Source organism: Plectropomus leopardus, chromosome 10 (genome assembly GCF_008729295.1).
Source record: "Plectropomus leopardus isolate mb chromosome 10, YSFRI_Pleo_2.0, whole genome shotgun sequence".
Taxonomy (NCBI): domain Eukaryota; kingdom Metazoa; phylum Chordata; class Actinopteri; order Perciformes; family Serranidae; genus Plectropomus; species Plectropomus leopardus.
In genome coordinates, this window is record NC_056472.1 from 8,678,435 (window position 1) to 8,822,613 (window position 144,179).

The 144,179-nt window shown below is 38.0% G+C and overlaps 4 protein-coding genes and 1 long non-coding RNA gene across 7 annotated transcripts in view; 3 read left to right on the top strand and 2 right to left on the bottom strand.

Moving 5' to 3' along the window:
• Positions 1 to 2,211: 2,211 nt before the first annotated feature.
• On the bottom strand, positions 2,212 to 90,921 carry pth2ra (parathyroid hormone 2 receptor a). The gene is given in 16 exon segments (XM_042494693.1): positions 2,212 to 2,598; positions 5,539 to 5,580; positions 12,136 to 12,274; positions 18,887 to 18,981; positions 27,192 to 27,258; positions 33,443 to 33,503; positions 37,338 to 37,491; positions 44,301 to 44,484; positions 50,644 to 50,741; positions 55,037 to 55,158; positions 57,140 to 57,250; positions 59,384 to 59,489; positions 68,448 to 68,549; positions 68,739 to 68,893; positions 88,800 to 88,904; positions 90,840 to 90,921. Coding segments are annotated over 16 exon segments (2,010 nt in total).
• A 1,348-nt stretch (positions 90,922 to 92,269) lies between these two features.
• On the bottom strand, positions 92,270 to 112,797 carry mrasa (muscle RAS oncogene homolog a). Of its 2 annotated transcripts, none has more exons than XM_042494238.1 (6): positions 112,675 to 112,797; positions 101,232 to 101,475; positions 99,920 to 100,073; positions 98,122 to 98,221; positions 95,858 to 95,937; positions 92,270 to 93,462 (listed from the first exon to the last, which is right to left on the bottom strand). In XM_042494238.1, the coding sequence occupies exons 2-6, from the start codon at positions 101,422 to 101,424 to the stop codon at positions 93,363 to 93,365; spliced, it is 627 nt and encodes a 208-aa protein (XP_042350172.1). In that variant the 5' UTR covers positions 101,425 to 101,475; positions 112,675 to 112,797; the 3' UTR covers positions 92,270 to 93,362. The 2 variants fall into 2 exon arrangements, with proteins under 2 accessions (XP_042350172.1, XP_042350169.1); XM_042494235.1 differs by having other exon boundaries at positions 101,232 to 101,479.
• Positions 112,798 to 126,481: 13,684 nt separating this feature from the next.
• LOC121949077 lies at positions 126,482 to 128,799 on the top strand. Of its 2 annotated transcripts, none has more exons than XR_006106212.1 (4): positions 126,482 to 126,509; positions 126,626 to 126,687; positions 126,846 to 127,015; positions 128,571 to 128,799. It is a non-coding gene; the product is annotated as an uncharacterized LOC121949077 (long non-coding RNA). The 2 variants fall into 2 exon arrangements; XR_006106213.1 differs by having other exon boundaries at positions 126,484 to 126,509; positions 126,797 to 127,015.
• A 2,574-nt stretch (positions 128,800 to 131,373) lies between these two features.
• Positions 131,374 to 135,244, top strand: tmem177 (transmembrane protein 177). Its single transcript, XM_042494927.1, has 3 exons — positions 131,374 to 131,435; positions 132,819 to 133,076; positions 134,158 to 135,244. Exons 2-3 carry the CDS (start codon positions 132,876 to 132,878, stop codon positions 134,887 to 134,889), a joined length of 933 nt encoding a protein of 310 aa, XP_042350861.1. The 5' UTR covers positions 131,374 to 131,435; positions 132,819 to 132,875; the 3' UTR covers positions 134,890 to 135,244.
• Positions 135,245 to 140,381: 5,137 nt separating this feature from the next.
• The window catches only part of ptpn4a (protein tyrosine phosphatase non-receptor type 4a), an 88,862-nt gene continuing 85,064 nt past the window's right edge, over positions 140,382 to 144,179 (top strand). Inside the window, exon 1 of the mRNA XM_042494228.1 lies at positions 140,382 to 140,880. The gene's annotated coding sequence lies outside the window, so the exon portion shown is untranslated. The remainder of the gene's footprint in view (positions 140,881 to 144,179) is intronic.

Consider the following 144,179-nt stretch of genomic DNA (forward strand, 5'->3'; position numbering starts at 1 on the left):
AGATTTTTATATTACTGTCAGAAACTGTAAAGCGAGCTCTATGGCCTGCGCAACTATATCAGTCTTGATGCTGGACTGAACTGTTACATCAGTGACCCACCTCTCAGTCGGTCCTGGTGTCTGGTCAAAATATGGAGTTTGTGAACCAATGAATTCCCCACCATTGTAAAAACCCTCAAAAAGAAAGGACTCAACACAACATTTCATCTTGCATCAATATCAAAAGATGACTTCAGAGGATAAAGAAGGTGCTGGATCCCAGCACTCCAGGGGCCTTGTAAACAAAATATGGTTTGATGTTCAGCTGCATTCCAGGTACAATCAGCTGCTCTGACCCCCATCATTCACCATCAAAGAGACAAATGTCCTGATTTATGCAACATAGGCTATCAATGACTTTACGAAGAATCACAATGAGACACAGAAGAAAAATAAAGGGAGCACAAGGATGTTTTATGAGTTAACAAGCCAATTAAGCCTTGTCGGTCTTCCACTACCAAGAGAAAGTTGAATTCAAAAGTGAACAGTTGTATTTCTCTGTTTAATAAAGAAAACATGTGCAAGAATATTACTTTTATTTGTTGAGGGGGTTTAAGCACCGCACACTTGAACCGTCATATACTGTATACTTTGGCGAAATTTCAGGAGGGTATGAAGGTGTGAAATATAACATACCACACAAGCCTATCACACAGTACAATCCATCAGCTGACAGTATCAAAGAGCACCTGAACAGGTAGTTGTTAAAAACATTAAACATTTATCAGCAGTTAACAGAAGGAGGGAAATATGAAGCAAGAGGGGAAAGAAGGGGGAGAAAGAAACAAACAAACATCACAGAGAAAAAACAGCCAAATGCATTTAACACATAGACAAGACTGAAAGGAATCATTTCAAGCAGATTTTTTGAAATGTTTCTGCAGCAGCAGAAGAGGCATGTGTACAATTAAGATCCTTACACTGCATCTATTGCACTGACAAACATGCATGCACAAAGACACTTAACTTTTAAGCAGCCACCAAAAGTAGCACTAGTCAGCATGAGTTGATTCTCAAAAGTACTATTTGAATTTTAATACTTCACTCTCCATGTGCCATAAAAACCATATGTGTTACTGAGTGTTACAATGTTTGTGGCCTTGCTTACAAGCAGGACTGTAAACACAGCAAGTGCATCCACAGATGTCGGCAGTTCAAGGTCATAAAAATCACACAAAAAAAAATCTGCATACATTCCATTTAATTCCACTACCAAGTTTCTCTTTGCTGACTGTACAAGCATGTCACCGTGGACAATAAGGACTCATCAGGAGCCGTCCTCCTCTTGCATGACAGATACTGTCATCAGCTGGAATTGTAACTCAGCCCAACAGGGGGTAAATAAATGCCTGCAATTTACATTGTGTATGAAGCTTGGAATATGTGAAGGAAATTACAGTAATCTACTGAACTGCTCAGATTTTATGTACAATTGTTGGCAAGAACAAAGGTTCATCATGTCTTCCAGGAGATGAGTTTTCTTCTACAGCCATCATACTGATGAAACCACCAACCAACAAAAACATTAAGCTTGTTTTGAAGCCACCCGTGTCCCCCAGTTTATACTTACCGTGTGCTATTTACCAACCATGTCCTATCACTTTCCTCAGCTGTCGTGCTCACCACTACAGCTGGAAATATGCATATAACTCTCACAAAGTCAGACCCACAGTCCATGCAACAGTATTTTTTCCATTCTTAAGAAGAGAGCACTAAGCCCTCCCTGAGAGGTTCTGAAGGTGATTGTCTTAGAAAGTCGGCACAGCAGCCGAGCTAAAAGCTCATTCCAACTACCAATACTGAAACACCATTTTAGAGGTGTTTTCTTTGTTGATAGACCTTTCGGCACCACACACTCCTACATATCCATATGCAAATGATCTCCAAGAGGAATTCACAACATCTAACATCAAGGCTGAAAATTTTCAAATGGTGGGTGAAATGTGCAGCTGTGGATTTGCTTTTAATACCAGCAGGTCAGGTTCACAAGTTTCAATTAATGTGTGTTTTTTTCACCCTGTATTTTACGTTCTTCTTTGTAAGAGGGTTTCAAGAAATTTTCCCGTTCTTGTATATTCAAATATTTTGTTTTCCCTCCTTAATGTGGTGGCAGAGCTCCACCTACAAACATTTTTAACAGCGTCTGTTGCAGATTTTAACATTAGACTACTGCTACAGTGTCTCCTCCTCCTCCTCTGCTGTTCCACTGGTACTAACAACAGGTAGATTTTCCTTCAGCGCAATATCATCCACTCGCTTGGGGTCGCTGTCCTCAGGTTCTTCAGGTATGGATGGGTCCGAGTTACTAATCACATATCCAGGGAGAGTTGCATGCATGCTAATCACGGGAGGACCTGTGCTCCGATAAACACGGCTTGAAACAAGCGTGGTGGAGCGGGTGGAGGGGCCGCCTCCTGCAAGGTGGGACTGGCTGCTGGTGCTGTTGTTGTTGATGCCGACAACCACTGAGCCGTATCTGTAGCGGCCGCAGACCACTGGGCCCTCCCACTCAAAGGCCAGGTTCCAGCGCGTCCACGTTTTCTTTATCTCCGTCTGGACCTGTGGGGATGGGAGGAAAAAATAATTGAAGAATTTTATTGGAACATGTCAGAATGCATAAGAGGAGTTTTTTTTAATTTAATGAATGAAAAAATTAGAATGTCTTTTTCATCTTACTGGAGATTAGACCAGAAGTTATTTTCTTCTGCTTCTTTCATTTCATATGGCAGCTGGTACACCAGAAGAACTTTTCTCAGGGGACAAGAAACTTTCTATGGATTTTTTTTTTCATCTTCATCTCTTTTTTTCCACCATCAAAAGTTTTTTTTCAACATCTTTTTTTTCTACTATTAAATTTTTTTCACAATCTAATTTTTTTTCTCTCAGTTTTTTTTCTACCCTGTGCACATTTAGGGGCTTCATTGTTATTCTTATTCAACAGAGGGAAATTCAATTTGAATTTTATTTTTTATTTTTTGAACATAGAGATTACAGTGTTAGTGAACCAACACATTGCCTGTAGATCGAAACAGAAGAAACTGAAATAAAGAGAAACTTCACTGATATTAAATCAGCTGTGTGAAGCCATGTCATCACAGTATGAATGGCGTTTGGCTTTCCTCTGTGTCACCGCCAGTGCCTGGTCCTCCAGAAACAAAGTGTGACAAGTGTCAGCAACCTTAGGCATTTGTGCCACCATTGCATGCTGTAGTTTAACAAATTGCACACTAGCAAGAAGTATGTATGCGTGAAGTACAGGGTTTCCAAAACATTCATTTATTTGTGGCAACTCCTCTTCGTCAGACATTTTTCAACACACATGACACAAATGCCACTACAGTGACAGCTTGTGTCTATTTTTTGTCTCTTACCACTACATTGGCTTAGATGGATGGTGCACATTGACAGTTTTGTTCTTCAGTACTGATTTTGAGGGACATACCCTGTAGCCTGCAATTCAATAGGTGTTGTCATCGTGCAGTCTGCATAAATCAAACTTGATGTCATAACCAAGTTTATTAGATCCATGTGGCAAAGTGTAGATCACTCTAAACTTATGAGATTGCTTAAAACTCACAGCCCGTAGGAGACTTTGAAGTTTACTTTCACTTGCCTCTCTGCAGTAGCTGCTCCTCTCATTCTAAGATCTGATCTGATCAGCTCTGATCAGATCGACTAATCACTTCTTCAAAACCAAACTCCGCAAATTGCTGCTGAGGAAAAAGCCTCATAAAGAGTTCTGTCAGTGCTGTGTTCACGAAAAAACGTTAGAATTTAGAGAGGACGGAGAATGATACCAAGGGACAAACACACATGCACACAAGCAGAAATGTTGCAACTAGCATTGCACTTGATGAGCGGATGTGAATGACGTATCATGTTTGCCAGCCATCGCAAGATATCCGCCTATAAGGGACAGGATCTGTCTAAAACCAATGCCTCAAACAACGAACTGTGATGACATAGTCAAAGGTTTCATGGAGCATTTTGACAAGAGAGTGGTTGATATTATATTGATATGACACACTGATGAACAAGAACATTTAAATACAGCATTTCGTATCAAAAAGGTTGCCGACACCTGTTTAAAAGTACTCACTGGCATCATATTTTCAACCACCACTTAATGTAATGGCAGGTAGCAAACACTCAGCTTCTCTGTGCTTGTTTGCTGGACACAGCTGTCTACTGTTTTCTCTTAGCAGAGTGATATAGTGGTAAGGTTCAGCTATAGTCTCTGATGTGTGGGCCGAATGACTAAAGCAATGCATTATGAGCAGCTTAATGCTGTGCAGAACTTTCGAGTATGGTGCTAATTCGACATGTTGGCTGAGACCCTTTCACATTGCATGAGTCATCTGGTCCAGTGTTAATAATAAAAAAAGGCTTTATGGAGCTCAGATTCAACAGAAAATATAAATCAACTCCTTCATTTTGAGTTGTTTGAGTCGCAGAAGTTCCGAAAGGTTCTGGAGGGTGAAGAAGTGCTCCACAGGATAAAATGTGGATCACAAAGGCAAAAAAGGAAAGGTTTTAAGAAAGAGCAGTGGGAGTTTGGCGAAGATAAAACTGTCAGAAATGGCTTATCTGATTGCCCCTTGAGAGTGCTGAGCACAAACTGTATGAGATAGTAGAGGGAGACAGAGAGAATCACTGATATCATTACACGTTTTTTATCACATTTCATTTGAGAAGGCAAGAAACAGATGAAGTGGGGAAAAAGGATGAGTAGTTGATGTCACTTTTCATCACGTTCTCATCCCAAGTCGTCACAGTGGACTTCCACAGCTAAATATTACCTTTTAGGTATCCTTCTGCATCTTTTCTTTACGCTCCAGGATGCTGCTACTGTGATGTCAATTAATACACATGGTGGGATGACGGTGAATGCGGTTATGTTTGAGCAACAACAGCACATTGCAGTCCACGCCAGGAGGTCAAGAAATGCACGTTTGCACAGCTTAGGTGACACAGTCCTGAATGGTTAGGGGAAGGAGGCACATGAGTAGGTGTACAAAAAAGGTCACATTCAAACGGGAAGAAAACATTGGACTCCTGAATCCAGTTCTGGTTTGTTTGACCCATCTACTTGTTTGATCCATCCACCAACCCCCCTCCCCTCCAGCCTGTTAACCTGATGCTGTCCTGCTGCATTTAATGCTGTTCCATCCAGCTATGCTCACACCTGATACCACCCATACAGCATTTCATGCACACACAAAAGGTGTCACACTCTCATGCCAAAAGCACTGACAAAGCGGTGCTATTTTACAAGTTCTGAATTAGAATGGCCGGCACTTTTTTACTTGCTCAGCCGGACCTTCAGTTACGCTAGCCACGGGAGTAAATACACCTGTTTTGTGGCTGCGATTCTTTCGAAACCTAACACATATTTTAAGCACTTTGTTTGCTTTTTTAAAATTGCTTTAGTTTTGCAATGTTTTGCAGTGCTTCCTTTGTCTGCTCAGTGGCATTGAAATAAAAAAATTATCCACTTACTTCTCCATTGCAGTAGCAGTAGATGATGGACACAAAGAAACCCTGAAAGGAGAAGATTGACATGCAAGTTGTGAGATCAGATCTCAGTAGGAGCAAGTAAGAACAATCATGTGACTATATAACAATAACTGATTAAATTTCATTCTTATCCAAATCTAATACCAACACCATCTATTGTGAAAAAAGATGATAAGGGTGTTCTGGTCAACAATTATCTATTTGCCTCAAGTAGTGCTTATCTTGTGAAGAAAAAATATCTCAGGTTGTTTCTCTTGTGACCTGTCACCTTGTGTTCCTGCCTCCTACTATAATAAAGAGTAAAAGGAGAGACACAGTGTCTGTGTGAAAATTAAGGGTTATGGGAAGGTTGTGTGCCCATGTCAGTGTGTTTCTGCACATGTGGGTGAGTAAGAATCTTGCTGCACGTATATGCTGGTGAGAAACATCCAGGCAGTGACTTTCTGAGAATTATAAATCAACACAGTGTACACTGGTTAGTCTTAATAAGAATCGTGCTATTCTAACATCATTGAAGACCCCAACAGGGGGTTCTATGGGGAGTGACTCACTTTTTGTTATCAGGTGTTTGCTTTTCTCAACTACTCTCTGTTTTTGATCAGAGAACTTCTATGGAGACGATACACCGTCTTCTCTAGTTGCATTGATTTAAACTAGCAGAAAGTTTCACACCTGCTCATTGCAAGTAGTTGCAACTTGTCTTGTCATGTTTGGGCTGAGCTGGGCTTTAAAGGTTCAGTGTGTAAGATTAGGGGAATTAAGTGGCATCTAGCGGTGAGGATTGCAGAATGCAACCAGCTAAAACTTCCCCCAACTAGAATTCCTATAAAGTTCATTGTTCAGGAGGTCTGCAGCGTAACACAGCTGCACTTACGCGTAGGAATACAGCACTTAAAGGTTGAGAAAATGTAGTCAAAGGAATGGGCTGTCTGACAGCAAGGTGAAGTGTTGAAAATGTTCTAAATTTAGCCTCCACTTAGACTAATATTGATTTTTTTACATGGGCCCTTTTTCAAGTGGCTTAAATATGTTTACAGCTAACCTAAATCCACATTAATGCGCTGCTGAGGTTTTTGTTTGCTCGTCCCGGATGTCCCAATCAAGTTTTTGCCCTTGATCCTTATCTGAGTCATTTCATACTGAGTATCTGCCGGTACCAAGTCCTGATCCCATACTCGTATTTGCCTGTCTGCACAATGCACACTTTAAGTAATTTAACATTATTAAAATAAATCCAGTGTATATGCTTGATAGCTTAAAAGCTCTGCAGTGCAATACAGAAAAATGTCTGTATTCAAACAGTTCCTAAGGGTTTTTTAAAATGATTTTATTTTTATTCTAGTTTTGCAAAATCACAAATTAAATGGAGTAAAACTATTTTTATATGGCTCTTATCACAATTCCTCTTTGTGCAGCATTTGTTTTTTCAACAAAATAACAAAGTAAACAAAGCAAAATGTGTCCTGAGAAACTGCTCTTGTTGCCACGGGGAATGACTGTCGGGGGTTCCAGCTCTGTTTCTTACTTTTCCCATTTTTGCTGTTTTTGTTTTTTGCCAAAAACTCTGTGATCTCTCTGAACACGGATCACCTCTCACCTCAGTCATCTTATCCATCATTCTCCTGCACATTTCACTATTGTAATAAAAAACTGTCTTTTTCTAACATCCATTTCGTCTGTCTGCTTTTCAGTGCTCAGTCCTTCAGCAACATTAACATTCCCAGTCACAATGAATTTACGACACCTGTGTGATGGCAGATATAAACAAAGGGTGGGTGGGGTATGTGCTAAAAATAACTGATCCAAATCATTCAAAAAATGCATTGATCATGCCAGTTAGCAAGCCTTCTGATCCGATCAGGACCTCCCTACAGACTATATATAAGGATTAGAACTCTGATTCTCTACATAAGCCCAAATGGCTGGGCTGTAATTTATCACTGTTCCTCCAATCTGTGATGAAAATGTCAACAAGTCAGGTCAAAGTGCAAAAGTCTGGGTAGGCACATGGGTCAACTAAACTCTGGGAGAGATTTGCAGTGGTGGGAGCTAATCAATGAAGCAGACAGACTGAACAGGCGGAAAAAGACAGGAAAATTGTCAAGACTGTTTGGCACCTGCTTTTTAGATCCGTAAACACCTCGGACATGAGGGACTTGAAATGCACGGCCACAGCCATCGGGATGGAGTTTTATGGCAGCTTACAATGGAACAGACGACAAGCGCATGTGTGATTTGCCCAGGGGACCTGAGTGGCTTCAGCAAAGAGATAACTGGATGTACAGCACTATTCAAAGTGAGGTATTAGGAATTTTGGCACATGCTGTCCGGTGAGAAATTGTGCCTGAGGTGAGGGAGCACGATCTTTGGACTGACAGCTGATGAAACCACAGACATACAAACATATGAGCGACTGTAGCTCTTGCAGAAGCAAGTGCATATACAAAGTCACTTTCTGAGAAAACACGTTCTTACCCGACCGCACAGATATGTTTTAGATGAAGTAGTTTGGTGAAACTTTCTTAGTATTTCATTTTTAGATTTTATGTAGTGAATAGGCTTGAGCGGTATCTATTATTACGTTTTACCAGGGTACTTAGAAATCCCAAAGGTATGTTTTTCAATACCGTGATAAACTCAGGCACTCCTCTTTCTATTGAACTCGTATGTAGTGCACAGCACGTACTGCCAGAGTTCAGTCTCTGGTCTCTGGAACAGGCAGCTGAGCTGAAAGACACCAAGACTCCTAGTTCTGGAGGATTAAGTTGCAGGACAGTCGGCAGCCAGCAGGCAGAGACTGTGGGGAATAACAGCATGTTTTTAACATCTAACTTGGTGAAATAAGGATTTATTTCAGGCAAACCAGGGTTGGTGATTGCTGGAACAGTAGATTTAATAATTATATTGCTCGTAAGAGTAACCAAGTTTTATGAGTTAACGAGGCAATTGAGCCTCATCAGTCTTTCATTACTGAGAGAAAGTTGAATTCTAAAGATGTATTGTTGTATTTCTCTGTTTAATAAGGACAATAGGTGTGGGAATATTACTACTAGCACACATGCTGGGGGGGCTGACTGTGCCTCACATTCATTACATTATATACTGTAAACCGTAACACTGTGGTTAATGTGAGGTTAGGTTTAGCAATGTTAGAAATGTTTGGAAACATCTTCAACAATCCTGTGTGGCATGGAGCAAATATGCAGACATCACCTTTTTTCCCCAGGTTCCCCAAGTTTAGGCACAAAAACTACTTTATGATGGTTAAGACATCCTATTTTAGCTCAAAATACTTAGTTTGGTCGTTGCAAACACAGCTGTAAATGTCCCAAATGTTCTTTTTTTATTTTGTATTTTTTTTAACCCTCTGTCTGCTGCTCGACAGCCATCCCACCAAAGTGTCATGCTATCCATCATCCCCTCCTCCTCCTGTTGACAAACTCAGCTTATATACATGTAACCTGAACTGTGTCATACATATGAAATGTGCACTTATCAGTGGTTTGCAGAATGCACAGTGCCAACCTTATATTTTGGGGACTGCGCTTTTCTTTTGTAAATATTGTATGTACAAGAAGGGAACACTGATCTAACATAAATCAGAAAGTATAAAAGTGTCAGTGTGAGCACCATTGTGCACATATGTGAGCAGGTCTCTTCATTATAATCTTTTCATGAAAGCAATGTGATGTGGTTCTCATCTCTAGGTGCTTTGCATGAGTTAGATGAAAGACATCAGATAAATACAGCTGACAGCAGAGATGAGCTGTTTCTTTTTTTTTAATTCCTTGGAGTCGTTTGGCTGTGATGGTGTGAAAAGGAGAATGTAAAGCGATACAGTGACTTTTAACAACAAACCTCAGTCTTACTTGTGCTGTTTTTGCCATAATTTCAATACTTATAAAATATGTTGTAGTGCTCTGGTTCCATCAATAATGAGGTTCTCTATCCTTTAGTCACATAGACCTCAATACATGCAATTCATTCCTACATTTAATCTGTTGTTATCACACAGGTGCAAGGCAGTTGTCATTCGGCAGATCCATCATTTTTCCAATTCATTTTTTTGCGGAAGTCATGTGGCTTCAAACAAGTGTGGTCATGCTGAGGTGGATGCAGCTGAGCGTTTTTCTGGCACGTCACATTTGTTTGGTCACACAGACAGTCATTTTTTCTCCAAAATCACAAAACGCTTTGTATTTATTAAGTTTCCCTCTTTCTCTTTGAGAAAACTTATTTAAACTGTGGCACATTCAAAACACATTAATTATTGTTATTTAAGTTCCACTCCGTGTGGGTTATTAATACCTGCACCTGTCAGGTTTCAGGAAGGATTAAGTGTGCTCCATCTGCAGCTTCTAATTTAAGAAATTTGATTAATTATAATTATTTATGCATGGGTCATACGTTTTAAGTACATGTATTAATAAGATCTTCCCACCGGTATTTAAGGACACAGGTACCTGATCTTGATTGTGATTTACAGTCATCCCATTTAGTCTATAAAAAGATTTTCTTTTCAAAGTGGACATGGTGGATATGAGTCATTCTACCTGTTTGTAAGGACACTACTCTGTGCTCTTTAGTACTCATCACATTTTTGGCTATTATCCATGAATAATGACAATAGCTATATTAATGGCTCTTTTGGTTGATTTGTTTCAAGCTCTCCTTGTGTGACTACTACCACTACTCCTACCTTATGTGACTCCTTCTAATTTTTTTTGTTCAGACTTTAAAGACTGATCATGACTGGATAATTGGGCCATGGTAAATTACATATTATCTTAAAACTTATGGATGAATGAACAGTGTGCAGTTGGCAAGGCAAGGCAAGGCAGCTCTATTTGTATAGCACATTTCATACACAGGGCAATTCAAAGTGGTTTAGAGTATAAAAACATATAAAAACATAATAAAAGATACAGATTTACAATAAAAGAGAAAGAGATAAGATAAATAAGTTTAAAACAATTACTAAATTACTAGGTGCAAAGATAAAAAGATAACTTAAAATTAAGAATTTTTTCAGTTACTAAGAATTTGAAAAAGGACCTGATTGAAAAAGGTACTGATCAAAGTTAGAATTACCATCCTGCAGTTTACATCCATATCTGCCCAGACTTATGTACTGTGAAGACACTGAAGGAATTTAATTTTAAAAAAGGCATTAGGTGTATTTTTGGCAAAATGAAAGTTGTCTGCTTATATTGAATAATCTCCCATGAGAAATGTGCTGTGCTTTCTTGGAAACTATCCTTACAAAGGAGCATAGAGGACTGATAGAGAGCATCACCACAAAGTGCAACAACAGTCACCTGAAACTCAGTATCAGCAAAACTTATGGGCTCGTAGTTGCCATACAGAGAGAGGATGGAGAGAGGACTGACCATTATTTCACTGTTTGTCCTATTAGATATTTGAGTGTAATTCTTCATATTTTGCATATTATTGCTTGAGTTATGGCAAAAAAACATGTTTTGTGAGGTCACAGTGGCCTTGACCTTTGACCTACAGCCACCAAATGCTAATCAGTTCATTCTTGCAAGTGGACATTTGGGCCGAATTCTAAGAAATTCACTTTGATTGTTCTTGAGATATCGCATTTACAAGAATGAGACAGACAACCTAAAAGACAATGCCTATGGCCACATCTTTTGCTAGAGCAGAGTCATAAAAATAATAATAAAAAAGGCTTAGAGAAGTGTGAGCCAGCTGCAGTATATACAGTATGTAATCTGCGGACTTGGTGCTGTAGGATCAGTTCCACTATGGTTGACATTTATTGCTTTTGCTACTTGGGGGTTATAATACATTTTCAATGCTATTATAACACTTTGTGCAGTAAGATGGCAATGTTTTCTCCCTAATGAATTTTACATGAAATGAGTAATCATGTAACGAGCATGTGTGAGTATTTTTGCATAATATGATGTACTCCATCCATTTTAATTTCCCCATAGAACCAGTCTTTTCCTCATTCATTGATTACATTGAAGCTATTTAAGATCTAACTCAGAATGTATTCATTACAAACGCTCAAAATATTACGGGAGGAAAAATTTACCCAGCATTGTAAAAAAAATGTCATAGGACAGGGTCAAAAATAAAGCCTAATTAGGTATGAACTGTAATCCAGTTGATAAATGGGAAAGGTCATGCCAACACGTGATTTGAAATTGCTCACTTAAACTAAGGCAGAGCTGAATTATGACGCAGAATCAAACTCATTATCAAGCTGCTTCAGAGAATAATGAAGTGCAGGCTTGACTCTGACACTGACAGTCACACAGCCTGAAATGAAATTGCTGACGGTTATAATGAGCCAGCCCACAGGGGTGGCACACAGAGCAGCCTGTGATGCAAAGACTCTTAATTTGTTGTTTAGTTTAAGTTTGAGTTAAGCTGCCAGCTTTGAGATGTATGTCAGTAAAAAGACAGAAAATCAATGTAGAGCTGGATACAACTTTTTTTGCAACTGTGCTGTACAAGGGCAAATATTGAGTTAAGTTTCCAGGCAGATTTTTACATAACGATTCAGAGGCTGCAGTGCAACGATAATTGGATAGAACTGAGTACCTGAAAGGAGTTGAAGAACAGCTCACAGTACATGCGGACCTCCCAGCTCGGCCCCTCAAACGTAAGAGGCATCCCAACAAAGATGATGTAATGGATGCCAAACACCAGCACTAACACCAGGGTGGACTTTGCCAGTTTCCTATGGAGACACAAACACATACGTAAATGTGTGTACAGTGCAGAGCGCAGCTGTTTTGGATTTTTCTGGTCAATACCAAGATTGTAGTAACCACTGAATAATGGTCAGCCATTTCTTTTTATACATTAACCCTTTGAAACCTGTTTTGTTGCGTTGCATTCCGATGTCTTTCACATGCATTTAAACCTCTGAAACCTGAGCAAACAGATGTGATTTCTTTTGAAAATAACAACTTGAAGAACTCAACAAATAGTAAGAAATTAGGAAAAGACAATGACCCTAAGATTTGCTTTAAAAACAGGTATAAAGAGAGAGAAAGAGAGAAAGAGAAAGAAAGAAAATTATTAGATAATTAAAAAAGGGAAGAAAATTTATATTTTTATTTTTTATTTTTATTGTGAATTGATTTATCTACATTAGTTTTTGGTTTTATTGTTTGTTTGTTTTATTGTTATTTTTTTTCATTAAATTATTTTGTCTTTTTTTTGCAAAATTTCAGATTTTCTTGTAACTTAGAACTTCTCATGTTTTTGACGTCAATCTGCTCTGATTTCAAAGGGTTAAACATTTAACATACACATTCAAAAGCTGAGACAATGATAAAGTATATGAGAGATTTATTATTCATATAATTAACCTCTCAATACAATAATTAATCTAATATTAATTTTAAGGGAATATACTATCTTGCAGTTGTATGCCTTCATCAACCGCTCAGATTGCATATCCATGTCTGTCCAGACTTATATACTGTGAAGACCCTGGGGAATTTAATAAAAAAAGGTATTACCTGTATTTTTTTACAAAAAGGAAGTTATCACTGTAGTGGATGAATGGACAACTCATGATAAGAAGATATTCGAATGCCTACCCAAAACTGAAACTTCTTTTGGAGATTCCTTTGATGAACCTCATGGTCAGCTAATGGACCTAACTGCCTTGTTAAATTTAGGACTCTTGTAAGCAGAACTATAGTTTGAGTTAACTTATGACTCATTTAGGGCAGGGAGCTGTCAACTGAGCTGCAAAGACTCAGGGAGACATCGGGAGATCCCTACATCATAGAAACCGACAATTTGTGTCTTTGTTACACAACCAACACGTGACATACCAGCACATCTCCAGACTGTAAGAGAGGACCACATAAACCAATTTTCGTTTTCAAAGTAAAATGTACTTTGAAATGTTGTGTGGAGATCTCAAACCTACAGAACTGGAACTTTGCTTACCTGCCGATTTTGAGGCCAAACTCACACACAAAAGCTGTGCCTGTGTGTGTGTGTGTGTGTCTGTGTGTGTGTGTGTGGAGGGGTAGCAGCGTACTACTCACTAAATGGGAAGAATTGACCTTTGGTCATATTAAGTACTTTCGTACTTTGTTATATTTTGATGCTAGTACTTGTATACCTTTACACATATAGGATCTTTAACAACCTTTAATTATACAGTATCAGTGTTTGACACCATTTGACACCAATTCATTCAAGGTGATGGTGAGATATCACATCTGTGAGAATGGGATGGACATATGAACAGACTACTCAAAAACACCCACTAGACTGCAACACTGAACAGTAAGAACTTTATGCAGGTTAATGTTCAGCCTTGGTGATCGGGAAGCTTGCATTATAAATATAGGCTGCAAAGTAACTCTGGGTCTCTATTTCCCAAGGCATATAACAGCTTTCTGGCATGATGCTGACTTGCTGACTCAGAATCTAGTCAGCTCATTTACACATCTTAATGAAAAAGTGACAGATGTTTTCGAATTTGTTCTCTAAAAGAGCTCTTTTCTCCCGGGGGAGCATTGTGTGCTGCTTTGTGCACTTTAATCCACAGTTGTGGTTCAACAATCCAATCACTGCAGACTGTAGTTAATTGTGATCCAACATCTGCTGGATAATAACACACTGCAGGAGGTAACAGGTGTGTCACATGTGCACAGTGATCCTTTCAAGCAGTATCTGCAATAGATGAGCATTACAATCACACAAACTTCGTCTCACCCTCGGAGACTGATTAAAATGCATCTGCACTCTCTCTCAAGTTCAAACGGGTCTCGGTGTCACACAGCCATTAAACAAGCGTGGCTAAACCTCAGGCGGCCCTCTCGAGAAATCAATGCAGGGTGCTTCATTTCCACTTCCTTTTAATTCTTGGTGACCATCTGGATTGTCTCAGGGCATGAGATCAACCTGACAGACATGAAGATTTACAATTGTAAAAGCAGATTGTGTTATTATTTTGCAGTTTGTCTGCAGAAAGAATTGAGATAGCTACATTCCTACAAGGTTCAGGTGAGGAACTCACCTCAATAGCTAGGATTACATACACAGATAATCAATATCTTCCATTTAAATATTCAAAATCAGGCGATTTCATTTTCTAGTTAAGACGTGAGATATGCCAGTATTATTCAGGTTTAAGGAGCATTACTTGGGCATGAATACAGTGCATTCAGAATATGCAGCTCAGTTGGGGTATTAACTTCAATTTGCGACACATGCGCCTGTTTGGCTCTGGGCATTGACATGGATATGTTGTACACAAACATACTTGCAAACAGTTTTGCAAGGCTGGGGTAGAGATGCATGCAGAAAAGCCCTCATTTCTGGAAGAAGAAATGAACAGACAATTTTGTGCATGTAAACATACTCAATGTAATGATCCATCCTGAAAAGAAATGTGCTTAGTCTACTGCATCTATTCAAGCTCTGCTAGGAATGTAAGGAGTCATGTACAGAGTCCAAGAACATTTTAACAACTCATTGCAAGAGGGTGACCATGCTCTTCACATAAGAAATTTTGACAACCATATGTGGATGATAAACTTTAAACCACCTGACAGTAGTGTATATGCGTTCATTCACCACACCCCCTATGAAAAGAATTGCAGCAATTCGCCTCAGCATGAGAGAGAGAACTGATCTGTCTCCAACTCCCTTCAGCAGCACTCTGCTGCATTTCTGAACTGCCACAAGTATTTGGATTTTCGTTTACTATAAGCACCATGTCAGTTGAGTCTGATTTTTTTTTTTTATTATATATTTATATGTAAAAAATAGAAAATAAAAGTAAAAAGTAAAAAATATTCACACTGTAGGATACAAATTTGTGTAATTCCTCTCTTCTCTTTTTTCACTGGGCTGGTAAAAAAAGGGAGGTCAAACAATCATCTCCTCCCCTGTCTACTTCTCTTAGCAGTCAGACTGCTGGAAAAGTGGTAAATAAAGAGGAAAAAACAAAGTCTCAATAATCCACATAAGTGAATTATCCATGCTTAAGTAACCACACTACTACATATATTTTAAAATGAACATTTTTTATGGAATCTTTTAATAGCGTAAGCCATGATAAATTGTCATAAACTTGCTTTTGCTTTTTTAGTAATACCAGATTCCAGCAATTTCTGATTTAGACCCGTTGTTATAGCGTATGGAGCTTTAATTGAATGTTTTTTGAAAACGTTTATGCATTATTCTCTGAATGTCTTTTTTGGGTTTGGTATCAGAGGAGAAAAGTGAGATATGACAGATCCCCCTGACTCTGTTTTGCTTGGACTGCAGATTATTGGTCTGTGAACTGGATTAAATAGTGTTTGGCATCGATTCATGTAGATGTAGATTATGTCTTGTTTTTATTTTTGTCTTGTACTCAGGGGGCTGTGTTTGTGCTTTGTATTTCTTTTTTGCTGTGGGATATCTTTCAACGCACAGTTTTCGGGAGGTTTATGTCTTTTTTTTTTTGTCTGATAATGTTTGTGTTTATGTTTGGATGATATTTCTGTGTTGAGCTGTTGGATGATGGCGGGTTAACAAAAAATCTAAATCAAAATCTCTTTGTTAAGGGAGTTCTGGCCAAGACCGCAGCATGAGAATTTCACATAAAAGAACAAAAAGACCTAAAACACAACAGCAAAAGTTGAAAAAAAAATCACACATGAGCAAAAAGCAACAAACTTACAAAACACTGCCAATTAGCAACATTCAGAAAGCAGACACATGCATTCAGTGTTCAAAAGGTTCTTAACCCTGTTTTTAAAATCTCCCAGGCTGATAATAGAGTCTAGTTTAAAGGGACTCTGCAGCTCACACTGAGATGACAGAGCAAAAACTTTAAAAGCATTTTCACCAAAGAAAGTGTGGGAAGGAATGACATAAGTTGTCCACATGACCGAAGGTTACAGCTACTGTTTTTGGAGTCAGCAGAGAATACAAATGAGTATATGAAGGTATTACTGGAGCAAAACAATTGAGCAGCTGTGATGGAGGAACGTGTAGGGGTAGAAACAGTCGAACATGAGTATCGGTAAATCTGAAGTCACAGAGGAAAAAATGCTTTTGGAGTTGTACTTGTGTTTTTCTCCCCTGTAATAAAAAACAACAGTTACACTTTCTCAGATTCTACATTGCAGCTGCACAGATTATTTTCTGCAAAGCACATTTTTAAATCTCACATGCTCACATTTTCACTACAGTTGCAGCAGTGAATATGGTGCAAAACACAATCACACACTTGTTTCAAAGAATGTGGAGTCATGGTCAGAATTGGCACATCTGCAAATTAGTATTTGAATTCATGCAATAAGAGTTGCACACCTGTACAATATTTTTCTTATGAATACATTTTTTTTTGTATATATTTCAAGCACAAACACAAGTCACTAACTATGACTGCTTGAATCTACTGCTACGAGTCTTGAATGCTGTTTTTTTCACTCACAAATGACAAGTTCTACACACTCTCCCTTTTGCACCAATCTCAGTAAATATGGAGTGATTTGTGTCTGAACTTCCAGGGGGAGGGCAATGCTCAGAGATCACACAACCATTTTGGCCAATCAAATTTGGGGCTGTGCTCAATGTGGGTTGAGTCAAGCAAGCATCGAGAGCTGGCTTGTGATAGCAGGTCCGACTGCTTTGGCTGCTAGCTAGCTCACTGCTAACTCTCAGTTCTAGGGTCTTGGTCTAAGAAACTACATTTCTTTTATGTGTGACTATTTTCTACTGCTATAAATTCCTCTGCCACAGGTGCACAGTCGTTTTGCTGCAATAAAAACTTTATTCACTTCATGTTAAATGGCCTTACAAAAAAAAGAGTACCAGTATTCTATTTTACGGTTGCACAGTGAAGACATTTTCTTGACATTCATTCAGAAAGTTTAATACAAACATTTTATTGAAACAATTTTGTCGACAGCTATTATGCCTCACCCGCATCCTTTTCTTGGGCACCCTGACATCACTGTCATTATTCAATCTATATGCTGCATTTGGCTTACAATCATCTTCCGGCAAAGCTTCCAGTTTACTGCACCCAATTACTATCATCCTTTCTGACAAAGAGTCTGCTCATCTAATCTATACAGAGCATCCTCACTTGCAGCATTCAATGTAATTTGCTTCTCAGAAAATACACTGTAATTAAAATGTTTTTAGAGAGAATAATAGTGATAATTGCATATGTTAGAATGCTAGAACACATTATGTGTGTTTGTGTGTGTGTGTGTGTGTGTGTGTGTGTGTGTATGCATTACTCATGTTGCAGGGACATACTGTACATTTGACTTTTACATTTGCACTATTAACCCAAAACTGAACGTTTCTACAAACCACACATACAATACATTTGCATTTAATAAAGTAATAACAACGGTGCAGTTAACGTGTGGTTGGGTTTTGGCACAAAACCCAATCAGTTATGGTTAGAAAAAACTTACTGACTTGACTTAAAATACACCATTCGGAGATCACAATGCCAACAGCAAAAGCGGGGATGTCTCGGTAAAGTACCATGGCTGTGGGGCTAGCTCACCTAGTAGAGTTTGCTGCATGTCATCCCCTCACTGTCTTCCATATTTATTATCTCACTACAGCTGTCCTTTCAATAAAGGCCAAAACGGCCAAAAAACAATCTTTTTTAAAAAAGTGACAATGGCTTTTCATGGCAACGTCCCCACTAATGGGCTGCTACAAAACATCCCTGTTTGGAGCCTCAAAATACAATGAAAACACACTGACAAAAGACTTGCTCAAACAGAACAGGTTATGTTGTTTGTTGATCTTGTACAGCAGTCTGCAATTTGACATCCACTTGGATGACACGCCATCCACCATCCCTCTCCACCTCAAAGTAACGAAGTAAGCTCATGTATTTTGCCACTTTCAAAATGTTAAACTATTGGACATTATTACATATAATGAAATTTGACAAAGGGAAGAATGCAGAAAGTAAACAAAGTAAATGCACTGTAAATGAAAGCACAAGCTATAACTTTGATCATTGTTTTTGTTTAATCATGGTTTTTTTTTAACAATAACAAAAATAATATATAAAACAGCAGCTGTATCCTCTAACATAGAAACGTACTTACATCCCAACTATACAAAACCTTTGGCTGAATATAGTTCTTGGTCTATGCTGAAGAGCAAAATCTTTTCTTTTCCCTTCTTTTAGTTTGCAAACACAGTGACATCTTGTTTCTGCCACCATAATCACTTAACATTGTGTTAACTGAGCACTTAATTTTGCAGCAAACAATCTACATCAAACTCCAACTTTGGACACAAAGTTGTTCGCTGGTTTTGATGCTGCAGTCAGTTGAGTACTCACCTGTACTGTTTCCTGGTGTCGTATCTCCCTGCATTTGTCTCTCGAATTTTAGTGGCCAACACTCGCACGATGTTCACAAACAAGATGAAGTTGAGCTGAAACAGAAGAGCACAGATGGAAAGGTCTTAACTCATGCATTACATGTAAGCATTCTTCGTCCCTGTTACTATAATGAACATATCCGAAAACTACAGTGACCTTGACCGTTGACCATCCAATCAGTTCATTGTTGAATTCAAGTAGATGTTTGTGACAAATTAAAAGAAATTCCATAACATGTTCTTGAGATGCTGCATTCACAAGAACACGACAGTAAAGGTCACAGTAACCTTGACCCTTGACCACTAAAATTTACTATATGCACCCTTGAGTAAAAATGGATGTTTGCACCAAATTTGGAGGGATTCCCTAGTGGTATTCTTGAGATATTGGGTTCACAAGAATGAGGCTCATGCAAGGTCATGGTGACCTTTGACCACCAACCAAAAACATTATGCCTCTGGCCACGACTATTGCCAGTGCAGAGGCAAAAAAAGAAGCCATTTTTAAAGAATTTTTGGGGGGCTTTTAGCCTTTAACTGACAGGGCAGTTAAAGTGTGAAAGGGGGAGTGAGGGGATGGCATGTAACAAAGCGACAAGGTTGGAATCAGCCCTGTGGCCACTGTGTACAGTCTTTGTACATGGGATGCCCGCTCTACCAGATGAGCTACCAGACACCCCAAGAAACCACTTAAAAATGTTTATGACTGGCTTTTATATCAGGGATTGATTTAGGAACATCTACCTTTGAAGAATGGTTCCAACCATATTCACAGGAGACATATTATTACTACAAATACATCAAATTCTATCAAATAAGACATACTTTTAAAGCTGAAACCTGTAGACTTACACATGCAGTTGACTCATAATTAAGACAGGGTTCCATCTGCTTTGGCACTTCTCAAACATCAACTCGTTGTTAGTATTAAGCTTCACTATCGCACAGTAAAAGTCACTTATTTGGTAACACAAAACCTGTTTGTGCAAACCAATCAAACAATTCTCACTAGAAATATATGGACTGTGTGTGCAATCACAGGTAATTTTAGAGCTTTACTATGCTGCACCATAAAGCTTGTAAACAAAATGGAGACATTAATGAAAAAAAAACTTTATTTCAGCATTAAATTGTAGAATAAATAACTAATGCTGTATATAACATTCTAAGAAACTATTTTATGTACAATTGTCACAATATGTTATTACTAAAAAGGTAAGATTGAAGAAGTACAGATGGCTGCAGATTTTTGTGAACAAAGATACTAACAAGCTTTAAAGGCATATAAATGCCACAAAGTGACCTATCATGTTGTTCTGTGGAGCCAATTTATTTTTCATAACAGCAAAAAAGCTAGACTTTTTTTTTTTTTTTGCCAAGTTGTGGGATTTCTTCTAAGAGACTTTAACCAGACTGAGGCAAAGCCATATGAAAGGTGCAAATTGAGGCTTACATTTTCCATAGCCAGAGGCTTGGTCCCCCAAATCCACATCATCCTTTCAATAGATCTTGGGGGAAATAATAGAAGTCAAGAATGTTAGGTGTTGAAGTCAACAGTTTGATGCCAGGGGCAGGGATAAAATCAAACACCTCAAACAAAGAGAGGCATACTGGATCCATGTTCTTAAAGGCCCCTGGTCTAAATCAGGACTTTGACCTCTCATCATTTTTATATTAATTTTCTTAGTACTAAAATATTGTATTGATTGTTTGTTTGTTCTATTGGTATTATGTGACTGATTATTGTTGACTTACATTTTTAATATTGTTATTTAATGTTGGTTGTATGTATTTGTATCCTGGTATGTTTGTTTCCATGGTTAAAGCATCTCAGCCAGGGAGAGGACCTATCTTAGTGTGTTGGGCCTAAAAGTATGCTGTATACTCCAACCTGTGCAAACCTGTGATGAAAGCAACAGTAATCACTTTGTTTGTTTCACTACTCCCTGAGGAAGGTGTAAGCCAATACACGTTGGTGTATGTTTCTAGCCCATTTAATGCCTTTTATATTCTTCAAATCATCCTGAGTTCCTGGAACTGGATCATTTATTCCTGTTTTTGGCAAAAACTTTTCCTCCATAAGACCACTTGTCTACACCATGTCAAGGTAACCCCATACTTTTTTTAATAAAAGGTTTTACTCTTTTTTTTTGTGAAGCATTGTCTTCAGTGAGCACCGTGGGTTTGAGGGACACCAGTAATGCTTTGCCACTTTCTTCTTTCCTATATTAGAGGAGGCTGAATAAGAATATAGTAACAAATACAGATCCAACATACAAATATAACATGCCAAAACTGACAGTTAACACACTTAAGAGATTTTCTTTTAGAAGAATGTCTGCTAAAATCCAGAGCTCAACTGCAGTTATTTAAATTTGCCCTTGAAATCCTGAGCAAGTTCTTATCATTTCTTCCAAAAACAATGGAAAAAGGCAATGGGCAACTAAACAAGAAATGACCAAAAAAATTGGGAAGACTAAACAAAAAACAGCCAACAAAACAAATGAGAAAATGACCTGGAAATTTGCTTAAAAGTTAGAATAATTCTGTAGCTTAAAAAGGTTTAAATACTTGTGAAAGGCATCTGGAAGCAGCGTAAGAAAAGTGCCGCTCCAGGTTTCAAAGGATTAATTTCCCTCGATTCCCTCTCACCTTCTCATATTCTACATTATTATCATACTAAACAGACAAGGAAAAAAAAACTATAGTAATTATGCTTGACTTATAATTAGTATACATCCTAGTGAGAAAATTCAATTCAATTCAATTTAATTTATAAAGCGCATTATCACAAAACACAGTTTGCTTCAGAGGGCTTTACAGCATATGACATCCCTCTGCCCTAAGACTCTCACATCATCTAAGGAAAAACTCCCCCAAAAAACCTCTGTAACGGGGCAAAATGTGTCTGATCCTGGAAACCTAGAAAATATGGAACTTTGTGTGATGAGAGACAAAAACATTTAGTTTGTGAGCACAAACTTTGCCAGATTATTACTTTTCTAAAAAGATACAAGGACCGTGATGACTATTAATTCCATGCAATCAATTCTTTGTTAATACACCCAAACCGCTGCACCACTTGACACACACAGCTTACGAGATGCCTGTTTCAATATCTCTAAATACGAAACCATGTGACAGGTTATTGGCATGCCATTTACTACAATATTAAACCATTCCAAATTGCTGTTGGATGAGTGCAAGTTTCTTTTTGAGTGGCTGGCAGTAAACCCAACCAGAGATACAAACATCAATCTGTACTACACTTGAAAATTCATGTTTTTCCATAAATCACATAGCAACAATTTACTGTGGGTAAACACACACAGACACACACACACACACACACACACACACACACACACACACACACACACACACACACACACACAGCTACCCTTCAATTTTTCTCCACCTATATTTGCAGGCAGCCAACAGAATAGTAACCAAGACATAACTGTAGGTTATAGGTTAGCAATGCAATTGGAGGCCCTGGATGTCTGTACAAAACTTCTTTGCAGTTGATCTAATATTTGTTAAGATATTACAGTCTGGACCCACAGTGGTGGACAAACATTTCCATCCAAAACCAATTTGTTTGGTCGGTTTAATTCGTGAGTAGTTAAATAAGTTCAGGTATTACAACTTTTCTGGCTATTAGAATACCCATTTCTTACCAAGCACTCTTTTAAAAAAACACATATGAATAACATAATTATTTTCCTGAAGTGGAGAGTTCTCAAAATATTTGACACATTATAAATCATTAGAAGTAATCAGCCACACAAGTGCATGCAGATTGATGAATTAAATCTCCAACATAGCATGCGGTCTTATTCTTTCATGTGGAAGCTTTCTGTATCTTCAGCAGAGTCAGCCAGCAGAGCATTAGTCCTCATTAGCCAGTGAGGTCTCATTAGAATCTGCACAAGTTTTTTCAATCACAGCTTGGACGTAAGTTAACTCAATCAGCAGACAGGCAGAGACGGCTTGAGGCAGAGCATGTCTTTCAACAGTAATTTTCAATAGTTTCCATTAGTTTCTGTTGTCCTCACAGCAAGACACTGCATAAACAAACCTTTTCCTTAATTCGTGCCTTTGTGGAAGGCTACAGTGTGGAAAGAGCCCTCAGCCTGTAGCAAAGTTGTGCAGATGACAAAAGACCAAGAAAGACTGCTGTCAATCCTTTGAACTCTGCCAAAGAAACACTAGGCCGGCACATATTTTGATATTTTTGCTTATTGTGATGTCATTTCTTGGATTATTTTCAAATGTCAAGGTAGAAGGTTAGTCAAGGTAAAAGGTTATGTAAGTCATTAAACCATGATAATTGATTAAAGTATATAAAAACTGTCATAAATTCAAACAAAAAGTTGGATTTGAAAAATAAACACACTAAATACATTGATCTAAAAGACTTCTAAAAGAAGAAACATGATCAAAATATTTCTTGACACTTCATAAGTTAATTGAGCAATGTACATTTTGTTTATGAGCAGAGCATAATGTTGTTGAAGTCATCTGCAGTTGAAATATTTCCCCAGTGCCTACATAGCTTTTTTATGTTTCAGTCTTAATTTTTTTCTTTTTTCTTTTTTCTTTTTGTCTTAACTTTTGTAAGTCAATAAACCAGGATAAATTATAAAAGTATTGACATTATGTCATAAATTAATAAAACAAAACTGACATTCTTATCAACTTTCTATTCTGGTCCTATGGCGCTACCGCATGTTTTTACCGTCTTTTTCACGGCTTGTAGCATAACGTAATGAGGTCATCGCAGGCGGACAATGTGATAGCACAAAGGACAGAAATCTTAGCGCTCTGCTCCAAAAAAATGTTCTATCAATTGTAGTTTTTTTTTTTATTTTGGATCAGTTTTCAAACAGGAACATGAAAACATCAACGCCCCATGGTCACCAGCGGGAGGTCTGTTGACAGATTTCCTGATTGTTTTTAATTATTCCCATTGGCAACAAATACTTAAACTTCCACAGAGTTTATTTGGATTTGAATTATAGCAAGATAAAAAGAGGTGAGAAGAGAAAAAGCATATCTTACATATAAAATATTTTAGTCAGTTACTTGACATCTTTGTACAAGGCACTGAATCTCTACATTTATAGTATCCAGTGTCAAATCCCTAAAGTGTTCATATATGCGTGTTAAATAAAAGGGGGGGAAAAAATTCATCTTAAGTATCATGTCCACCTCAGACTTGGCCTCTTTAATGTTCTGTCCGTCCTGTCCCTGTCTTTGATAATTTATCTCATGTCTGCACTGCTCCTTCATATTTAGAATAACCCAGAGATTATCAAAACTTCCACGTTCAGCCAGCTCTGAGGTTACTTTCTGTCTTGGAGTTAATTGTGCTCAGACTTCTTTTTTGTTTTTAGTTGGCTACACCCTGGTGTGCACCCAATGGGTGTCCATAATTCAGTAATTGGTTCTTGAACACATCCACAGGCAGTATCTATTTTAGCGGTAGTCTCATGGTGGACACTGGACCATAAATCCATTCTCAACCAGTTGCATATGCTGGCTTTTTTTTTTAACCATGACCACAGTATTTTACTATTTACCCTCAACAAGCAAATCACCAAACCAAAAAACCACGATAAATATAAGATACTCGTGAAGAGGAGATTTTGCTCTTTTTTGTGTATGCTTCTCCAGGTGCCACCCTCCCCTCCTCCTCACCATGCAGAGAGTGAGTAAACACACCTGTGCTTGATCTGCTCATCAGGAGCACAGACCATATCAGGACTGAAGAAGCCAAATACCAGTGTGCTTGTTAGCCAGTGTGGCAGCATGTGTGCTGTGTATAGACATGAAGACTGAAGCAAACTATGGTTTTAGACTCATTGATCATTACTCCCGTTTGGAGGGTGGGTGTTAAACTTTTGGTTGAGATGATCTGTGATAAATTCAGTATAGTTTTCTATTCTTTTTTTTTTAAGGAAAGTACTTTTTATTGTTTTATTGTTTGTCCACTCATCCCGAGCCTGATCAAGGACAGTAACAATGAGTAAACATGAACAAATCTCTCCCAAATCCAAAAATTAGACTGCTAAAACTCGTGATGTCATAGGGTATACATTTTTTCTTACTTTTCAGGTAAGAGAATTTAAGAGAAGTCAACTGCAGATGTACCAAACATTCTTAACCATCAACATCTGCTCAATCCCACTTAATCATTAGTCACCTGTTAGCACAGGTAATGTCGCCTTAACACTATATAAGGGCAGGTTTTGTACTGTGTGAAAGACTCGCAGCAAAAAAAGGTTGTAAGAGGAAGAGGAACTTCTGAAGTAGTGGAATTGAAACAGGCCCACAGTCCTATTGAATAAACTTAAAGTAAATGTGATTTCGTGGAAATGTATTGAAGCATTAAAAGTTTATCTGCCAAGAATTTAAAGGAATTTAATGAATTAAAATAATTAGAACAATTAAAAGGAAAAGCAACAAGTCCTCATACATACAGAACATATGAGAAGCTGGAAAAATGACTTACTGGATGATGAAAAAGAGTTGCCTATTTATCTTTAAGTTAATTGACTAATTGTTTTAGCTGCACTTGTATACTTTCATATGTTTTTCAGCAAAAATATTATTTTGTAGTAGTAGTTAGTGGTTATCTAATAATAGCAGTGGAGCAAAAAGTACAATATTTCCCTCTAAGTGTAGTGGAATAGAAGTGGAAAGTGGCATGAGATTAAAATACTCCTGTACAGTAAAAGTTCCTAAGATTTGTACTCCTGTGCAGTACTTGAGTAAATGTACTTAGTTACATTCCAGCTCTGGTCAGCAGAGAGACACACAGTAGCTGAAATTACAGTAATTACGATCAATCGAACAGGTATAGCAGTATTTCATTAGCCTTAAAACGGTCATTATAATTACTTTTAAAAATGTATCTAAATTTGATTAAATGCAGTTCCTGTTTTTTTTTGGTTTTTTTTAATGTTTCTCAAATGTAAAACTTAGTTTTCCTTGTGGTGGGCAATAATTTGTAGCCTGTGAAAACAAGATGTTTTCCTCTTATCACTGTAAAAGTGCTCCCTTGCCTAAGGAAAGAGAAAAAATGAGAAAACATCAGTATGAACCATCTTGTCTCACCTTCAAAAGTTTTTATTTCAAGAGCAGATCAGAAGAGTTTGGAATCTAGTCTCTGTCCTCATCACTCCCTGCAGAAATGTTTACATGAATTATTGGGAGTGATGATTACATATCTTCCCCCTCGCCAGAACCTGCAGGTGGATGCTCGGGTGTCGGTGGGGTTGAAAGAGCAGGCAGCAACATTGATGCAGGGCATCAGGCAGAGAGAGAGAGCTGAGGAAATTTCATAGCTTCAATAGGCTGCCAAATTGGGAGGGTGTATTTTGCAGATAACATATGGAGAGTATGACGCTGGTGTGTGAATCAGTGCAGCTCGAGTGCCTGCGCTAGCTCGCAGGCTTGGCACCATTATCTCCACACTGTTTGCATGACAAAGACCCGGCATGCGGATCATTAAGAATCAAGGACTGAAGATATGCATCTCAGGAAATAATGAGCAAAAGACTTGAAGTTTTAGTTTTGAAGATGTTCGAGCACTCCCCCACAAGGCTTCTGATTGCAAACAATGAGATCAACAGGCAAGAAATCATTTTTGACGAGACACTGAATGGAGAATAACACGACTTGGCTACTTACATTAACTATACAAAACTGAATATAATTATATTAACTCAGAATATTACCATCACAGCAGGCATCTTTAGCACCTGTATTATAACGAGGCTGTCACCACCTGCTGCAATACAAAAGGTGCACTAAGCTGTAACGTCATAGATTGCAAAAATAATTTGTGTTTCTGATGTGATAATGAGTAATAGCAGTAACTTTTTTTCACAATGGTGTGGCAGGTCTTTTACTTTCGGCTCTATGAATCATAATACAAGTTATGCATTTGAGCATATTGTGGTAGGCAAACAAGGCAATGCATGTGATACAGATGGTTGTTTGTTTTCTGACAGTTACTCCCTCTTAATGAAGTATTTAGATATGCAAGGGTCACTTTAAGTGGGAAGGGAAGTTTATATCAAGTCTGATGTTGTCACAAGCTTAGGTAATTTTTAATTGGATTAATAGCCTGTTCCAAAAGAGTTCATTTATACATCAGTTTCAGCAAGAGTTGTTAATTCTTAGCAACTTCTCAAGCTACAATCATACTTTTAGTGAGGGCAAATAAAGTCGGTGATGCACAATCACACTCTTACCCCAATGGCTGTCAGAATGGGAACCTGGTAGATCCACTTAATGTTCCCAGCACTTAACTCCCAGCACCTGTATTGGACATAAATACAGAGAGGAGATGATGACGTCAAAGAAGCATTAAAATCAGAAGCAAAGAAGAAATACTTTGGAAATCACTGTCTGAAACTAAAGTAAAGCAGTGAAAATATTTTCAATACAGCTTACACTTAAGACTGATATCACAGTGAAGATAACCTGTGATTTACTGGATATCAAATGTCAGCATATCATTATTTTATCCTGTTAGGCAGTTGTGTGAAAGAATGTCAGATGAATCCTTGTGTTATGGCCAAAAACCTGTTTTAGAAGGTCACAGTGACCTTGACCTTTGACCACTGAATTCTAAACAGTGTTCAAGTGGATGTTTGCAACAAATTTGGGAACAATCGCTCAGGGCTTTCTTGAGATATTGCATTAACAAGAATGAGACAGATGCAAAGTCACAGTGACCTTGAACCTTACCTCAATGTGTTTTTGAGTATTGCATTCTGACTTATATGTATTTTTTAAGGTGGGAAATTTTTCTCAGGAAGCTAAAATGTGTTTTCTTGCTGACCCTTTCACAGAAGTACATTGCTAAGCTTCCTTGTCCATGATGTACACTGTCTGTGAATGAATGACCCATACAACCTCACTTCAAGAAATCAGAACTTCCCATTTAAGTTCAGTGTTTAAGAGAAAAAGTGAGAGCAAAGATTGCGCTTTGGTAGAAGTTATTCATATTGTCCTGAAACTTTTCGGCTTTCCAGACAAAAAAGTCAGACAGCTGATGACAGAGAAGACATGAGGCACAGCAGAGGAGAGGGTCATGTGGAAAATCACATGCAAACAGTGTGGAAATGAAGGGAACGCAAAGATTGATGACAAGTAAACAGCAGGAGGGGCGTCCTCATCTACATACTGCTTAAGAAGAAAAATGTTAATGCAAAAGGGAAGAGACAGAAATCTAATGAACTGAATGCTTTGCTGCTTAGTATCCATTTCAAAGTTCCTGAAGATGTTTTGCTTTTCCATTTTCCCCTGAGATTTTCAATTTGTGCTTTTACACATTCTGAAATTACCTTTTTTGTTATTAGGATCATTGACCATTTTTCTCTCATGATAGATGTTTTTTCTCCTTTCACTTTCATTTTCTATTCTAACTTGAACCTTTTCCATACAATATCGTATTTCCATTTTTCATTTCAGGTTTCAATTTTGTGACATAGCTTCTTAGAGTTTTCAATGGTTTGATGAGCCTTGTAGTAGAGTAGAATTGTAGACCCTTTATCTTACTTTGTATTTTATCTGTTACATTTCTGTGGCTTAACTCACCTTAGACATGAGATCACATACATTTTATGACATGGCTACAGTAAAACTGGTGGAACTATGTCATACTGGGAAGCGTGTGGAGTTTTTTGATTTTGTTAAACTGAAACTTCAAAGGCCAATGTGCAAACACTGCTTCCCACATTCCAGGAGATTATGCAAACTTGATTATGCAGTTGTATTGCAAACGTTAAGCAGACTTCAAGCCTGCCAGTGTGTTCTTTGCATGTTTTGCAGACACAGTCTAGAGAAACAAATCCCCAGTGTTATGTGAGGGACATGGCATGGAAGTGGAGTTGCAGTTAATTATACTAGAAGCAGAGACTCCCTCAATTGTGATGGAATTATAGCAGAGTTGAAAGAGTGACACTATGTCTTTTTTTAAACTTCTCCAATTCACCTACTGAGATGATAAATGTACTATGTAGATATCAGTTCATTCTTGAGTCCAAGTGGACATTTGTGCCAAATTTGAGTAAACTTCCTAAAGGTGTTCTTGAGATGTTGTGTTCCCAAGAAAGAGACAGATAAGATCACAGTGACCCTGACCTTTGGCCTATGACCACCAAAATCTGATCAGTTCATTCTCAAGTCCAATTGGACATATGTACTAAATTTAAAGAAAATTCCTCAAGATATTCTTGAGATATTGTGTTCACAAGAATACGGGGATGGATGGATGGATGGATGGTTGGATGTACAGATGTACACTCATCCAACCACAGCTATTGCCAGCATGGAGGCATAAAAATGTGTGCGCAATCATTATTGCGCAAAGCTGATTTTAAGTCATAGCATTGCCTGTACAAAAAAATTGCAACTAGAAAATTGAAACTCCCTAACAACGTAATCTAATCCAATTCATCAGCTATAACTATGTCTGCAGCAATTACCAGAGTTAGTCAGACTCCTCTCTGACAGTGTCACACACTGAGCACATGATAATGCATGCAGACTTTCCATTTTTCTGGTCACTGAGTAAAAACTGACCTTTGTTGTTATGCAAAGAGAACTGCAGCACATTATGTCTCCTTTGCATGACTCAACATTTGTTCACAAAAGCAATACCAGGATTCCCCTGAGCCCTAGAGGTGGTTTATTGTGTACACACAAAGCTGCAGACATAAGGGTACGCTTCTGAGTATCAAATAAATAATGTGGCTTAAAAAATGTTAAATACAGGTTGCGATAGAACACAGAGGAGGAGATTTACGATCAATAAAGGCAGCAACAAAACAGAAAAATAAATGTAAAAACAGGATTAAAATATAACATAGAGAAATCCTTCACTTTTTTGTGATATGGTTGTGCTGTGAGAGATTACAACTATTTCATATTGCTTTAACGGTAGACTAGAATTACCACTTAGCAGTTTTATCCCCCCTTGAACCTTTCAAGTTGCAGTTACAGTTTATATCCATGTCTTTGAAAACATAGATGCTTCACACACAGTTTCAAGATTACTGTCACCAGTTCAATATCTAACCAAATGTTTCCCTTTTGTTCCTGAGTTATAACATTGAGTTTTGGCCAGAAACATAATTTTTGCTGAACATTGTGAGGTCACAGTGAAGTTTACTTTTGACCTTTTGGATATAAAATGTAATCACTTCATTGTTTTATCCTGTGAGGCATTTGTTGAAATTGTATAAAAAAAAATATTGAGTCATGGCCAAAGACATGTTTTAAAAGACCACAGTGACCTTGACCTTTGACCTTCGACCACCAAATTCAGTTCATTTTTGAATCCAAGTGGACATTTGCACCAAATTTGTGGAAATTCCCTTAAGGCCTTCTTAAGATATCACAGTCACGATAATAAGCTGGATGCAAGGCAACAGTGACAGTGTCATAATCAATTCATTCTTGAGTCCATGTGGACATCAGTGCCAAATTTAAAAATATTCCTTTATTCTTGAAATGACAACCCGAAAACATAAAGCCTCCTGACATGGCTATCACTGGTGTGGAGACATAAATATGATTTTATAACTGCCTCTCACCCGGACTTTGTAAACAGTCTGGGCAGAGTACAAATAAATTGAATTATTCTCCAGGTATCTTATTCTATACCTGTCAATTACAGTATATTCAGGGTGACCAGTGTGTCACAGTGGAGAAGAAACACTGTGGACAGGTCACAGAGCTGTCACTCACACACACACCCAGACACACACACACAGCCACATAATGGGCAATTTAGAACTTGGGACTTGGTGACACCAACCAAGCCAATAGTGTTGACATACATGGTCAGTGTAGTTTGTAAAGTGTGCTAACTTTCTGCATTTAAGTGTAATGTGGTAGCCTGAACCCAAAAAAAGACTTACCTCCCAACTACCGTTTCCTTCAATTCCTAAAGTTTAGCTTCACCAAAAGGCTCTGAGTATCGTTAGGGATGATCCCCATCTCGCTTTCCTACCTTGACAGTTATGTGGACAACTTAGTTATAAATTTAAGTGTTTCAAAACAAGTATTTTCCCTGAGGGTGTCAAGAGTGATGAATGGTAAACATCTGGCATTATATGTGAAAATCACTGTCACTTACTGTATTCTCTGCATTTATTTATTTATATATGGTATTTTGTGCGTTTTATCTATTTTATGCTGGCTTTCATAAAATGTTGTGTTAAAGTTCTCCTGTCTGCTCTATTTTGTATAATACACTTACCAAAATAAGGTTCCAATACCTTTAATTATGATATAGATGAACTAATCTCAGCTCACGTAAACTCAGAGTGCTAAACCAACCTTAATGTGATTAACACAAACTACTTCCTCTCACTGCAACCGTCAATTAAAAGATCCATCATCAGAGCACAACCAAGCATAAGTCACATGATGGAAACACTATAATTTTCGCCTCACAGACGTATGCTTCCGCGAACCAGTTTGCAGCTACAGTTTACAATGTCCGTGAAAACATGGATGCTACACACACACACCCCAGCACAGAAGATATATGTAATCAACACAGTTGCAAGATTAGTGTCACCAGTTCAATATCTGACCAAATGTCTCCCATTCTGTTCCTGAGTTATGACATTAAGTTATGCCCAGAAAATTGTTCTTGCAGAGCATTATGATGTCACAGTGAAGTTGACCTTTGATCTTTTGGTAATATAATATCATCACTTTATCATTTTATACTTATATTGTGAAACTTTGTCATAACTAGTGTATAAATTCTGGAGGCATGGTCAAAAACATGTTTTGTGAGGTCACAGTGACCATGACCTCGACTTTTGGCCTCCAATCACCACATTTGTTCAGTTCATGCTTGAGTCCATTTGTGCCAAATTTAAGGCGATTCCCCCAAGGCACTCCTTAGATATTGTACTTATAAGAATGGATGTTTGACTCAAATTTGACAAAAGTTCTTCAAGGCATTCTTGAGATATGTTCACGAGAATAAGACAAGAGAGGTCACAGTTACCTTGACTTTTGACTTATGTCCACCAAAATCTAATGATTTCATCGTTAAGTCCAAGAGGTAGTTTGTGCCAAATTTGACGAAATCCCTTCAAAGGTTTTTTTCTTAAGATATCTCGAGATACTGCATTCATAAGAAGGGGAAACATGGACGTACAAATGTATGGACAACCCGAAAACATAAAAATCAAACTACAATATCAACTCCTAGGATTCACATAGATGAAATGCATTGCTGATGGCCAATGACCCTGTCTGGAGGACCTTAACGGTAAGTGAAGGAAAGTGTCTACGGGGATGGCCATTGTTTTTTGTCTCCCAAAACTGAAGATATTTTTTGAACAGTAAGCAATGACGATTACTTAGCCTCTAAACATCTTACGGCATATCATAAAGCACTCTGTCCAAACAAAAAAGTTGTCAAACAAGACATTTCTCTTATTAATTCAGTTGCCCTTCTGCAACATTGTTTCCAGTAGTGTGGTCTTTGTAGAGAGTCAGTAAAATAGGCTTTTTTCAATCCTTGAACAGGAGCAAACAAAATAATGAATGTTATCAGTGGTTACTGAGAGGTAGGTTTGAGAGGTCATGTTTGGCAGGAAATACCATAACATCAGAATTTGCAAAAATAAATTGAAAATCAGCACTCAACTCAGCGGTCAAACTTTCCTGCAAATGGAAAATGCTGAACATTTGCAATACATCAAATGCAGTCTGAATATAACTTTGGACTGACCTGTAAAAATCCTGGACTGCACCTTAATTTTACCAACTGTCTCTGAAATACACATGACCAAAAGTATTTATACATTGTACATACTTTTATGCACATTGGATGTGTTTTTTCATGGTTTGATATGGGCTAATGAGTTTCAGTTGAGGGAAATCGAAATGCCACAGTATATGTCCTTTCCTGTTTCAGCATGACACTAACCCCGTGCTCAAAGCGATGTCCATGAAGGAAGGGTTTGATAAGTTTGGTTTGGAAGAACATGATCACAATTCCAATGGGAACAAACATCTGCAGCCAGGCTCCAAAATCATGTGCAAAGCCTTCCCAAAAGAGGGGAGGCCATTACATCAGTATATTGTAGTCCATGGTTATGCAATGAGAGGTTTAACAATCACATATGGATGTACTGCTTTATTTCCACTTAATTTTGGGGTGTCCACATACTTTTGGCTATAAAGTTGTCACTTTTTAATGAGAATCTCCTCTATCAAAAATGTATTCAGAGATCTTAGGCCAATTAAATCATGCATATTCCATTTCGATTTCACTGATGATTCAAATGTCACCACAATTAAGTGATAATTAAACCATCCCAAAGTTCTCTTTTTGAACCCCATTCCATGTTTATATTCAAGCATATCACTATAACTTGTCAACCTTTTGAAATCTAGGTGCCCTTTCATTGTGGGGGCCTAAAAGGACGCGTGCATTTAGACACAGCATGAATTGCTCTCTCACCTTGCATCTGCTAGCGTTGCCCTGACGATCGCCCACACTCCCACAAAAATAGCTGGAACACCTGAAATTAAAAACACAAACAATTAGTTGTGTTGTCCTAATTACTTTATCATTTACCTGATTCATCGTCATGGTCACATTTCATATTTAATTTCCTTCACATGATAGTAAGGAAGAAGAGGTATGATCTAATGAGACATTCCAAGTTAAAAGCTACACAGTTTTTAGTCACACAACCCATTTCCATGGGCAGCATCCATCACAGAACCAGACTCCTGCGGTGCATTCAGACACCTGTCATAAGTATCTATAACTGTTAACCCTAAGCAAAGTGGTTTGACTTCTTTCAAAAACAAAAAAGGCAATGAGCAATCACAAGAAAAGTCCCATAAGACTACAAAAATTCGTCGATTTAGACAATTATTTTTTAAAGCTAGTGAAAAATGTCCAGAGAAATATATTTATGAATTTCACAATATTATTAATAATTATTAATTTCAGGCAGTTTATCTGGGTTTTTTTTATATCCTTGTTTGTTTGTTTGTTTTATTTACCTTGTTTCCCCTTTTTTGGGGGGGGGGGGGGGGGGGGGCCTTGTTAATTTTCAGGTAATTTTCTTGCACTTTAAATTTCTGGGTCATTTCCTCTTAAGTTGCTCATTGCCCTCTTCCCATGATTTTTAAAGACATAAAGCCATTTTGCCTGGATTTAAAAGGGTGAACTCCCTGAGGGTGTGTATGTAAATCACTGGATTGGTTGGTTGGAAAAAAAAGGAAGTGGGTGGGGGTGGGGGGGGGGGGAGATGGAGGTAAAACTTTTATTTTTCTTTTAAAGCAACAATTAAAGCAACGATTGTTGTTCCTAAGTAAAGGTCGACATTGTTTGATGCTGATAGTAATGGTAAAATATAAAACTTTGACAAAGGAACATGATCCGCTACATATTTTAAATGGTCCCCAATAATTTGTGGCAAGTATATACAAAAACACAAACCAAAGACATTTGCCCTCATGGTGTTTGCACCTGTTGTTTTTGTATCATGAAACACCCCCATCCTATTCACAAGTATTGATGTGCATCAGCCCAAAGAAGCAGCATTTTCATCCCAGCTTCTGTATCTTAACACATTGGTGCATGTCCGGTGTGCTCTTCTGGCATAAAATGACACTGGGCTATATGATATGTGGCAGGTCTAAAACTTCAGAAGCCTTTATAAAGTCAAAAAAACACAATTTCCAACATAAACATCTGATTACACATTAGTTTCTATAAACTGTCACTACTGATCCCACCATCACTTCACTTTTTTCCAACATCAACAAGAGCCATTTAGTCTTTTGTCTTTTTTGATCGATGCTAATCAATAAAACAAATGTTTGGGGAAGTAAAAATTGACTTTGGACAAATGGATTTCTGACCCACCTCACTGACCCCACAAGAGAAAAATAGAACAAATTAACACAGAACTGGGTTTAAAATTGTGTGACAGAGTGAGTGACAGATTTTTATTAGCAGTAACATTAACAATGTGCACAATCAGTTTGCCATTGCTGCAGGAATGACCAGCTCTGTGAATTAACAGGGGGCTCCTGCACTAATCACTGTGCTAATGTAGGTTGTTGAATTGTAAATTTGACATTATCTACTTTTAAGAATTCAGGTCTACTACCAGGGAATGTGATAAATAATGCAGCTGAAATGTGCGACCTCTCTCAGAGGAAGTGTCTCCTCTCTCTTTCATCGCTCGAAGCACCTCATCTAAATATGGCTGTAGCTTCATTACAGTCTAATCCGAAGAACTTTGATCCCTCATCTATCAATTTATGTTAAACCAGATGTACATATTTTAAATGAACGCTGCATCTTATCTGTAGTTTAAACTAAGAAACAGAACAATGAAGAAAAATTAGACAAACGGCGGCTGAGAGGGACTTGTGGGAGTGTGAGAGTAGAACAAAGTGCTGGCATGTAACCATAATCTCACAGCAATCACTGAGCACAGCACTGGAATAGCTCGGGGGTTTGTGTTGATGGAAGCTATACAGAGATAATAAGAGTGTTTTCTTCTATTTTACCAGCTAATCAGAGAACTGGATTTGGCATCCTAGTTATAGCATTGATTTTCTAATCTGTGGGCTTCTGCCATTCATGTTAACATTACCAAACAAATATAATTAGAGGCAAGACGTTTTAAAAGTGAAAATGCAGTTTGCAAAGGAGAGCTATTCAACAGGTGTGTGTCAGAGTGGCTTTTTATATTGTCACAGTCAAATCTATCAGACTTACGGCGTGTACCCACCAAACGCGATGAAAAATGGTCGCGCCTCAAGATTACATACAAAGTCAATGCAAAGACGCGATTTGACGCGTCATTTTGCCGTGCGACGCGATCGACACGATTGCGCGGCGCGTTGGACCCGAAATTCGCGTCGCGTCCAACGCTCGAGTTGAAATAATTGAACTTTTGCGGCGTCGTCGCGTGAAGACGCCGTGATGGTCGTGGTTATCTCAGGCATGGTCAACGAGAGAATGAAATGGCGGAAGAAATGTTGTTGTTTGGGCGGGCTCGACGCGCGACGAAATCACGCCGCGCGTCGAGCCCGCCCAAACAACAACATTTTGGGGTTTTTGTACGAGTTTTGTACGAACGACTTCATTTGAGGCGCAATGAAATAATTTTCATCGCGTTTGGTGGGTACACAGGGTTATTCTCTACAAAATCCCACACCCAGACAGAGCTGATGTCAAGAAACGGGTGGGTGGGTGGCTTAAAACCGTAGTGAAAGATGATGCAGCAAGGTGGTGTGTGTTTTTGTGTGTCAGTGAATAAATTGAATAAATTACCTAGCATCTGATAGAATGAGCTGTGTGTTCCCCTGAAGGTAACTTCAACCCCACTGGTCTTTAGCACACAGTTCACAACAAAATCAAAAATCAGCAGGCAGGTCCCAAAACATTCAGCTGAATAGTTGTTATATTAGACCATACCAAAGCACAACACGGCAGCTCACACTGTTATTTTACAAATGGAGGTTTCCTGATGGAAAAGGACATGTCTCAATAGTTTATTTTTTAGCTAAAAGACATGGCTAAAAATGGCATGCAGTCAGAACCTTTAAACTTTGGAGAGTTAGTATAACAGAGTTAGTATAACAAAAAACAGGCAGGGCTGGAGCAAAACTCTGATGTCAGGGTCCTTTTTTCTCCCCTTTGTGTTAACATGACTTCAAAAAAAAATGGAAAAGTTCTGATAGGGGGACAAAAGCCTTTCATCTACTAGACATTATGTGCAAGAAAAAAACTAGAACTCAAAATAATAGCAGCAGTTTCATGAATATCAAAAATGTACCCCTATATTACAAATCCTTCCATCTTTCATATTTTTATTTTCGAATGGTAATTTTTTTTTTTTTAAGATCTGCCTCTTAAAACTACACATCTGCTTTCAAAACAGCAATGACAGAAGATAGCATTTTTTTCTATTTGAGTTTTGAGTTTCTGAGTTATAAAACTTTGATTCCCCACATAGTTTCACTTCTTCCAAAATGCAAATGTAGCTCTTTGTGGAGAAGATCATTAATCTCTCATATATAAGCACAAATCACCACAGGAGAGTTATGCAGTGCAATAATATGTTAACCCTTAAATGTGGTTTTGTTCAGAAACAATAATGCATTGTATAGAATATATTCATGCATTGTATTCTGTATATTTAATCATATACTCCTGTGGCAATCGTCATTGTATTGCAGGTCTCAGCTCTACTAAAGCTCTCAGCCTTGGCTACATTGTTGCTGAAGTGATTGGAGGATTGTTTAAAATATGCACTTTAGTTGTGCTGCACCATGTCATAGGTGTTATGCATGAAAGGATAAATTGAAACTTTTCTGCTTACCCCATCCGAAGAGGGTGAATCCCCAGAGGTATTTGGAGTCTGATCGAAAGGCCATGAAGATGAGGCTGTGGAGGTAGAGGCCTTCCACCAGGATCCAGTAGTAATTGGTGGCCAGAAAATAGATGAAGAGCAGCACTGTCACCTTGCAGCCAATCTGACAACAAAACAATTAAACTTTCATCACATCCTATTTGTACCTGCTTATTTGTCTGTGTTTTGACACTTAATTCCGTGCACAGTACAAACTACTCTTGCACCGCAGGCGCCCTTAGAGAGCAGAGGAACTGATTACATTTTGTGGCGTCTTGCTGTATTAATTTGCATATCAAAAAAAGTCAACAGCAGTGAAACTAAATAGAAAGTTCATGTCAATAAAAACATCAAATCTGCTTTAACTGACCAATGTTTTTAATCACTAGAATTAAAGATCACGTTTAAGACACAAAATCAGTACATCAGAATAAACATACTGTAAATAAACATACAACCCTTGTGCTTCGACAAAAATTGGTCATGTCTTGTATGTGTGCAGTTGATGGTGTGGTGAGGGGAGCAGAGAAGCACCAGAACCCCCATTACATGACAAGATACATTAAACACTTTCCTCACATTCATCGTAATGCTTTAAGTCTGAACAGCCCTATGGATAAAATCCATAAAAATGAATACATTCATCTGCATTTCCTTTTCCTATATGTCTGTCATCCTTCACCAATTGCCTGAAAAAAGACACATTATTGTGCATGCAATGCATTTATGTGCAAAGCTGTAATGTAGTCATATTTTATATTTAACTAAACTTACATTTCATAATGTATAATGAACAAAGCATGAACAAATGCATTGATTTCTACAAGCACAGAACAAACGCGGTGGGGATGTGGGTATTGTGTATGCACATACTTTTATATGTGTCTATCGTCTTGCCCTGCTGATATCAGTCCATCTAAATTTTTAAAAGAGGTCATACCAGTCTTTGCCCTCACCTTCTCTCGGCTGTCAATCAAGCTGTCTCCTCTAGCTGCATACCTGACAATCTCTAGACAGCCAGTGCCCGCCCTCTCCTGAATCAAAAACTCCCTATATACCCCCATTTAACTAAACAATCTGATCAGGTATTTGTGGGATGAACTGGTTCTCAGGAGGTGCTTCTGATCCATGGTTTGGCCCCCTTGGATCAGACTTGGCTCTGACCTGTTGACATATGGACACTGGACCTTTGGGGATGTCCTGTGGTTTATGATCCTTTGAGCCTGTTTAGACCTGGTGTTAGCATGCGTTTCGGTGATCCGAACACAATTGGACAGCCGAGACACATCGCCATCATACCTGTGCCTATCATGGGTCTTCATCTGAGCACTTGTGATCAAATTTCATTGCTGCCCTATGCACAGTTATTACATCCACACTTTGTTCCACCCACACTCACGGTAGCAGTTGTGTTGGTACAGCTGGAGATCTCACTGTGAGCAGAATTCAACATGCCTCCTTCTGTAGGGCAAAACGATGGATGGTCATGCAAAACTTTGTCCAACTCATCATAAAATGAGTACCCCACAGAACATTAACGCGCTGTCACCAAAATAAACACCAAGTCCTGCACTGATGACTTGGTCCATACTGGAGACACATCAGTATGGCGTTAGCATTTATACTACAAAAGATATGTGGTCAAATGAGTCCAAGAGCACCTTGTCAAGTGGTTCAAGTGATTGGGTCAGAAATGCGTCTTGGTGGCCATTTGCACCTGTATTTAGCGTTGTGCAGTTGAGATCAGATTACCTGAGAGACATGTTGATGTCAGGTCTAAACAGGGTGTCTGAGACCTGTGGGTTATGAGGTGGGGTACCAGCACATCGCACAGACACTCGATCAGATTGGGATCTGGGATTTGCCACAGTTCTCAGGACGTTTCCTGAACAGATTTTATGGGGTGGGAGGCTGCTTCACCCTGCTGTGAAGGGGAGGGACCAACTACTTGGTCTCTAACAGTGTTTGGGTGGGTGAATCATGTCAAGTGGCATGAAAAAGAAATGCCATGACAGTAAAGTTTTTTTTCCAGCAGAACATTCCATTGCATTGCAAAGTATGAGTATCTGTAAATACCTAAATATACCCTTTTATTAGTACTATATCAACTAACTATAAAGAAACCAACAAATAACTATTCATCACTTGTTTTCACTGCCATATTATGAAAGATTCACAAGGATTAAAGTAAAAATGACTGCAAACAAATGCTCCCACTCTAGCAGATTTAAATATTTAATGGGGAATCTGACACAATTTTTTCATGACTCAAATCAACTGAATAAAACGAGCAGTCCTGACTTTTGATTTATCTTTGACCTCAACTAAAAGCAACACTCTGATCCCTACATTTCATAAAAAGATAAGATCAGCTAAAAATAAAAAAGTCAACTGTAATGTGGTATTATTGCAAAAGGTACTTCAATTTACCTGCAAAGAAAGAACAGAAAAACATAACCTTGGTGTCCTTAATGAGTGCTATTCCCTTTCTCAGTCAGACTCATGAATGGAGTTGAGTCACTGATTAAATTGGTTGTTTAATTAAATCAAACAACAGGACATAATTTTTTGTCCTGATAATATATATTTGCAATTTTCAATGAGAAAAGTCCCCATGGAAAATTTGTTGTTGAAGTGTTCTGTCAAAGAGAATCTGTTGCATGTAGAGTTTTAATGATGAAAGACTTTTTGCTACAAAGCAGTCACAGTTTTCATTTCGCTCTCCTTATGTAACCCCGCAAATGCAAGCCCATTAGACACTTCATCACACACCCCAGGCATCGTTATAGCTTCACTGTGTCAGTGCAAGATGGCACGAGCGTGTTGCTTTCATCATTTGAATGAAATTCGAGAAAGCGAGGGATTACTTTGAGGCGTTGTGGCGATAAATTTAGTAACCTTGTCTAACGTGCAACATTTAAGTGGAACTAGTTGTTGATTCTATTTGCACAAAATGTTTCAGAAAGAGAGAAAAATAAAGTTAAGGACATCTGTTTAATTCCAAAGTGCTGAACACAGCATCAGAAATGAGGAGTATGCTTGCAGCAAAAGAAAAAACGAATTAGGTGTTTTTAATCACATGGTTTGGAACCAAAACAAATAATGTCTCCTATTTCTTCATCTTTCACTTCTGTCTTTTCTGACAATTAATTCTCAGTATTCTAAAACTAGACATCTGGTCTGAGTAGGAAATGACATGTGGGTGATACAGACTCAATAGACTGAAGGGCAGACCCCTGGATCAAGCCTTTAGGCTATCTGTTTATCATGCAAACCTTCCACTCAGCCACAGTAAATTGAAGGCGAGAGTCCTGTTTGGGTTTTAATGTTATTGATAATCAGCAAAGAAGTGATTTTCAATTGAGATAGTTTCTAATTAGTTGGACTCTCTTTCTGAAATACTTACATTCCTGCCAACATGCAATTGTATGAACACAATTATTTCGGCTGTATGTGCTGTGTGTTTGGGATTATAATTGCATCAGTGTAGGATGTATAGTATAGTATAGTTGGTGTTTGTGATTACAGTCATCAGTAAAAAAAAAAAAAAAAAAGCAATTCCTCCAAATGTTTACAGCACTTGGGGCACACACAGATAAAATTAAGCCACACTCAAACAAGGCTATCAACAAGAGGAATCAATGAGGAAATACCCGAAAATACCCATAGCCTGATAAGAAAAATGTGAGCTCAACATTCTGTTTCATTCCCTATATCATTCTGGACTCTGTGCCGCCCCAAACATTTTCAGTGGGTGTGAATACCAGCCTAAACTCCTTTACCTATTAAGCTGTTGCTTTTCTTACGTTAGCACTTGTGATACACTGGCGTTGCCAGCATATGTTTTACTATTTCTCATTTAGCAACCAGGCCCCTGAGCTGCCGAATACCAGCTGGCAGCGTTCTTGTTTAATGTCTGAAGCAGTGTGAACACTATCCCCAGATTTGAAGTCTTATTTCTGGTCCTTCATTAGCGCAATAAGTTGTGAAACAGCAATAATGGGATTTGTACCAGGGAACATCTTCTTCGTCACCAACGGAGTCAGTTGATAAATCAAGCTTTTTGCAAATCCAATAGGAAGAACAGTCCAAGAAACTCTGCCAGTGCCTAATCTTGTTTTTGTTTAACTGTTGTCACTACTTCAGCAATAACTTCAGTGATTGCTGTGTTTACTAACGTTCATGCTTGTTTCTTTGAGAACCTTCATTACTTTTTTGCAAGCAGTAGCCAGTATGTTAAATCATCACCTACAAAGCAGTCTCTGATTGGCTGCTTAAGTTGTCAACTACGGTGCGGATCCCTGATTAGCCCAGATTTGATTTTAATATCTAGAAAAAGTTTGAGTGGCAGCAAATCCAGACTGAATTGTGTTTAAAGGTTGCTGAACACTGTGAATGAACTCCTGAGGGAGTAAAGACGACCCTTTCCAAATAAATAAAAATACAGCTGCACCAGCTTCCTGAAGTTGGAACACAGAAAGCAGCCTGAGCCAACCAGTTTTCTCCCTTGGAGTTGTGCGATGTATGGAACATGAGGGACAAGCTGAGATTGAGCAGCATTTCCTGTAGTCGTGATTAACAGTGACTGGGGAACAGCTGCAAAAGCTGCATCTAGAAGGGAGAAATCAGCCCGTATTAGTACCTAAAAAGGGTAAATAACCCCACATAAGAATCTAGAAGGGGTAAATAATCTTGGATTAGCAAATAGAGGGAGGAAATAACACTGCATTACTAAGAGTCTTTAACTCCTTTACTCTAAAAAAAAAAAGAAAAATGGTCTTTTAAGGGGAAAGAAAACCCCAAATTTGTGTTATAAGAACTCCAAGTAAGGACTCAAATAGTTGTATCCGAAAGACTAACCTACCCAAGTCAAGAAGGAGGACATAAAGCATTCGTTGTTTTTCCAAACTCTGAAGAGATTAAATGTCAAATAGCAACGCAGTTGCTTGCTGTTTTGAGAGGTGGAAGAAATGGCCTTGGTGCAAGTGATGGAAATTTGAGTACACAAACAGCAGCAATCCACATTAGGGATTCAAAAGAAGGAGGAGATGCATCCTGGAATGAAGAGGCACTAACTGTATGACATCTCCCCTCAAAAAATGCACCTTCTGCACCCTTTCAACCAGTCTACCCCTAATGAAAGGTAGCCCTGAAAAATTATGCCCTTTTGGCAACTGGGAGATTCATGACCTAGATACAGCAATGAAACATTTCACACCACCTGTATCAGATGGGCTGCTGTTAAATCAAGCAAATAGTCACCTTTCAAATGAGACATTTTACCCCCTGGCTTTGAAAGAAATGGGTGGAGATGGCTTTCAAAATGAATTCCGGCAGCTGGTAAGAAATGAACCTCACCAAAGCATTCCCACTGGGAGCATGAAATACACACTGCCACAAAACCTGGCCCCTTATTATAATCCAGTGAGACATGTAGTTATTTGCCACAGAGATAATGTCCCCTAGGGGATGACAAATACGGCAGCCTTGGAAGATAACTGTCAAACAGGCTTGGAAAATGCCCTTTATTTGTACAAAAGTTGTAACATTGCCAACAGTGTGACAATGACTCTTTTTGGAGTCGACTCTTTTGATACACTTTTGTTGTTACCATTGAAGCATTTATGGCGGCTGCTCATCTATCTAAGATACTAATGGTCCCTTGTGCGAGTTCAAAGGTATGAATGGGGCCTGGATCTGCCTCCTTACTGCCCAAACTCAGCTCACAGACATTGCACCCCCTCCTATAATGCCTCTAATGACCCTTCAGCCTGCACCGATGGTACCTCCTCCAATGATGACGGCAGTACCTTATCAACCTATGCCAGGGGGGTCTTCCCTACCGAGGATGGTAGAAGCTGGGCTACTGCTTCCTTGCGCTGGCCATGCCTTTCCCAACAACATTATCTCCAGCTGCCTCCAGCACCCCTATTCTAGGAAATCATTCCTCCACTTCCCCCAGCACCTTGTGCTTGATCGCAAGCTCAGATGGTCTCTGGACAAAGACGGAGGTCACCAGCTCATGCTTCCGCTGGGGACAGGCAGGAGTAACCAGCTTAAACATTCACAAGGTGCAGGTGGGGGTCACAAGCTCAGGCTTTCATTAGGCAAAGACAGGTGCAGAATGCAAGAGAGCGTGTAAGAAAGCTCCAAAAGGCCATGATATAATCTGCTTTGTGTGCTCCTTACCCAAAGAAAGACTAAACATAAAGGTAATAGGGGACTTTCTTGAGTCTGTGTGATGAGCTTGTTAAAGGGGAAACAATTTAAAGTTCTCACTCACACTGATGATTACATCCATAAAAATTAATGCAACACCCTGTCAGTAACTCCTGATTGTTTGAGTTTCTATGGACAATCTGAAAAAAGTATCACAAGTACATGCAACAGCTTCTGCACTCTAACAGTGTGAACTAACAAACCAAACCAAACAACAAATAGACTGGCAAGATAACACACTGACAATGCAGGTTCTTTCCCCTATTGTGGTATCTCGATGTAATATCTGAACTTTTGACCTGTCACAGTCATCATGCTGAATATTAATGACATGTTGAATATTAATGGTGTTTGTATGCATGTTTTACCATATATGTAGATATGTGTTAAGATACTTTTCTTGAGACTATCTCCATTTCCCTAGTATATAAAGTGAGGAGATTGTGAGGGCGCCTTTTTCTGTTCCTCTTAAGGAGAACTTGTGTGTTTTTCTTTCTTTGATTTTAGTTTAGCTTAGTTTTGAGCTTAAGCCGTAGGAGTTTTCAGATAATATTTTTATATGATTTTATATTCCTTTTTGATTGATTGGGATCATTTTATCATTTTTGTTGAATAAAAAAAGATTCTTTATATAGGTCTAATAGTCAAAGCTATAGTTGTTGCCACCAGCAGTAAGATAAGAAAAAGATTCAAACAAGTAAAACTGATACTTACATACTGAGACTTGTCCACTGGTGCCATGCTGACTGTCTTTAAGTTGTCCAGCAGGGCAGAATCAAAGTCCTGCAATCCAGCACTGGAATGGACGACTTTGTCCTTCACAAAGATGCTGACTGCCCGTAACATGAAGGAGACAAATAGGTGCATGTGGATGTAGTTTCTGGTGCAGTGAAGACGCCTGCCATGAAAGGAAATAGTATTCACTGTTAACACTAGATAATTAACACCACAGTCAGATGCCATCCAAACTGCCAACACGTCTGAGTAGGTGATGTCTTTCCAATGTCAAAGACATTTCCTCAAGGTGTTTATGAGCTCAGGTTTACAAGGATAAGGCAAGGTCACAGTGACTGTGAGCTTTGACCTCTGACGACCAAAATCTAATAATTTTATCACTAAGTCCAAAAGGATGTTTGTGCTAAATTTGAAGAAATTCCCCTATTGTTCTCTTGAGATATTGCAATCACAAAAATGAGAAGGATGCATGAACACAGCAACTTTGAGCTTTGATCACTAAATTCTAATAAGTTTATTATTGAGTCCAAGTGGATGTTTGTGCCAAATTCAAAGAAATTCCCTCAAGGTGCTCTGGAGATATCACATTCACAAGAATGGGAAAGACCAACAGACAATGGATGGATGATCAGATGGACAAATGGAGGGACACCCCCCCCAAAAAAAATGCCTCCAGCCACGGCAATCGCTGGTGCGATGTTTTCATTAAGGAGCAACTGTATAAGTGTAAGTCTTCAGGCTCTGCTGAGTAAAGATTGAAGAAGAAAAAGCTGGGGTGTCTTGATGAGATGAGCATTCCATTTCAGCTGAAGGGGCAGTAGTGGTTGATGATTTAGTATGTCTCCAAATATACAGCCAACCAGTTTTGTAACAAAATGCCTCAGTGTCTTATTTTTGTAAGAAAAGTAAAAACAACATTTAAAGATTCAATCTTAAAGCCTCAAACTCAGTTATTTCTTTGGTTAAGAAATGCAGCCGTGACGGTGGTGATCAAAAAGCTGTCAAGTACTTTGTAGCCCACTTGCAGACATAAAGGTCTGGGAGACACATCACTGGACTCTGGCAGTGACACACTGGTGTCCTTGACGAAGCCAGCACAGACCTCTCCTCTCTCCTCTCTCCTCTCCCTTTCTCTGAGATATGAAATGTGGTTCATTGTTCTCAGTGACTGCAGAAGAATCAGAGATTGTATTGGAGGTTGGCAGTCGCCCTTTAGCTGAGCCCCTGAGGAGCACATATACAATTGATTATTTTCATTTAAATCAGCACAAGCGTTATTGCTGTTGCTGCTTGTAATTACTGTAAAAAGAATCATCAGTGTTTCATCCTCAACTGGTTCTCAAGGATCAGTTAATTATTTTAGAGAGCAGTGTGTGGCAGCTATATTTCTGTCGAAGGCTATAAATGTCTGCCTAAAGCTTTCTAATGTGCATTAAGGGAGATACTTTTTCTTTATACTTTAATTGAAAGCATTGATGCCCTTACCATGGAAATACTTCTTTTGCTGACCTCACTGTGCTGCATCAGATATCCCGGAATAAAAGCATCATTTTAGGTGATGCACATTGTTTACACTGACTATTAAGAGAGGCGACGGTATCACAGCAGAAAAAGCTGAAGGAGGCTGAGGAAGAGCCCAAATCAAATATTTATAAGCTGTTTTATGATGTCAAACACATTGCAGTGCTTTGACCTGTGTTTGTCAAAATGCAACTTGATGGCTCTTTGAAATTTTTGCGGCAACTGTTTGAAAAAATGTGTCCTGTTTGAAGTATTCCTATTTAAACATGGAGCTCTGATCACCTTCGGGGCTTTTAATGTTGTTGACGAACTTTCTTTTCCCATCTCTCCGTATCAGCTCATTAGGAACAGACTGCAAGTGACTCATGAATGTGTCAAGTCTGTAAAAGAAATTTTTGTTTATTTTTGCAAAACATTTTATTTCTTTGTGTTAAAAGCCAACGTGTTGTTTCCATTTTGTGAAATAAAGTTGGACCTTGATCTAATAACGAAAGAGAAATCTGGACCCTATGACTTGACTCATTGGGAACCATTGCTGTTTCGGTTAATATTGAGCCATTTTAAGGTATGTCCTCACCATATATCTTTTCCTAAACCTGACCTCCATAACTTAATGTTATATGTACTCTATGTAACGTTACCCCCTCCATGTAAAAGCACAACAAACTAAAAACTCTTTTTAAAAATAAATGTGATTTTAATTTGTTATTTGATGCTATAAAAAGAGGAGCTTTGACGTCATGATTGACAGCTCTGTTTGCCAATTGGTATGCTCACGATCAATGGTGGCATTTGGACACGTGTATTGGAGGGGGGGACTCCAAAACGCAGACATTTTCCTGCAGTGACTCTGGCTCCAACTGATGTCATCACAAGATGACAGTGGCTGTATGTGGAATATTTTGGCGTCATTTTTGTACAGAAAAGTTGTCCATCTTCGTATAGAGTCTATGGCTCGTAGGATGACGTAGGCATTGTTGTGAGTCTTTTTTTAACTGTAAACAGTCTCATGGCAAATTTAAAAAGTTTATGATCCCCTAAAATGCTAATTTTCAGATTTGTGTGTGTCCCTTTCCTGTTTCTTTCTGTGTGTGCTCTTTCCAATGCCACCCTCCCCTCCGCCTCACCATGCAGAGGGTGACTGAGCACACCTGCGCTCAATCTGCTGATTAGGAGCAGGCAGCATATAAAACTGAGGAAGCAAACAATTGGAGCCTGTGGGTTAGTGTGTTAGATTCAAAAAACTGAAAAAACATGTTGTAGTACACTGGAATCTGTGATTTTTACTCCCATTTTGAAGGAAGAGATTTTGTGTGTTTATTCATTTGGACATTTAGTTGTTGAATTTAGTATCACTTTCTATGCCCTTAAAGAATGTATTTATTTGTAATTGTAATTTATAACACCCACTTTAAGACAAGACAGTGTTGCTTGCCTTTTTCCTCAGTTTCAATTTTTATTGTTACTCCCCTCATTCTCTGAGCATTATCAGGGAATGTAACACTTGTATTTTGGGTTTACATATTTGTGTTCAAATGCTTGAATGTTTAATAACAATTTTTTTAAATTTTCTTAATGTCTGTGTAAATACACCTGTATTCATACCTGTAAAGTTGTGACATCACAACTTCATAAAACCCCCGACAGCTCGTATAGAGGCACAGTTTCTACGGACTTTGTGCATTTCCCCATGAATTCATCATTTTAATCCCTTTAACAGTATTTATTTACTACATATGCCTGCTTCATCATTTAAAACACAGACATGGAAATCTGACTCTTCACATGTGAAACATTTAAATGAGCTCACTGACATGAAATATTTACATTAAAACTGATTTTAAATGCTTAAGCCTTTCACAATATAGGCTGCTTCCAGTCAAATCCTGTTATTCTGAATCCAGCTTCAACCCACAACTCTGAAAATTTGGGTTCTGTTGCTTTTTGTGATCCCTGTGGGCAGATGTCAGCAGTCCCAGAGAACAACTGCTCCTCCCTGCATGTTGCCCTCGCTGAGTCACGTCAATCAGAAATTCATAAATTAGGTTTTGGACTTGACAGAAAGGCAACATGCCAGTGAGGCTGTCATATTCAGCATGGAATCAGAGTTTTGTTACAGCAACAAGAATTAATAACTAAACAAGTTCAGTACATTTGCAAATAATGTAATTTTGGCGCAGGATTTGGATCTATTACTGAGTAATTGATTTGCCATTTATTAATAATTGTGGTTTTGGATTAATCAATCTAATATTTTAATCAAAATTTGTGTATATGTTTTTCATATCTTTTTGGACAGATACAAAAGATACACATCAAAGCATAGCATAATTGAAACCCTATAACCAGCAAAGTATGTCAGTATGGGATATTGGATTTCCAAAGCTCTGTTCAATAACAACACATTTTTGTATCCAGTGGTCTTCATGAGACTTCATGGTGGTTACAATAATAAAAAAGTGAACGTTAGTTTGTGATAGAATGCAAACCCTTACGTATTAATTTCCTGCATTGGCACTGAGAGCTGGAATATGGATGTAATTCCTTGAGATATTGGACTGCATTATTGTTGCTTGGTATTTCAGTGAGCTCTTCAATTCAAGACTTGAAATTCTTGATAAGTGTGCTTTTTACCACCATTTCTGCTTTTTTTTTCAAAAGTAAAGAGATTAATAAAAAAGATTTGAGGAACGCTCATTTACCCTTTGAAACCTGAAAATATTGGCTTGATTTCATTCAAAAACATGGGTAGAGGGCAATGAGCAAGAAGAAATTGCCCAAATTCAGCAAGAAATTAGTAAAAAAACAAAAAAATTTACTTAAAATTATTAATTTAAAAAAAAAAAAAGTAAAAAAGAAAAAAAACAAGGCAACTGTGTTTAAAAAATGTAAAATTCTATAGCATAATTTTAAATATGAAATAATGAGAATTATAAGTATAGTTTTTCCCTAGCTTTTTTCTTTTTTCCTAGACATTTTACCCTGGCTTTTTAAAGATCATTTTCTAAATTTACAAAAAATGTTGCCCTTTCTGGAACATTTCTTACCAAGTTAATCATTGCCTTTTTTCCCATTTTTTTTTAAAGGAATCACACCACTTTGTGGGAGTGTGGACCCAATCTGTGACATACGCCATGTAGCTCCAGTTTCACATGCATCACATGTTTTGGTCCTGTCTATCTTTACAAACCCTCTGGTCTGAGCCTTTTGTCGGAACAGTTAGGAAGCTGATTAATCCACAGGCTGATTTGAAGCGGGGTCACCTTTACAATCACTCTGCCTTGGAAGCAGATCTGATTGCCTTTGCCGCTTTGCTGGCCAGACCCTCAATCCCATGGGAATAGAAATCTTCTGAACCCATTCTCACAACGTTTGGATTGTTCAGGTTCTTGACCACATCAAACTTAAAAGATAAGAAGGTCCAAAACTAAATTCAAAAACTGTAAGTCAAAAAATATACTTTCTTTTTTTATAATCTTACACATGCCCACATATCAGCAAAAAGGCTCAGAATTTAGGTTAAAAATGCTGCTGGAAATGACATAATATATTAGTGCAAAGATGACTATAGGGCAGGCGGGTATGGTGAAAGTCCAACAAACCCAGGACTTTCACACGGGAGTCAGGTGTTCACTTCCTGTCTGAATGTGATTTTTTTCTACATCTAACCATGTGCATACCTCCCCTAATCCTAACCATGTACTGCCTGGTGTTGTTCTACAGGGCTCTGAGAGAGGAACTGAGTGCAATCAAACCTGTTGGCAAATTCCTTTGTGTCAAAATGGTGGTGTTTGTCTCTCTCTGGAAAGCTGTGTTCATTGCTTTGCTGGTGAAAGTGGGCATTATCTCAGAAATGGGTACATGGGGCTGTAAAAGTGTGGAGGCTGTAGCGACTGGCTTACAGGATTTTATCATCTGTGTGGAGATGTTTCTGGCAGCCATTGCCCATTTCATTTCATTTTTGCCAACATGTGCGTTTGTTGATGACCTAGCACTGGTTGCCATGTGCTTTTGTTGACAAAACATAACCACAAGCAGCTTAATCCCACCATGTGCCTGTGTTGACATCATGGTAGCGGCATCCTGGAACATCTTGGGATGACAATGTGTTGTTAAATCACATAAGAACTCCCACCCATAGTTTTATTATCCTATTTGGAACGGTGATGGAGCATAATCTTGTATAATTTTACCACACAATATTTCTATAATGTATGGTTCATAGTGTGACTAAAATGCATTTGATATACTTTTATATAAATACAACAAACATTTTGTCTTTAATTTTTAATCAGTTGCCCAACTGTTCGCTGGTGGTGTTTTTGTTTTTTGGGTGGGGAGTGGGGGTTTGGTTTTTGTCTTTGTATTTGTCCTTGTAATTGTATTTCCTTTGTTTGGAAATGCAATAACAAAAACAACAAAATTACATTTATGCTGACATTTTGAAGTGTCCTCAATTTTGTCATTGTGAACACAATATGAAACACAGGACATGGTTGGAACTGTAGTATGCAATTGTAACTCAGCAGGACAGTGAAGACAACAAAATACAGGCTGAAAACAGAAAAATGGTGTGATTACCACCCCCAGGGGGCTAGAGACTTTCCAATTCCCTTCTGGACAATCTGAAAAGTATAATGGTGTCAGACACTTAACCTTGCTGTTTTATAGTTCCTGCACCCGAGACTTTCTAAGATACATGTTAAAATGGACACAGATACAGCAGAGAATCACCTTCTGCAGTGAATCCACTGATGAATGTGACAGCACATCATTTAAACATAAGAAAATCCTGTCTTACCTGAAGTATCCAATAATGATGATGGCCACGAGCAGAGAGCTGAAGGACACAGCATAGCCAATGGTATACATGACATAGAGCCGCTCAAAGAAGTCTTGCTGTGAAAAGAAAAAAAGAAAGAAAGAAAGAATTGATATTCAGTTCCTTCTTCATAGCGAAAACAGAAGTTTCACACATGACTCACAGCTGCTGGGATAAACAAGATGGATCCAACGGCAACTAGAACACCAGGGGTCTAATTATTTTGTATTTACATTTTGACAGGGGAAAAATGAAGGAATAGCAGGTGCACTGAATATTAAAACTGTATTCTTATCTCATCGAATACAAGCTTTTCAAACTCCAACCTAGTTCAAAAATAGTTAACTAGCTCAAAATGCTGCAAGAAAACTCTAAAAATCAAATAGAAGAGTCAACAAAACACTTGTTTCAGAATTGATTTTAAAATTTTAACGATTACTTTTAAAGCATGTGTGGGCTTACTAAATCCCGTTATGAGCCTGAATGCAGCCTGAGATCCTCTGGCAGAGGTCTTTTTTTTTTTTTTTTTAGAATTGCTGTCTTTAATGTTATTCTTCCGTTTTACCTTTCCTTGTTTTTACTGTTTCAGTAATTCTTCTCAGGGTTTTCAGGGTTACTTGTGATTCCTCCAAAAGCAAAATGAGAGACAGAGCCTTCAGCTATCAGGCTCATCTTTTGTGTAGCCGTCTTCCAATTTTGGTTCGACTGGCAGACACCATCTCCCCCTTTTAAGAATAGACTTAAGACCTTCCTCTTTTTTAATGCTCATAGTTAGGACTGGCTCAGGATTGGCTTGAACCAGCCCCTAGTAAGGCAGATCATGGCTTTGTCTGCCAGGGGACTTTTTATGATACACTGAGCTCCTCTTTCGTTCTTTCTCCATTTGCAAACATCCATGTTTCATGAATGCATTACTAACTTGGCTTTCTCTCGAGGTTGCCACTGGATCATGTGCTAATGCCATGGTTTTGCCTATTGCCTACTACTTCTACTATTATTATTCATACTTCTACTGTTGTCATACATACATGATTATTATTGTCACACACATACACTATCATATATAAATATATATATACAACATATATACACTAGTTTTATTATTCATATTTTTACTATTATTGTTCTAGTTGTTGATGGGCACCCTATGTACATGTGTAGTAATGCCCTATGAGCCAAATTAGGATTCTTGATTTTGGGCTTTTTAAATAAAATAGAATTAATTAATTAAATTGTCACTATTGATGTAGCAATTCTTATTTTATTGTATATCTGATCATTTCTCTTTTTTGTGTGTCTTTGTAACACATTATAACTTGTTTTTTAAAAGAAGAGTGCTATTATTTTTATAAGCATTCTAATCATCATCATCATCATCATCATCATCATCATCATCATCATTATTATTATGAACCCCCCTGCGTTTACAGTAAGGATCAGTAACTTATTTTCAGAGCTCTAACTATGTCAGTCTGAAGTTAATTAAAAGAAACAATGTGGGTTTATTTAAATTTATACAGTCTTTGTATGTATGTATGTAGCAGTCTTAAATTTTTAATCTCCAAATGCTTACAAACTGGAGACAAGATCAGCAGTTTTAACAAAGCACCTGTTTTTCAGAAATCTAAGATATAATCTTCTCAAGCACTGCTGGGGCTCAAAGGACCCTCTGGATTTAGTTGATACCATGAACAAAAGATGGCTCGAGCCCCCTTCCTGGTAATATCTTTTCATTTTCACAGAGCAGATGGCAGATCCTGCAATAGGGTTTCTTACATAAGTGAGTTGTACAAAACAGTGAAGCTCAATCAACTTATGTGACAGCATATATACTTTTTCAAAAGCAGATAAGGGATTCATGAGCTTTTGATTTGCGAGCAAACAAAATACAGCCAACTTGAAGGAAGATTTAAAGTATTTAAAGTCAGTACTGAATATTTTTAAAGTCTTATTCAAATCGAAACATTTAACATTTTCATGTCAATGCACAATGGCTAATATCCCACCAAACACACTCTTTTTTTTATGGAAATGTGGCCTGGAGGTTATGCCCTGACATACTCATTTATGAAGCTGCACAAGCAAAAAATCATCTTCAACAACACAACCCTGAAAAAAAATAAAAATGCCTTGTGTCAACAACTGTCGATTTTGTCAACAGAAGCCTTGTCAGAGGGCTTTTATTTTGAAATAGAAAAAGGAAAGGTTGAGTAAAACAAACAATTATTTTATGTATTTGTATTTCTTCATGTCTGTGACAAATATTCTTTGAAACTGTAGTAAAAGGTGGTGTAGAATTAATATCATTATCAAAAGACTGTTATCACTGCCTGTTGCTGAAGACAGCGTGTGTCAAACAGAAAAAGATTGGCAAGATTTAATTTCTCTAGATGTGCTGCAGCTGAGCAGCAGCCGTAAAAAAAATAACATCAGTTCCTGCCATGCAGCAGTCTTATGATGAATTCAGAAGGTGTATGGATGTGTTTCAGATGAAGATTGTGGGGGGTTATGCCACACACTGATACGTCATATACTGTATAACCTGGCGAATTTCCAGGAAAATATAAAGGCATGAAAAAATACATACTGCCCAAGCCTAATGCTTAGGACTGTAACTTTTTTTGTCACACCATCCTATCATCTTACTGCATATTATTCAATTGGTTCTATGGTTCCACGGTTCTCTCTCTACCTGTAGTTCTTTTATGCTGCAATTGTGTACACGCTCCACCTTCCCATCACTGCCTAGTCTTCGCACATTCATCAGCCCCATCAGCCATCAGTCTCAGAGTCATCAGCCACCAACATCAGTGTCTGGACTCTATGGGGGATTTATCTGCTGCAGCTTAGGTGCTGCATGATGACAAATCTCCCTCAGAAGTCCAAGCACCTTTCTGTCAAATCTTAATTATCACATCATTTGTTGATCTGTACCCCTGCAATCTGTATTAAACAACTCTTTTTATTCACTTGTCTCGCCTGATTGAGGTGTATTTTGTTTCAAGCTGCACGTTGTCTCATGGTGTTTTGTTTTTTAAGTGAAGAAAGTAAAACAATGGCTTGTTATTTGGCTGTTTATCCATGAGTATCAGAGGAGTCACACTGTCTCCTCTCAGATCCAAATTAAAAGATTTCATATCAGCTTGAGGTATCCACCTCAGACATCCCTCCATACTTCTTGGACTCTCAAATGAAGTCTCAACACTTTGTTTTTGTGACTCAAGCTGGACTCAAATTCTTGAGTCTAGCTCTGATAAGCGTTGAATTAAATAGCAATCCCCAGCAGGCGGCTGTGTTCAGGGAAAAAGCATGAGAGTTTTTCACAAAGTCTCAACAACACACAGATCATCATGGCTCCCTGGCCAACAAAGCATTAATGAGTGTTTACTCTTCTTGACAGGCCGACTCTCTACGTGAACACTTATTTTCCACTCCTCAGCCTGTTGGTTAGAGCAGAGTCGACTTCTCAAAAAGAAATACTCTCCAACTATGATTAGTGTTCAGTATCTGAGCACCAGTTAATTTAGTGCATTGGTCAGCTACCTGCTAAGTATCAGATTAGAGGAGAAAGAGCCCAGTGATTCTCAACTGGAGCATGCAAGATACATTTTGGCTACTGGGAGATAATTACACAGGAAGTTCTGTGAGAAAAAGCATAATCCTCCTCCAAACAATTTTGCCAACTTTTCAGACATTTCCACAACATTTCAGAGAACATTTAATTTTCACTGTGCTTTCATTTCACTACATTCACTTTCATAACTTTACACATTAAGATGCTTGTATGAAAACATATGAGTTTATAAAATATGATGTTTCTTCATTTTTTAAATAATTTTGAGTTTGAAGGTGTTTTTTTCTATTTTAAATGGGTGAGTTTTGGCATATTTTTTTTTTCCTTTTTTAAAATAACTTTGAGTTTGGGGATGTTTTTTATTTTCGAAGTTTTTTTTTTTTTAAATAATTTTGATTATTTTGGGTGTGTGTTGTTTTTTTATTTTCCCCTTTGGCCTCAAAACAAATAATAACTCATACAAACAAAATGCACTGCCTGAAAAGGGACAGTCACTCTTCAAATGAACTCCTAACAAGGTATAAATATGCAGCGTGTGATGAGGAGTCAAAAGTTGAAATTGCTGCATATTTAGAGGAAATAAGCAAAAGGAGGTGGGAGCTACGGTTTCAGAGGATGGTAGTTGTTCATTTGGTAGAAAATCATGTGAAAAGATATGAATTAACTTCTGTGACACCAACCAAACTTTGCACAGTGGCCCTACGTGACAGTAAGTAGACACGGATGACTCGCATTGAATTCCAGTTATCATAAATAACCAAATCAGCTGCTGCCTCAATATTTGACATTCATACTTACTCTCCCATCCTCGTCAGTGGGCTGCAGAAAGCGCAGACACTCGGAGTAGTTGGTCCATGTTTTGTTCCAGCGGTCCACATACACCCAGGATCCGTTGACATCACACTTCCTGTATGCATTTCCTTTAAACGCATACTTTTACATTATTTTGGATATTAACAACACAAACAAAAAACAGTTTGGTTGTAATTAAAGCATTTAGGTGGAGCTCATGGAATAGTCAAGTACATTTATAACAGTCTTGATATATTAAATGTATCCTCATATAACGATTCATGTTATGTAACAATTTAGCACCCTGCAAATTGATGTTACATGGGTTATGTTAAGGAAAAGAAATATGGTGATAACCTTAAAATAACTCAAGGATGGCTTAGTTTCAAATGGCTGTCATTCACCAATGCCTCATTCACCAATGTCTTCCTGAGTTTTATCTTGTTTTTAAGAAAATTCCAAGTCTGTTTCATGACGTGTTCTTTAACCCCAGAATAGTTTGCACCTGTGTTCTTAAATGATATATTCCACTGTCCTCACAAATCAACAGAGGGCACAAGACTGCAGTGCCGTGTGCACAAACATATACACAAGAAGCAGAAAACATGAGAGAAATGAGTCTGTGGAGTGGAGCCCCTGACTCTGACTCTGACTCTGATAAAAAAAAAATTAAATATTCAGAAGTGGAGGTATTTCTACAGACAGTAACTGCCAAACAAACTGTCATATTCAGTAGCATAAGGAGTGGATATAAAATAACACAAGAGATACATTGGATGCTAAAAATGTGCGTTAATCAACCACCCAAACTAAATACCACAAACTTCATGCGTCATAGTAATACAGCTCTCAGAGCAGAGCCGAGTGCCACACCCATCCCAACTGCCAGTGATATTTTCTGGTGTGATCAGTCAGCAATTATTACCGTTACCGTTTAGATAACTGATGTGAATTACAGTGTTAGTGCTGTGTATATTTTAAAAGAACAAAAACATTTTTTTAATGATTGAAAGAATTAATAAAATATTGCAAATTCTTAAAAATATTATTGTAACATAAATCCTATAATATTATACAACTGTAGAACTGAAGACAACAACAATCCATTGTTCTGCACAGACATGTCAGCACAAACTGTTAGAGTGCTGCTTCCTCTGTGTGAATTCCATTTTTAGAATAAATTCCAAATGAAAAAACATGGTAAATGTCAAAATCTTGCTAAAAAGAAATTTCATCTTAAGTATGGTTGGTGAACGAGACTCCCAGAGTGAAAAGCCTGATAGAAGATCCTTTGTTTTCTGACCCATCCACCACTTTGACCGGCCTCCTTATGCAGACAACTTCTTTCTTTACTCCCACCAGCACATTGGTCACATGATCACAGCCTTATCAATTACGTGGGTTATATATAAATTGTGGTGCATTGCTTTTTAGCAGGTGTACATGCAAACAGTGCATGGGAACAGCCTGAGGACCTCCTCTACTACAAGGGTAAATCTACACAGGTGTATTTAAATATTTTGGCTAGTTACACCACTTGTCGAGGTTTTGTTGGCATCTACAGACAGTGCTTGATTAATATCTCCCTGATTGCGCTGATAGCTTTGTTGGCATCTGTTCAGTAGGGTACATTTTGACATGCCAGACTAAGACAAAGCAGTAAACACAGGAAATTCAAGATGGCCCAATTCCATTTAGCTGCTTTAGTTTCAGTGTTGCGTATGCTGGATCACTGTCATATTGTCATGACTTACTGGGACACAAAAATAGAATGAAGCCATTGCTAATGTTACGAGAAAAAACTGTGTTTTTTCTATTACAAGGTCTGTTGTGAAAACGCCTATTAGTGCACAAAGTCCAGTGACCAAACATACATCTTATAATAGCTGCATCCATCTTCACCTCAAGCAGAGGTCTCATTAACCAGAATAACTGGTAACAGCCAGGAAAGAGTTTAAGACCTTGAGGGGAAAACTTCTTTCAAATATGTAGTAGAAAGGCAAAAAACAATACTATTTATAGTCTAAATAAATAAATCTAACTTTTTATTCTTAAAGTTTTAAGTGTTGACAATGGTACATCTGCAAAATAATGAGATAAACTGTTAACCTTTGTGATTGAAGTCGTAGATGTAAGACGGACAGGGAACCTTGGTAACCAGCCCAGGGGATCCATGGGGCCAACATATAAGACCATCCCAGTCTGGAGGGCACACTTCATCTACAGCAAGAAAAAGTCAGACAAAGTCAACATACACATTCTGTCATCCAGTCCTTTTTTAACACTTTTTTTTCTTTTGCTGAAGACACATATTGACATTTTTTTGATCTATAGCCTGCTCACGGTGTATAGAGGCAATGAGTATTCACCCCTATATTAAAACACTCATAGTTAAACACCTCTGCATACACTAAATCTTGGTTTAGGCTTATTTTTCCCATGAAGGCACATGTGGTCTTTTGCAAACAAAAGTTATTCACCAAACCAGTTGATGTCAATGGATTTTACTCTGTAGCATGAATACAAAATCAAAAAACACTTGTTCTTGTGGGTAAGAGCCACTCAAGGACATAAAAATGGACACCCCAAAAATAAATGAGCACCTCTTGCTGATTCATCTCCTCCCTTTTTCACAAATGACCATACTTATATATGGAAAACTTTTCAAAAGCAATGCTCTTTCTATTCAGTAAACACACAAAATTCACACTTTACTGCTGAGCATTCTTTCAGTATAATAAATGTGAATCAGTTGGAGCTGCTACATTTGAAAGTATTATTTGGTCAGCATCTGGCTGCCACAGCTACTTTTTCATGCTACATCGTAAAGGTTTAAAATTAAACAGTTAAGTTGAAAACAGTTTCATCATACATGGGACTATATCACACTTTTAGTTGACCATCTCCTCAACTCCTCTCCCCAGGAGTGACTGACCAGTGATAGCTTAGCAGTCTCAACAAGGGAGGGAAAGCCCATCATGCTTTGGATTTAAGCAGTGTGCAAATACTACTAACTCATACAAGAGAACAGCAGGGCAGTGTTTGTAGTGCATTTACCAAAAAGCTGAGCACAGTCTGGGGAAATACGGAAATACTATATTTAAACGTTGGATTTGCTTGGGGCCAAAAATGTTTTTGAATGAATGTTTTAAAAAAGAGCATAATTTTACGGATCTGTTAGCACAACAGAGTTACTGGTTTTCCTGTCTGCTGCGAGGCTTAACAAACATTAACTGCCATCAACATTTATTTGTTTGCCAAGCTGATATGAGTGACAGTTTATGCAACCAATGGAGGAGCAGAACCAAAAAAGAATGCCCAGAACATCTGTCAAACTACCATAATGACCAAACTCACAAAAGAAAGAACTGTGAATCATAAACCAAAAATAAGAAATGCAAACCAAAAAGCAGGCAATTCACACTGAAGCTGTGAGGTTCAAATGAAATGTCTTTGTGTTTGACACTGTAGCTCTTTGTCATATCATGGCATAATGGTAACTTGGGGGTTATAGCTTTTGTTTGTTGATTGGCATTATCCCTTTTTTTCAGTTTTTATAAATTTTATAAAATGAACCCCATATTTGCATCCCTGTGAGATACATAAGTCTGTGAGGTACATAAGTCAGAGAAAAACAAAAATCGAGCACTGAGGTTTCAAATTGGAAAAATAATTAATTAAGTAGGACTCAATATTTTGTGGGGTTACAGACTTAATTAAAAGAAATCCCACAAGCACATCCTGGATGCTATCAGAGGCTAACATTTTCTAAATTTACACTCCAGAAACCCCAGCCAATATGATAATGTGCGTTTGCCAACACATCAGCTGATCCTCATAAAAGCCTTTTCTCTTGTAAAATTAAAATTGCAAACATAGTTTGAGAATATAAAAAAGCAGCAGAGTGTTTTCAATCAGTTCATAGCTAGCGAGCACTAATGAAATCTGACAGTAAATAGTGAGTCCAAGATTATAAATGGGAAGTTTGCCTTAGTGTACTAATGTTTAAAATCCATTTACAATTGTTTGAAAAGAAATTTTTATTGTAAATTCTTTTGTAAATTTGCTACGGAACTGCACAGAGGCCATGCTAGCTTAAGCTTGCAGGCATAGTAGCAATATTAGGCTACATGGGGGCAGTGTTGAGTAAACAGTCAATTGTTTACATAGCCTATATCTTCTGTCCATAAATTTACTGTATATATGTGACGAAACAGACACAACACATAAAAGCTTTTAATTTTACAAAAATTCCCCTGCCATTTTAAAAGTTGAAATTAATGAAGAAACTTCAGATTACTCCAAACATGGACAACTATGAAGCATTTTGTAAAAATGTAACTTTCTGTGCACATATGTTACCCGGGTCAGTGTTGGAGAGGTTCTGGTAGCACTGCAGTTTGATTTCATAAAGGATGTATATCTGCTCCTGTGCAGACAGAGGACCATCATACCCCATCTGTAGAGCACAAAAAAACAAGATCAGATCAGTAACCCTGTGTATCTATATCTGTTTGTGTATCATCAATTGCCTTGGCTTTTCTAAAATGAGCAATTACTCTGAGTAATGGGACAGTAAGTCAGTTATTCCTCCGCACTGGCAACAGCCTAGGCTCGAGGCATTTCGGTCTGGCACATTCTTTTGACTGTAATATTCCACGAACGCTTCGTGGACACTTTTTTTTTTTATTTCACCAATGACTTGGATTTAACGATGAGCTGATTATATTTGCTGGATAAATGACAAAGGCCAAGTGTCACAGTGACCTCGTCAATCTCATTCTTGTGAAAGTGATATCTCAAGAACACCTTGAGGGAATTCTTTCAATTTGGCACAAATGTTGAAACTGGATGAAACCGGTTCAATTTTGGTGGTCAAAGATCAAGGTCACTGTGACCATGAATCCATCTCATTTTCATGAACACAGTATCTTAACTCAGTGCCATTGACTACATCAATTCAATATCGGCATAATATACCTCCCACCCCCACACTCTTGACTGAGTGTCCCGCAGGGTCCGAAGCGTTTACTTTGAATGAGTGTTCAAAGCAGGCCCAATTGCCCGAATACTGCAGGTAGGAATAATGGAATAGGATTCTCTTTTGTGGGTTTTCTCTCTCTGAACTGGGGCCGTGATTTGTTGCATTGTGCTGTACTTTGTGTATTTACACATTAACACACATTTGTAATACAATTTTCAGATGTCTTTTATATCATTGAAGGCAGAATTATAACATTCAAATCACTGTTTTGCTTGACAGACTCCCTTTCACAAAAATGCATTTTTCTCAGCTTTCTAGAAAAAAAGTGGTATTTTGGATGAAACTAGCCTCTATTCAACTTCAGATAAATCAAGAATGGAACAAGGTGCAAACAAACGTTTTTTCCATGACAAAAAGGAGAGTTTCTTCTTTCATTTAAGCTGTTCGGTGTTTTCAGAGTCTTTGTACAAAATATTCTGTGGGTCTTGAAAGATGACTCAAAATGGCCAGAAAAGCTGGCACAAGCCATATAATAGGGCTGGCACTCAGTGAGTTAAGATGGCCTTGAAGGAGTTTCCTTAAATTTGGCACAAACTTCCACTTGGACTCAAGAATGGACTGATTAGAATCTGGTGCTCAAAGCTCAAAGGTCAGGGTCACAGTGACCTCACAAAAGATGTTTTTGGCCATAACTCAAGAATCTTAAGTCTTCTGAGCTGTCAGAAGGGACATGTGTGTGAAGCATCCATGTTTTCGTAAACACTGATGTGAACTGTAACTGCAACTTGACTGGTGCACGAACACATACAACCGCATGGCAGGATATCTTGTCTGGGTTTTTTTTTCAATCACTCTTTCAGTGATTTCGTTTATTCTTTTCTTGTTGTTGCTGTTTCCAGACCTTTTACTCCCTGTTAGTTTCCTATTTTTGCACTAATATTCTGGACACTGTGTTGTACTTTACTCAGACCCATTCTGATGTGTGACTTACCTTATATCAAACACATGAGTCACTCTTGTGGCCACAAATGAAGAGAGTGCATAAGCCACCCTGTAATGTCAGCTCAATTAACAGATGTAATGTAAATAGACATTGCCTCAAAGTTTCATATTTGTCTGCAGAGACAGTAATTATTTCAGACATTGACATTGTACATGCTCTGAAAATCTGAATTAAGACATCATTATGGATTCATGCTCTCTCATGACCTGTCATTCTGTCGAGGAGAATTACATTTTATTTATAGTACCATGTCAAGTTTACTGAACTGTAAAATCAGATTACTGACAGACCGTTAAGCGTAAACAAGTCAGGCATACTGACTGTCCTTTACAGACTATGTCCCAGTATTAAGATGTGTATGCTTAAAATTGGCATTTCATTTGTCACAGTGGAAGATGATGTTTTCTGATGTTACTGCCGTTTCCCTGGAGTGTTTATTATAATAAATGATGTCAATAATGTCTCCCTATTTCGTGGAAACTGGAACTGTTGTAGCAGCAAAGCTTGTGCAAAAACTAGATTTATCCCTGAATATCTTAAAGATATTGAAGATGGTGCTTATATATAGTTACTCCTGGTTAAACACTAAAAAGGTCAACAACCACACATGAGGCACATGCACACCCCGGTCTCTGGAGTCAGAGCTGTGTGCTTTGAACGCCCACCATCCACCCCAAACCTCTCCCTGTAGCTCCTGTGCAGCATGTCATGGCAAATCAACTGGGAAAAGTGTTACTGGTGAACATATTCCAGGCAGAATCTGTACATTTGCTCCAAAACATAAAGGGATACAGAGTCAGGAGTGAAGATTTAATTACTGAGATGAAGGGAAAGCTTTTGTTTCTTTAATTTGGTGTGTAGTCAGATAACAATGGTACTCGGGCGTTTTTTGGAACTCGCATATAGAGTACTCAGGGAATAAAAATAATCCAATGTAAAAATATGAATGTAAATTGCCAAAAAAAAAGGCAAGTGGAATTTGGAATTCATATATTGAATATCAAGAATTCAATGATCCCATTAAAAATACATTTAAAATTGTAAGGGAAAAAAAGCCACATTGGTTCCATCCTTCACCAACCAAAGGTCTCTGAGTGTAGCAAACACTGTCTGAGTGTAGCAAACACTGCCACTCTTACACCCTCCTCCTCACAGACAATGTGTTGACAAGCTAAGGGGATGCAGAGCCGGTGTAGACATTGTTAGAGGCCAAAGAACGATGTCAACTGACAAGGTACAGTTATATTACTGGATTTTGTGCAAACTCTGACTCTGACGCAAGACTCTGCTATTGTACACACATTGTACATCTGATTGTTTGCAAACTGTTTACATGTATAGATTAGGTGTGCATTCAAGTAAACTGTTGATGTCAATAGGCCGTAGCTTAATGGCTACATTGGACAGGGTAATTTATTACATGCTAGTTGATACAGGTTTGGGTCCAAACTTAAAAGGCTTATTTGAAGATTGACAAGGACAGAGACTATTTTTGGTATAAACTGGAATTATTTATTTATTTGCATGCAAGACTGAGACATAACTTGAAGTAATGCCATAAAGCCATACACACTTCTCGCGAGAAAACAAGGTTACATAGTGCTGAAAGCAGGCAACCAGGGCGCTCTGTGGAAATGGGATAGGGACACCATTATCCTTGTTAAAAGTTAGTGTACTATGTGATCAATTTAATGTTACATAGGTTAGATGCAGCACTGTAGGAATGTCTTCGAGCTGCTCTCCACTCAGTTCAACGTCTGCCTAGTTAGCACAAGCTGTCACACCTGACACTGAGCCTTTTAATGGTCCTGCACCAACACCGAAACAGCTCAACTCTGTAAACACGTTAATAACTGCCAGGTGAGATTAGCCAAGTGATGCTAACAGTTGGCGCTGTCAGTGTGTGTTGGTGTGTGTGGGTGGGCAGACTCCAACCACATATTCCCCAGTGCATCATGCTGCTCATAATAAACAAAGAGAGAGAGATAAAGAGCTAGGCAAGGAAGACGTGGAAACAATACTTTAAACACAATATTTTATCCATTTTAAATAGTAAATATACATATACTGTGTGTGTGTATATATATACACACACACACATATATATGCATATATACATAAACATAGTCATGTTTACATGGGGGGGCAGCAGAGAGTACTCTGTAGGTTAAATGAATGCTGACTTCCAAACTCATATTGATGTTGTTGGTTTGCATGACTTAACTGAAGTGCGTATTTAAGGGATTCAGCATGAGCTGAGAGCTTCAATATCAGACAGAACATGCTGTCATTGCAGGACCTGCTTTCACAAACACTGCTTTGTGGAAATGAAATGTGCATGGATCCGATCATGGAAAAAATGTCCCGATGGATCCAGGAAGTGATGCCTCTCTTTATGATTCAGCTATATCCCCTTCATCACAGTGTACCCTTAAACCTTTTTTTACATGACTTTTAAATGAATTTCTTATTAAAATAATATCCTTACTCACTGTGTTTGAGTCAATTTTCCTGTGAAAATTAAATAATCATTAGTGATTCTTTAGCTCTGCTGTTTAACTCTGTAACTTACTTATTGTTAATAAGAGCCCTTCAAATATTTAAAGAAAAAAAAAAGAAGAAGAAGAGCATGGTGTTATTACATTACACTGAGGAGCAGCTGCTGAGTTAAGCATGCGGCACCTGGTAAAATTTGGTATAACGGTCTGATCCAGTGTTTGGCTTAGTATAAAACCAGTTCCAAATTTTCACACCAGCTCAACTCTGCCCACCTCTTCCCAACATCGACATAAATTAGTTGATCTGGCTTTCTAAATAACCCTAAAAGACAATGTTGATGCTGACAAGCTGCCTCAGTTTATCAGAGATAACAAGGGGGCCCACTGACTTAACTGTTCACATAACATCATGTCCTAATTTGATGCGAGTTTCAAACTATCACACCATATTGCATTATATCACACTCTGCATTCGTTTGATAGAACTCAGCTACCACCACACATAGATTCTAATTCTTTGTGAAACACTAATATTATATAGAACGGTGTTGTGTGCAAGACATTTATACATTTCTGTAAAAATGGCAGCCATGTTCACAACTGACTGCATAATGCCCACAGTATGTGTTAATGAGTGAACTCACACATACTTTTCAGGTAGCGTTTGATGTGTTGCTCCATTCTGGAAAATGTTTCCCAAAGATTAGTTAACTTTAAGGATGAATCTTCTGGAAATGCATATGTAAAACCAGGGACAATTATGATTCATGGAGAGTAAGTTAAGAGTCAAACTCTATATGTTCACACTAATTGGCCTTTATTACTATTTAAGACACCCTGAAGACCCCATTTGAAGCATTGAATTCTGCATTAAAATGATATTGTTATGCCATACGCACATTTCTTTTCCCTATTGAGATTTCAAGGATCTGCTCATATGCAGATATTGAGATACCTGTAGGCAAAACCACCGGTATCATTCCACTGAAGTAGCATTGGTGCGCGTTTATGTCTGTACATTCAGATATGAGCCAAGAGTTTGTCAATGTTTAGCGGCAAACTCTTTTTCATCATATCATCAAGAAAACGAAATCAAAGATGCATGTATAGTGTCTGTCAGTCAGAAAGGAGACAGTTCCTATCTGTCCAAATTCAATGGCCAGCCAAAAGCAATGACATTCAGTAGTAGCACTTCTGCTCTAAAGGAATTACTTGAATGCAAAAAGACACACAGGCACAAAGCAGCTGTTGCTACTGTGGTCCAACAATGAACAGCTGTTATAGTTCAGAGGCTGCTGAATCAATTTATTTAAAAAACCCTACAAAACCTTGGCATTTCTGTCTCAGCACAAGGCTTCTGGTGTAGAGAGAAGCTTTCAGCTCTGGTGTGTAATCTAAAGCTACATAATCAGTCACTTCTCTGCCTTGTTTCTCCACACTGCATCTTTTTCATTCCTTGGTAGCCCTGGTGCTGAGGGTGCTGTCCATGGTGCTAATTACGCAGAAAAAACTCCTGCTCTCAGTTCAAAGTGGTGACAAAACAACACCCTTTTTTCATGTTACACTCCCTTCTGAACAACCAACAGCATCTTACACAGGTCAGTGACTAATAACCAAGCAAGTTTGGTGACTAACTTCAGATATTTCCTCAACCATAGCTTATGGTACAGTCTTCAGAGGCCTTCACCTTTTTGCAGCAGCTCGTCACTACCAACATTCAAAATGAATCAAACAGAAATCTAACTACGTAAAAATAAAAAGGAGTTTGAACACGAAGAGGAGCAGTTACGTAAGCGCATGAAATAATTAAGTTTTCATTTCAGTGACACTACAGAATATAGTGTCACCAGTGCAAATCTGAAAAAGGTTAAAAAAAAAAAAAGGCAAAAACATCCACAGGCAACATGTAGTAGGCCGCTTAAACAGCTCTGACACAATAAGCATGTGAAAAAGGCATCGGGGCTGTCAGTGACTATAAGAGTAAGCCTGAGGATGAACAGGTTGTCCCAATGAGCGCACACAATGCAACAACACGTTCTCACTCCAAACTCATCAAATGCAGCAGCTTGGTGGCCCTATGCAGGGTTTCCCACACATTCATTTATTTGTGGCAGCCTGCCATGCTCAAAACATCTTCCACCACATATCGATTTTAAATTTTTGCAGCTGGACCTTTCATTAGGAACGTTGTTGTTATTGAGAGCATCACAATCTCAGCGCACAGAGGCATAGCCAAAGCAGCAGACAGCCAGGCACAATAGAGGTCTCAATCTCAACCCGAGCCCGACAGGTCCCGATGGGTCCCAAGAGGTCCCAAAAAGTTTGAAGTGTTGGGCCAGATTAGGGCCATGAATGCTTACTAATTGATCAGGTTGGGTAGGGCTTGGGCTGTGGGGAAAAAAACATATTTTCTTTAAAACATAAATTAATAAAAAATATTAAAAAGTGAGCACTCTGTGCTTGATTTATTTAGTTAGTGTTTATTTAAAATGTCAATCCAACATATATAATCAACATATATAGATACTATATATTCAATGTATGATTGATATTAAGCGTCTGAGCTGCATTTCAGCTGCAGCACATCTAGAGAAACGGTGGCTCACTGTTTTTTACATGTGATGCTCGCATTTGTTGACTCTGTACCACTTTATACTGTAGTTTAAAGTCTTTCTCTGTCACAGAGATGAGCAAATACAAAGATGTTTGTTTTACCTCAACTTCCTTGCTTCCCTTTCAAAAAAAAGCCCTCTGACTGTGGCTGTGGACAGAATTCCATCAGTTGCTGATACAATGCATTTTATTTTGAAACATTTACAGGACGGGGTATTCAGCTGTGCAGGAGATTGCAGGACTTCATAAATGAGTGCAATATGTTCTTATGAATATGAAAATACAGCACTCATATCAGCAGGCAACGATATGCCTTTAGGCCCAGTTAAGGCTGGTCTATTTTGATGCAGAAAGAATGGACTAGTTATAAATATTTCTGTTAGAGAAAAGGTATACTTTTATTCAAATTGCATCAATTTTACTGTAAGATGTTTTGTTGGACTGCTAGATTTGAGGCTCGTTACTTTAAAAAGGAGTAACTGTTTTGTTACTCCCCCTAAAAGTGATTTGAATTTTACATTGTTTGATTTATTTTGCTGTTGGATTGCTAAATGTAGATTGCACTACATTCCTTTTATTTGAGTGGACCAAGCTCTTGCATTCATTTTATTTTAGAGAGACTTTATATCAGACTGTAAAACACAGATTACCAGTTAGGACTGGACTATTTTTTGTTGGAGAATAATGCCCTGCAGTGTATGACAAGTTTTAAAATGTTATTTTCATTAATTCGTTGTTATATTAATCGAGTAATAAAAAAATAATAGTTAGATCAATAAAAACAATAATCAATAGATTAATTGAAAAAATAATCAATAGATTAATCAATGGAGGGATCGTTGACAGAAATAAGGTTGAGAACTTCACATATAGACACCATCAAATGCTGTGAAGCATGTAATAGGGGCAGAGTGTGCACAACTAGTAGATGACAGTTAGTTACACAACTCCTCAAATCAGGAATTAACAGCTCCTGAAAAGCTTATTATAAGACTGTGTGCAGTGCCGGTGTTGCATTGATTTTGTGGCAAAATAGATCATAGAGAAAAGAGAAAGAGAAATGTTGAGCAGATATCAACAGGTCAGACGGTTACAGAGCTGCAGATAAACTCATCTCAACAGTGTAAAGGCTGGCAGAACATACTGACTGAAGCATAAAATACAGCTCTGTAGCTTTTGTATATGGAGAGTAAATACCTCAGCAACACAAACATTAAGAAAGATACTAATTGGGTGGAGAACACAATTTAATTCATACAAAAATAGGTGCTCTGTATAGCTTGGCTGTTGTGTCTGTATACATGGAGGAAAACTGAGTCCCATTATGTTCACATGCAGCTTTTCTGCTGACAATTCCTCAAGAATTACATTGGGCTTAGGGACTGTACTTTATTTATCAGAGAAGAGGGGTGGCTGGGGTGTGACTTCAGGGTTTTTTTAAATATCATGATCCTCACAGGAAGTGTTTTTTCTTGAGCCTCCATGAGTGACTGGGGGGGAATTCATTACCCTCCCTCCACCATAAATAACCATATTTGACCATTTAAAAAAATGTTTTTCAAACCAAATTGCAGGTTTTGTGGTTCTCAGTATTTTACCCTTTAAAACCTAAAGCAACATCACTTTTCTTGTGCTGCTTTCAGACCCCTTTTACGGATATTTAAACCTTTGGACCCTGAGCCAAAGGGTGTGAATTCTCTCTGAAAAATTGGGGAAAAGGTTATGAGCAACTTCCACCAACTGCAAGAAATTAGTAGATTTAGAAATTTATTTTTTTTTAAATCTAGAGAAAAATGTCTAAGGAAAAAAAGAAGAAAGCGAGGGAAAACTATATCATTAATTATTTTAAATTTCGTGTTTGAAATTATGTTACAAAATTATGAAATTATTACAGTTTTAAGTACTATTTCAAACGTCATTTTATTTGATATTTTTTATTTTGTTTTATTTTTTGTTTTTCCTAATTTTCAGGTGATCTCTTCTTCCACTGCTCATGACCTTCTTACCATGTTTTTGAAAGAAATCAAGTCAATTTACTCAGGTTTCAAAGGATTAAAATAAATAGAAAATATGAGCATTTAGAGTTGAATTTCCCTCCCTTACGCCAAATTGAAAAACATAACTCCACCCCATAGCTCACAAAATTATTTGAAGTCCTCCCCAGTTTTGTACCCCTTCCACCCCCATCGTCCAATAAATAACGAACGTTCCCTAATATGTTTTATCGCGCAATGCTGAAGAGGAGACTGCCGTTAGGCAAACATGATTTCAATAGCAGTAGTGTCGTGTTGCTGTGCAAAAAAGTGGATACATAAATACCTGTGCGTCAACCGAAGTCCAGCGAAAGAAAAAGTTTGAGACTAATATCCACACGAACAAGTTCATAGTTCGTCAGTCTGCATTGATCTCCAGCAGCGCAACAATATATCAACTATACTTTCATGTGAAATCAAGCAGGCTTTACGCGCGAGACAAACATCCACTCTGCTGTCGGCGCATCATTGAGAAAAAGAGCTTCACATGATAAGAAAGTTTCATTCCAAGTTGTGGTCCAAAGCTGAGCTGCCCAGCTCAGTGAGGAGGATGATACAGTAGACCTCATCACATCACGGAGTTCACGATGTTTTCCCACTCGGGTCCTCCTCTCGTACACTCAGGGAGCTTCCCAAAGATGAGCACCGTGGCATCGCAGCTCCCGCGGAGGAAGAGACCCGGGCGCACGCTGGCAACGGAGATATCAGTGTGGGATGTGGCGCGAGTTTGCCCTTGGCGCGAGAAGAGAAAAAGTGAGCCTCGTGTCATAAGTGTCATGATGAAAACCCCTATCTGTCATCAGAGCCCTCAGTGTGCGCACTCTCCAACAAATAGTTGGACGGTGCGTAAATGCCGCCTCTGCCTTGTACTAGTCAGCACCACGTGACTTGTGTTGAAGCTATCCCCCTAGCATTAATTCATGGCACGCGTTACTTGTATAGGGGACGGGGATGGCAGCAGTGTCTTTGACGCACAGAAATCATTTACTGCACAGTGTTTTTTATTACGTTTTTATTCATCTCTCTCCTTTTTAATTAACTGAGCAGCTATACTGGAGAAAAATGTGAATGCAACACTTTTGTTTTTGCTCCCATTTTTCACAGGTTTAACTGTAAGACCTAGGATTTTTTAATGCACTCGTTAGATATATTTATCACACATTTTGGTCTCAGATTTGTTAAACTCTGTGTTAGGGAGCATTTTTTCAAGATAATCCCTCTACCTGAGAGGTGTGGCACATCAAGATTCTGAACCTGTTATTACCTGCTCCCCTTTTTCAAGTCTCTGCTTGAAAATATTTAAATATAGAGTATATCTCAGCAACTGTAAGGCTTATGTGAATAATCAAACTCTTAAAATACACATAACAAATGGGAGATGAGCTTGAGAGCTGCATCAATATAGATGTAACTGGACCTGATTAAATCAAGGAAAAAGAAATAATAAATAGAAGTTTTTGTCCTCGCTTAAAAAACATCACAGTTTTAGAGAGAAAATGCCTTTAAAATAATGAAGCATATGCCCAAAAGCTCTAGGAAACCGTATAACAACATCTGACTGTCACTTGTGCAGATATAGATGCTTATAAAATGAAGCAGGACATAATGGGACAATGCTGAGTAAAGAAATTCTGAGGCAAGATCTTGAAATTGAAATAGCCATTTAAATCCATTTAAACCCAAAGATGACTGGTCTGGCTGGCATTTTATTTATTCATTTTTTATTTAAATATTCATATTTAAACACAAATAAAACATTTGCTAAAGTCATTTAAACAATGTTTTATGTTGGAGTTTGTTACATTCCAAATTCTAAATATTTACAGAAATATTTTAATTTTTTTGCATATGCATATCGATTCCATATATCGGTTATCTGTCCCATTAACTACTAATAATCCGCATCTGTATTGACCCTGAAAAACAAATATCGACCCCTATTTTAAATGCCTTTCCTGCTTCTCTAAAGCCCCCGCTGCCAAGAGCCATAGTTGAAAGCTTAAAACAGCATCATTACTTCACATGTGCGCCTTGGGATGATCACAAAAAAAGGTCACTCTAAAATGAGCAGTTTTCTCAAACAACAAAATGTTTCAGATGTCGCATGTTATTAGGGAGCTTGCCAATGACATGCTGACTGCAGGAATATCTACCAGAGCTGTTGCCTGTGAACTGAATGTTAATTTTGCCAAAATAAGTTGACTCTAGTGTTGTTTCTGTGAATTAGGCAGTACATCCAACCAGTCTCACAACCACAAACGACATGTAGCCATACCAACTCTGGACCTCTACATCCAGCATTTTCACCTACAAGATCATGCAACAGTTGGTTTGCACAACTTAAGAATTTCTGCACGAACCATCAGAATCGGTCTCAGGGATGATCCTGTGTGCTTATTTTCCTCACTAGGGTCTTGACCTGACATCAGTTTGTCATTGTCACCAACTTGTGCTATTGTAAGGTTGGTTGTATGTACTACCAAATTCAGGGAAACAACATTGGAATGAATGAACATCCAGTGCAAGGGCAACAGCTCTAATGGACATTCCTGCATCAGCATGACAAAGGTACACCACCTCAAGACTTATGACATCTGTGGCATTGTGTCGTGTGATCAATCTGCACATTTTAGAGTGGCCTTTTATTGTGACCCTCCCAAGGGCCACCAGTGTAATAATCATGCTGTGAAATAAGGACCTTGGTATGCCACACTGGTCAGGTGGATGGATTATCATAGAAAAGAAAAGGATCTTCAATTTAAACCTGTGGAAAATGAGAGCAAAAACAAATATGGTGCATTTCAGGGAGTTTTCACAACAGAGCTGTTTGGTCCGCTTTAAACGGACCAGAGTTCGTTTCCTCGGATAGTCCGCTTTGCTTGTGCAGGTGTGAAAGCTCATCCAAACTCTGGTGCGGTCCAAACAAGCAAACTGGTCCACCCGAAAACATGGGTCTCGGTTCGCCTGCAAGTGAATGCTGGTGCAGTTCGCTTACAGTGGGAAATGCAAACGGACTATCCAGTGAACCAAAGAGAGGAAGAGAACCAAAGAGAGGAAGTGTCATAGAGCACAGTGCATTTTGGGTAGAAAAAGAATAAATAAAACCAACAGTGCTAATCCAAAAAAGCAGAGGTAAACAAAGAAAAAGTTGGAAAAGCAAGTCCGGCTTGTGTTGAACAAGTCAGCTGATGGGGATGGATTTCCATTTTCAGTCCTGGCCAATCAGTGAGCCAGGTTTTCTTCTTCCTCACGCTTCCGTTCTTCCTGGTCAGTGCTCGTTTCAGGCAATACCGCCCCAGCTGTTGTAACTGCGTGATGTTGTCCAGGCGGTTTGGTCCATTTTCAAAGGTGCAGTGTGAAAGTGAACCAAACCAAAATGAAGGATATTACATTTTTTTGGTGTGAAAGCGCCTCAAGTTTTTGTTCAGTATATCTTGATTCAGTGTTTTTGGAGCCCATGCTGTTGAAGGAGCTGTCCATGGTGCTGACAAGGCAGTTGGTTTGCATTACATTCGAGCTTTAATCAGGTTGTGATTTAAAAAGGCATGAGAGTGGATAGTCCCTCACAAACTCCCATTCGTTATGTGTATTTTTATCAAGAATAATTCTTTGTGGGAAAAAAAAAGTCAAACTCCATGCTGGGAAGCAAGCTGGCAGGACTTACTGTGCTCTGCTTAAATCAGCTTCTCTCTCATCTCAGGCACTCAGAAGTGAAGTAGCACAGCAGCAAAAAGTCATTTCTATTTAAAAGGCCTGTAACTGTTGATAGATCAGATTGAGCATGTATGTCTAATTATTTTTGCCTAAACTCTAGCACAGTGCACATGTGGGCTGAACCTGTCTAATGATTCAGCAATGAGCTAATGCACTGAGCCCATACACCATGGACTCACACTGTGCAGCATCCTGTTAAAGTGCTAACTGTTGATGGAATGCAGCTGTCAAACTGACAATTTTTGGGCCGCCATTTAACTAGCACGTAATGGGTATAATAAAAACACTTTACAACCTTATTTTAGCAGTGTAACAATAGAGAGGAGAAAGGCGGGCAAAAGAGAAAAAAAACATGCCTTTTACGAGTCAAAACCTTTTTGAATTCATTTTTTGTAGGAGTAGAAAGAGATCCAGAGAGTATGCATTCTCTTTCATAAAAAAATAAAAAAAAAAAAAAAAAATGGTTTGAATAGGCTCTTATTATTGTGTGATTTCACACCCAATCATTTATTTTTCCTCTGCTCAATTAGTGGGAAAAGGTCATCCACAGGTACTTTTTAGCATCTTGCAAAGGCCAACTCACAGCGCGGGAGTGGTTTTCAGAGTGGGCTCCATCCATCCACCCTGATGACACGAGAAGTGTTGAGAAACCAGATGTAACCCCCTGTTGAGGAAACTTACAGCCTCTCCAAAGCTCATTGAGCTCAGACTTAACTGTACATCTCCTGCAACTGCTTGCTCTCACCAGAGAATTACGCATATCTCTTGAAGCATGTGCTACATGAAAAATGGCTCTTTGGACATCTAAAGCTGTCAGTGGCATATTGTAATACTGGAGGCATAAAAGATTCAAGCAGTGACCCAGTGTGTGACCCAATTATATAAGATGTAATGTGATTTTTAATGCTGAGTATTTCATCAATCATGTTCAGTGCATGTAAAGCTCACATGGTTGTGTAAACTAATTGTGCAGTAATGTTTGGTCGTACAAAGGGGCTGTGAGCTTTTTTCTTTTATTTCAGTAATAGGTGTCATTTTGCTCCCACACTAATTCTTACTAATGTAACTCCTGTAGAGGCCATCAACAGTGTCTCAGTCTGGTCAACAGGAGTTCAGCAGGAAAAATAAGTAACAGGCAGCCTAGCTCTTCTAACATTATTCAAGGTGGCATGGGCAAATTCACTCCATGTAAGGTTGTCATAAATGTTGAAATTACCCATAGAAACCAAAAAATCTTTTTGAACCAGAGTATAGATATTGTTATATCTGCTGTCAGCATGGTGGTTTATGGGGATTTACTCTGTTTTGGAGCCAGCCTCCAGTGGCCTTTGAGGAACTACAGTTTTTGGCACTTCGGCATTGACTTCATTTTTCAGCCTCAGAGGTTGCCACTTGGTTTCATCGTGTCTTAATCTTGTGATCAAAAATTGTCTAAAGCTAAATGCTGAGATTATTTTTACAACTTCTGATCAACCTATATTTTTGGGAGGTTTAAAAATAACAACTTTGGGTATATCTTACCCATTTCCACTAAGACCCACTAACCCCCAGTTTAATTCTCGTCCGACTCTATCATTTTATTGTTTGAGCAGATACAAACACAGATTAAAAATATCGTGTACTCGCTTATACCTAAAAAAATATATAATATGATATGGGGGTAGGGGGTTGGGTGGCATTAGGGGAAATGTGTTAGATCCAGCTCTGCTAGTATCACCGGTAAGAAAAGCTACTGGTGTGGTGGTATGGATTTTGTGTGCTTTTTCATACTTTTCCTGGATTTTTTGCTGTTTACTGCTGCTTTGTTTCAGTGTGCCTTCAGAGGCTGGATGTGGCTTCCTGGTTCTGGAGCTCAGCATGCACACCTGTTGCTCATTGCATGCTCATCAACTGCAGCTTAAAACCCTGCTCTCCCTCTTCCATGCTGCCAGATTGTTTCTGCTCTTCACAGTGGTACTGTTGGCTCATCTGCAGTGTTTTTGTTTCATGACAATTGGCTGTCATTCTCCATTTTAAGTGCCTCTCTCCTCTGAACTCCAGTGCCTAAGCCACACGCTGCCTAGCTTGTGGTTGTGCCATGAGATACAGCTCCTTCAGAGCCTAAGCCACACTGCTTCCTTGCTTCAGCCTACAAACACCAGAGCCATAAGCCACACTGTTTCCAAGCCACAGGCACACTTCAACTACTTCAACTCCAGCCTCTCACCACCAGTCTCACCTCAGTCTGCTTTTCTGGGCAAGTGTCCTCCATATTCTAGGTGGGCAGGGTGGTTTGTTTGTCATAGTAATAATAATAATAATAATACATTTTATTTATAAAGCACTTTTAGAAGGAACCCAATGATGCTGTACAGATATGTTGTTCATTTCATGCTTTTATATATATATATATATATGAATTGATTTATATATTTAAAAGGAAATGTTAGTCATCTGTATTTTCTTTGTATGCCAACATTTCTGAATTAAAAAAATAAATAAATCTCCATTTAGATCAGATATTGTGTCTTAAAGGAATCACTTAAATTCTATTTTCAGTCATGTCACTGTATTGTTTGTATTTCACCACTTCAGCTCAATTTACATCACAGCAGGGAAAGGCAGTGCCGAGAGACAGCCTCTTTTTAGAAAGCTATATTTAAAAGTGTTTATACAGCATGTGCGTAGTGATGAAATATACTGTAAGTATATGCCTTACTTCAATAAAAAGTGACGTACGACAGACTACTGTAGATGAAAATCAAATGGGTGCATGTACAGTAGAAGTGTGAAAGCTGGCAGTGTTCGTTAAATGGCTTGTGTTTTTTAAATTATAACTGACAAGAAAGGTGTCCCTCACATAGAGAGACTCTTCAGCAGTATGAGTAAAGTATATTTTGCTTCTGACAAATTGATACTCAGCCTGACAGACACCCAGAGAGAGTGGCTGCTGTGCTGCTTCACTTCTGAGTGCCTGAGATGAGAGAGAAGCTGATTGAAGCAGAGCACAGTCAGTCCTGCCAGCTTGCTTCCCAGCATGGAGTTTGTGTTGTGATGATGTAAATTAGCCACTTGTCCACCTGCCAGGTTGGTGAACACCATTTTGTCCTTTCTCATGGTCTTTCCAACTGCCCACTTTATTATTGTTTACACAACACCTGTGATTTTTTTCACTTTTTTTCTACCCTCGTCAACTGGCTTGCTGCAACAAGCCAGTAATCACACACACGTAAGATTCGAGGAAAAATAACATAATAATAATAACTACCAAATTCCAAATGTTTTGACAAAGATTAATTTGAAAAAAATAATGCAAATGCAAAAAAAGTAGCCTAATGTAGGCTTAAACTAGATTTACTGACTAGGGGTTGTATGTCTCTGCACACCAGTCAAGTTGCAGTTACAGTTTAAAACCATGTCTGTGCAAACATGGATGCTTCACACACATCCTCCCCCCTCAGCAGCACAGAGGATCTATATAATCAGCACAGTTTCAAAGTGAACACCCAAGATTAGTGTCATCAATTTAGAGTCTTACCAGATGTCTCCCCCTCTGTTCCTGAGATATGATGCTGAATAATGTCGAGAAGGAACACACTGAAGAACATTATGATGTCACAGGGAAGATGATTTTTGAACTTTTAAATATAAAATGTCTTTTTTTTCTATTATACATTTATGGGAAAAATGTCATAGTAACGTGAATTCTTTAACTGTAGCCAAAAAAATGTAATGCGAGGCCCATGTGACCCCGACCTTTGACCACCAAAATCATTTCAGTTCATTCTTCAGTCTAAGAGCACATTTTTGCCAGATTTTTAAAAAATTCCCTCGAGGTGTTCTTCAGGTATCACATTCACAATAAAGAGACAAACCATCAGTTTATTGTTAAGTTCAAGTGGATATTTGTGCCAGATTTGAAGAAATTCCCTCATGGCATGGCATAGTGTTTTGACAAGGGTTGTATTCAGAAATATTTGTTTTTAGTGCAGGAGCACAATGTGGCTCAAACTGGACCATTCGTAAATTGGGAGTGCAGGTGGATCCATTCCATTCCGTTATCCAGAGCATTCTCTGAGTGGCAGAGTGTACTTCAAGCACTTGATTGGGGTAGACGGAGCAGTAGAGTGTGGAAAAGGAGTGAATGTGTGATTAACTACACTGTTCATCAATTCATGTAAATAAAGAACGCTCCATTTCTTTAAACAACAGTACTCTCATTTTAGTGTCGAGCGTCACATTTACAAATGCATCCTAGAACGAAATGGACAGAAAGACAAGTTGAAAAACACAGTGCCTCCAATTTTGGCAATTGCCAGCTCAAGCTTACAAATTTTAAAAAAATTAAATAAATTGGCAACCCGCTACCGTGACCCAGAAATGTGCATGCACCAATCAGTAACTGCAACAAATTCTTGGTACAGTTTCTTGTTGTTCCAGTGTTCCATTCTTTCTCTGTGAACGTGACAATACATATGACTTATCAAAGTCCAGGGGTTTACATATTGATTTAAATGAATATACATGCACAGTTAATGAAGTTACTTCCCCCAACAAAAGAGGAGGTTAGAGTTAATCATGGCTACATGTGAACAAGCCGTAACCTCTGTGATGGAGTGATGGGTGGATATGACTAACTATGCAGAAATTTGGGCCTTAAAAATGTAAACAGGTGAGTTAAATAAAAATATAACCCCCATACAGTTGTCATCAATGTTGAGATTAGCTCTAGAGATCAAAATTTATTCATTACCAGGCTGAAAACATGTTAATATCTGCTGTAAATTTGGGCATTTGAACATATGAGGATTTACTCTGAGTTGGAGCCAGCCTCAAGTGGCAATTCGATCTGCAGTTCTTGGCACTTCTAGTATGGTTGGCTTCATTTTTAGCTCCGGAGGTCGCACCTTGGGCACAAATGGAACCTGCTCAGTTCATAGCAGAGGCTCTGCTCTTTGGATGCACTGTTATGCAATTTCTTTTTTCGAGCCCTTCGCAATAATTGACTCTGACCTCATACTGATTTTCCCATTACATTGCTAAAGTCACATATGCTGAAGATGATTTTAAAAAAGTTTTTTCATCTGAGCCCTTATGTCCCCACACTCTGTGTAGGAGCCAATATAAAAACTGGCGGCTGAATCGTGAAGTTATTGAGTGACGATGACAAGGGACAAGGACAAATGACAGTGTAAAAACTATTGTAAAACAAGGTTACAAAAAAAGAGAGTAGCAACGAGTTATAACTTATCCATAACTATGTATAGTCATTTGCAAAAAACTATACATATGACCATTTGTTGCCCTTAACCTTGCTGACATTTAATCAATATGACTACAGCTCCTATCTTATTGTAAACCACATGGTTTTAGTTGCCTAAAATGTGACAGAAATTGAAAATTTCCTTTATTTTTGTAGAATATTGTGCAGGGGGTTTGTTTCACGCAGGCAGATAAAGAGAGAATCAAATAGGACTCAACACTTGGACAATGCTGGATATTGGGATGACTGTTACAAAATGTCATCTCATGTTTAGTTAAATTAAAATTCAGCTTTCCTCATTGACTTTCAATTGCATAATCCCAAAATGTTTAGCATGAGTGACGCCATACTGTTATCAGGCCAGACAATAAACCCTAATTTGAAAGGCATAATCACTCTGCACTGAGTAGGATTGTGTCATAAATGCCAATGAGAATATGATAATGTTTTTTTGATGCTGTCGCCTTTTTCAAAAGTAGCATCTCAAACATTTTCAATTTGCAGTCTCAAATCTCACTCTGGAGCCTATAATGATAAATTGAGTTGTTGATTGCACCAACATCGTTAGCACAAATGCATTTTTCATTACGCTGTTTCATGAAAAAAATATTAAAGGAATTCACCTGCCAGTCATCCTCCTTGAGTTGAAACCAATCATTCATAGGATGTGATGGTGTGAAGGCAGGACATCGTTTACTTCTGATTACAAAGGACGAATGATTGTATGCATGAGAAATCAGACGTCTCTGTGAGTTTCCTAGCAGAATGCATTGTATACTGGGGGTGGCCAATAGTCCAATCTTCTATGATATGCAAATCCACAAGAGCAAATACTATTTGCAGTCTCTGTGGATATGGTGTGGTATACATGGTTGTAGTTCATACATACAAACTTCACAGTCAATACTAATGCTTGTTCTCCTGAGGTGTAAAATTTCACTGTAATCTGGTGGAGTGTACTTCATTCAGTTCACATTTGGATGTAAGTAAGGAGTATAATTAGTTACATGATATGCTTGTTTCCATAACCAAACCTTAATTTGAGAAAACAGTGTTATTACAGTTGTGTCAGTTCTCCCATGAATCCACTGTCCCAAAATGCTCCATAATGACTGCTTCTTGTATAAACTCTGAGCAACTACATTTCAATCAGGTAAGAAGTACTCTGAGTTAAAAAAATATTTATTTTTATCTACAGAAGGTTTGAGAAATATAAAGAGTCTTTTGGCAATCACATCCTATTGTAATGTCATATATTTAAGTATCTCATTGCTGCAATTTCTATGGATGAAATGACCCAACAGTAAATAAAGTTTGCTTCACTCCCTCTTAAGTCTGACCTGCAGACAAGAAAAATTGTGTCTCTCCAACATGGGATTCAATGAGAGCACAATAGAGTCGCTCACCACTGAACATTTAACTAAATCCAATAATGCTGTTCAAATTACAGAAATGAAGACAGGCCAGTGCGCCTCATGGTTTCCATGACTACAAAAAGCGTCCAGTCTATGCAAGGGCCCTGCTATGTGATTGTGTTAGACAGCATCAACTCGCGGTGCTTATTTTAACTTGCCAGCTCTCAGCATCAAAATGATCAGCAGAGGCTTTTAATGAACTCTCAAAATGCTCTTTATGCTTTAATGCAAGTACTGAACCTCTAACTATTGCAATGGCCGGGTCTGCATGCTCATCAGCACTGCTAAAGTTTTAAGTTGTACATCATGAACTGAACTGTGAACAGGATGTGTCTGAAATAACTCGAGCGGCTGAACATAAAGTAAAAAGAGCAGATAATGGTGAGACTTGGTGGCACTTAGAAAACAAAAGCGAGTCATCGGGTTTTGAAAGTTAGCAACACATTTCTGAGGTCACACTTCAGTTCAAAGAACACATCTGACATCCTGTTACTGTCAGGTGAACATCCTATTAGAGTTTGTTAAATATTAAATGCCAAAATAATGCAGTATAAAGACTTGTTGCCCTTACTTTCTCCCTTTGTTTCCCTCCTGTTTTCTGTCACACCTGTCCTTTAACAGTCTTGTTGGACCTTCCCTGTTTTCAGAGTCTTCCCTGCACACCTGTTCTGTGTTAGTCTTTGATGAGTTCCTTGTGTATATATACCTGTGCCTTTCCCTTTGTCACTTCATCTGTGTTTATTGCTGTGTCTATGACTTTGTCCATCTCCATGTTTATGGTGTTGTTTCCAGCTCAGTCTCTCATGTTCCATTTTGAATTTCTTCCCCATGTTTAATGAATAAATTATTTCGATTACATACATCTCGAAAAATAAAAGCTAATTTCACACAAATTTCAATATACCATGAAAAAAAGGAGACTTAGAGACTTATTTTTCTCTATCCAGTATTAGCCAAAGGATAACCTAGAATAACAGCATTACCGAAGAAAGAAAATAAAATATTTAATTAAAAAGAAAACATACTTTAAATCAGTGATTCCCAGCTCATGACTCAAGTGTCAACTTTGTGAGGAACACACTTTATTTTGTAGGGAGCATTTCCAGCACAGTGCTTTTATTTTGAAGTGCTGTTTCTGTTAACTCTTGCATGTGTGGAAAAAGCTAACGTCTGCACACTTACTCCATGCCACACAAGTTTATTTAAGACAACGTTTCATTCCTGCTTGGATCTTTGTCCGGTCAAGTGGTGTAACATAACAACAAAACTGCAACATATTTGAAATAAAATTGGATATGTGGTCATTTATCTAATGTGTGGGCCTTGAACATAAAGACTGAGGAGGAATCTGGACCCCATGATTGGAACCACTGCTTAAATTATAATCCTTAAGTATTTTACATTATAATCGTTTTATATTATTATCTGTGATCAAGCTTTTTTAGAACTCAACAGAGCACAATACAATTTCAGCTCAGCAGTGAGTTTATTCCTTAATTTGACTCCTAAAACTGAAACACATCTGTGTTTCAAAAATAAATTATCCTCTTAAATTATAATGTCCTTCTCTTAAAGAATAAGCGTTATAAGTGTCATCCTGCTTTGTTGTCAGTTAAGTTTTGATTCCTCTTTCTTTTGTACTTTTACCTGCCTGTTTTGGAAATTTTACCTTTAAAGCTTGCTTTTTGCTTACATGTCTGCTGCTCTGCATAAGTCCTCATTTGAACTATAATGCAACACCGACTGTTGTTCTACAGTTTACTGGCCCGCTCTGTGTGTCTGCCTGTGTGCTTTCAGATAATGAAACACCTTTTAACTGACAGGTGGAAAAAGTGTATATTCTTTTAATTTATGTTATTAATTTATGTTATCATAAAAGTTTTGCGTACTGTCCCTTTCAACTTATTTAACACATAGACATTATTTTATCTTGTAAATGTGTGGCTGCAACAGGATATTCTCTAATATAGGACTGTTTGAGGAGGGTTTGGTGCTAAGAGGGGGAGGCAGTTCAAATCATTTTTTAAGCACTACTGTTCTGTTTTTTGGGAGATATTTGACTTTAAAAGGTTGTATTCTTTATTAGTTTTAATGAATACCCTCAGAATCACAGAAGCCACAAGTGGTTTTGAAAAGCATGTTTTCTTTAAAAATCTCCAAAATCACACAATTTATCATAGCCACAGACTGTGAAATGTGGTTATTTATTGTGGCAGTAGAGTCTTGTGCTGCTTTCAGAAGCCTTTCTCAAGTATTTCCCGATTTGAGCTCTGGACATATTAGTTGAATTTATTTCAAAAACATGGGGGGAAAAAGCAATGAGCAACTTGATCAGAAATGTTCCACAAATTGCAAGAAATAATTATATTTAAAAATGTATATATTTATGTATTCAAAGGTACGTCAAATGTTTAGGGAAAAAACAAAAAAAGTTAGGAAAAAACTGTAACTATAATTATCATAACTACATATTTAAAATTATTTTACAAAAATTATATTTTTTAAATTATATGTTTTCCAAGTCATTTCCCTGTCCTTTTTCATTTCTTTATTCTGTTTTTGTTTTTATTCATTTTTAGGTAATTTTTTACAAACATGCTCATTTTTGGGGTAATTTCTTCTTTTGTTGCCCCTTTGCCTTCTTCCCATGTTTTTGAAAGAAATCAGGCCAATTTGCAGAGGTGTCAAGGGGCTAAACCACACACACATCTGTGTAAAAACTTCACTAACATGACCACAACTAAATGAGTTTTAAAATGTAGAGTGAGTTTCCTTCTGTGTGACAGCTATTTCAGAATAATACATGAAAGTTACATCAGCAGGACTACATTATTGTGTAGGAGGATAACTGATTATATGGCAGAAAAGCTGATTAGTCAGATAAGGGTCAATTTCAATGTCGTTTTGCGTTTTTAGTGTTTGTTTTTATAGGTCTTCAGCTTTTGGACTCAAATAATCTTGACAGAAACTGCAACTTAATATTCTGCACCAGGCATGTGTGGTCAAACTGATATTACAGACTACATGTACTCTGCTATTAAGAAGAAAAAACTGTGACAGAACTAAGGACATGCCACAGTTGTAAATACAAATTGTAAAATTATTATCTGAATACCAAGTTATCACAACCAGGCTGTCAAAATACTTTTTTAATCCTAAATTAATGTCCCTGTAATCATGATTTTTTTTTTCCAAAAAGACTTTCAATATGAGAAAATTGAGGTTAAGTCACATATCAGACCCAAAGTTAATAAATGAATTTATATTGTAGAAACACAACAAAAATTCAGTGAGAATTTAACTCATCACTTTGCAGGATGTAATGATATAATCTACACACCAGACATGTGAGAGGAGGAGACTATTGAGATACAGACAGGACATTTTCTTTTGTTGTTTATTAAATAGCAATGATGTGTAGATGATGAAGAAACCTCCGCTGACACCGACTTGGTTGCATAAGAATAAGTTTATTACAACAAAGTTCAGCATCCACCAGGCACTATGGTCTGCCTGTGAGAGGATTCAGGACCAATATGAATCTCTCTGTCTTACAGCTCATGCAAGTCTCTTATATAGGTTCAGGCATCAATACATTCTTCAGTAAAACAACTCTTCATCTGCTGTAATCAATCACAAGACCCCATAAATATGTCCTTTGTGGAGGGAGCCTCATTCGATGTTATTTTTAACCTGGCGCCAGTATTCTACACACTTGACTCCCAGGCTTGACCATCCCTAGACCTCTGACCTCAAGGTCTCTTTGTGCCTGACCAAATAAAGTCCATAAGAAATGGACCATAATACACCTCACTTTCAACTTGTCTTTCCATTTTTTGTCGAACTGTAGTATCCTAGAATATTTCCAGAAAGGGGGTACTTTTTTGAGTTTTCTCTTTAATGTAATAAGCAGTTCTCATATAGAGTGCATCTGGTTTTCATCATTATTTTGGATGTCTTCTAACAACACCTGGCACATACAGATGTCTTGGTTTGTTCAGACCTCCTCGTCAGTTCTCAGAAATCAGATAAAAGGCCTAATTTTTTCTCCAGCCAACTGTGAAAAAATTCTTACCTTCTTTATTGAAAAGATTGATCATATTAAGGCAAATGTCACTCCTCCCACTTCTGCAAACTCCCTTGCCTCTCCTTGGTTGTCTTAGATTTTTTTTTGGCCAAGATCACTGAGGGATCTACGATAAACAGTGTGACTTATTGGCCTCTCTTTGAGTTCTGTAGTGTCCTTTCTCACCACTGTTACCCAACCTCCAGCCGGGTCGGTATTACTACTAAACACATCAATACAAAACAAACTAGATATACGGCCACTTGGTTGTATAGCTCCATGCACCAGTCAAGTTGCACTTACAGTTTACGTCTATGTCTGTGAAGACATGGAAGCTTCACACACATCTTTGGCACCGGCAGCCCAGAAGATCGATACAATCAGCACGGTTTCAAAGTGGAACCTACGTTTCTTGAGTTATGGTCACAAACATGTTTTATGAGGTCATTGTGACCTTGACCTTGACTTTTGATCCTCGACCACCAGATTCTAATTCATTCCTTCAGTCCAAGTGGACGTTTGTGCCTAATTTAATTTGAGGAAACTAACTAAGGCCTTCTTGAGATATTGTGTTCAAAAAAATGAGACTGATGCAAGGTCACAGTGACCTTGACCTTTGACCCACAAATTCTAAAATGCTCATTATTGAGTCCAAGTGAATGTTTGTGTCAAATTTGAAAAAAATTCCCTCAAGGTGTCCCTGAGATATCACTTTCACAAGAATGAGACTGACAAGGTTACAGTGACCTTCACCTTTGGCATTTAACTACCAAAATCTGATTGTCCTTTAGTCCAAGTGTACTTTGTACCAAATTTTTTAAAATTCCCTCAAGGTTTTTCTTGAGAAATCACATTCACGAGAATGCGCCGGACAGAAGGACTGACAACCAGAAAACACAATGCCTCTGGCCTCAGCTATCGCCAGCAAGGAGGCATAAAAAACACACACATAGGAGAGCTGAAATATTTTAAATACTAATAAATGAATTGTCAAGGAAAGGGATTACTATGACATGTTGGCAGACAGGTGAGAGAACCGAAATGGCAGTGAGTCAAGTCACAGGCACAACACAAAACAATTGATTGCTGACTGCAGTTAGGACTTGCCTTGAAAACCAGGGCCAATGTAATGAGATGGAGGAGGATCTGTTAGAATACTTGTCTGCTTTATGGGGATCCTTCCTGTTGGATTTTGAAGTTAGATGAACCAGTGAGTCCAGATGAAGGCGACATCTCCATCAGACAAACAGACTCATCCTTGTTCTCTTTGCCAAAGGGGCTTTGGCAGGGATTTTGGTGTGTCCAGGCCAGCTGAGTGCAGAGATTTTGATATCTGTCGAGTATGAAGAGTGAAAACCATGGCATAATTAAACATAAAGATGTTTGCAGATGCATCTCCTGGCTCCAACTGTAAAGGTTTTTTCTCAGAGAAAATCTCTCATAAGTCAAGGCTTTTTGTTCTCACTCTGCTGTAACTCCCAACCCTAACCCTAACCCTGACCAATCAATCTGTGTGTGTGTGTGTGTGTGTGTGTGTGTGTGTGTGTGTGTGTGTGTGATTTTCAATGTGTACGAGCTGCATGTTTAGAAATATAGCTATGCTTTGTTAAGCGCAGATGTTTGATTTCAGATCAGCTCTTCAGTGGCAAATGAACTTCCACCTACATGCCCTCACTTTTCTCTTGTCCCTTTTCTTTTAATAACTGTCACCTCACTGCTGTCCTCTAATCTCAAGAGAAAATGAGATAAAACCACACTTCTTTCAAGGATTTTTTTAAACCCTCATCTATATCCAGCTTGCTCTGTCTCATTACTGATTTCTATGATATGTCCTACCTCCTCCTCTTTATCTCAGTCTGACCTTTATATAAGTCTTTTCCTTTGTCCATCTGCCTACATTGCCGACAGAACCATTGTCTCCTCGTGGCTTTGCTCCACGTTTTCAACTTTCTATCCTTTGATTTATTTGGCCACTCCTCCTTTATTATGATTCACTCTTCTCCCCCCTTTCTTTTCAGAAAATCGCTGCAAGCTGGTAATCATGGTTGTTCACAGTTCACCCCAAATCAAAACCCATACTATTCCTCACACCTGTAGTGCTAATAATCAGTCTAGATTGTTTTGATGTGAGTTGCAGAGTGTTAGAGATATCAGGCGTAGGTGTCTGCCTTTCCTCCAGTATAATAAAACTAAATGGCACTCAGCTTGTGGTGCTCAAAGTGCCAAAAATAGATTTGGAAAAACTCAACAGCAATGTCTCTTTCCAGAAATCATAACCTGTTTACTAAAGATAATCCACAGACCTTGTTGTGAGGAGTTTAATGTAGGAAGTATGTTCTTTTAACTTAACTAAACCTGCAAACCATATTACCATGCAGGAAGAGTGCATCTACAGCTAGCTAGCACAGCTGAGCAAGCTAACGTTACAGCTCAACCAAGAACGTTAGTTTACATCTTGTGCTGTCACAAGCAGGAGCAGTGGTGGATGACGTTATTGAAAGCCATTCTTGAGTAAAAGTATAGATATCATACCAGAAAATGACTTAAAGTCCCGGATTAGAATATTACTAGAATACAAAACTTAGTATCTGAGTAGTATCAGTAAAGTATCTGATATTTACTGTACTTAAGCATCAATGGTAATTTTATGACATTAAATGAACTTAAGTATAGAAAGTAAAAGTAAATGCTGTAAATTAAAAGCAAGCGGTCACAGTTCTGAGGATTATGAAGTTTATTTTTGTTGTAACACCAGGCTGCTTTAAAAATGGAGCTTACATTATTTTAGGTTTAAAAAGGTTTTTTGTTTTTGTTTTTGTTTTTTTTTGTTTACAATTTAAAGGCTTTAGTAAGTAAAATCCAGTTTTTCCCTCCCTCCCATTTCTTCATCTGTCCATCCATCCCTTCCTCCTTTACTTGTTCCCTTCTTCCCTATTTTGTAGTAAGTAACTTAAACACCTAGGGGAATTGTATTGTAGTAAAAGTGAAAGTTGATAGAAATCTAAAAACTCAAGTAAAGTACAGATACTTAAGCATTAAAAAAAATGTTATTACTTGTTACACTGCACCACTGAGAACAAGCCTCTCATCCATGAATAGATGGATGCATACTTCTGCACTGTGATATGGTTTGGGGGTGTAGCTCAGCAAATAGAAAATAGTTTCCATCTACTCATTGAAGAGAGGCTCATGCCTCTCAGCACAAGATGTAAACATTAATGGCATTCTCAGCTGAGCAGCGACGTTCGCTAGCTCAGCGGTACTAGGTGAGCTAGCAGTAGATGCACTCTTCCTTCTGCGCAATGATAGTGATAGATAACAGTTGGCAGGGGTAGTTCAGTAAAAAGAAAATAGTTCCTAAATGAAACTACTTACAGCAAGGACTGTGGATTATATTAAGTAACCAGGTCATGATATCTGGAGAGAGAAATTGCTGTTAAATTTGTTAAAGCTTTGAGCAACACAAACTGAGTGCTATCTAGTTCTATTATATTGGAGAGAAGGTAGCCGTTTCTACGGCTGATATCTCAAACACTCGACTATTCACACCAAAACAATCTAAATTGATAAATGGCGCTACAGATAAGAGGGAAAATATGCATTTTGATTTGGGGGCTAATAGTCCCTTTAAAGTCAAACATTACATCTGCCATTTGTAATTTCACAGTTATTTGTAATAATGCTTGTGAAGCTCTAATTAAATGTGAGGCAGTGGAACAAAGCTGCTTGGGAAAAAATCTACATTTCCATGCTTCAGCAGCTGCAATCATATTTTTCTTATCTTTCACAAATTCAAAAAGCTGGTTCATAAGACAGAAATATTTGACGGCATGCTGTTTTTTATCTGCCACCATACACATGCACATTAAATCAAGTCAGTCCAGGTTCACACAGGTAGAGAATTTTTTGTTTTATTTATTTATTTATTTACTTACTGTATGATCAACTTCAATACAACTTCTCTTTCGCTTACCACAGTTTTTATCAATACATCTTTAATCCTTATAGTCCCACATGCACACACACTTTGGCCTAGAGACTGATGAATCCGCTGCTGAGATGCATCAACTGTATGACCCTAAAAATCTATAGGACTGAGACACAGTTCTGTAGAGATGCTCTTAAAAAGAGAGGCAGACTGGCTGTCGCAATAAATATGCATATAGCTGCACTCAGTCGCGAGGTTCTGCTCTTGAAAATGCTGCAAGAATGAATCCAGGCATCCTGTTTGAGATTGTGAGCATGTAAGAAAACAGTAACCTAAATAAACTGTTGCAGTGTGGTACTGTGGTATTCACAGCACACATTGTAAGCAAGATAATTAAAAACCCTGACCTATGTTGCTACATAATAAGAAGTGAGAACGAAGGTGTTTGCGATGTGGCAGGAGAGACCGGACATAACACGTGTGGTGTGCCATGTGTGCCATAAAAACTCTGACCATATCATTAAAAGCGATTTAAAAGATTGCGAGAGCAGTGATATGATCTCAGGTGACATGGCAGCCAAAACTCACTAGTTTGTGAAAATGTATTCAGTATTCCTCTTATTATTTTTTCTCCTACTGCTTATTTCCATTTAAATGAACTGTTTATATATTATTTCTAAAAAAAAAAAAAAAAAAGCTATTGTAGACGATCCACAGAACAGATTGCATTTTTTTTTGTTTGACATGTAAAAGGCTTGTAATCATTGAAAATGATTTTCAGAAAATTGATTGTATTAATTAGGTTTGGTTCATTGAAGTGATCACTGGCATATCTTCTATATTTCTTAACGTTTCTTCTCTTACAGTGTAAACATTTGTGATAACGGAGAGGAGAAGTCACAGCTAAGTGCTGACTCCCAGTGGTAATATTTAGGAACAGCACTCAGATGGCACAGAAAGGTACAGGTCAAATGTGCTACATTTTTGTCTTCATCCTGATACAGCTTTTGAAAATAAATCTGCAGTTTTTTCTTTTTTAGCAGGCTCTGGTTTCAGTCTGCTAGCCCTTACCTGCCTCAGTGAAACTATTTTCCCAGCATAATTGCTGATGATTTACATGAAGTATTAAAGGTCCCATATTAGGCTTGTTTTCAGGTTTATCTGTCTCTGTCTGCTCTGATTGGACAGCGATTCTTGGTTTTTCACATCTGTGCTCCATTTCCAATCATTGCTGTCTAGAAATTACACTAACAACACTTTCTTTCACAGCTTTAAAGAAGTCCTGATGACTCATTTGACGGCAAAGCTTATGAACACAGACTGCGTGCATTTTTCTGTGGATAGAGCGTTGTGTCATTTCATAGTATTTAAATATGACCTATACGTGCTCTGGGCTCCTACAGCTTAAGGCAGGTTAGATTTAAGACTTTTCAAATGCCACCTGAAATCAAATTTAAGTTCATTTTTACAAAAAACAAAATTTGAAGGAAAAAAATAGCTGACATCAACTATTAAGGGTTGGGATACAATGACAAAATATAACTGTTGTTGGTTAATGCATCAGGATGATTTAACAATGCAGTGTCAAAGAAAAAATCATTAAAAAAATCATGAAATCCTACAACCTATGACTTTTATTAAAAAATTGGTAAATTGGTTTGATTTCTTTCAAAAACACAGGAAAAACAAAATGAGCCATTTGACAAGAAACTGCAAAAAAAAATTCTTAAAAATGGTCAAACGTGACAAGGAAGTGATCTTAAACTTAGCTGGGGCTGGGGTTATTAGATATTATCAAAAAAAATAGCGTGAAAAATGTCTTGAAAGCTATATTTATTATTCTCTTAATAATATATTTAAAATTATGTTACAGAAAAAAATAAACATTTTTTTTGTTTAGCACTTTTTTTTCACTTTTCATTTTAATGTCTATTTTCAGATAATTTTCTTGTAACTTGTGTAATTTTTGGCAGTTTTTTAGGCCGTTTCTTGTTGAGTTGATTGTTATCCTTTTTTGAAAAAAAAAAAAGAAAAAAATCAAGTCAATTTGCTCAGGTTTCAAAGAGTTAAAAAAGGAAATCTGACTTTTTTTTAATAAGGGACCTTATATGATTTCATTCGATAAATAAAATGTACCAGTTGATTCACCACTAAATCCATCTTTTTGAAAACGCTGAGCACCATCTTGCACCACGTCTCGCATCAGGCATCTCTCCTCACCTATTTCACTCTGAAAAGAGCATGAATGTAAATGTCGAGCAGTGATGCAGTACCTGTGAGGTCGGCCTGCCTCACATCCCCCGAGGGGTCGAAATCAATGAGGCAAAATGGAGCTTTCAGCATTCTCACAGTGTGGAAATCAATGGACCTTGACGGCCCTGAAGATTAATGAGGGGAGCTTCTGCTGAACAAGCAAGACGTGTCTCGCAACACGTGTAGCCGTGTTCACCGTGGCTGCTGTACACGGCTCTGATTACGGCCTGTTCAGCAGTGAGTTAGTGTGTGGCTCTGCATTTCAATAATACCCGCTTATCGTCCAACAGAAGAAAAAAAAAGCAGTCGAACGTGGAAAGTCACAATACTTGTATTTCTTTATTGAAATATAATCGACCCCTGAGGCTAGATTAAAAAGGCCACAGTTTGTTTGTGCCTCGTCTAGCTCCTCAGTCTGACACAGCCAGTTAGAACACAACAGACCTGTCCAAAAACACACATTACACAACTGGTGTGACAACTCCAAATGTTTTTTTTTTGTTTTTTTTTTTGTTACCCAACCCTAAAGTTTACACGGCCCCTTACATACTGACAGTTTCAGGACATTACATAACTCAAATCATTTGCATAACTTCAACAATACGTGGTGTCTTTTTTTTTCTTTAAACAAAGGGAGTTACCTCTCCAATTCATGAGACAAAAGTGCTCGGTTTAGCTCACATATAATCCAGGGTCAAATAATGTTTTTTCACTTTCGGCATTTGTATTTGGTCTGCCTGAGACGTGAAGATGGTGCAATAACAGATCAGCAGGTTTCTTTGTACCAGCCGTAATGAATCATTCAAGAGAGGTAATCGTCTAAATTTTAAACTGAACTTTGGACCTCAAACCAAAATGTAAAATAGTCAACTAGCAGACATCTGCAGGGTACATGAGCTCAGTCTGCTCGAAGGAACTGTTTGACATTTTTTCATTTGGAAAACCCTTATTCACTTTCTTGCCAAGAGTTAGAAGAGATACCACTTTTGTATCTTTACACTACATATGACACTAGTCAGCATGTTAGCTTAGCTTACCATAAAGACTTAAACTGACAAAAGAAACACAAATCAGTGCAGCCAAAAGTGCCATAGGCCCATAGCTGTTTCCCACTGTTTCAACATGCCGAGCCGCGCCATGCGAGAGACGGACCATTTCTAGAGTAAGAAGCCGAAAGAGTGCCTGCTCTTCTCCATGTCTGTTAAGTTGAGTTATATACTCAACATTTCCTCATTTCGCTGCTTCACAACAAAAGCTTTTACATGAGAAAATAACAGGGGGATTTTATTGTGAAGAATCTATAGGAAATTAATTTATTAATAATATTAATTAATTCATGTAATTTATTACCGAATAAGCAGACCTTTCTTGGTTTTTTGACTTTGAGGAAGGGGAGTAAAAGCAGCTAGAGAATGCAATTTCTGAAGGGATTAAAGGTGTGAATGCTCAGTGTTGAATAGCTGACGCTACACTGCAATGCTCGCATTAAATGTTGAATGAAACCAATAATGCATTAATGACATGGGATATTTTGAAGCTTGTCGAAAAGCTGACGATACACTGAAATGCTGGCTCAGATGAGTGAGTGATGGAAAAACACTTGCACCAGAAATAACGGGGAATCTTTAGCCGTGAATCAGCCCGCTAAAGACAAGCAGGTAGTCCTGTTGTTACAGACACGCAGATATTTGCTGCACTGAGCTGACGTTACAAATCAAACCAAGTCAAGCCAGTCCATGAGTGTGGAAAAAGGGGTACTAGTCTGTCCAAAGGTAAGAAAAAATCTGGCACGTGAACGCTCATAAAACCACAAATTGTACAGGAAAAACAAACATTCCCCGTGAGCTTTACAGGTGTCGATTGACTGTTTCCAGTCTTTACGCTAAGCTAAGACAAAAAATTGCCGTTTGTAGCTTTATATTTAATGTACCAAATATAACTCTTGGCAAAAATGTCAGTTTTCCAAACTGTCAAACTATCCCTTTAATAAATTTCACATTGAACAGAAAAAACATATCTAAAGTTACAAATTTGACAGCAAACTTTTCTTACATTTTAACTTGTGAGGCCATCCACACGAGCTCCAGTAAAGAAGAGGTCCTTCTGCTTTTTCAGCTCAGGACCAAGCTTGGTTTTCTTCATCTTGGTCCACAACACATTACAAGTCTTTTCATACGTGGGGCTCAAAGGCAAAAGGCCAATGACCCGCTGAGAATCCCAAAGAAAAGAAAAAGAAAAAGAAAAAAGGGGGGAGTTTAGCTTTTTGTCCAGGTCTGGGACACGCTGAGGTAACATAGACAGTAATAAATTATTCAGTTGTTTAAAAAACACTTTGCAAGAATCATATCAATAATTCATATCAATAATACAAAATGGTATCAAACATACATGATGCAACATTTTCATCAAACACATTCAGGTTTTTTTTTCTTGTTTTTTTTCCTCTTTTTCCGCCCCAACAATCCAGAGTCTGTTGCTTCATTGCTCAATGATTGGTACTTCAACGTTTTTTGTCCGTCTCTGGAAACTCTTTGTGAAGTCCCTTTATAACAGTAGATGTAGATTAAAACCGTTTTTCTTCTTTTACTGAGGTTATATTTTCCACTTTCATGCTGAGGTGAATTTGTATGCCATTCGATACGTTTTTTTTTTCTTCATACTCAACCTTCGTAATTCAAAACTTTTCTTTCAACGCCTTTCCGATGATTAAATTCTAATCTATTTAATCTCCGTCGCAATCATCGCCAAGGCAACAGGCACACACAGGCACACAGGGCTGCAACACTAATCTCCTATTTGCTCATTTTTGTTATTCGATTTTACATTCAAATACCTTTTTTGACTGTGCCTTTCATTTCACTTCCAGGTTTGAACAGAAAACAACATGCCAATAGGAAAGTCAGAAACTGTATTAAAAGTGCAAAAATGTATTCCTTCAAGAGACGGTTTTCATCGAGACAAAAAAAAGTTGTCCACCGAAACTTTAGTGCGTTAACAGTACAAGCCATTTCATAGGTTATTAAACTGTACATTCCTATCCACCTCACGACAGACATGAATATACTGAATGTCTTGTTGCTCCGAGTGTGTGGGTTTTCCTACATCTAACCTGTAGCTAGGTTAACATGGCTTTGAGCCCCAGGAGCGTCACACTGCCCCGGTTCAGACAAACTGATGTATTCCCAGGGTATGTATCCCCCCAAACTAAAGGAGTGTTCTCCTTTACTGATTCATTGTCCTGAATTCAGCGGCGCGGTCTGAAAAAAGCCCCTAGATTGAAATAAAGTGACATCACATTATTTTGGTTAGTGGCCAGTGCAAATCAGCTTCTCCAGCCTTGCTTCAAATCTGAAACACGAAGCGCTCATTATCCCTTTATCTATTCTATTTCATTAAGTATTTCTTACTTGTTAAACAGCATTGTATTTCTTTACATTGCCACCTATAATTAGATTTTTTTATATCACAAATATAATTGTAATTTTCAATATTTTTTGATACCAAAACATGGAAATTAACTTGTTTTGACAATCTGTTAAGACTACAAAGACAAAAAAAAAGGGCTATTGTTCATACAGTACTGATGAGGACTGCACTCATCATATTGACAATGACTGCAACCAAACAAACCAAACTTGTTTTAACACTTGATGAAAGTAAAGTGGCTCTGATATACTGTGTCTTTATGATTGGGAAAATAATCCATTTGTAAGTCTGTAAACATGGCCGCTGACACATCAGTGTTGGTAGAACCCTGTTATGTTTACATTAAAGTGTAACCACATACATCTGACCTCTCTTTCACAATCACAATATATAAACACTTATTCAAAGCCGATATGACCCTCGCACTCACCTGTCAACTGATATGACACATTTTCTCAGCATCACGTTTCTCGCTCGCTCCGACACGTCCTTCCGTCCTCTCTGAAACTGACATTTCACGCTCTGCTCGCAGAACTCCGCTCTTCAACACGTAACTCTTCTATTTTCACGACCTAAATGACCGTCATCACTCTCATATTCATCCATCATGCCCTTATGGTGTTCGCTCTACAAAGAGAGAACGCAGATACACATCTAAAGGTCACACGGGTGCTTTCGTTCCAGAAAGTTGTAGGAGTGTGAGGACACAATGACCAGCAGGTTGTTGGGAGTTCCTCCGTGAAAAAAAACAAGGCGCCATTCGGAGCCTCCCTTTTCCTCCCTTTCTCAAAAGTTCCAATATCAAGGTGATTCTAGTTTTCCCCCCTCAAAGTCATCGAGTGCCACGTTTGAAATTCAAAAATTACACTTGATTGAGAAACCATGTGTTAAATAGAGATGGGAGGGATCTATAGACCTTTGAAAGGGACCATAAATTGAGGAGAGAGGGCACAGAACTCGTTCCCATGCGTTGCGAAGGGTGAGGGGACATCGGTCCGACATTTCCTGGATCCATCCAGCCGTTCATCGACCCCCCTCCCCTTCCCTTTTGTGCTCCAGTAGTTAACCACTGCTGGGGAGTTCCCTGACATCCAAAGGTATGTGGGTGTGCGTGTGGGTGTGTGTATGTTATGAATGATTAACAGGACAAGGGGAGGTCACAATATGGTGCAGTGGAACCTGTGGGAACCCGCTGAACGTTCTGCCCTCCATTTCATCTTCTTTTTCTTCTTCTGGTTTCGCTCTGGCACCTGTTGTCTGTGGAGAAAGGAAACCATTGTGAGAAACAGTTTTATAACAGCAGCTTTTGCTGCCATAGTTCATTTTGACTCATCTATCATACATGGCCCTGTCTACGCAGATATTTTTAAAAATGCATATATTTCTCTACGTTTTAATCTCTTCTCCATGAGCAAACTGAGTTTTAGGCCACAAGAAGAGACTTTTAAAAATACCTTGGTGCAAATGTTTCAAAACTTCAGTTCCTGTGTATTCATGTGGACATGTAAAACTCCAGTTTGAGAAATAACGACGTCATCCTCTCAATTCTTTCATGCCCATTGTTGCTTTGTGCAATGAGCATGCGCCACAAATAATAACAGCAGCAGTGTTTGTTTACATTTTGTCATTAGTGCTTGGTCTAATGACTTCTTTACTGTTAAATTAGTGTTGCTGCTCTGCTTCACACATGAACGAAGCTATTTGTTGCACCCAGTGTCATTTGTCCCAGAGAGTAGGATAATTTTGAGTGGTGGATTGATGTTGGAGAGTGGAAGAAAGACTTTTGCATGTCCAGAGCATTACTTGTCTCTTTGAGTGAGCTTGTCTGTCCTAAATATCAAAGAGGAATCATCAGTAATGAGATATCTGGTTGTCATTTTTAAAAGGTAACATTAGCCGGTGCAGTTTTCTTTACTTTACTACCTTTGTTTGCACCGAGAGGAGACTGCAGAAGGCAGCAAACATTAATGCTTGGAGTGTATTGTATTCTAGTGAGCACATAGATATTTTGTAAAACAAGAGTCATGTGGACATTTTTCTAGATCAGAGCTGGAAAATATCAAATTTTTAAAATGTTTGTGCATGTGAAGAAAGGGCCTGAGAGGCATGTGCTCTACTAAGTGGTTATTTTTAAAGTGGGATAGTGAAATAATTTAACATTCTAGGATGTGCTTATTTGTGTTCAAGAAGTCAAGAAGGTTGAAGCGACTCTCGTAATTGTAGAGAGAATGAAACTACAGCTGTTTTCCTTAGACTAAAGACTAACATCTAGTCTGGCCCTGTCCAATACGCAATATAACTAATAGCACCTATTAAGCTAATTAATATGTTTTAGATATAGAATGACTTCAGGTATTGAATGGTTACTTTAAATGCTTTTCAAGATAATATTTAACCAAATGTAAGACTGATTTTGGGCATTTTTTTCTATTTAGTTTTATGTAGGAATATAGTTATTAGAGTAGGTTAGGCTAATCTACATCTCGCCAGAATTTGGACTTTCACACAGAAGAGCTTTACTCATTCTGACAAAAAAAAAGTAAAAAATGAAAAATCAAATTAATTAAAATGTTTGTGGCAATCAAGGCCTTGCAAATTCAAATATAAAACAATTTGATGACTGTTAAGGCCTCGTGTTTAGAACAATTTAATTTATTTAACTTTTTTTTTTGACCTGCAGACACCCCGATGTGATCTGTTTAAGCTGTACAAAAACCAACGTGTATAATTTACGTGTTGTGGCATCACAGGGGTTTCCATGCTGGCTCATTTCTTGGCCAGGCGCAGTGATTTCCTGGAGTCTTGTCATCAAGCCAGGCTAAGAAGCTGCTTGCTTTGCCTTATTTACCGTACAAATGTTAAAGTGTTGATTTCTTTCACCAAACTTTTTAAATATAATTCTCCTTCATTTTTCAATTTAGTAGCATGTGTCATGACTTTGAGATTTCAGACATTTCATGGGTGAGATTTCAAGGTATGCTTAATAATTCCTGCCTGAAATACTGATACATGAGTAAGAAAAACACCACAGCCATCATGTCTTTATCCACCTTCTATGTATGACTGACTTTATACAGTCTGAGCACAAGAGGGCAATGTTGATTCATGAATCAACTTTTTTTCATAATGTACCAAAACAGAGAAGTTGTCTCATGAGTCAGTTACATATCTGACATGTGGACGATGAGAACTCTCCTTAATTTAAAATCAAAATAAAAAGGTGAATACAGCTGTGTTTTGTGGTGTCTACTTGTTGCTTATTGGTCCACGCAGCAAGAGAAAGCCTTAAAACAGGACATGAGCACATTCAAAACGTGGACGCAAACCAAATTCTTCTGAAATTACACGTGTGTCGAGACAGGAAATACCTTTGGGATTTTCTCCACTCTTCCTAAAACCACTTTCCCTGCCCTCACATACCAGCATAACACTGTCTGTGTGCCACTAACCTCGAAAGAAGTGAAATATACACTAGAAAAAAGGTGAGCATGATTTAAGTTTACAACATTTTATTCAAAGACTATTTTAGTTTGTAGACCTCAGAGTCTTACAGGTCAAAGTTTATAGCTGTAACTGCGAGTAAATCTGTCAAATTATGCACAGATGTCTCAGTTGTCATTCAATGAAAAAAAAGACAATCATCTAGAATTACCTTATGACACGAACCAGCTCATGGAAGGCTTTGTCCACATTCATTGGAGGATCCTTGGCACTGGTTTCAATATAAGTTATCTGAAGAAACAAGCAGAAATATAACAAATCTTAGCAAAAGTTGTATTACTAGAAATTTACTGCATAGAGTAAAGCATGTAAATTAGTATGTAGGGTTAGGGTTGGCCCTTAGAATAAACAACCAAATGTTCCGTGGTTAAGAATCAATAACAGTCAAAATGAAGCTGCCAGGTGACTCAGAAGTGCTGTCAAGTGACCCGAAGACAGAATCTGTTATCAATTAAAACCTTGGTTGCCCACCGTCATTAATTCAGTCTCACCAGAGACAAAAACAAGGACAGATGTTCTCTCACACATGCCTACTAGTCGTGCAAACAGTGATGACTCAGCTGTGCCGGATGCTACTTTCAGACAGTGGTTGTTCTTATTCTCCAGGCCGCATTTCATCATTTAAAAAACTACAAAATTAAAACAATGGGCCCTTGAATCCAAAACAGAATTTTTTTTTTAAAAATCACATACCTGGAGTTAAAGGATGCTGTATGTTACTTTTTCTGAACCCTTTTGGCCAAAGTCATTCAACATCATGAAATAACAGTTCTCTCAGATCGGTATAATTGGTGCATTTTGTGTGGAGGTTTTGCAGATTACAGCAAGCACAGCGTTTTGTCTGCTACTGCACGTTTTACTGGTCATGTTTAGTGAGAGTATGTCCACATTAAAGAAGATTAATTTGTTAATGCATCTTTTTCTCTCAGTTTCAGCCTGTTCAGCTTTGCAGTTTTTTCCAAACGGCACTCAGAGTGTGTAAATCCTAAACCGATGTGTGTACAGGAAAGTGTGTATGGGATACATAAATCTTTTGAAAAAATGTTATTCAAGCCCTAGGTTTGGATGGTGTGTGGCAGCAAAGTTACGCTTGCTACTCATACAATGTGGGCACTGGCTGTGAAAATGACGACTGTGTCTGTGTGAAACTAGCAATAACAGTTGTGCTGCCCTTCACCTTCTTTGTGCTGCTGTAAGATGGGGCCTGTAGTGTTTATAAGCTGCAATCAAATGACCATTTCATAGTTGGAAAAATGGAAAAATGTCACAATGTAGAAAAAGAAGACTTGCCCCACTTTTGAGTGATTTTTCTATCATTGTATGTTTGTATACCAGCAATTGTTTTGAGACAATGCTTTGCAGCACTTGGAGTTGTAATGATGTGGCCTGCTGGTAATTGACTTCATGTGTGCTTAATCAAGCTGCTGATGACTGATCAGGTGCACCTGTAAGAGTGACCTATATATAGATGGTGAACCAGCATGCATGCCTCATTCTGCACCACAGAAAGTTCTGCATGGACTGAATTGTTTGCACTTTTTGCACATTTTTTCCCACTGTTTTAACAGCCCTGCAACATGTAAAATAGAGATGGTTGAAATCCAGACTTCAGTCTGAATCTTTGTTTTGTTCTTCTTTTGATACATTGTGCCATGTTTGTGACTTTCGCTTTTCGACAAACATGGAACAGTTTTTAAGGCACAGCTCATCCCATGGCCACTACATAAATCCATGCATAACATTTTAAATCAGAGCCATGGCTGTTTTAAAACACAGTCAGTGATCAAAGAGAGCAGGCGGACACTGACGTGAAGTCTAGCAGGCTGTCATTTGGCAAAGTCACAGCCGTGTGTGTGTGTGTGTGTGTGTGTGTGTAGCCTGCTTGCATTTTTCACATGCTCATTAATGTGATCAAAGAGCAGTTGTCATATCATGACGTGGTCAGCTTGGCTGTCTGTCCCACTGCTTTCCAGATGTTGAGTGAGATGCGCAATTTTGTTATTTGCTAACTCAAAAGAGGGCAAATTAGGAGCCATTTTTTGTGTTGTTTAGATGTTTCACTGTGGTCTCCACAAAACAACATCCAAAGGCTAACCGTTTTCACATGACGACCGTGCTCTAAATGTCTGCATCATCTTTTCATTTGCTATAGGGGTCACAAGAGTCTACTGTTTAGCTATGAAGACCAAATGAATGTTTTGATGTTCATTTTAGTTTAAATTTTACTATTTTGTTTTGATTAGTCATCATACAAGAACACACACATGAGCAATGGTGTTTTCTCTCACTGTTGCTTCAAAAATCCTTTTATCATCTCTGGTGCATACGGGCACACGTAAAAACTCTGCAAGAAACTCACTTTTAGATATTAAATCAGTTCAGTGCAAAAAGCCTTCACTGAGGCTGAATACTTACGTTGTGTTTTGCAGCCATCTCTTGGCCCTGGTCAGAGGTGACCTTTCTCAGATGGACCAAGTCCACTTTATTTGCCACCAACACCATGGGGAAGGCCTCCCTGAGAGGAGAAGGAGACACATACACACACCCACACACACACACACACGCACGCACGCACACACGCACACGATCTCAGCTATCTCTCTTTAAATCATTTCCAAACCACTGTCAGTGGTTTCAAAGAGTGTTTAAAAGTGGCTCATGATCCGAAGACTGTTTTAAACGCTGGATAGGTTTACATTTAGATTAGAAAGATCACATGCTTCACAAATTGTCTGCAAGGTGTCAGATTTCTGCAACACTTTTTTTTCTTCTTGTAGAAAAATGAGCTACACTAGAGCACACCACTAAATATGGACACAGAGCAAGTTGCTCAGTTCCAGCTTCTATTTTTGTTCCTTCTCAAGCTCAGTTTTATTGGCTACTGTCAGTCAGCGTCAGAGAACAGATGCGTCTCTTCTGTAACTACAGACAATCACAACGATACTGATGAGAAATTTGGAAGCGAATCTGATGTGCCTAACTGGTCTGCAGCATGAGGAAAGTGAAGCAGGGACGAGATCCTGACCCTTAACTGCTGTAATTTTGAATGTGACAACACAATTAGCGCCAACTGAACCATGACTGCTGATTCAGCAAAACTGAGTGACCACATTAAAGCGGGCAAAATGTGGCCTCATACGGGGACAAGTATATTGTCAAAATCACGAATAGATTTAATATTTGTGTGTCATGTGCACAGTTAATCAGGCCACATCAGAGGATGATATGATGCAGCTTACTGGGACTTAAAAACACTGTTTTTGGCCAAAATACTTAATTTGCACAGGTCAATCACAAAATTGGAATTCAGCATTATTGGTCAGAAGAAAACACGGTTTGATTATATTACAAATGTCTATTACATCTGACAGTTACTTTCTCTTTTGGTAACTTTGGCTTCTGGGTATTCATACACACACATATCTACAAGTAATGGTTGATTGTATTGGACATTTTTGGATGCATCCTGTTTTGTGTTCACAACCAAATAATCTGATAAAGATAACTGGAAAAAAAAACTTTGGGTTTTATTTAGCTACACATTTAGACAAAGGTCATTCTGAAATTGTCAATAGCAATGTAGTACTTAAACATGGACCTGGTCTGTTTAGTACATAAAGATGTAAAATACCAGACTGTTGCATTTCTCACATATAAAAAAACAAAATAGCTGTGGGTTTATTGTGCATGCCATCCCACGCACAACCTTCTGTAATTTGATTTTCAGCAACAGTGTAAATTGATGGTTTACATTAAATCATAACATCATTTAAAGAGGAACTACGCACATGTTATTCCTTTAGTCTAAGACAGTCAAGAAATACTAGTAAACATTAACAATCCTCTCACAAATCCAACAACTAGAGAGGCTAAAACTCAAATTTGTGATGTCATCAAGTAGAGGAGCTACTCTACAGACAATGAATAAGGAAGCATCCCGGGAATGTTCAGAGTATTTGGGAACGTTTTCTGTTTTAGAGGTGAGAACACCACGACAGAAAAAAAGCTTATTTGGGAATTAAAAAAAAGAAAACAAACATCATTAGTTTAAGATGTACTTCTCTGGTGAAGAGTCAATAAACATGAGTTTTGCATATATGATAGGAATGACTTTATCATTCCCAAAATATAATCTCATATTTCCTTTGTCGTTTTTGTGCATAAAAAAAGGTGTGTCTGCTGTGGACTGCTCAGCTGAGCTTTTGTAACCTACCTGTCTTTGACCCGTAGTATGAGTTGATGGAAACGGTCAACGTGTTCAAAGCTGGCCTTGTCCGTCACAGAGAAGACAATGAGGAAGCCGTCTCCCGTCCTCATGTACTGCTCCCTCATTGCACTGAACTCCTCCTGGCCGGCTGTGTCCAGCACTGAAAAAGATGGAGGGACACAAATGTATGACTTTACACTGATGGGTCTCTCTTTCACCGACTTCTCTATTCAAAACACACCCAGATGATTTCTGATTGCACCACCTCAATTAACTGGGTACTTATCGAGCACGCTAAGACCTTTTGGAAGCTCAGGGTGAACTCCTTCTAACAAAAAGCATTGTTGCGTTCATTTATAAACGGATATAAACTGACCCAGTTTGCTGTAATCATTGCACAACAAGATACAGAAAATAGGAACAGGTCACAATAACAAAATTGCATGTACATTGTTGGAATAAGAGTTTGTTTCCTGCATGACGCGTGATCTCCTAAACCCATGCACTTGTAGATTTTGTTGATCCTGTGACCCAATCACATTTCCTTCACCTTCAGGTCTTGGCTACCCTTACGGAACAATTGTGCAAGAATGATTTTCAGACCTTGCAAAGGTCATTAGTTGTCAGGACTTCAAAGGTTTACACAAAGATGCATTCCCAATTTTGAACATTGATATTGCCATTAAACCCATTGTAACACATTTTAGGAGCAATCGTTGATGGAGCTATGGATAAACGAATCGGTTTACTTGCTCCATATCCATTTTTTTTCCTCCTCTTTATGTGGATGCACGTATTGCCATAATTTATCATTTGTATGTTTGTCTGCCAAACTGTGAAAAAATCTTGTTTTCCCATATTTCCTGAAAAAGTAGCTTTGTGTAATTCACATTTGAATAAACATTTTGTTCAAAAAGAAAGATGCAATGCCATGAACTGTAACCCTTTAGTGTTAAGGAAGTGGTTTTCTAAGTATTATTTCCAGAGCTTTGTATGTTTCCGACATAAATTGAATACCTTATTGAGGGAGGGATAAAATCACGGAATGATGCATAATTTCTTTCACATGCAGCAACCACAGCAGAGACTTTTTTAAATGTCAATAATTCTTTGAGGGAATTGCCAGTCCATAGTTTGCTCAGGAATCAGCTACCCCTGTTATGTAGTTCAAAGCTAAAAAAGAGCAAATCCTCTCTCATTGAACAAACAGAATGAAACCAAAAGAAAATAAAAAAAAGACCAGAGATGAGCATAGAGAGACAGGCCGATTCTCAACTGCTGTCTGGCAAATGTCACGTGCACACACATCTTTACTCACCATCCAGTATTGCCCACTGTCCATCGATCTCTGTGTGCTTGAGATATGAGTCCTCTATCGTAGGATCGTAGTCTGGCACAAAGATCTTCTGGAAGAATTGAATGGTGAGGGCACTCTTCCCAACACCACCATCCCCCACCACCACCAGCTTGTACGTTGGCAGGTTGTCACTTGGCAGGGCGCTGGTCGCCATGGCTACCTCGACAGTGGTGGGAAAGGTGAGAAGTAAGCTGAGGAGACACACCTGGCTGAAACGGACCAGAAGAGAGAGATAGAAGGAAAAAAGGATTGACAATAGAGAGGGGTGGGAGAGAGAACAAGGGGGAGAGGTGTTTAGGGTTTTGGTTGTGTGTTTTTTTTTTGTTGTAGCTGCTTTCTAATCACCATGGAGACCACAGACCACAGGGGGGAGTTGTGGATCAAAGCAGAAAAAATAGTACAAAAATATAGAAACTTGAGCGTTTATGCAAAATGTGCAGAATGAAACCAGAGAACTCTGTAGAGTTTTGTGACACAGAAGGAGCAAAGTGAAGCCCAGTTCTATCGGGGTACCTGACTTTATCATTTAAGTCTTAAGTTTTCTTAAAAGGGCGGGGAAAAAAAACCCTGCATGGTTCTCCACAACTGAATCAGGCTTTCACAATAGGAACGCCTCTCTCTGAAATAACTTGGCCTGGATAAAAATAAAAAATAAAAATGCCTATTTCAGCTTTAAATTACTTGGGGTTTTGTTGTTTTTGTTTTTTATTATTATTATTATTATTATTATTATTATTAGTTGGCATTTTTTCCTTTATTGAATAGGACAGTGTGACAGTGTGAAAGGAGGAGAGAGAGAGGGGACAACATGCAGCAAAGAGCCATGAGCCGGAGTCGAACCCACGGTGCAGCAAGGAAATTGCCTTCATACATGGGATGCTTGCTCTATCCACTGAGCCACCGAGCGCCCATAAATTACTTGTTTAACTTATTTGATCATAAATGTTCGCCTGTTGTCATGGACGCCAGCAAACACAATATCAGAAGTATAAGGACAGTAACCTGTTATGAATAATTTTATCAAAAAAAGAAGAATTAAGCTGTTTTACTTACATCAACAACCTGACTGCTTACAATCTGAGAAATGAGACAGAGTCGATATTTCTGGTCATTTCTGGTAATATTGGGGTTTTTTTTTGTTTAAAGAGGAATCTATCGCATCAGCCTCGAAAGCTAAGCCTTACCCCAGCCACAGTGAGCCGAGCTGTGGACATATGTATTTCTGCTGTGGCCTCAAAGCACTGATCACCACACTGACCTATGATACTGTCATCCTACTTGCACGTGGGTGATGCCAATGGTTTATCACTATTCCTCTGATGTACAGGTGGCAGTAACTCGTCAAGACATGCTGCAATGCATCACAAAAGAAAGACAGGGAAGAAGAGGAGTGCTAAGTTCACATGTGTGTGTGAACCATGCTGGATTTTAAATCAAATGCTTTGTGAGGAAGAAAATAAATTCAACATGTTTGCAAGAGCTCAAAGATATACACAGTGTGTTTTGGTGCGTAACACCGAATGTTAACATAACTTTACAAGAAAACTCCACAGGGCACCTTTAAGAAACTGCTGACGTAAAGCAAACATTTCCTGCTGCCGCTGCTTCATATTAAGAGCTGGAAAACCACAAATGGCTTTTATTGTGAAGCAGCTACAGGAAATGCAGCCACATTTGTCATTAAAATTAGCGCCTTATTGCTAATGTGGAAAGCATTATCTGACATGTTTAGAATATAAGGAAGAGTGATAAACAAAGCAGTAGCGATAATAAAACAGGCAACTTGGTCTACATAAAACCACTGGGTCCGATCAAATCCATTCACAGCGTGGAATCACAACTCTGCAGACAAGCGGGTAAAGCAAGCCTTGGTGAGCCTGGCTTAGCCTTACAGGCTAAACTGGGCTCATGACGTCTACTCTCTGTAGGCCAGTATAACCACAGAAGCAGCAGAGAAATATGGTAGTTTGTAATTATGGCTTTTTTAAAACAAAAATAAACATCCATCTTGCTAGAATATGAGCGGTTTAACAGAATAGTAGAGTATTTCACCACACAAGTACAGTGGAGGCTCAATATAAGAAAATCTATTTAAATGATTCACATGCGTTCTGCTCTTACACCTCAGAGGAACAGCTTGTACACTACTCAACAAACGTGTTTGTTTTTTTTTTTATGACTTCTCTTTGTGAGAGTCTTACATTAGTACAGTAATACTATACGGTCCAATCACTATGGACAATGATATAGGAGCTTTAATATGTGTTTGTGTGTGTGTGTGTGTGTGTGTGTGTGTGTGTGTATGTGCAATCTATTGCTCTTATGGGAAAAAGCTGACAGCATAGCTCACCACAAAGAGGGAGAGCTACAGAAAGAAGGAGACATGGGAGGGAGGCAAGAGAACAGAGTGAAGAGGATGGTGATGAGTTGTAAATAGTAGAGTGAGGGAGAGAAAGCGAGAGTACACGAGGACAAAGTTGATAGAAACGTTATAATTCACTGCTGAGTCTGTACAATAGCTCAATTTTTTTTTTTATTTATTTTCTTAACAAATACTTCTTTTTATACTTCACATTAGCAGTTTTGTTTCCAGAGCTAAAATTCAAATATTTGGCTTGTTTTTTTATCAAGAGAGGGCAAATGATCAGAATCATTAAACACCAAGCAATTTGTGATTTTATCATCATCAAATTGTCAGTCAGATCAAGCTAATTTAAAGGTATAGGAGTTTTTGACCGTGAGTACCACCATTTGGCATAAGAGGACATGTATACACTTGAGCAAGAGCGCAGGCAGCGAAATACACCTTTCTGCTGGAGGTTTCACATCATTCTGCCGATCCACAGTTGGTAACACCAAGAGAAATGTTGCAAAGTAGCAACAAAGCTAAAGAGGAAGAACAAGCAGGCAAACATTGATGTAAACTAGTCATGATATCAAAAGGATTTATTTGTGTTTTTTTTTAAGAAGGAAATGCATACAACATTCTTGTAAGGCCTCAAGGAAGCACAGTGCGTTCTGCTGCTTTAAAAGACAGGCACATTTAAATATCCAAATACAAAGACAATCTATCTAAAAATCTAAATCTAAATCTAAAATCTATTTTTTTGTTGAAAAGAGGGGGTTGTGTTTGCCTTCACTACAAAAAACCCTGCATAAACCGAGTCAAAATCCTGCAACTGCACTCAGGATTCTCTGCCTTTGTTTTGTTGCACTGAGAATGCTTTTGTGCACCCACCATGAAGTTACTCTTACTGTCTTATTCATGCTATGTTAAGTGGGTAGTTTCCTGATATATCACTAGAATCATCAAGGTCATAATTATTATCATATGGTGTTCAGCTAACTGCACTCAAAAACAACCTTTTCAGTCATCACACAGTTAGTATCTACAGAATAGCTGCTTCAGAGACGCATGAAAGCAAACTTTTTGACCCAGCGCTGTACAGCTTTTTCCATTCACATGAAAAAAAGTGCTATTATTTTTCATCTAAAGTAGGTTTTAAAAAATAATGAACACTAAAATAAGAGCGCTGTTGTAAGACACAGAGCATGGTTTTTAATATGAATTAATTAACAGTTAATTCTCGCTTTCACTGGGCCTGGCATTTTGCTGTTCTGTCTGTGCCCAGAGTACGCTCTGCCCTGCGAGAGGTGCAGTGCTCTGAATGAACAAACACATTTTTTACTCCAACAGCTCTGAGAAGGTATGTTCAAGCTCCTCCAAAAATAGAAAATCAATATGTGGCTGCAAATGCTGACATCATGTTGGGCTGTCACAAATAAATAACTGACGGAAACACTGCTTTTGCCTTGGTATGGCCCTTTATTATTTAGCAGACAATGCAAAGGCAGAGTATCTTTACTTTGGAATAAGAGTCAAAAGTAAAGTTTGAGCCCAAGATTTTTATGTAGATAACTAAATTTTAGAAAAAAGAAGAATTTCCAATATGATGCTTACAATTAATTTAGCTAGTCAACAAAACAACTCAGGTCTGCACTCTGAGTTAAGGTCTTTTGACATTGAAGGGCAGTATAAATATATGGTTTGCTTTAAAAAAAAAAAAAAAAAAAAAAAAACATTTTGAGAGTATTAATATCAAGTATCTGGGGTTAAAACATGAGACCGTTTGTATCAAGCCACAATACAAAATACAAAATTTAAAATCAAACACATCTGAAAGGGAAACTAATGTCCTTCATCTTACTCTGAAACCTTGAGATTTGTAGTACTCACAAAGCTGTAGCAACAGCTAAAAGCAGACAAAAAAGTACATTCGGTTACTACTAGCACAACACCACCACCCACAACCCACCCACCCACGCACCCATTCCTCCTTCATCCACCAGGAAACAGCTGTCAGCTGGCTTCAGTCCATCCTTTCCTGCCCAGCACAATGGAGGGAAGGAAGATGTTTCCTTCCTTTCCAAAGCCAGCCAATCTGTCGGTCTGCAGCAGTCAACCAGCCAGGTTGGGCAAAGAATTTCCAAGTCAAATTCCTGATGTTAAAATGTCCCTTCAGTTAGTTAGTTGGCTGGCTGTCATTGCGCCACAAATGCCACTTTCACAAAACACCGCCTTGCACGGATTTGCAGCGCTGTGCAGAAAAACAAAAACACAACAGCTTGAGAAGCACCATGATCGTACCTGCCACCAGCTGTGGTTTTTACACCATGCCCTGTGTGGCCGAACTGGTGCCAAGTCAAGTCACAACCTTGTTTGGCATGTCAGCATTTCCCTCTGTGAGTCTACTTTGTGGAGTGCACAATCCTCTGAAACGTTTGAACCAAATTCCATTGGGAGTGGAAACATGGTAGAGGAAATTTTATTATGAGCTCAACCAAAGTTAGTCATCTGACCAATGTGGCTGGATATATAACTTTGCAAACCCTGATGTTTCAGAGGGCCAAACAAGGCTGCATGAGGACATATTTAAAGCTGTTCACACTAATATCAATGAATCTGAATCATTCCCTCTATGATCAAGTACCTCTATCAAAGTGGCAACTTTAATAAGGAGTAATTGCATGTGTCAATTACTTATCATGTCATTTTCTTATGTAACAGAAGTGTCGTCATTAACATATTTATGTTTATTTATGTCACTCTGCTTCGAGCATAAAGCAGTGCTTTGATTAAGGGCGTGAGTGTGGAAGCACGGAAATTACACTACTTAAAAATGTGTCCCATTTATTTCATTAGTGTACTCATCTGACAAGATGTGAACGAAACAAGAAACACGATTTGTGTATTTGTGTGTACTGAAAAAAAAAACAGAATAAGTAACCCTGTCTCTGAGAATTTACATCTATGCACTACTAATGTGCGACAGCAAATAGAGTTTTAAAAGAAACATATTTGCTGCTGCATAACAGCACTTGGTTATCTTTGTTTAATTGAGAAATAGACTGCAGAGACTACAGTGTGTTAATTAGCATTTAACTGACACCCTGTTTTTTCCTTACCTATATCAAAGTGCTTTCTAAAACTGACCACAGACAAGAGTCAGGTTGTAAACCCTGCGCTCTGGAGTCATTGTCCTGTATTTTATTTTCGTGATCTTGCTGATTGCATTTTGCACCGCAACATAAATTGGAAAACAATTTCACTCATAAACAAATCATGTTGGCTCTAAAGCAACTCAGCTTTTGTCCTAATGTTTTAGCCTTACCATGTAATGCTGGACAGGACCAACTTCAGAGCATAATTTGACATTATCTACATTAGGACATATTGCAAAATCCTATGCTCATTAATCAGCGGAACCTTTATTTTGTTTCTGCAAAAATTATTTGAGATCACACCAATACAGCACAGCAGATATATTAAGTTATTGGATGCCTTGTTGCACACACTGGATGTGCATCAGTGTGACATATTGGCATGATCACAGAGCAAGTAAATCAATATTAAAAACTTTTTTTTGTATTGTTCTTTCGCTTCACTTTCAGCTGTGGCTGAAACGGAAGTTTCTACTCATCTGATCTGATAGCTTAGAGGACCACTGACATATTCTGTTAATCTGAAATGCCACCCCTGTTCAGTCGTTACTCTACAGGTTGGTGGTTTTACATATACAACAACAGATTTGGATTTTACATTTTGTCTTCACCATGACTCAAGAAAGGATCTCTGGGCTCTTGGAGAAGTGGTTAATTTCTGCCTTGGGAAAGGATAAAGAGACTTCCCTCTTCACACGGGAACACAGCAGCAACACATCTCACAGAGCACGAATAAGGAGGAACACAGTGGAGCACGCCCCGGCCTGTACTGTAGCGTTGATATCAACACCCATCGATCATTTAGAGGAGGCGTTCAGACAAAGGTTCACCAGGTTCAAAATGTATGAAAGCTTTAAGCTGCGTTCAAGTGACAAACTATGGTCAAACTCCACCCTTATTTCTTTTTATTTCTTGGCTTGAGAACTGATCTATTATTCTATTTTACCTTGACTTATGAAAACTCCTTTCAGAAAGTGATAGCATTTTATAAATTGTGCCATGTTTGACCAGAATATATATTTTTCCTAAATACTGAAACCCTGACTTTATGGAGGAAATGGGTTTTCTTCCTAAGAGAAGCAGGTTGCTGGTTCTTGTCACCAAGACAGCTGAAATGGAAGCAATGATTTGCTTAAGGACTATCTTTGTCTGTGAGCTGCCTGCAGCGACGACAAAAAGCGGCCCTAATATTTCTTAACCAGTGTCAATATTGGCAATATTATCCAGTTATTAATCTGGTTTAAAAGATGCACGTTAGTATGTAATTACTTATACTGCCACAATTCTTTCATCATGCTTGCCAGCATAACATTATTCATAGAGATCTCTGATACAAAATTGCTGTATTGTTAGCTATTAGCTGAAGTCTGCTGAGGGCCAGATGTATCCCATGATGCACTGAGTTTGTTAACAAATCTGAGGTTGTGTTGCAGTCATTTCTGTCCATCTATTTCAGAAAATGAGGTAAGCAAAGTCAGCTGCCTCCTCATCACTTTTTTCTCCAGCAAAAACAAACATACTAAAATCTTTCAGACCCTGTGCAAAATTTGGCTTAAAGAACAAAGTGCAAATAGCAAACAGAGGGCTGTATAGCTGATCACATGACTGTGGGCCATCACTAATGACTTACTTGCCAAAGTCTCCAGTCTCACAGTATTGTTTGAGAACCCTTTCAGCCATAAATCACATTGATGTCTTTTTTCATAACACTACGCCAATTCAAGAAATTTTCCGTGGATAAGGCTGCCATTCACACACCACCAAAATATCTCACTAATTTACTGTGACTTCATGGGTGCCTGTCCTTCTCTGACCTTCCCATTTATTCATTCTAATAATTTACATTTTTGTCTTGACTATTTGGGATTTTTTCAAACTCGAGACAGGATGTCATGAGTGAACTACTACCAGACAAAAATGACACTGAATGAATAAATAAGTGGCCTGCATGTTACTTTATATTTATCATTCTGTATTGGAGCACACACTGATTATAGTGCAAATATTACATAACCTACCAGTAGTCCATGGTATTAGTCATACACACCAGACACCACTAACAGCAGACAATCATGGCTGGGAAATAAGAAAACTTTAACATCGTCATACAAATTAGAGTGGTAGTGCAAATCTTCACAGCAAAAAAACATCATTATGGTCCCAATACTATGGCCAAGCAATAAGTTAATACTATTGCTCAGGGCTGGTTCAAAAGATATGTTATGGTTATGATATGACACATACCATAGACACATTGTTGGCAATTTTCAGGCAGCTAGGTTGCAAGTCGGTGAAATACAACATTTTAAAGAGGAGATTTTAATAACATTCTTTATATAGTGAACATAGCAGAGAGCCGAGCAGAGTGTAGAGCTGCTGTCTGCAGCACTCTCTCCAGTAATAGAGAAGCTATATGCATTTACACATGAGGAACAGAGTAACTTCATTCATTATTTTCAGAAGCTGAAGTTCTGTTTCCTCTGTCAGGTTTTTAACTACAGTTTTTAGTTTTGCTGCTTAAATGTCCCACAATATTTGCTGCAGTGACATTACTGCTCTTAGTGCATCACTCTCAGCAGAAAAATGCCTGTTTCTCCAGTTTTGCAGAATCTGTGAATTTAAATAGCAGTGCTCCCGGTGCAGGCGCAATTGACTTTTAAAGGGAATAGGAGACACTCTGATTGGTTGATTTCATATCATTCTAAAAACACACCTATGATTAATTAAGGGACTAAATACAGCCCCTTTGCCCCTTGCGCCCAGATTATGCACCGTTGAACTAGCAAAAGCAGAGTTGGACACACCCTAAATGCACTCTGGACCACGCTCTTAAGATCATTAACATACAGCCATTTAAGTTAATGAAATAAGACATTCATGTTCCACTTAAGGTTCAAAAGCAGGTGGTCGGTGTGGCTGGTTGACATATAAAGTGCAAGACTGTTGTTAAGCAAGACAAATGTTAATTAAAAACGTAAAATATAAAATCATGCGGTAGTCAAAACATGTGGATTATGTATTGCAAGATTGCCTATTTTGGTGCAAAACAAATGAAATATGTTGTCTGAACATTTTGCTAATACATTCACTTTTTAATGGCCTGCAAAAATGTCCTTATTACGTTAATGTTAAATGTAATTGGCTAGGTGTTATGTTTGTCTCAAAAGGGCATTTGCTCTTTCAAATTAATTGTATATAAACCTAATTTCTGGGAGAGAGGGCTGAGCTATAATACGTTGTTAATTGCTTAAAGTTATATTGTGCAGGCTTTTCCTTTAAAAAAATATTATCAACAATATCATATCGACTCATACCAAAGTAATCCCTCTCAAACAAAACTCATGACTCACTAGCAGTGTGTGCCGTTGTCTGTGTCTGCATTTTGTATGTGCCATATATTGATCTTTGTACACTGATATTGGAAAATACCATAAAACATCAGAATTATTTTAACCCTTATTTCAGTGAAAGCCTTTAATACAAGCAACAGAAACTCTGGGCTGTAACCTCAATGTCTGAATGAGTGCAAAAGCAAAAGACAATAGGGACGCTTATTTCCCAGTCATATAGTAAATCCCTCACTCGCAAGCATTGATTGCTACACTATGGGCCAATATTTTGCTACACTTATAAATACAAAAGGGGTCTTATTTATGTAAGACACCTTATACCTGCAAGTGACAAGAAGTGTAACGATCCATTGATCTGGATCAATATATTGAATCAATGATCAACAATCCCATTTGATCGATGCAAAGTGAAAACATCGATCCATAACATTATCTTTAGGATACACCTTTATTTTGAAAATCTATGTCAAGAGAAAGATGATGAGGACAACGTCAGCAGTGTAAAAATATTTTCAATTCTGGGCAAAAATACGGGTCAACAGACAGAGCACGTCATATGTAAACAATGTTGTTTTGAGATAAACTCCAACAACTTCTTGCAGCAACACAGCAACATTAACTGCTCTGTTTCATTAATGTTAGACCAAAAAAACTGCATGCAGTCTGAAATCCAACTGTGCTGTTCTGTGCAGTAACTAACGGGGCAGATAGCACTGAACATTACAGTTCGAGTTAACATGAAAACATTTCTTTCATGAGAGGCTTTCTGACAGAAAGCCCTGATGGCTAATTTCTCCCATGTGCTGTTTTATGTGTGATATTAGAGTCTATTTAAAGTAAACTTTACTGCATTTAGTCATTACAATTATTTATCTGTTATTTTTATCTTTTATGGCCAAAAGCAAAACAGAAAGGAGTGGCAGTTTCTTCTGAAACAGACTGTGTTAAATGGGCATATGACATTGTCTCAATCACAGGGCCCTGGATCTAACTGAGTCTAAACCGTATTGGGGCAGACTTTGTGATATCAGCAGATATAGAATTATTTCCCAAAGAATCAATACAATGTCATATCGTGATGATACTGGTGATTTATATCCCTACAACTAACAATGACTGTGGGGCTTGTGATATGGAGAAAATCAAATATCACAATATTTTTGACCAAATACCTCAATGTCAATATTACAACCACACTTTAGGATTGACTATTAGTGCTTTCACAAACTGTAATAAGATTTTGGATGAAATAATCATCAGTAATATGGACATAGTGTAAAAGCCAAGAATAAAACTCCAAGAACAGTATGGTCAATTCTGAAAATTACATTACTTTACTGTAATGCAGCCTTTATGACCAGGAGAAGACAATGATATACAAAATCAAAGACAATGTGTAGTCTGATAGCTTACTATTGACACAATATCGATATATTGCCATTCCCTACTCACAGAAATCATTATTTCATATCAACAACATCAACAATACCAGGCCTCATGCGCATGAAAGAAACCACACACAGACTTGCCTGGGTGGAAAACCCAGCAACTACAAATCATCCAGAATGTAATTTCCCCTGGTCAAAGGTCACAATTATGCTTTAGCAAAATTGGGAAACAGCATGCAAAAGCCAACTAACAATTTCTCTCACACAAGGTATTCATCATCATCATCATCATCATCATCATCATTCTCAGCAACAGAAGCAGCAACAGCGGGGTTTGACATTTCCATGAAGTTATGATGGAAGGATAAAGGGGGCTCTGTCCCCAGACAGCCAAATTATCTGGTGATTTCACTTTGCTATTAATAGTGGTGCGTGTGTGTGTGTGTGTGTGTGTGTGTCTGTTTTCTGCAGACTGAGGTGCTCCTGAATGATCTCATCCTATGATTTGATACATGAAGAATCTCTCTGTTCTCTCTGTCCAGCGGTTAAATCTGCACACCATTTCTGCCTCAGAGCTGGACACCACTGTGTGTTTGTGTGTGTGTGTGTGTGTGTGTGTGTGTGTGTGTGTGTGCTACAGTACAGCTGTTGAAAAAAACACCGTGCTAAAACACTGAACACACAGTACATTTCGTGATCATTTTTGACATATGATAAAGGACAAGCACTGTGTTTTTGTTTCGTCCCCTCGGGAGCATTTTTAACACACACAGGCAAGGCCTGTTTCTGTCTCTGTGTGTGTGTGTGTGTGTGTGTGTGTAAAAGAGAGAGAGAGAGAGCGGCCGTATGGAAAACCGACAGTAGCCGCCCCTGAATAACGGATTTCGGTTGCTTCATCTTTCTCTTGAAGTTTGCAGCAAAAAGGAATTTCCGCAAACTGAACACAGTCGTTCACAGGCTTCATTAACACGAGCTAACTTCCCTGGACTGTTTACGGTGCTGTCATTAGTCGAAATCACCAGGTGACAGTTAGCTAGGCTACAGTAAATCGCTGATACACAACGAGTAGTTGATTTTACATTAACTTAGGTGTTGCCTGCACTGTCCGTAAATACATTCGCCCGCATTCACGACCTCTTCTCAGTCAGCAGGAAAGCTACTTACCGATGTGAGTTTCGCTGTCGTGAACACCAAAAAAACACGTCCTCACACCGACATATTCCTCCTCATCTCTCTCTTTCTCGGCTTCAAACCACCGCCGCCCTTTCGCCACAGACGGGAGTGTGCTCCCCACATCTGCGAAACAATACGTTGAATAGCTAATCTTTGTATTGCAACAGCTGATGCTAAAAATAGACAAGCCCCAAAGGGGTGAGCGCCGTTTTTGCGAAGACATTAAACAGTTAAATGCTGTTTTTCAGTGTAATTCGATGTTTATTACGAAGAGTAATAGGAAAATAACGCGTTCGTTTTCTTTCATGGTGTAGTTTTTGTGTTAAAATGTTGAAATTTCACGAAGTAGTGACAGGGTTCCCCTTTTTGGTGAAATGGACTGTTCCTTTATAGCCTATATCGGACTTCTTTAAAGGGATAGTCCTGTCAAATTAGCTGTACCTAATTTAAGAAGAGTTAAATGAATTAATTAAAGAAATAAGAGTGTTTGGATTTTTATTTAACTGAATCACGACAACTAATCGGTCTAATTGATTGACAAAAACATGTCTAAATAAGTTATAGCCTAATTCAAGTTATGATTTTCCATGCTTTTCAGATGTTTTTGTGTAACATTATGAACAAACGCGATTAAACCTCTTCTTAAATAATTGTGTTCAATTAGTAAGGCTTGTGACACAGAGACCAACAAACCTTTTATTTCTTTTTAATGGCAAACTGGCAAACTCAGCAACAGGTAGAGGTAATAAAACGTGAATAAGTGAGGTTTCAGCTGATCGACTTTTCATTCGCTTCGTTTCATTCGTTTATTGTTCTAGCCAGTGCCGGAACTTGTGTATTTGGGGCCCTATGCAATGTTCCCCTGACCACCCCACCACCCTTCAAAAAAAAAAAAAAGCAAATTTCTATACTTTTTATTGTAGGTTATTTATCACAAATAAGAGATAATGAGAGATCAGCGCAAATTTAAAAAAAAATCACTAACAATCAACAAATGACAAACAATAAAATTAGCAAATGTCATCTTCTTTTCTTTCTTTGATCTTTGGCTCATTGTCCAATTATGTTTAATTGTTTTTGAATGTCAAAAAAAAGTGCAGCGATTTGTTCACACTATGCAGCCATCCCTGTCACCTGTGGGCTTATTATATTAGACTTATTAGGTAAAGTAACCCTAAAGGATGCAGTGAAAAAAAATATGTTGTAAAAGAACAGTAGGTCTTGTTCTCAGCAGACATTTTTGAATATTCATAAAAGCACAGATATTTTATTTTCATATGTGAAGTGTAAGATATTGCATGTTGCTAATGAATGCACTGTGCCCTTAGGTTAAAAATGGAAAAAAAACAAAAACATTACCAAGATGATTCTGATTGTTTTTGTGTTTTAAAAAAAAGCACACACTTAAAGTGTATTTATCAGCCATTTTTTGCTCAAGAAAGAGAGGATATGACACTGCACCTTTGGTTCATTTTAGCTAGAGGTCAGGATAAGGATCTGATCAGTAAAGAAAGAAAAAAAACTCTGTGTGTGTGTGTGTGTGTGTGTGTGTGGGTGTGGGTGTGTGTGTGTGATACACAATGATTGAGTGCCAAGGGCTTGGGGATATAGAGAATAGATTAGAGCAGATGCTGTAAGCTACAATTTAATTTTGGTGAGCAGTAAATCTGCATGTACCAGACTGCATACTAACACAGCAGAAGGAATAAAGAGCCATATCGTTTGTTTAAAAGATTTAAAGCTGATTATGAATCACCTCTGAACAATCACATTCCTTATTTTATAACTAACTCAGTAACAGGTCGATAAATAATTTGAATGCAAATATCAGGGGTCATGCGGTACAACTCTTAGAGGCACAGACTGAGCTGCCTTCTGACTGACTTATTAATTTGTCACACTGGCTAGTAGGCAATTTAGACAAACTGCTTCCCAGAAACCTTGATAATTATGAGGCTGATTTTGAGCATGATGAGCGTATTCTGGATATCACCTCAAAGCCAAAAAGGGCAGGGTGCAAAAGCTAAGGAATGCTGATATCTCGTGAGATATATTTTTACTGATATATTATTTATGTGACATATTGTGGTTAATAAGTGCACACATGCTCAGAGAAACAAAACACACACTCATTTTCCACATTACTGGCAAGATGCATCAGTCCATTACCAGTGTGAGTGCATGTGAGAGAGAGGGAGAGAAAGATGTGAATAATTCAATTGAAATGAGGAAGTGGGAGCTCGCTATGAGATTTACCTCTGTAAATAATCCTGACATGAGGCGTTTTAGAACTCATGTTACAGAAACTAAGTGATAGAAAGTGAAATGGCCTCCGTCTCTTATTCTCTCTCTCTCTGTCTCTCCCCAACATTTCCCAGATAGATTCCAATGTATTAAAAATCAGTTGCAGATACACATGTATCCATACTCTATGATTCTTTCCATAAAGAAGAAAGAAAGAAAGAAAGAAAGAAAGAAAGAGCTGCATATAGTTAAAGGTGCACGACTGATTAGATGGTAGACCAATTGTTTACCATGTTCACCATCTTAAGTGAGCATATTAGCATGCTTACATTTGCTAATTGGCAAGTTGAATGAATGAAGGCTTTATTTCAAAAATGCAAGGACAAAACAAAAAGCAAAAACATACTAAAATAGTCAAAACAATCAAACACATCATTTTCTCAACATGTCTGCAGAAAGTTAAAACATGAGCTAATGATGGCACTAGAAGAAAAGCAAAGAGATCACCAAAGTTTTCACAATTGTCTCTGCGGCGAGCTGTCACTGTCTGAACTGAATTTCATGGCAATGCATCCAACTGATATTGAGACATTTAACTCAGAACCATAAATGCCCATCTACAGGTGATACTAGAGGAAAAGTCAGGGGATCACAAAAACCAGGATACTTTGTCCAGGTGTCATGAATGCCTAAACACTCAAGAGACCATCTTGAAATGGCATCACTCAAGCCACAATACTTAAAAGGTACGTGGGCCAGTGGCATATCAGCTTCCATTGTGATCTCAACTGCCCAAGTAAACATGTTTACAGCCTGGTACAAAAGAAAAATGCTTTGCTTTCCATGGCTAATTTCAACACTTACGACAACTGTACAGTGAATGTTTATATAACTCACCATTTTCATTTTATTTATTCATTCATTCTTAAAGTTACACAATATTAAAGGTGGGCAGCTCTGAGTGACACGCTGCCTTCTGATAACGTTCTTGTCTTTCCCCGCTTCTCAGCGACGCCAGCCTTTACCAAAATATGTCCACTTCAAGATGGTGACAGCAGAAATGCCAAACACTAGGCTTCAGAACTGAAGTCCACGAACAAACAGGTGGCATCAAAGTATTCATCCATTAGTTTGACAGTATATGGGTAGTTCCCATCACAATATGTGTTTCCTCGACCAAATTTTGCCATAACAAACAGACTCAAAGAGTAAAAACTATAACAGCCCTGTTGGTAAACTGTAGAACAGCTAATGTAAAGGGCAGCTAATGATACTTTTAAAACTAAATAGTGGGGACAAGTCATAGAAACAGAATGTTCACCATATATCCACACATCAAGAAGTTTTTTTGTCTATAATTGGAAAATTAATCTTATACATTTAATTCATATGACACTGCATTATCAGACTTTTTTTTCTGAAATTTTATAGTAAATCACAAGTAAACTGTATGTGTACAGTGTGTTTTTAACAATTCAGCAATGATGCATGAATTTCTTCTTCCAGTACATCCATCGGGGAGTCAAAGCTTGCTTTGTTTGACGTAAGGACATATTGATTTAGGCTTTGGAGGACTTATAGGAAGCAATCAAGAGGTGGTGAATTGATTGACCGGGTTACTGATTTATTCATTCACTGAGAGGTCACTCCACTGGATTGGACGACAAGTTGATGGTATCTTAATTTGAGAATTGATTGCTTTGTGTCTCCTGTGTAATCCTCATTTTTCTTCCGACGCTGCTGGCGTTTGGAAGACAGGGTCAGGTAGAGAGTCTTTCTGCAGTCACATGAGGACATAATCATTCCAAAGTTCAAAGTTTTTATTCTCACAGGAATATTTATAGAATTTGCACAAGTGCTGATTTTCTCTTAAAGGACATCAAAAGGCTGCAGTGTTCATCTCGTCTGCGAATCGGCATTCAGTGTCATGGATCATTAAGCACCAGTGACGTCTATGTGTGTGTTTGTGTGTGTGTGTGTGAGAGTATTGATGCAGAGACACACAGTATGTGTGTATATGTAGAAAAACACACAGCAAATCCAAAGCACGTCAATGTCCTGTAAATAGCCTCCTTGACCTCCACGCACAGAACGCTGCCCTCGAAAAAAAACTTGTTCGCCACTTGACTGAACACATGAACACATTTTGGATCCTCCAAAGATCAGACAGAATGCTTGCCTGAAATCAGGTTTGGTTTACTAAATATAATGAAAGGTGCTGGTGGTGCTCAGACTGATAACTCCAACCTGAGTTCAACAGGGTCCCTTCAGCCTGGTTTCAAATGCAAAAGACCAAAGAGCGACACTGCAAGAGGTCACTGATAACAATAAATGAGCACACAATACTTCCTTGTATTTGTACACTTACTTATTCTATTTTATATAGAATAGAATAGAATAGAATAGAATAGAATAGAATAGAATGGGGGATTCTCTCAGTCTCTTTCCCTTCACACACACACATTACACACATTACACAGAGACACACGCTTCCATCGCCTCTCAACTGTTTCCATGGAGACAGTAGTGAGCTGTTTCTTCACTAGAATCAGACCGTCTGACTTGATCACAATACATATGCACACACACATGGGTGCACACACATACACTGCAGAGTGATGATTTTTTTCAGTTTGGCCAGATTATTGTGCCTCTCAGTGACTGTGTGCCCTACATCAGCATCATCACTCTACAGGTGATATGGAAATTAATATAATAATCTATTCCCCTTTTTGTAAGACTTTAGTTTGTATAGTGTCCAGATTAGATTTTTTTAATGTGATGAAAGTATTTTTTTTTTTTTTTTTAAGTACAAGTGAAATGAAGCGTATCATGAGATATACTGTAAGGACAGAAGTAAACTGATCTCAATGAACAGAGAGTGATGAGGGTTTGAGGGAGTAAAATGTGCTCTTTGTTAGAATGGATAACTTAAATAACATAGTGGCCCCTATCCCAGCTGGCCATCAACGTCTTTAGATGTTGATATTTGTTCAAATTTAGGTTGGAAATGTGGGTGTTGGGTAACCAAAGTCCAACAACCTCCAAGTGATATATAATGACATCATTTTGACATAGAATAATGACATTTAGTCATCAGGTATGGAGAACAAACCCAACATTGCCCACACAACATGAAATTCTAACGCTGTTAGACATTTTATAATACCAGATTATCATTCCAATCAAAATTTATCATGTGTCCAACAGAAAAGCTGAACGTCTATCTAACATCATTTTAACATCCAGTGCCAGCCAGGATTGTTTTCCTGTAAATTTTCAGAAAGTCTCATTCCCCTGAGGGAGTGGTAATCCCCTGTTGTCCTCCCTGCAGATATTCTTCCCCTAAAAAGAATGAAAATAGTGGAGGTTTTTTATTTTTAACTTTATTTTTATTTTTTAAACAAAATTAAAGACATTGGTGCAGAAAAATTCACCAGAATGCAGGAAATTAAGTGTTTCATGCTTAAAATCTTCTACTATGTTACTACCTCTCACCTCATTTTGTCATATCCCATAATTATCATAATTAACCATTTTATACTGTTATGTTAATATATTGCACTGATTTTGCATCATTATTCCTAGTAACCTCACCACTGTCATTCTACGTTATATCGTTTCTCACCAAATTTTGCAACATGCCCCTTTTATTTATTTACTTTCTCTATCCATCTGTATTGCTGTTCTTGTGCTGTTGCAACCACCAAATTCTCCACAGTGAAAGAGACAACTGAAGACCTTTTATTGAGAATCTGTTGATAAAAGTGTGTTTAAACACCAAAACACTTTTGGCACAGCTAACAACTTAACTTAACTTATTTAATAAGGATGTGGAGCACATTGACTAAACTGTGCAAAAATACTATTTGGGTCCCATATGGTCTTTGCATAAAAAGTATACCCACTCCAGCCTGCTTTAGTCTTTTGGATTAAATTTGAACCGAAATAAAAAAAAAAACAAGCTCCCAACACAGTAGATCTTTGCACATCGATCTAAAAGGATGTTATGTTGCCCCACCCTGGTAGATTTCCACTATAACACTAGCACCAAATGTATTAAGCTTCAGAATACCAGAGTTCATCCCAGGTCCAATGTCGATGAACACACTCTGAGTACATAACACTTTTATTGTTTCAACAGTCGCAAATTTTGATCTTAAATATTGTAATTAGAGGTCACCACAGAATCATGCAGTCGTCTAAAACACAAAAGTCTTATTCTGTCTTAAGCAACTGCACAACTTTCACTTCCTCCTCCACCACAGCACCGCCATGTGCAGCCAGTGAGTGCATGGAAATCAGCTGTTGTGTACCTGCTTCCAGATTTCATTTGCATCCTGTGCACAAGCACAGAGCTCAGCAGCACCATTAAAATTTAACAACAGCTCAAAGGCATGTAACCACATAAAGCTCCTCAAAGGAAATCAGCCATCATTACAGATCAGCAGCAAATACACACGTTCATCCCTTCCTCTTTTTTTTTAATCTGCATGGGACTGTGTGCATGTTTCACTCAATCAGCTGCATGGTGGTGTGTGCAGGCCCCCAGGAAATTAGCTCAGCTTTGCTTCTTTTTTCCCCCAGTGGCAATTTGCTGTATTGCAGCAAAAAAAAATAAAAAAATGCCTGCAGCCTCCAAAGTCTGTAAAATGGTGACGGGACACCTCACAATGCAAACAACATCAGTTATGACTTTCTTTCTATTTTGAGGTTTTGGTCCATGGAGGTTTTATATTTATAAAACTCATAAACTTTCCTCAAGCCAAGAAATACAATTTCAAATGTCCTACATAAAAAATGGCAATGCAGTATGATTATCAGTAAGGTGTTACACTCATCTAAGCTCAGTCTCTTTGTCAAGGAACAACAGGGGAATACTAATCCCAACTCTCGATCTCCACATAAAAGCACATTTGGACCTGCACGTCTCCCCAAATATTTTCTTTTCTCTCATTTATTTCAAGTGAATCATTTTAGCAAGAGAATGCATTTCCTGTTTAATATTGGCTCTGGCTGGCTCAGGCTGCCCCGCAGGTCAAAGATCACCTTTGTTCAATTGTTCCCTGAAAAAAAAAAGTGGTTGATGCATCTCATAGTTGATCATTAAGAAGCAAATCTTGCAATTTGCCATCCCCATAATAATAAAAATAACTTTACAAAGTGCTTTGACAAACAAGGCAAAACACAAGCAGGACAGATTTCTTGCAGAGGCAATATAACTACAAGACCCAGAGAATATTGCAGAACTAAGGCCAGATAAAATAGACTTAAACAAGAGATCTGGGGCAAAAACATATTAGAAAGAAGAAAAATTATTTAAATTAAATGCGATCAAGATAGAATAAAATAATCAATTAGAAGACAAATTAAAATAGTTGAGTTAAAATAAGCCACATCACATATAAGCAAGTGTGTAAAAATGGGTTTTAAGAAGTAATTTAAACAAAGTCACTGATTTGTAAAATATTATACTAGCAGATTGCATTATAGCTTTCATTATAGTTTATAGGTTATGATTGCTCCGCTAAATATTTTATTATTTTCATTCTTTTCATTGGAATGCGTGACCGCATAGAGAGTAACATCTTTAAGGCAAGTTTCAGACAGACTCCAAATTCACACTGTATGCAAATCCCCAGCAGCACATAAATGCATGAATGAGCAAAGCTTCAAATACATAGTTCTTCTTCCTGTCTTTCTTAAAGTGAAACAAATATTGATTTGAAATGGTTTCCACAATGCCAGTGTAAAGCATTTGCATCTGGAATGGGAACTCGTGGGTGATCAGATTTTAGTGTAAAACTGGTGCTCTGCTGCTGCATGCATTGTTGGTACAGTGCAGAGAAGGAGTCACTCCGTTCTCCTCTCCAATACACATAAATATCTTCCAGTTTTTTTCCAGCTCCTTGGGTATTTACAACCCAGTCAACCAGAATAAATGTTTGCATTGCAGATTTCGGCAAACCATGGATTTGTAACATTTGAACTTTTTATTATGAATTTATTATGTATGGAAACTTAATGCTTATTTACATTTTAACAACATAGTGGTTATCCCTCCTAATCCTATTGCTGGAAAAAATACATTACATGCACATGACCCCCTTGAAACCTGAGCAAACTGGTTTGAAAAACAAAAACATAGGAGGAAGGCAATGTGTAATGAAAGAGGAAATGGCCTCATTTAGTAAAGAGTACAAGAAAAAATAGAAAAAGAAAATTACCTTAAAAAAATAGTTTAGTAAATAACAAAAAAAGGAGTAAAAAATAAATATGTAAACAAGGCAAACAAGACTTGGAAAAGTGGTAAAAAAAAAAAAAAAAAAAAAAAAAAAAAAAATCTGTAACATAAATTTAAAATGTATCATAAAAATGATGTTTTTTTCAAGCTGCCAGTAAGTTACGCAGTTTCCCTGCTCGTATGTTCACTTCCGTGAGTCCTCCTTTAAATAATCCCACCCACCATTGCTCCCACATTCAGCTGCTGGGCCTCTCTTCTGTATCTGCGCCACACAGCATGCCACAGAGGGGTAAGCGATGTGCAGTTATGGAAACTTCCGCGTTTTAGCCTTTCTGTCAAACTTCATAAACTGCATTTATAAGTTAACCTGCTAACTTAAAATCACAGTGAAGTACGTTAAACACATTTCTGTGTCATTTAATATGTGCAGGGGCTCAAATTACAACAACTGACGACTGACGGAGGGTTTGTTATCTCTGGTTTAATCAGGTACGTTGTCGTTGTTTTTATGTGTTTAATATAAACCTTTTTGCAATTGAACTCCATATGAGGGTTGTTCAAGTTACTTATATGACAGACTATTTGTTATTTACCTCTTTTATCAAAGTAAACGGAAGATATATGGTACAGGCCGCTGCTAAATAAACTGCGCACTCTACACGTATTGTTGCGAACCGTTACATGAGCCCTCTGCTTCTGCCCGCGTGACTTTGAGGAAGGGCGTGCGCTCACAAGGTATTCCAAATTTTTATATTTATGATAGATTCATGGTTCCAAAAGGTCAAAGAGACCTTTTGCACTGTGCACTGTTCTGAAGTATGTAATTTATTTGTTTAACTGCTTGTATTGTTCCTTTTCTTTGTGCTGGTAAATCTGTTGTTACCAGTCAATGCATTAAAGGGACACTCAAGGCATTAAAGGGAGCAAAAGGGATCAAATTACTTTACCAAAAAGTTAGCAAAAACCCAGTTTCACTTTATACGTTGTTTTTATACGATGCATTTAAGTATTTTGATTGTGCTGCACTTCAATTCTTTTTTTTTTATTATTTTGTATTGATCTTTTTTTGGCATACATTTTTAAACTGATTTGTTACTAGATACAGTATTTTATTTTTTACCATATATATATATATATATATATTTTTTTTTTTTTTTTACTAGATTCATTTTTGTTTGTATTATTTTTGTTTATTGTATGAAGTTACTTTTATTTTCAGATTTCTATTATGTCACATTAAGTTTTGCCATTTTTACAATGCATTACACGCCAGAGAAATGTGTTTTTCTTAATACAATGATGCATTTTATTAACACATTCTAAGGTCTATAATGGTGTGGGGTTTTTTTTGCAAAGGCATTTCTTTGTGTGACTGTTAAAAGAGTTAAATAAGAACCTAAATCAAGTGAGAACAAGTTGATGGTCTTGTAGTTTCAATCTGTCAAGTGTTTGTTGGGCCTGTGTCTTTCCTTTAGTTTTTTATGCACATTTAATTCTTTGACACATGAGCAAATTCGAAATTGACACCCACATAATCAGCAAAAAGTTATAAGAAAATGACCTGAGTAAAAAAAATGGCAAAAAATTTACAAGAACATTACCTGAAGTGAAAAAAGAAAAACATAAAAAAAACAAACAAGAAAATGACCTGTAAAAAAATGGTAAAAGTTAAAAAAAAAAAAAAAACATAAACATTACATAAACATTAAGTATTAATAATAATAATTTTCTGGACATTTATCCCTCGTTTTTTTGATAATGTTCTTAAGATTGTTTTTTTTTTTTTAGCTTTATTTTAGGTCAATTTTGTCAAATTTTTGCCATATGCAGGATTTTTTTTGTCGCTTATTGCCTTCTTCTCCCTGTTTTCAAAAGAAATCAAACCACTATATTCTGTTTTAAAAGACTGAAATGCTTGTGAACGCAGCAAAAGAAATCTGATGTCGATCCAGGTTTCAAAGGGTTAATGGATGCCTCATTTAAGCTCCTCACAGTGCTGTTGATTTAAAGTGTTCCTTAAGGTTGAAGTAATAATTATTTTTCTTGTCGTCTGCAGCAGGAGATACTCTCAGTGTCCATACTATGGCTGATGAAGGGCATGATGTCACCTTTGAGGTGGGGAGCGGCCAGCAGACGGCTTCACTGGGTTATGACGAGGAGGCGTCTGTGTCCTCCACTGACCTCAGCTGCACAGTTGATAAGTCAATCGTTGACCCATTAGCCCCCGCTGCCAGTTCCACCTTTATCCAGTCCGACCAGAAGCCGACAGGAATGATTTCTTATGAAGATTCTGGAGACATGTTTCCAGACATGGATAAACCGACTGGAGATGATAAACGAGTCAGCCTTCGTGAACTCCGCAAGTCCAGAGCCATACGGCCTCCCAGTGATGCTGGTTCATCACAGCTGAAGCAGCCCGTCACAGCTCCGCCTTGTGTGTTCTTTTAAAAGCGTGTGCTCAGGCCGCTCTTTTTATGATTATGGTAATATGCTGCTTTGTTCACCATTTTATTCCTCACTTACCTGCATTGTATACTCTGATATATAAGACACCTAATTTTGTCTGAAGACACTGCGAATACACTGCACCAAGAAGGTCTCTTATTCTCTTATATAGGAAACTCCTACTGCTGACTCACTCTGCTTTTTGTGTTTTCTTTATAACAAGTGTGTTTAAGTGTCAGGGTTCCCACATACATGAAATTTCTGGAAAAATCTTGCGACTGCGCGGAGTCATTGATCCTCTTGGATGGTGTAAGCTTCATGATGGGACGTGACACAATCAATCTTAATTAATCATTGTATTCTGTACTTTTAGGTTAGGTTGGAAAACAATTATAAGAGGTGTAAAAAAAACAAAAGTTTTTTAAATTGGAAATAAATGCATGGAAACTTGTCAAAATTTCTATCCAATCTCACGTCAAATTGCACTGACATCTTCATAGGATCATAGGATCTTCGGTCTCTATCCCCCCAAAAAAGTGGGTACCCTTGAAATTTTGTGAAGTGACCATAAGTATAAAATACGTGTTAACTAAAGTATGGCCGTATCCCGACATAGGCTCACCAATTTTGTAGTGCTTAAAGTCTTGGAAATTGGCTAAAATGTAGTGTAAATGTTTTGAAAATGTGTGGGAACCCTGAAAGTGTGATTTTGCAACCCAGAATTTTTGTAAAATTCTAGGAACGTGAGTGTAACTAAGTCGATACTGCAGCAGTATATAGAGCACACTAAAATATTTGTTAGTAATGTGAAGTATTAAACACACAACCTGTTTGAATCATTTTAAGTGACATATTAAGCCTCCAGAGTTATGTGGAACATTTAGGTTTCCAGTTTCTGTACACCCCCCTATAAAATAATGGCTCCACCTTTTTTCTTTTTAATGTTACACTCCACAGGATAGGAAAGGGACATTGTGGTCATAGAAATTTCTCTGTTTTGGCCTTCATGTTGAACTACATTTATAAGTTTATCTGCTAGCCTTAACTTATTATGTAGTACATTAATATAGTACTGTGCAATTTGAAAAAGGGTTTTTGTTATTTACCATTTTTTTAATCAGGGTTTTGATCTGTTTTAATTTTGTTCAGTGCAATGTATTTGCCCCTTTTTGCTGTTGTGCTCCAAAGGAGAGCGGTACAAATTACACAAATGGCAATTTACAGAGGATTTTGTCATTTAATATTTTACCAGAATAAACCGTGATCACCTCTAAAGATATCTGTCTGGGCCTCTTCTTCAAAACACAATGCACATAGTGCAAGACACAACCGGTTACCCTGCATTGAATTTAAATAAAGATGAGTTGAAAATAATCCACCCTATAGTAAGTCTAACATTATTTCAGGCATCTTAACAAAAACCCATTTAGAAAACTAATTGACTTTAAGATAAGGGAACTGGGAATGGTAAAATGCCAACAAATTTTGGGGTTTCAGGACTCATTCCAGCTGACAAAAAAACCCCCCAAAAAAAAACATTGGCCAACTGGTCAAAAGTCATGGTAGTTGAGAGATAATAGCCACATGGATGGTAATGTTCACAATATAATATTTTTTCTTTAGCCTTAATGACTTTTATCACTTCTGTGTCTTACCTTGACTTTTTTTTTGTGTTTTTTATGGGCCATGAGGTCATTGTGATGTAAACACTGGTCTCCAAAGTGGTGTGCACCATTTTCTTTTGCTCGCTTTCCAGCAAACAGCACAGCAGCAAAAGTTATCACAAAAACAAACAGCCAGTTTCTTAAGCAAAATGCAAATCCTCCATAAAAATAATTTTTTTTTTTTCAAGGACTGATGGATATTTGGAAATTTGATGATCATTTATTTTCTTACTGTTTCTGGTTTTAATAAATGGTGTAATTTGGGCATTTTTTAATGAAAAAATATTTAAAATAAATACAAAAAATACAACCATTCAAAGTTGTGGGTCTCTCCCTTAAGGCAAAATAAGAAACACAAGTCCCTCCTGAGTGACTAAAAATGATTTGACGTTTACCCCCTTTTATGCCACCCCTTCATAAATAACAAACGGTCCCTTATGTAGCGGAAAAGTGTGCTAAATAGAAAAAATATCCATTAGTCCTCTGATATAAGATATAGGACGTATGAGAAAATATCTGTGTATATGTTTGTGTACGTATGTGTGTATGAAGGATACATACTGTTTTATGTGGTATACTGAGAGAAGAAATCAAGATATAAGATATTATATGTAACATATATATATATATATATATATATATATATATATAATATATATATATATATATATATAATGTGGGATATTATATACTTATATAATGTTGTGATATTGTGTGTGTGTGTGTGTGTGTATATATATATTTATATATTCTTTTATATATATGTGTGTGTGTGTGTTTTGTAGGTACGTGTAAATTAAGGACAGACTCTTGTATGTTTAGATAAACTGAAGCATAAAGGTCACAACGTTTCATTTTGCTTTATTTTGAAAGGCTTTTAAATGTTTTTCTCTGTAGTGTTTCTTTTTTTGTTTGTTTGGTTTTTTTTCCATGCCGGATAAGGTTTTTCCGGTATTTTGTTGTTCTTTATTGTATGTATAATTTTGTTGTGCCCCAGGAAGAATAGCTACAGCTTTGCTGCAGCTAATGGGGATCTAAATAAACTAATAGTCATGTCATAACATTACAAAATATATGTCAATTATAATAACTGACATGTAAAGGCTCCAGAGTTGTGAAAAATGTAAGAGAATCGCGTTTTCACTTCCGTGAATCCCCCCCCTATAAATACAGGTCCCATTGATTCACGTCAGTACTTCCTCACTTTCGTGTTTTACGCCACGCACGAGGTAAGCTGCATGCTGGTTATGAGAATTTCCATTTAAACAATAAATTACATTAATACGTTTACCTGTTAATTTCAACTTATGGGGAAGTACGTTAATCATATTTCTGTGTCATTTAGTTTGTGTAGGGGCTCGAGTTACACATCTGAAGACTGACGGAGGTTTTGTTCTGGTTTATCAGGTACGTTGCATCAGAATTTCGCTGAACTCGTTGGGAGGGTGGCTTAAGTTACTCAAATGAGGAGACTTGATGGAAGATTTTCTAAAAATCAGTTTAACTCTTTAATCAGATTACACGAAGAAAGGTTTTGAAGTTATCCGGTCTGGGCCGCTTTGCAGAAACATCGCGCACTCAACACTTGTTGCTGTGTCGGTGACGGGCCGTTATTCAGCTCTCTGGTCCCCGGGGTACAGCTGCTAAGACACGCCCCCCTCCACATATCCCCACGTGACTTCTGAGAGCTGTCGCTCGCGAGGTGTGCAAAGAGACGCTCGTGCACTGTTTGGGAGTATGTATTTTATTTATTTAATCATTTATTTGTTCCTTTGCTTTGTGCTGGTGAATCTGTTGTTGTCTGCTAGTGCACTAAAGAGGCACTCAGGTCTTTGAAACCTAAGTAAATTAGTTGGAAGAAGGCGATGAGCAAGTGCCCAGATTACCCCAAATTTTGCAAGAAATTAATATAAACTTCAAGAAAAGTATCTGAAGTGCCAGAAAAAAAGGTTAAAAAACAAACAAAAAAAGCTCAAAAACTGCAGTTATTCTGTAACATAATTTCAATGTGTAATTACTGTAATCACAAAATATAGCTTTGTCTTGCTTTTTTCTTATTCCAGAGACATTTTGCCTAGCTTTTAAAGAAATAAAATAATATTTTAAATGTTAAAACTTCTTTCCATTTGTGAAACATTTCTTAACAAGTTACTTATTGCAGTGTATTTTTACCATGTTTTTGAAAGAAATCAAACAAATTTGGTAGTAGTAGTAGAAAGGTGTTTGTAAGCAGCGCAAGAAAAGTGATGTCAATACAGGTTTCAAAGGGTTAAAGGGAGGAATTAAAAAAGGTAATTGTATTGTATAAGAAGACATAATTCAAGTAAAGACAGGTTGATAGACTTGTAATTCCTATCAAAGTGTTTTCATTGCTTTCATGCACATTTAACCTGTTGAAACCTCTGCAGAGTAACTTTATGTCTTTCTAAAACATAGAAAGAAGGCAATGAGCAACTAGCAAGAAATGACCCCAAAAACGAACAAAAAGTAATAAAGAAATTACTTTTAGGGACAAAAAACATGGACTTGAAAAAAGCCAAATGTTTAACTGTAAAAAAAAAAAAAAAAATCTGTAACATCATTTTAAATATCAAGTTATAATAATTATAATCTTCTGGACAAACCCTAGCTTTTTTGTTTGTTTTTTTAAAAAGGATAACTTTCTTATAATTAATTCCTCAGGTCATTTTCTTGTCACCGTTTATTAACTTTTTTGTAATGCGCAGGAATGTTGCTAATGGCCTTTTCTCTGTGCTGTTGAAAGAAGAGGTACTCAGGTTTAATTCAATTTTATTATTTGTCCTAGATGGCACTTTGTGTTGCAGCAAGTGTAAAATACAACAGGAATAACACATAAAAGCACAAAAAATATGACAAAGAAACATACAACAGTTGACATTTATCTTTTTTTTACAGGACGACTTAAACCTGTGCACAGTCAAGCTACACAGGAGCAGATTAACAAGCGTCCACCACAACTCCGTATGACAACATATCCTTAATAACAACCGTTTATGTAGTATACATAACCATCAACAAGTCATGACAGTCACAATAATGCAGCAACAGGACCAACACCATGCTGCAATATAGCACACAAATGTAACATATAATTCTAGGTTTAAAAGATGTAAATGCTTGTGAAAGGCGTCTGAAACCTGGATCGACATCACTTTTTTTGTGCTGCATTCAAAGGGTTAATGGATGCCTCATTTAAGCTCCTCACAGTGCTGTTGATTTAAAGTGTTCCTTAAGGTTGAAGTAATAATTATTTTTCTTGTCGTCTGCAGCAGGAGATACTCTCAGTGTCCATACTATGGCTGATGAAGGGCATGATGTCACCTTTGAGGTGGGGAGCGGCCAGCAGACGGCTTCACTGGGTTATGACGAGGAGGCGTCTGTGTCCTCCACTGACCTCAGCTGCACAGTTGATAAGTCAGTCGTTGACCCATTAGCCCCCGCTGCCAGTTCCACCTTTATCCAGTCCGACCAGAAGCCGACAGGAATGATTTCTTATGAAGATATGTTTCCAGACATGGATAAACCGACTGGAGATGATAAACGAGTCAGCCTTCGTGAACTCCGCAAGTCCAGAGCCATACGGCCTCCCAGTGATGCTGGTTCATCAACAGCTGAAGCAGCCCGTCACAGCTCCGCCTTGTGTGTTTATTTGAAGCCGTGTTCTCAGGTCGCTCTTTTTATAATTTTGTTAATATGCTATTTCGTGCAGCTTTTTTCTGTCATTTATGCAAATCGTTTAACCTGAGTATATTTGATATATATCACTTCTCATTTCGTCTGAAGACACTGCGTATCCCTACACAGCACCAAGCAACTCTCTAATTCTCTTATATAGGAAACTCATATTGCTGACTCATTCTGATATTTTTGTGTTTTCTTAATGGCAAGTGTGTTTATGTGTCAGGGTTCCCACGGTCATCAAATTTCTGGTAAAGTTAGGAAATTAGAATAACTGTTGTCTGGATGTCCGGATACGCCGTATCTGGCCACTGTGTTGGTTCATTAATCCACTTGGACCGTGGAAGCCTCATGATGAGACGTGACACAATCAACCTTAATTAGTCATAGTATTGTATACTTTCAGATTCAAGCAAGGTTGGAAGACAATTAATAGACGTGTATAAAACAAAAGTTTGTTTAATAAGATAAAAAGGCATGCAAACTTGTCAAAATGACAATCCAATCACATGTCAACTTGCACTGACATCTTTCAGTAGTGTGTGTAACAAAGTCAATTATACGGCAGTAATATATTGTATGTAGATCAGTAAAATATCCATAAGAAATGAATTGTGTTATAATTGCATAATTAAACAGATATAATTGCCACGTTAAGTCTGAAGAGTTGATATGTGGAACCTTTATGTTTTCAGTTTCTGTACCCTTATGTTCACTTTATAGACCCCTCTATAAATAATGCCACCCATCTTTATTTGTCTTAGATTTGATGTTGCACTCCAGGAGAGGAAAGGGACATTTCCCCGACATTTTAGCTTTCATGTTGAACTAAACTAACTAAAGCTTAAACTTATCATGTAGTGCATTAATATAGTATTGCGTCATTTGAAGAAGTGTTTGTTATTTACCTTTTTTTATCAGGTATGTAACATATTTGACCCATATTGCTCCATAGGAGAGGGGCACAAATGGTACAAATGGCAATTTACAGATGATTTTGATATTTAATTTTTTATCAGAATAAAAAGAGATCTCTTATAACAATATCCTGGTCTGGGCCTCTTAATCAAAACAGAACACACGCAATACAAGACACAACCAGTTACACTGCAATGGAATTTAATTTCACGAGTTGAAAATAATTCAGCCGAGAGTAAATCTCCAGAGTGCTGCAGGAATGAGGTTTTTCTGTCTGCTGATGCTGAAGTTAGCCTAGCCTTGGTTCCCTTGTCAAAAAGTCATTTTTTTATTGGATTTTGGATTATTGCAGAATATAAACCCTGTGGCGAAGAATTGTTAAAGATACTTTTTTTTAAGATCATCTTCACAAATGAATAACTAAAACTCGTACTCCACCACCTAAGAGAATGGTGAATTCTTAAATGGATACACTTATACAAGTGTATAAAGGTTATTTTAAGAGCCAAAACAATGAGACACTTCATGTTTATATCATATGCTGTCGGTTTGAACAAATGTGTAGGATGTTTTTTGTTGTTTTGCATTTCTGTGACACACTGTTGTTGTGCCTTAAAAGAATCTTTATAGGCATAACTTTGAAGCCAATTATGTGCGTAAAAAAAGGAAAAGGGGTTTCTTTTTATGAGCAAAAGCAACAAAACTCTTTTTAAAATTTTTCTTGTAAATTTTATTTTTAGGTTGTGTAAAGGGTGAACTTAACAAGTGAATTCTGCAATCGATAACATCTGAATCCGAAATACTAGATTGTAATTGAAAAATTGTAATTTGATACAGTTGCTTTAATGTAAAGCATAGAAAAATGGGAAAAAAGGAGAAATAAGAGTATGAAAATATATGAGAAAAAAATGAAATGCTTCAGTTTCACACCAATAGATGTAAAATGTTAATAATATGCTGAGAATGTACAGTGTGTTAGAAAAAAGGCCTATAAAATATGCAAACATGTGCCTCATGCTACATAACAATGTGCAAAACTAGTATATTAGTGTTAGAAATATATATTTTTTAAAAGTGCATTGTGCGACTTATGCACAACACAATATATACAAGTAAAAAGAAAAGTAGGAAATATATACAATATGTACATCATGTTCCATACATTCAGGGGTCGTGTTGGTGAGGAAAAAATAGGATGCTCAGTTAGAAAATTGCACATAGAATTGTTGTAATTATTGCACAGTTAATACAGTGTTACAAAAAATATTGTGCCCTTAGCTAAAATCCCTCTTACACAGTTGAATAATGGAATTATAATGGCTAGTTGCTCCTTACAAATCATTGCACATTAATTTATTAGTTGTTTATTAATCACACTAATTGACGTGGTTTTAAATAAACCATAACAATAGCGGGGGGCAGACTACGACCGCTGTCGTAAAACTGTCGTGCAACACCATAACGACAGCTAAATCCCTTTACGGCCGGGGTGCTCAGTTATCATGTAACTGCTGTCCTTGTAAAGATGTGGACAACACGTGAGTACAAGAAACTGCGTGTTTGATATGAAGATAGTCAATTGCTGTTGTTTTCAGCCTCATCATGTTTCAAATTGAATGAGCTAACGCTAAAACGGTTTGTCCACAGGAGCGCTTCCTCATTCGGTCAGTTAGCTAAGGTTGCTGTAACGTTACATGGTCAATAATGTGAAAAAACAAAATAAATTCACTGTTATTGTGTCATTTTGCAGCGGTGGAGTTGGTTAAAGGCACAAATGTAGCATGTAAGCGATATTTTCTAGTGTTTAAGCGACGTTAAAGTCTACATTTAGTGATTGTTATGTGCAATGAGGCTAACTTCAATTAGACAGCGGTCAAAAAAGTCAAATACAGTTTATTTGACTGAGAGCTCCGATACTAAGGGACTGTTGTTCATTCATCGGAGGAGGCTGGTAGCTGGGATGGGACTTGTTTTATTTAAAAAAAAGCCTGAAGCTACAAATATTTTTCTTCCAGTCTCCCTGGGTAACTTGGTGAAAATTAATGACCTTCTCTCCACCATAAGTTGTTAGATTTTTAAAAAATGTAGTCTTTGATGTTTGATAGTCAAGACTTGGAGATTACATCCTTAAACAGACAAAAAATAAATAAATAAAAATAACCTTTTGTCGTGCATACTGGTTAGTGAGTGCAAGCACTTTATTTTTGGCAAAACATATAGACATGTGGAATAAAAGGATTTAACTGTAGATTTGGTTGTAGGTTTTTTTTATGGAAGCATCCCCCCTGTATAATGTGTTCCAGGATCATTGGAAATGTGAAAATCCAACTTTTTCATTATATTTTATTTTATTTATTTATCAATGTATTTCTACAGTTTCTGGCTATGATAAATGGTGAGATTTTTTTTTTCAAATTAAGGCAACATGCTGCAGGTTTTTGGAGTGCATGTTGTCTTTAAATATGGGCAGTAACATTAAATACAAAATGCAGCCATTTAGTTTATGCTGCTCTCTTAAGCCAAAGAAAAAGAAAAAAAAACATAAGTCCCTTCCCAGTGCTTAAAAAAATACTTGACATGCCTTCATCTTTTTGCACCTCCCTCTTCCCTCTCATGAATAACAAACAGTTCCTAATAAGGTTGCTCATATTTCGTGTATGACTGTTTATATGGTCTATATAATTTCAAACTCGAGGAGATTCATTGGTCATTTCACTCGTCCTGCAGAGTTAAAGAGCTTTAAAGACAAAGAAAAGACGTGATGTTAGATGAGAATATTCCCTCAACGGGACAACAAAGCTTCAAATCACTGCCTGAAGTGTCTTTTACAGAAATTCCACACGACCTCTTTGAAAGGGAGGGAAGTTTCCAACAACACACACAAGCCTGTTGATTTACTCATTTGTCTGCCTCTTTTACAGATGTCACTTACTGAAGTCTGCAGCAGCTAACTGACACAAAATCAATCAGGACTTGACATGGCGTCCCGCTTCCTGAAGTACTCTGTGTTTCTTCAGAAGTACAGGACTCCGCTGCTCGTTGCGAGCTGTGGTGGGGTCTTTGCAGCCAACATGTTCTACCATGTTTTTCCTGATGTGTTCTACCGTCAGCTCTATCAGGCCTGGTCCAAAGGAGAACCAGCCACGCTGTCTGAAAAGCTGGAGGATGTTTTCCAGCAGGTAGTGTTGTCCAGTCAGGTTACATTTAATCACACTTGTTGTAATCAAAATTAGATTTGAACAATTACTTGCAGATGAGACAAAGGACCCAAAAAAACAAAAAAATAACATCGTTACCAACTGTGATTCTTCAGTTCGGTCCAAACTTTTAACAAAGAATAAACCCAATTAAAAACAATTTTAAAAAACAATGAAAAGACGCGAGTACAATGAGACATAATAAAGATGAGAAAAGGGACACCCTAATAACCTATCTTGAGCTTGAAAATATGAACCCAGACACTACTTTTTACTACTCTAATGCTAACTAACTGGTTCCAACACATTTATTCCATCAGTCTAAACACTGGTTATATAGGTAAGATAGCATAGATAGAGACAAATGCCAAGTGGAAGTAACAGTATAATCTAAATGGATTGTGAGAGTAACTACTTCAGAGGTCCGCGGCCATTTATGGAGTTCAAGCTTTTACATATTTATAGTACCTGCTGCCTTGAGTCTGAAAACAGACACAAATAGACTTTTTTACAGGGTTTTTCAGCTCATTCCGTACCTATGGACCTCTGCAAAGCAACAAGCAAAGATGTTACATTCAATGAGCATCAGAAGATTGCAGCTATGAAAGAGAGGGTCAGTAGGAGCATTTACATTGGGCCAGGATGTGGCACTTGTTACTTTCTTTTGTAGAATCTGTATTTCACCAAGATAACTTGAAAGGGCATTGCACAAAATAACATTACAGTAATTTATTTGAGGCTCAAATACAGACTTGTATAAGGTTAAAAGTGCTTTAAGTGGACAGAAGAACAATGAACAATACAGCAACAACAATTTCTTTGTCAACTCATCAATATGGCACTGTAAACTTAAAAATTCACCAATATCTACCCACAGAAATTTGGTGGACTTCTCACAATAACCTGACCATTAATTGTAATACAAACGTGTTATTATTGTTCTGATCAAAGAATAATGACTTCATAGTTAAAGGGGGAGCAATGCCATAAAAGTAGAGTATCACAATGTGCAGTGAAAAGTGACATAAAATCAAAATCCCCATTTTGTTATTATCATTTTTAGGTGCTGAAGGACTACGGTATCAGCTCACCTAAGAATTTCTCCGCCTTTGCCTCCTTTGGGTTCCATCCGGTTGGTGCGGGTGTTCCTTGGCTTTTTGCCGGGGCCCAAATTGGCATCCCAGCAAACTTTAACAGCACGTCCAACGACCCCATGGGAATCACCAACCGCACCATTTTCATCAACGGCAAAACGGTGGACTGGACCAGTGAAGCCGGCGCTGCTCTACAGGAGGCGCTGGTGTTTTCCCTTGAGGCGCAGAAGTTTGCCATAGCACGAGAAGTGGCCCGCTTACAGTCTGGGGGCCCTGTTATTAGTGCTGCTGTTGCCCCGCTCTGCCTGGCTGGGGTTTGGGTGTACAGCGTGCTCATGAAGCAGGTGTTTGGGCTCCACGCGGGCCCTCCACTACTTCGCGGGGGTGTGAACGTTCTGGCCCTTGGGCTCGGTGCCGTGTCCTACTTCCTTACCTCGGATGCCATTGGCCAATGGATGGACTATAAGTCGGACCGGTGTGCGGCAGGACTCTCGCGTGATTATGCCGAAGGAGGGGTAGAATTTTACAATAAAATTCTCGCCAGAAATAGGACACTACGCTCCCTTATGGGACAGAAGGGAGAGGAAATGTATGCCCCGAGCGGAAACTTGTTTCCTGCTCACCTCCTTAAGCTGAAACACACACCGTACACATCCAGGAGGGAGGGGATCCTTACTCTGCTGAATGAGAAAAAAGCTTAAAAATTAATGTGAGGGGGTGCGATGTCAGCTGAACCTGTAATGATCTATAAGCTGTACTCATCATGGAATAGACTGTTGGATAAAAAAAGCAATGAAAGACGGTCCCTCCGCTTGTTTTTGAAGCATAAAACCTTAGCCAAAAGAACTTTAAAAATATTTTTCATAGAAATATATCATTTCATCTAAGATAAATGTTAATGTGTGCAATGTTTTGTAGCACAAGACAGTCTGGTCAAGTCCTGGGGTTTCCATTATTTAGCAGCTAGTTGGACTGGTGATTTATTTATTCAACAGAAGGTAAGATTTAGGTGGTTACCCAATGCACAAATAAACATTTTGATGCCTGTTCTGAGCACGTGTTGAAATATATGACAGTGTTTCCTACAGAATCAGAATCTTCATGTGGCAGGATTTGACGACATGAAAGGAGCTGGGAAAGGGCATCTCGGTTAACTTCGTTTTTTATTTCTCTCCCTCTCCTAACTCACAACATTTTTGTGGACACGGCGTAGGCAAAACTCATCATGAGTTATTTTTATCCTTAAGCGGCAGTTTTAGTCATGGCGTTGGATAACTGATCAGTTGATCTTCTCAGAGCTGGTCACATCAATGGATGAGAGGAGGAGCACAGTGCAGAGTGAGTGAATGCGAACTTTTAGTCCCAGCATACTGAACAGCTTAGTTTCACTTTCACTGCGCCTGGTGTTCTTCTGCTCCCATCCTTGGCAATAGTAAGCTTGGCGCTCTGAGAATGTGGTGCAGTGAATAACCACACAGTATATATATATATATTCAAATAATGCTAGAAAGTCTATTTGAGGTGGCAGATGTTTTATTTGTGGTAGCCCGCCACATATAAATGAATGTGTGGGAAACCCTGTTTATTGTTGAATAGGCCTGGTTAAACAGTCTTTGTCATGCAAAATGAGGTGTCATCGTCCTTACTCTGTAGATGTTACAATCAGAACCAATTAGGAATGATCAGTGTTGCAAAACACTTGGTTTAACTGGCCTGTTAACCAATACAAAAAACAAAACAACTATATTTCTTTACATGCATAAATATTGGTATCTATTTATTATGGTTTTGTTTATTTGCCCAGGTCTTAAGATTTCTGCTGTAACCTCATTACAGTTAAGGTGTATGTCCTCCCACAAACAGCATTCTGTCTTACCACTCAGTATAAGGCAGGTAGGAGGAAACATGTTGGATTGGTATGGAATGGACCGGCACTTATAATATCTGTACTATATGTGCACTGGAGCGTAAATATATGAGCAGTGAACCCTTCACATAGCAGTTGTCTGTACTGTCCATATATGCATCCTTAAGAAGATGATATGGAACTAGTTAATACAGTATTTCTTCAGTGCATCTATCAGAAGGCTCCTTAGCTATCTAGCTGTCCTTCTATTAATTACAACGATTTGTGTTCACTATAATGAACAGCTTTATGCCGTGGCCGGCAGCATTATGTTTTTGGGTTTTCCATCTGTCCGTCCCATTCTGGTTAACACAGTGTTTCAAGGTCTTGAGTGAATATCTTCAAATTTTGCGCAAATGTCCACATGGACTCAACAATGAAGTGATTAGATTTTGGTGGTCAAAGGTTAAGGTCACTGTGACCTTGTCTATCTCAATCTCGCGGACACAATATCTCAGGAACACAGTGAGGGAATTTCTTTAACAAATGATAGCATGAGTTTTCTGTCATTACTTCTGAAGGATGGAGACACCTAACAAAGATGAGCGCTCGGAACTAAACGCAGACTAACTGACACAAAACAAAGAAAGCCAATCACATAGAAAGGCAGTAGTATTTATACAGTGCTGTGACATAGATGGTAGGTATCAATTACTAACATGTCAGGTACTAGACTTCTTTTGAGGAATGAGGCATGTATTTGTATTGCTAAATTTACTGGCACTGGTCCAGCTCAGGCATCCATGGCCAAACATAACTTACACGCACTAAGACTTTGCCATATATAGATAGGTATTTCCTTGAGGTAGACATAGAGTCTTTAACTAACTATGGAGGATTTATAATCATAAAAATACATACTAACACTTAAGCCCAAAGTCCACTTTAAGTCAAAGATTAATTGATCAGAATTTGTTGTTCAGAAGTCAAAGTCACTGTGACCATACATGCAACTCATTATTGTGAACATTAAATCTCGAGATTTAGAGTCAATTTCTTTAGATTTGGCGCAAACGTGCACTTGGGTACGATGACGAACTGATGAGAATTTAGTGGTCGAAGGTCAAGGTCACTGTGACCTTGCGTCTGTCTCAGTCCGGTGAACAAGTTATATCAAATAGGCCTTCAGGAAGTTTCCGGAAATTTGGCACAAATGTTCACTTGGACTCAGTGATGAACTGATTAGAATTTAGAGGTCAAAGGTCACTGTGACCTCACAAAACATGTTTTTAGCCATAACTCAAGAATCTGTTTGCTTAATATGACAGAATTTCACACAGATGTCTATTTGGGTAAAATAAGGAAGTGATGAAATAAAATATCCAAAAGAAAAGGTCAAAGGTCAGCTTTACCATGACGTCATGATATTCTGCTAAAACACTTTTCTGGCCATTATCCAACTCTGACACAGAGGGGGAGACGTTTGGCGATATACTCAATTGGTGACACTAATCTTGGGTGTCCACCTTGAAACTGTACTGATTTTATAGTTCTTCTGTTCTGCCAGGGAACTGATGTGTGTGGACCATCATTATTATCACAGACATGGATGTAAACTCTTAAGTGCAACTTGATTGGTTTGTAGAGGCATACAACCACGAGGCGGTAATTCTAGTTTTTCTGAGGTCACATCTCAAATAACCTTTAAAAGAGAGTAACACTCTCACGTTCCCACACATCATTTGCATGACCCTAACTAATTTGTTAAACGATAATAATCTTAATATGCAGCTTATTGTGGCTCAGAACTCATCATATAGCAACCAAGTTCCCCGAGGTCGTCTGTCTGCATATTAACAAGGTTCAGATATGGTGTTTTAATTACTATTCCAATCTTGTACCCCGTGGACCAAACTAAATATAGATGCATATAATTAATAGTGGTGTAGATAGACATACATTGACTTTTCATATCATTGTCCTTAAGTAGACCATAACTGGAATCTACATTCTACTGGGTTTTTCTTCAATGGGTCAATAAAGTCAAAATTAGAAGGTACTACATGGTTTGGTAAAATCTGGACATAAAAAGCATGCAGACAGCAGATTTGGTGGAGTAAAGGCACTGTTTTTAATCGGGACAGCTTGGGTTTAGTGTTCTCTGACAGCAAGCGCCCTCTCTGCATTAGCACCCTTGAGCAAGATGCCGAATATGTTCCAGATTTATGATTATGCAGCAGATTGTAGGCTTTGACACGCTGCACTCAAGAAGTGCCCTCTTCGATATATGAACCAGATATTTCTGTTGTACTGTAATAATCCCTTTATCATCAGGTAATATTGAAAACCCTGTTTAAATACAGCTAATTAGGACTGTTTCTGTGAAAAAGAAAAAGAAGAGAGAGATCTTTGAGTGGATTTATAGGTCTACTTCATCGTTTCACCAACTACAAAGTGTCTTTTGGGGTATGCATATCAACAACACTGGGCTTATTGTCTTGTTCTCACCACTCCGCTTCATCTGCTTACTCCATTGTATGCCAAACAGCGTTACTGTACAATGGGCCATTGTTAGTCGCATTGTAGGCTGTTTCTTTGTCAAGCCACTTGAGGTCAGTACAGCCCACTTCACCACTCTCACGGTTTGTTACTACCTTTTCTTTCATGGTGCCTTATGAATGACAAGGGTACAGGTTCACTTGGTATGAATGGGAACATAAGAAAAAAAGAATATTTTCACAACAACATTCATTTTGAAACTAGATTTCAATAGTGATATGTGGTATTCTGTCTGAAATTAAAACTCTTAATTGGAACTCTTTTCCAAAAATAAATTCAATTCATTCACAAAAAAATCTATTTTTTTTTATTAGTGTATTATGCTTTTATCCTACATAATACAGCATTCAAAACATTTGAGGTATACAGAAGGATTTTGCAATACATATAAGTGTCTAAAGCAAATGTAAAATGCAAAAAAAAAGAACTTATTCGTATATTCTGCCATATGTAAATATTCCACATGTGCTGTTACATTATTCAGTATATACACATACATTTTGCATGACATGTCATGTCAAGGTAAAATATATACCTCTGTTGGATCTTGACATTGGTGTCACATGATGCACATGTTTTGACAGCATCTTTTGATTGACACAAACACAAGTGTCAGGGGGCTGTATATTATTTATCAGAAGATAGGGTGGCTGGGGTTTGACTTTTTTTTCTTTACTTTTTTTTGGACCCTTCCTGAAGCTTCATACATTTTTCCTTGTGCCAAACTATTTTTTCATGGCCCATCACCATTATTAACCATAGAATTATATGAGGCACATAGATAAAAATGATTTTGGTGACAGAAGCCTTCTTTGCCTACTTTTAAATTAAAAATTTGACAATCATTTCTGTTTTTACAGTTTCTGGCTGCGATCTGTTGGGTAACTTTAATGCTTTTTAAAGAAAACGTGTCTTTCAAACCCATCAGTGGGACTCGTGATCAGAGGGTATTTAATTCTTTAAAACCTGGATCGACATCACTTCTCTTGTGATGCATCCGCACGCTCTCACGAGTATTTAAACCTTAAAATCCTGTGCAAAGTTTGCTTTCTTTTGAAAATATGGGGGAAAAAGTCAATGAGAAACTTGGCAAGAAATGTCACACTATATGCAAGAAATTAGTAGATTTAGAAAAATATTTTTTTTAAAGCAAGGGAAAAAAATAAAAAATATATATTTATCATTATCATAATTATATATTTAAAAATATTTTACAGAATTAGTAGCATTTCAAGCACCTTTTTTTAGGTTTGTTGTCATTGTTGTTGATTTTACTGTTTTTATTTTGTTTAGATTTTTCTAATTTGCAGGTAATATTCTTGTACTTTTTAAAACTTTTTTTGATAATTTTTTGGGGGTCGTTTTTTCTGAAGTTTTTCTGAACTTCCCATTTTCTTGTCTTTTCTTTCTTTCTCTCTTTTTGTAAGAAATCAAGCCAATTTGCTCAGGTTTCAAAGGTTTGAAATAAATACAAAATACTATTTAAAGTTGTATGTCTCTCCCCTCCATCAAAATTAAAAAAAAACAACTCTGTGTTTTTAAACACACAGTGTTTAAAAAATACTTAACATGTTTAACCCGCTTTGCGCCATGCCCTCGTCCCTCATAAATAACAAACAGTCCCTAAATGTGGAATCATTTAATTTCATATTTTGAAACATTTCTACATGGGTGCGCTCAAAAACAAACAGCCCGCCTCCCGCCCCGTGGCCCCGCCCCTGTGCGCTCGGTTTGCGCCATTACGTCGCTATGCTGATCGCTGCTGTGCTGCAAGGCAGGCAGGCAAAGCAGCTGCAGAGAGACCAGAGAAGGCTGACAACAACGGAGAGGCTCATGTTAGGAAAGTCAGAAACGCAACATTTGCCTATTTTTTGATCTGATGTCCAAAGATTACCACTCGTAACCTTCTTGCCGACCACATCTTCTCAGTTTTTACGCATGCGTGGGGATATATTTTTCATTCTCTCGACCTGAAATGACTGCTAGTCGCCGCGTCTAGCCAATGGTTACTGCGGGGGCTCCTGTCTTGTGGATTATCCGTCGTCGCCGAGCCAGTCGCATGGTCGAGCCCGGAGGAGGCCCCGCTCTGCTGGATGGATGTGTGTGAAGCAGCGCCGGACTCCCAGTACTGATGAAGAAGGTGATAATGATGATGCTCGGGTTTCATCGGCAGCGGGCGAACTGATCTTGGATGTTCGGGCTTTATCGCCCCTCCACAAAACATTTCCTCACACGGCAAAAAATATTATTCCTTAAAAACTGGACGCCCCTGGAGCAGTTTATGACGGTAAGAAAGGCACTCATTCACAGGCCACCAGTTTTCACAGCCAGCTGACGTTAGCTAGCTAGCTTAGCGCTGTCACTTTTAACCAAGTTGCTGCCTCGCGCAGCTAAAACGGCTAATATTGCGATATAAAACTGATAACGCTTACAAAAATAGCTTATTTTGCTGTTATGCGCGTGTCTATATAAGTGGAATACTTATGAAAAAGAAAACTCATTTAAATCCATAATAGCCGGTGGTTGTGTAGCTCGCTTGTTAGCTAGCTCCATTCAATATTTTGCATCTTACTTTACGTAGCTGCGAAACAGTCGCTAATCCAGTGTGCGCAGTATTGGTTTGCATTTAAAAGGTTTATTGAATTATTAAAACTTTGCTCGGCCTCCTTCAAGTCGACATTTATAAGTAAGGCCGTTAATAGCGTATTCAATATATACAATGAGCCCTTTAATGACAGCGTCTAGTTGGCGTTCAATGGAGCCAGTGCGGCATCACTTATGTTATGTGGCTTGAAAGATGACATTCCTTTATCATATGTGATAGCCATTAATTAGTGATTAATGAGTGATTCGCTTTGCAGCGTGTTGCTTGAATGAGCCAATGTGTTTCTTTGACCATATTGCATCAATAGTAAATAGAGAGCCTCTTGCAAATCAAATAAAACGGGTGTAGGGGTTTGTCATTCATTGGTAAATGATTGCTGGAGCACCGTTTTGTTACAACTGATCTCATGTACGTGTCACATCCTAGAAATGTCACACGAGAGGGCCTATATATGGATAAGCTGCTTATTGCGACCCTGCTCTCAGTCGCTCGTGCGTCAATTATTATTCTTTTTTGAGTAATTGATTGAAAACGACCCATGTCTGCTGACCGAAAAGCTGTTAACTATGTGATGTTTGGTAATAGATGCAAGGGGTTTGCTGTGATGAGGCGTCCTCCTTTTTTTCGATGACGTAATCCTCCACCATCCGTGCCACATCTTTTGGGTCGCAGTCGGTTCCTCTGCTGCCTGCTGCTTGCCAGTCTGCTGCCGCTGCTGAGATCATATGGACCCTGCTCTGTCCTGTTTGTCTAGCCTCTATCTTTCCCTCCTTGGCTCTTTCTTGTCCTTTTTCTCCAGCTGAACAGCAAAATGACTTCAGAGTCACAATTGGTTCTGAATGGGAGCTCAGTCAGGGGCAGCAGAGGAAGGAGTTGTGAATGAAATCCAGTAACTGGGTTCAGTTTTTCCAAGGTTTGTGCAAAATCAGCAGCCCCAAAAGCATTGCTAAGGGTTGGTGAAGGGGGGCACCAGAAACCTACACCATCCCAACCTATATCACACACTGTGCATCATTTTTAAGGTTGGAATCACCCAAAGTCCCACCATATGAGTCACGATACAATATTATTGCAAATTTAAACGGAGTGTGATAGCATACAGTGCGATTTATTACCTTTATTTAACTGCAAATTGTGTCTCCAAAGGGAAAACTTCAGTCAGCATCTATGTTATAAGATTAAGTTTTCAGTCGATTCATCTCACAGCAATTTTTTTTATTACAGCAAAAATGTACAGTAAAACAATTGGATTCATTATTCAATTGGGCTACCAATAGTTTATTTTTTAGTTGCAATACTAATAATTTCTATATGTTTGGCTTTTTATAGGCCAGGTGAGTTACTGGGCTACTGGTCTAACCTGGTAAAGCAGGGTGGAGAGCAGGGTGCCCCCTATTCAAAGGCTGCAGGTCCTGGGGCCCTTTTCTCCATGTCATCCCCAGTCTCTCCCCCTTTTATGTTAATGCTGGGCTAAGAAATAAAGCCAAAGAAAGACAAAACAACAAAAAAACTTAGCACCCATGTAGTGATACAGTACATGGACATTTTTTCAACATATTCTAACATTTTATAGATGAAACAACTAATCAAGGAAATAATCATCAGATTAATTGATAATGAGAATAACTGCTAGTTGCAGCCCTAATAAATAGTGAGCTAAAGAGAATGCTTGATTGAACTGCACATTTCTTTGCTTTTGCTCTGCCCAAACCAAGAAGTCTTGAGCTTTAGAAATGGATGGACTCAGCTGGTGAGGATTAAATTGCCTTTGGCAATGGCCCTGGTTTACTTGAGCAGCGCACCTGAACCTGCCATCCCCATGGCATACAGCAGAAGTGCCTGTGTGAAATAGAGAGAGCAAAAAGTGAGGGGAAGAAGTGAGGAGAGGATGTGAATTGTGGAAGACCAAGGAGGCACAGGTGTGGCCGGAGTAATGGGGATAATGTGCACCTGCTTGCAAAGGGCAGGTAGGTCTCATGGGAGCAAATTGGGAGTTAGGTGGTATCATCAGATCCCAAAGCAGCTGACTTAAAGTCAACTGTGGACATGATGTGGGAAGAAACTGTATTGTACCTTTATTTCCAACAATTTGTTGGAAGCTATTTTTAACCATTTCAGTCAAATGCAGACATTTACTAATTATTTCTGTTACTTTGTCTGAAATTATTCTCAGTCTTAGGGTGTAGCCTGCAGTCTTGTACTATAAACACTACAGTTTGAGAATCTGTTGGTCAACATTGCCTGTAGCTTGACAACAGGGGCAAGTGCTGCCCATGATCCCATCCTGCTGGCTGTCCTGTTTATACAGACCTCAGTTCAGTGCTATATTATGGTGTTTTAGGCTGTTTTTACTACATTCTGTGCAATGACGTGTCCCGGCCTGCTATTTTATGTGGTTTTCAGCTGTTTTTTGGACATGTCAAATTTTCACATTTTTCAACATACTATTGTATGTTTTTTTCAGTCATTTTAAGCATGCTATAGTAAGGATTTCTTGCCTGTATTTGCAAAATCCTATGCTATAATGTGCCTTGACATGTTATTTTATGTGGCTCAGCTGTTTTTAAGTGTTTTTTGGGCATGTCAAATTTTGACATTTTTCGCCATACTATAGTATTGCTTTTTTGGTCATTTTTTCAACATGCTATATGAAGGTGTTTTTAGTCTTGTGTCTTTCTATACAGAATGCCAAAGTGGCAAAGCAGAGTGATATTCCCGCCTTGAAGAGGCAGTGTAAAAGAGTCCAAGGATGTGCAGCAAATTCATGTCCACTCACCACCAATTCATCATCATGCCACTTCTACGGATGTGTCTCCACAGGTTTTGGCCAATACCTGTAGAAAAGTTGCATAAAGATGACAGCCTCATGGTTAAACATCATAAACCAGCCCACATAGCATAGTAGTCAAAGGTCAACCATTGTTCTTGCCTGTTTGAAAGGCTGAGATGTGTATACACTGAGGGATGGGCTGAGTACCGAG

What these genes read in the sequence shown, in the direction of transcription:
- mrasa (XM_042494238.1), bottom strand. Translation starts at nt 101,424, where the DNA reads ATGGCGACCAGCGCCCTGCCAAGTGACAACCTGCCAACGTACAAGCTG. An exon ending in ATACTACGGGTCAAAGACAG is followed by an intron (nt 98,222 to 99,919) that starts GTAGGTTACAAA and finishes TTCTCCTCTCAG; the next exon opens with GGAGGCCTTCCCCATGGTGT. An exon ending in AGATGGCTGCAAAACACAAC is followed by an intron (nt 95,938 to 98,121) that starts GTAAGTATTCAG and finishes TTGTTTCTTCAG; the next exon opens with ATAACTTATATTGAAACCAG.
- tmem177 (XM_042494927.1), top strand. Translation starts at nt 132,876, where the DNA reads ATGGCGTCCCGCTTCCTGAAGTACTCTGTGTTTCTTCAGAAGTACAGG. An exon ending in TGGAGGATGTTTTCCAGCAG is followed by an intron (nt 133,077 to 134,157) that starts GTAGTGTTGTCC and finishes TATCATTTTTAG; the next exon opens with GTGCTGAAGGACTACGGTAT.